At 37.1% G+C, this 144179-nt stretch overlaps 2 long non-coding RNA genes and 1 other non-coding gene across 3 annotated transcripts; 1 reads left to right on the forward strand and 2 right to left on the reverse strand.

Moving 5' to 3' along the window:
* Window positions 1-2390: 2390 nt before the first annotated feature.
* LOC103887594 lies at window positions 2391-118954 on the reverse strand. The gene is made up of 4 exons (XR_651754.4): window positions 115740-118954; window positions 108381-108443; window positions 4779-4921; window positions 2391-4322 (listed from the first exon to the last, which is right to left on the reverse strand). It is a non-coding gene; the product is annotated as an uncharacterized LOC103887594 (long non-coding RNA).
* LOC110744139 lies at window positions 31502-81748 on the reverse strand. The gene is made up of 3 exons (XR_002524344.2): window positions 76474-81748; window positions 71225-71305; window positions 31502-32879 (listed from the first exon to the last, which is right to left on the reverse strand). It is a non-coding gene; the product is annotated as an uncharacterized LOC110744139 (long non-coding RNA).
* LOC116269590 lies at window positions 53991-54081 on the forward strand. Its single transcript, XR_004177210.1, has one exon. It is a non-coding gene; the product is annotated as a small nucleolar RNA SNORD55/SNORD39 (small nucleolar RNA).
* Window positions 118955-144179: the final 25225 nt, after the last annotated feature.

Here is a 144179-nt window from a genome sequence, read left to right on the forward strand (position 1 = left end):
TAAAAAATAAGCAGATCTGGCACAATGGGGCCTACATCCCTCATGATAACAACTGGCTACAGCTGAACAACAAATACCTGTTTTAAACAGTTTTCCCCAGTTCCCACTACTCCTTGTTATCTTCTGAAATAAATGCAACTGTTAGATGACATTATATTTTTCCTTGACTTTTTTATGATAAAGAATTATTTCTTTATCCTAGTCCCTATACCAGTCTTTATATTAATACACATAAATCTTTGAGTGCCTTCTTATCTGCCATCCTTGATCTGAGACCATTGTAAGAATAATGCTAGGTGTCCCAGATGAAGATGGATGAAGAAAAAGACTTTAAAAGAATAAGAGAAAGAAGACATTTCTCTAAACCATCAAGTGTTAAGATGACTGTGGAACCCTAAGGCAAATAGAGTCAGCAGTATTCTGTGTGGCTCTGGATGTTTTAAAGCATGTTGCAAATGCTTTGGTACTCTCTGTATGAGACTGGGTCAGCCATTGTGACGGTCTCAAGGAGAATGTTATGGAGGTTATACTGGGTAACTTTTGTGGCAAGAAACCATGCCATGTCTTCAGGTTTCTCTTTGGCACTCCTTCTGATAGCCTTCACCAACTATGTAAGAAGTATGGCTACTGCCAGGTGGCTATGTAGAAGGACAACATAAAGAGACCCCATTGAGAAAAAGATGTCCCGGGAACCCCAGCGGTTCTGGCTCCCAGCTTCCTGAACATTCTCAGCCCAGATCCAGATATATAAGTGAGATACCTTCAAAATGACACCAGCCTCAATCTCCATCTGCCTGCAGCTTTATGAAAGACCCTGAGCAAGAACTACCTGTAAGAGCCAGTCAATCTTCAGAGCAAGATAAATGGCTGCTACTGCTTTAATTTTTTTTTTTATGCCAAAGAAATGCCTGTGCTCTGGTGTTCATGGCAGCATTATTCACTGTGTGTGTGTGTGTGTGTGTGTGTGTGTATGTGAAGTGCAATTCTCAATTTGTGTTCCAGTCCAGGGCTTTGGATGAAGATTTTGGAAAGTTCTTGGCAAGCTCTCTGAACTTCTTTCCACTTTGTGTAGTTGCATGGTAAACAAATACATACACACCACAGAGAGTTATTTCTCTAAAGTTCCTCCCATCTTGTTTATGCTCCTACCTACAATATCTTGAAATCACAATTTGGATATGGAAATGTGTGTGACATCATTTTTGAAAAGAAAGGTGGTGGGTTCAGAGTCACTCTGAGGGAAAAGGATTTTTAAAAGTAGTTGAGAAAGGAACCAGGGGGGAGATTTAAAAGTGAGAGAGGAGGAGTTTGATGAGGTCCCAGAAAGCTTTCCTGTAAATGAAGAACAGCTAAATGAGCCATTTGTAAGCAAATAACTGGAGAACTGAAGAAAAATGAGGAGGGGACTGGTTTTTGTTCAGGCCAAGTAATATAGGTAGTGCTAAGTTTGGCAGCAGCAGAACTGAGAAAACAGCAAGAGTCTTAATTGCTATTTCTAAACCTTCTTGTTGAGGAAAGAAAGAGGAGAAGCTGGGAAAAGATGTCTGAGTGTTCCTTCTACTCATCAGACGTCTCCACAAAAATAGATGGTTAAATTCTCTTTTGGCCCCCATAATTCCTATAACTTCAGCTCATGGGCTCTGGGGAAAAGGAAGTATTGTAGGATTTCTTCAAAATAAATTCTTCTCAAATCCTTGGCCCCTTATATTAAGAAGTCAAATATGTGCCTGCAGAGACTGCCATATACAAAAATGTAGCAAAAAAAATATTGTGTAGCTGAAACTACGATATACAGTCTTCTGTGGAAAGCAATACTCTCAACAGACTTGGCCTCAGAATTTCATGTATTAAGATGATAAAGTGGCTTATGAATGACAGAAAGACAAAACCAAGGAACAAAAAAGAAATTTGAAGCAGCCTATCTTCACAGTCTCTTTAAAAGGCATCATCATTTCATCTGTGGTAGTAAGACCTGGGCCATCTGCACCTGAGTTACCCAAGACTCCCTTTGAATACTTCTAATTACAGGGGAGAGCACAAATTCTGTTTGAGGTCAGGAGAGAGATAACGGCATTCTGACCCCCTCACCTGAGTATGGCAAGAAACGAGCACTTTTGGTTCTCAAAAGTTCATTCTTGTCACAGTATGTAGAGAAAATTACCTCAGAATCATGCCCTGGGCCTCCCAAGGGCCATAAATTCAAGACAGGAGATGATTCTGGAAGGCAGTGAATTTTTTCTCCATTAATTTGCATCCCTTAAGACACCCAAAATGAAATGGTTGTTAGCAGCAAGAAGAGTGGTTCCAGAAAGCAGCATGGATGGAAATAAAGAGTTCTTCTTTGGTTGAAGTTAACTATAAGTGTCTAAGAAAGGAATTGCCAGGAAAGTAAGGAAGAAAGAAAGGGTGGGAGGGAAGGAGGATGGAAGGAAGGGAAAGAAGGAGAAAGAAAAGAAGGAAAAAAGACACTTGAGAATTACGTTAGACATCCAGATATAAAAGAACCTCAAAGGACCCATCAAATCTAACCAAGATAAAATCAGAAGTGTCTTATTCATAGCCTTCAATTAAAATAGTAGCATTTATAATTACCATACAGTGCAATGACCCAATTTTTATAAATAATCTGAATGTTGCTTTTAAAGGCAATGGTGTCAGAAAGAAATAAATTCTTCTGAACAAATCAGTCGATTCCTTGCACTATTTCTATAGCAACTAGAAACAAGATACAAGGCTTGGCATCAGGAGATTCTAAGTATGAAAACGCAAACCATTTCAGATTGTTTATCAAGTTCGGTACAAATAATAAAGCAGTTAATCTCACTGGACTTCCTAATTAGACTTTTAAAAGTCCTTCACGGTTTTGTCAACATCATCAAAGGAATGAGTTTCCACCCTGGCACCCTTGAACACCTCAGAAGGCTCAAAGTTAATATTGGGGTCCTCAAGCTATTTGCAGTATTTCAAAAAGCCTAATGCAAATGGCACATTTATCTGTGTAACTGTTATGAGTTCTGAGCCTACATGATCCAATATCTACACGGAATCACATTCAAGCAAAGCATAGTCCTAAATAGCATTTAAAAAGGGAGTTTTATTTTTCATCTTAAACACATGAACAATACTACTCCATAATCCCATCCATGTTTCTTGGGTCCCCCTTTCTCTCTTCTCTTTTTTCCCACCCTGCACCACCCAGAGCCTTGCACTCAGGAAAACCCCCTAAAATGCTTCCTCCACCTGCGGCTCTGGGAACTTTTCTCTTTCACTCTCATCCTTTTTTCCTTCTTCATTTTGTTTTCCCTCACTTGCTTCTTGTGTAGCTTTCTCTACCTTCTCTCATACTCTCTTTCCACCTCTTCCCACTTCCTCTTATCTTGCTTGACTACCTATTTTCCTGTTTCTGCCTCTTCCAAGGGCGAGAAGGAGCAGTCTGCTCAGCCGTGGAAACCAAACAGAGACAGCAGCAACATCAGTTCGTTTATTGAGTGGAAAAGTATCTGTTAATCATTTGAGCATTTTACAGGGATTTTTTTCTTCAAGTGACATCTTATTTTCTAAATCAAGGATAGGAACTTAAGCCCTTCCTGGTTGACTTTCTCCTTAGCTATTCCTGCCTTATTGGTGCCCCTGTGGTACCTTCAGAGAATCTCCATGGCACCACCACATATAGTTTTAAAAAAAGTTGTAGAGTGATTGTTTTCTTGACCACTGGTTTGGCACTGTCACATTAAATAACTTTTTAGGTGTGTGTGCCCTACTTTCCAACCAGACTGCATACTCTTTGGAGACAGGAGATAAGGACAGGCTATCTTCTATACTATGTTAATGTATATCAACATTGTTAACACACATACATGTTAATGTTAATACTATAGAGTTAATGACACTAAAAATCATGGGCTTACTTTTTTTCAAGCAAATTTATTTTTTCTAGCACAAGGCACTTTCTCAAGTCTATGCCAAGGGCAATTATTTTATAAAATATTCTACAATAGAAGTATTCTGTGCAGGTTATGAGAAAAGCCAAAACTATATATGCCCCTTTGGAGGTTTCTGGTACTGGTTAGTCTCTTGCTTAACTTGTTTATCTCATCAGATCTAACATGTACTTAGTGGCTCAGTCCATTTGTGATGCTATAAAAAAGCACCCGAGACTAGGAAATTTATAAAAAGAAAAATTTATTCCTTCGAGCTCTGGAGGCTGGGAAGTTGAAGATCAAGTCATCAGCAGATTCGGTGGCTGGTGGGGGTGCTCTGTGCTTTCAAGGTGGCTTCTTGTTACTGCATCCTCACGTGGCAGAAAGAGTTAACTCCATGTCCTCAGATGACAGAAGGCAGAAGGGAAAAAGGCCTAATTAGTTCCCTCCAGTGCTTTTTAAAGGATATTAATTTTATTTGGGAGAGGAGAGCTGTCATGATCTAATCACCTTCTATCAGAAGGCCTCACCTTCTACCATCACCTTGGAATTTCACTTGCAACTTATGGATTTTGGAGGGACACATACATTCAAACTATAGCACTTGATCACAAAACCCCCTTCCCCTTTCAAAACGTCCCTCAATGTCCCACAGAGTGAACATGGAGCTCCCTTTGGTAAACTGTGGCCTGAGATCATATAAGCCAAGACATGTCTAAGATAAAATCTTTTTCTTGTGACTTTTCTGTTTTTTACTTTATCTTTTCTTAACAAAAGTTAATATTGTAATCAGGTGTGAAACGGAACAATGAAAGCACAGGGGTAAAAACACACAACTCTAAAATGTTCATTTTACACCATCTGTAGTGTGTTTAATTCTGGCAGCCTTTGTAGAGTCCATTTTCTCCTTCTGCAGGTCAGGCTTGAAGTGATACATGCTTTTTGTTTTCTCTGGACACCAATCAGAGAAAGTTCTTTCAACATCTGGTACTGCTTAAAAGCTAAAAAAGAAAAGGAAAAATAAAAAAATTCACTTCATGAAAAAGCTATTAGTAGGCAGGGAAATAAGGCCTTGGTGTTCTCACAAGGGAAGGAACACTTAAGGACAATTTTTTAAAAAATAAAAACAAATAAACTAGAAATGTGAATGCAACTGACATCTATTTCCATTGACAGTTCATTGTCTGGTATATAAAATGATCCACAACAAAACACTGTTCCTTTCTTACATAAAGAAGAAGCTCTCAGACACACGAAAAGGACAGCCCAGGGGGGGGGAAATATGGGAACACTACATTGAATTATGTTAAATGGGTCACGGTCAGTCACTAAAAGGACATTTCCTAAGAAGCAAATAATCAGTTATTCAAGAGTAGCCCCACAAAGTAAAGAGAATGGTGAGGAACAGACAGCTATGATCACAGGCAAGCATCCTGCTCTGACAGAGGTCTCATTCCTGGGGAAACTGCTGAGATATTGCTAATCATACTCAAGGGGGAAGCCCTTGCATTTTATTGAGGCCATGAAAGATTAGAAATAAATGTGATAAACAACAAAAATACAGAAGAAATCATTCACTCATTCAAGAAACACTTTTTAAAGCACCTCTCAGGGAGCAAATGGAAACACTGAAAATAGCATGATATCTTTCCTCCAGGAGTTTAGATCATAGTAGGAAATAAAGATATTTGCAGGGGTAACTCTAAAACCAGGTAAGATGTGATAAATTCTGTAAGAGAGACAAATTGCTCTGAAAGTTCAGAGAAGGATGAATCCTTTAAAAAAAGTTTTTTTTTTCTTTTACAATGTACTGATAATTTATGTGTAAGTCATTGTTTAGAACAAAGATAAATAAAATGATCTCTACTCTCTAGAGACTAGTATCTCGAAGGATCATTCACAATTCTAATGATCTTCTTTGTACCCAACCACCCACCTTTTAAAATGGGGTTTAGAAAAATATGGCCTTTTGGGACATATTTGGCCCACTGCCTGTTTTTAAAAATAAAGTTTTATCGGAACAGGGGCACATCCTGTTTACATATTGTCTCTGGCCGCTTTCAAGCTACAACAGCTGGGGTAAGTGATTGCAATGGAGATAGTATAGCCAGCAAAGCTGGAAATATTTAACATCTGGCCCTTTACAGACAAAGTTTTCTGGCCCCTGTACTAGAAGACAATCAAAAATATTTCATCTATTTGATTATGATAAGGAATGTGATAAGGAATCTCTTTCCTATACTATTTATGTACTAAATAATCTCCATTGCAGATGGTGGGTGATTGTTCTCATTTCAACATGATGTTAGAAAGTGTATCTACAACTCACGCTCTTATTAGAGCTTGGGAGCTCCTTTAGGATGTCAACATTTCCTTATTACCCAGATACATTAGAATCTAAGTTCCATGCTTGTTTTTCCTTCACCATTGTAACCCTGTTGCTGGGTGCTAAATTAACATTCCTATGATAAAAGCAGATTAGGCCTGGAGAGATCTGTAAACTCTTCCAAAGTCACACAAGGAATGCTGGCACCAGAAATAGTACTCAGGGCCTTTCCTTCCCCAATGCATGTTACCTTGTCTTTTCTAGAAGTTTCTCCCCTGGGCTGTTGCAATGGCCTCTTATCTTGTCTCACAGACTATATTCTTGCCTGCAAAAATTCACTGCTATCAGAAGGACAAAAATCTCTAGTGCTTTGCCATTATTGGAACCTTACCAACATTTCAAGGTTTAGCTCAACTGTTCCTCATTTATCATGACTGCTAAACTCTCTCACCGTCCCCTCCAAATGAAATGCTGTGTGCCCCCAGAATGTCTATTTGTTGTAGGGAAAAATGTGTGCTGTAGTAGAAAAACATGTATTGTTTAGAGCATCGTCTTCCAAGTTATCTGATTCTAGCTTTTCATTGCCTTTGAGCTATTTTACAACTCTGTAAGTTGCAGATAACTGACAGTAATGCAAAACAATTCTTGTTTATAAATATGCAAACAATGCTATCAGGTGAAGGTTCAGTTGACTTCCCTCCCCACTGTGGAAGAAGTCAGTTTTTTTCTCAATTTGCTCGTTTGTTACAATATTCCAGATCGATACATGGATTCTATATACTTACTCTTTTACTTCTCCTTTCAATTGGTTTAATATCTGCCTGACTCCCTCATTAATAATGATTTAGGCTGGGTGCAGCAGCTCATGTTTGTAATCTCAACATTAAAAATTAGCCAGACATCATGACATGTGCCTGTGATCCCAGCTACTCTGAGGCTGAGGCAGGAGAATTGCTTGGACCCAGGAGTTTGAGGCTAAGATGGTGCCACTGCACTTCAGCCCAGATGACAGAGTGAGACCCTATTTCAAAATAATAATAATAATGACAAAAATTGTTAACACATTTTCATTTTATACCTGTATGAGAATCATGATTTGACCTTTTAAAAAATTGCCACTTAATACCTTTGCTTACTGTTTGGTTTTCCGCTACTATATGCCAAGCTTAGTGCTAGAAGCTGGGCATACAATGATAATCAAAATAGTCACGGTTTCTGCCTTCAAGAAATTTATGTCTAGTGGGAGATAGAGTTAAAAAAAGAAAAAAAAAAACACACACACACAGATATAAGAAAAATATTTAAGGGCCATAAGGAAAAATTACAGAATGTTCAAGAGAAAATCACAGAGAAATTGGTTTAGAGTTGCAGTGAGCAGTGAGGAAGTTAAGCAGGCACCCCTTAGAAAGTGTCATCAGAGCTGAAGCCTGAAGGTGAGAATTAACTAGGCAAAGAGAAGGAGGAGGAACAGTTCAGGCAGAGGGAAGGTACAGGACAAAGTCCCTGGAGTGGGGTGGAGACGAATTGCAACATAAGAGGGACAGAGTGACAGCAAATGAGGACCCTGGATACCAGATTAGGCAGGGCCTAGTCCCCATAGTCCATCGTTTGGATGTTATGTTCAACAGGAGGATGTTAAAAAGTTGTACAAAGATCCCTCCATTTTCACATAGAGAATGGGTCCGATTGGAAGCAGGGGTTGTTAAGAATATACTAGGTCTAATAGTATTTCTATAATATCTTTTTTAAACACTTATTTCAGTCTACTTCCTAATATAAGGGTGAGTACTAGAGTTAACCTCCTGAACTGAGGACAGAGATCATGTGTTATTTATTTCTGAAGCCATCTAGTTTTTTGCTTACATAAAAGGCATGAGGTAAATGCTCATTGAATTGAACACCAGTCAGCATTCTAATAATAACAAGAGCTAACATTTATTGGGTGCTTACTATGATTCAGACACTGTACCAAGAGCTTTGCATGAATTATGTAATTTAAAACTCATAACAATTCTATCAGGCAATGTTGATAATTATTTTCATTTTACACATGAGATAACAGAGGCTTAGGGAGGTAAAATAACTTGCCTGAGGTCATGTAATCTGCATGTTGGATAAAGGCAGTTTTGTCTAACTCTAGAAACTGAGCTTTTAATCAGAAGCTGTATTCCTTCCCATTCAAATATTTGAATATCAAGTTTACCAAAGCAGATGGTGGTTCACTATATCTGTCTTTCCTTTTAGCCCTTCAGAAGATTTATTAGGTTGGTGCAAAAGTAATTCAGGTTTTTGCAATAAAGGTAAAGGCAAAAACTGCAATTACTTTTGCACCAACCTAGTACAATCTGACACCTCTTTTTACAGATTGCCTTCAAGCTCTGAGTAAACATTTTGGAAATCACAGCCTCCTTCAGACGCTGTTGTTTATACTTTCTGTTGTCCCTTCAAAGGGGTTTGTCATTAACATCCAGCACAGAATCTGTCTTACATTAGTGATTTGTGTCATCTCCAAAATAATTTTATGCCTAACAACATCACCTATATTGTTTGACAGCAGAAGTCAAACCATGAGAAAAATGGACCCATTCACTGCAGCTCCAGTTGAAACATAGATAAAAGAATAAATATTTGCCAAATACAAAGAAGCCAAATTCAACAGGGAAAGGACCATTCTGTTTCAAATTCTTTGGGAATCTCAAACAATGTAGGAAGGGAAGAAAAAATAAAATGTAATTAAGTATTTGACTTCATTACATTAATGCATCTTCACTGCATTCATCTAATCAGACAATTACACGGGAAAAGATATAATAGTACCAGATTCACTCCACATGAATAAAAAGCAATTTTGGATTATCTTGCTATATTGACTTCTCATCACAAAGAGTTCAGTTTCTTTCTCTTGCATGTAGCTGGGGAAAATTATAATTGCTTTAACTGGTTTTGATTGACCAACTGCTTTAACAGGACCATAAATATAGATGTCAGAACAGCAAACGCTAAATGTTTATTTCTGTGATCTTTCTCTAGATATTGACAATCTGACCCATGAACCCGCCAGCAGGTAATCTCATAGATCATTTTCTCTACGGGAGATTCTTGCAGTTGGACAGGTTTGTCAATACCTCTCGCAGAGGGTTTTGATCAAGGACTGCTTTGTAATTGTCTGGAAGATACATTAAACACCTCACTTTCCCCAGGGTTCTAAAGACAGAACAGTCACTTCAAGTGTAAATTGCTCACACCAAGATTTTTCTATCTGGCTATTTTAAAAAGCATGTTTCAGATCCTTGCTGCTTAAAAAATTTCACAACCATATAAATATGACTCTCATACATTTTTCTGAAGCTATTTCCTTGCTCATCAAATCAGAGCATTAAAAAAAAATCTCTAGTTGACAAATCTTTTTAAATTTAAAGAATATGTCTGCTTGTTGCTCTAGCCAACCAACTCCCACCTTAGAAATGCCGTTAGGTGTTCATATGTTTCTATTCATCCTGACATGGATATACATTAATTGGCATGCAAAACAAATAATGGACAAAATCATCAGGGTAATTGATACCATTGACTCTCTTTTATCAAAAATACTTAACAAAGTGGGGGAGATTTCATGGAGGGTGTGTGTGGAGCCTCAAATGATAGTCTGAGATAGTTGAAAGGGAAGAAAAATTGAGTAGGAAATAGAAGAAAAGAAGAAAATGTAGGAACATTGAGGGCAGACCTGCTCCTTACACAGATGAGAGGCAGAGGAGGTCAATGGCATTGTCTTCCCCTTCCTTGTACCCCTCCTGCCTCCCCACATTGATCCCAATTTGTATGGAAAGTCAGGATTTGACTACAACATCTGTTCAGCTCCTTCTCTTCCCCAAGCATTTTTTTTTCAATATTTTTTTTTCTGATGTCACTGTTGCCAAAAATCTCTTTTTGTCAGGTAGGCAGAAAAACAAAATGGAGAACATCTGTTCTGAATTATTTTTCCCTGAGCATGAGTTACTACTAGGGGGGAATAATAGAACACTTCTAAATTATTAACAGGGTTGTGAAATTTCAAACACATTGGTAGGGTCTACGGTTGAGGGGTGGGAGTAGGGTGGGAATTACAGCATTTGTATAAGAAAAAGTCTGCAAAGTGTACCCCAGTCTGATCAAGACACTAATCAACGTGGACTAGCTGGTGCCATAGGTCATTAGGAAGAAATAACCCAGTGCACAATTAGATCAGCACAGTAAAGAGAAGAATTTGATCAATTTTAACATGGGCATAATCACTCAATTGCCTTGAGAAAATGCTAAGCTCTGCTACTTGAGAAGACACCTGTGAATCCAGCATTCAGATGACAGCCGTTTTCTCTCTAGCTAAGTTTTTATGCTGAACATCAGAAATTCACTGAAAGTCTCTGTAGCATTAAGCTCAGAGGCATTCAGGGTATACTGGCCTTAAAATAGGGTCAGTATTAGTATTTATTGACCAAGAAAGCTATTATAGATGATGAGGAGGAACCTCTTTCTAACAAAGCCTAGTCCATATACAGTACAGTTAAAACAGGATTCACATTTGAGAAGAACTCATCATGAAGAACAAATAAGCATAAAAAAGACAAGAGATTTAACAGGGAGGGGATTTGGGACTAAGAAGACTCCTGACAACCATTCTCAACTTACTGTATTGACATTAAAAATTGCAAATTTAGGAGGCAAAGGAGACAAAGTCAATTCTTCCATAGATTTCATCCTCCTGCTCTAGGAATTAATAAAACAGCTCTTAAACACACAGGTGAAAGTGTGAATCTGAGACCTAATGAATACTGGAAATGTTCCCCAAAATTCACAATTTGAGAACAAGTTGTCATGAATTAGTTTTATCTCATCACCCTATTCAAATGGATTATAAAATAAACCTAAATTGCAAGCTTCCTGTGGGCAATCTTATCACATCTTTGGGGTCCAATCTGAAATGGGAGTTGTGGTATTTGTTATGGTTAGTAGAAGAAGTTACATTTCATGTTAAAATATTCATACAACACCTCTCTTTATCCCTTCTAGCTCTCATGTGAATATGGTGAGAGCTATGGCTAAATCTCTAATCATAGCTGCACAATGACCAAAAATTCACTCATCACGTATTCCCTCTCCAAGTCCTTCCACAGAGGGGTATATCTGCATACTGGTAAGAGATTGGACTTCACAGAGACAAGTTGAGCTGGAGTCTCATCTCTTCTAATTACTGATGATGTGACCACAGACAAGGTTATGTCATACCTTTGAGCCTCAGTTTCCTCATCTATAAGTTGAGGATAACAATATATGTACCCTGAGGAGTTGTGAGGATAAAATGATATAATGTGAAGTGGTTGGCCCAGTGTCCAGTGAGTACTCAATAAAAATTAGTTGTTGCCATTAAGCCACAGTTTTGACCTGCTACCTGTAAACTTAGATGATACATTGTTTCTGTTTTCTTTAGACTAATTAACAGTCTTAAACACTGTTAAGCAAGTGTCCAGGTGGCATCGGGTCTCTCATATGTGAACAGTAAGAGAAAAAGCAAAATTGTGTACATGCTTTAGTATTTCCAAAGTTCTTATGCTTATCGTCTCCTTTGATCTCCACAACATTTTGTGAAGCAAGGTGAATATTCTTATCCTCATTCTGCAGTTGAATACATTGATTTACAGGGCAAAGGGACTTGATTGTATTCTCTGCAGTAGATTCAGATTACGTTCTCAGATCTTTTTACTTTCATGTAGAATTAACAAAAGAAAGCTGGTTATCTCTGGCCAGCCTTGAAGTAGGCTTCTACTCGGCCAAGTATTCTGGTTGAATGTGTGTATTTTCCCAGGTTGATGTTAATCCTATCCTGGACTCAGCTGGCTTATGAAGCTCCTGGAGCAACCCTTTAATCTATCCTCCAGGTATATCCTAGAAAACAAGACATCATATTCTTCAGTGTAATTTTCATCATAAGGTCAGTTGGAAGAAACCTTACCTGAAAAATAATTTTGCATTCATCTATGATCAAAATATTATTATTAGATGAAATGAAATTATCAAAGTGAGAGAGTCATAAAGACGTGCTTCTTGGCTGCTTATGAAATTGGTTTTATTGAGTGGTCATCAGTCATTTTTTTTTCAATTTAGTTGATTCATGTAAAAATAAAAATAATTTTAAGGAACAAATGTGTGATTATTACAGCAATATGATAATATTGTCTGTTAAACTCATTCTACCAATGTTTGAGTGACCACATTTTGCCATGGTTTAGGTTCTAGGGATGCAATAGTGAACAAGGCACAGTCCCCATTCTCAGACAGGTAAGCAGGAAAATGCTTCATAGGGTGGTACATACATTACAGTGAGTGAAAGCACTTAAAAGGTTTGAGAGTTCCCAAAGTTTGGGAGTCCCCAAAACTACCCTCCCTTCTGACACCAGTTGAAAGTTTGGGGGACTCTAAGACCACCTCAGGATCAATAACTTGCTAGAAGTACTCACAAAACTCACAGAAAGCTGTTTTACTCATAATTATGGCTTATCATAGCAAAGAGATACAGACGAAAATCAGCCAAGGGAAGCAGTGCATGGGGCAAGGTTCAGGAGAATTCCAAATGCCAGCTACCAATTGTTCCTGCCCCTCAACAGTGGAATCACAGACATTGCAAACTTCTCCCAGTAGCAATGTGTGACCATACATATGGAGTATTAGTGTCCTCAGAAAAGTTCTCCTGAGCCCTGATGTGCAGAGTTTTTATTGGGGCTCAGTTACATAGATATGGTCGACTATTCATGTTCCTGACCTTAGTTTTCATCCTCTATGGAGGTCAAATCTATACACCCCATGGTGATCCAAAGCCCTCATTGTAAATCGCACTGTTAACTTACACTATTAGGTGTGGCCCAAGTAAACAAAGACACTCCTATCAGGCAGAACTTTCCAAGGACTTAGAGATTACCACCAGGAATCGGGACAAAAATCAAGATTGTGCAATATTAATTCTTCTCCAAACAATCACCACACCAATTTATAGTGCCAAAGAAGACTTCTTAGAGTGAAACATTGTAAATGGAGATCTGGAGGACAAGGAGGAGTTAGTCAACAAATTCCAGTCAAAAGGAACAGGGTATACAAAAGCTCTGATTATTATCTAAGGAAAAGCTTAGATTATTTGTGGTACTTCAGAATGTCTGGAGCAGAAGGTATGAGAGAGCAAGTAGCCAAAGATGATCCTGGAGAAGACAGCTGGGGACAGATCTTGTGATGCTTCAGCCCCTGCGATGTGTTGCAGCCAGCTTGATACAAGTTCAACAGAGTCAGTTGCTAAATAGAAATTTTTCAAGCTATTGTTCAACAGTTATTATTAAAAATTAAGTTGCTAGGTGTGGTGATGCCCAGGTAGTCCCAGATACTCAGGAGGCTGAGACATGAGGATTGCTTGGGCCCAGAGTTCAAGGCCAGCCTCGTGCAACATAGTGAAATCTCATCTCTCACTCTCTAAAAAATATTTAATTATAAACTTATGACTAAGTAAATCATATTTTTAAAAATCTTTAAAACTTATCACTTCCTAACTACTGACTTTACTATTATCTAGGTTCTTGAAGTTATTTATATCTATTATATCTGTATAGTGGAAATTATTTCCAATCCACTTTTGGTAGCTTCAAGTTGGCCATGTTAGGATTACTTATACTTCAGTAACTGGCAAGTGCTAAAAGTCAGGGTCCCTGTCTGTTTCCAAGAACTGATAGTTAAACATTTACCAGCACAACACCTCTCAGAAGCAATATTTCTGTATTGCTTTTGAGCACAAAAAAGATAGCTGGCCGGGCGTGGTGGCTCATGCATTTAATCCCAGCACTTTGGGAGGCTGAGGTGGGGGGATTACTAGGTCAAGAGATCAAGACCATCCTGGCCAACATGGTGAAATCCTGTCTCTATTAAAAATACAAAAATTAGCTGGGTGTGGTGGCTTACTCCTGTAATCCCAGTTTCTCAGGAGGCTGAGGCAGGAGAATTGCTTGAACCCAAGAAGTGGAGGTTGCAGTGAGCTGAGATTGTACCACTGCACTCCATCTCAAAAAAAAAAAAGGGGGGGGGGGGCTAGAGATTTTAAGTTGGGAATGATATAAACTTTGTTCATTGAGAAGATAATTTAAGTTTCTAGTGGAAGATGGATTTACTGGACACGACTGGATGCAAGGAGTCTAGTTGAAAAGTTGTGAAGCTTTCTTCCCTCATAAGGACATATGGGCAAAATCTGTCTCCAATCCCAATACCAGGGACAGCTACATCTCACCAGAATATCTGGCTTTTCATCTTATGCATGCTATAAATCTCACAACTGGTCATTTTTTCTTCCTCTCACTTGGAAGTATGAAACTAAATTTGTGGTCCTCCACTAACAATTTATGCTACACATGTTTTATGCTCTTTTATTTTCTCATCCTTATTTTTCCCTTTGCTACAATGTTGTAATTTTTAAAATTTATCCAACTGTATTGTGTGTACTTCTAACACAAGATAGGCAGACTCTAAATGGATAAAGATTTAAAAGGCAGCCTGTGTCCCCCTAGGTTCACATTTATAAAAAAGAAACATCAATAAAAACCCACAACTTTTTGTTGTTGTTGACTGATCTTTCACTGATTTTAGCTTGGGCTTGAGTTTGTCCATATGAACAGGGAAAAGAGAGGATATTTTCCCTCCCTATTAAATCTGAAAGGGTTTCATTTAAAAAGTGAACCACAGGCAGGGCATGATGGCTGATACCTGTAATCTTAGAGGTTTGCAAAGCCAAGGTGGGAAGATTGCTTGAGGCCAGGAGTTTGACACCAGCCTGGGCAACACAGAGAGACCCCGTCTCTACAAAAAATAAAAACATTAGCCAGGCATTGTGTGGCATGCACCTGTAGTCCCAGCTACTGAGGAGGCTGAGGTGGGAGGATCTCTTGAGACAGGTGTCTTCAGGTTCAGCTAGGAAGGAAACACATTGCCCTTTTTTCTACCATGATGACATTTTATATTTGTTTTACATTTATCCTTTCATTCAATCTACTAATCACAACAATTCTCTAGGTGGACATCTTTAATCCTGCTTTAGAGAGGACAAAGTAAGGATTTGGAGAGGCTAAAGAACTTGTCCAAGTAGCAGAAACAGGATGTGGGTTCATGCCATCTGCCTCCAGCCTATCCTTGTTTCCTTCATCAGTAAATCCTCTACACAGAGTTCAAGTTCAGCTTTGAGCCACTAAGAGGAGGAAGTGGGAAGGGAGAGAGCTGTGATTGTCTGCAAAGCTAAGCAGAATAGGTATTTCAAAGCTGTTCATGTGGGGCACCAACAAATCTTGGATGTAAAGAACCATCATACTAAATTGTATTTTGGAGAAATCTCAAGACCTTTTCTCCTATCTTCATTATCACTTGGTTTCTGAGAAACAAAAATAATCATGGTAATAGTTATAATAATGATAGAGCCCTTTACTTGAATTGTTAATGAACTCACCCCAACCCCATGACTGTGTTGTAGGTACCATTATTATCCCCATTTTATAGTTGACGAAACTGAAAGAGAGCAAGTTAGGTATCTTGTACAGGATGAATAATTAATATGTGCTGAAGCCTAGGGATACCAAATCCCCAGAGCTGTCTTGCAAAACCTATTATCTGTCAAGGTATTGGGATGATCTATGGACTTAAAAGCTACAGAACGTAGGCCGGGTGAGGTGGGTCACGCCGCCTGTAATCCCAGCACTTTGGGAGGCCGAGGTGGGCTGATTATGAGGTCAGGAGATCGAGACCAAAATGGTGAAACTCCATCTCTAATAAATATACAAAAAAATTAGCTGGGTGTGGTGGCACATGCCTGTAATCCCAGCTACTCGGGAGGCTGAGGCAGGAGAATTGCTTGAACCTGGGAGGCGGAGGTTGCAGTGAGCCAAGATCACACCACTGCACTCCAGCCTGGGTGACAGAGTGAGACTCTGTCAAAAAAAAAAAAAAAAAAAAGCCACAGAAGGTAAAATGTGTATTTTCTTATGATTGTATTCTAAGGAATATTCTGCATATTTATAATATCTGCCATCTACAGCACATTCACATAGAAATTATAGCATTAAATCTCATTATTCTCAAGAAAATAATTTCAGGTATTAGAATTCAGAAGGAGGAAGGTGTCCCCCTTTAATCTTATCCCCACTGGACCCAAAGAGGTACTAAGGTGTTAAGCACAATGTCTAAAATGATCTGTATGTGTTGGGAGTGAGGAACCACACGAGTAGGTGTGGAGAAGGGCAGCGGGTCAGATGAGACTGATGTATTCAGTTTGCTGCACAGATTCTTGGAAACATCTCATCTTTTATTGTAATTCCAAAACTGTTGTAAAGAGTTTTACTTGCATCCTGTAAATTAAGCATTTCCATAAAACTTAAATTTTTTCTTTGCTCCTGACTCCCAACTATAATTAGAATAAGCACAGGCAAAAAAAAAAAAAAAAGAGAGAGAGAGAGAGAGAAAGAGAGTCACATGCTTAACACATATATATTTATTGAATTTCTAAACTAATTGTGGGCAACTGGAACATTTTATCTTTCCTTTTGTTGCTGTCTGGAGAGCTCACATTTAAACAACGAGGTCACAGATGGTACCTGAAAAAGTGGGGGTTCTGAAACTGCTTCAATGTGCCCCAAAAGATAAAGCCACCAGTCCCCTCTGATTCTTCCTGACCCTTAACAGTTATTCTCCTTGTTGACATATGGATTTTGATATATCATACCTTCTTAGATAAAGAACAGTGATGCTTTGGTTCTGCGCTATAATGGATAATGTGGGGCTTTATTTGAGGTTTATTTTGAATAAAGAGATTTTTCATCCTATAATTGGGGATTAAAGACAATAGTGATATTGTCCGAAACTTCCCTGACATTCTGATGTCTATCTGCCAAGGTCCTAACATACAAAACACTTTCTCCCTTGTGGTATACTTCACAGACAGGTAACTTTAAAAAATAACAGCAACGAAACTCAACAACCCTCTCTGCAGGTGCCATGCAATAGAAAGAACTCAGTTAACTCCATTCATAAATGCACTCTGTATCTGAGAGAACTAGGAGAATGTTGTCTCCCACGTTCTAAACCCCATGCCAGCTGCTCCTTCCAGGCCTCCATAATTAATACCCTGGACTTCAGCCACAACCTTCTCACTACTACAGGTCCCTGTTTTTTTCTGTTTCCTGTGTCCTCTCCGAACCTCACTGCTCAGTACTCTGTCTGTGATCTCCTTTAAAGGCAAATTTAACCATGTCTTTCCTCTCTACAAAGCCCTTTAATTACTTGGTTGCCTGCAATTTAAAGTTTTACCTTCTTAGCCTGGCACATAAGACCTTCCAAGGTATGACCTTTGCCCATCCTGTAACTTTTCTCCAGGTACTAGGTCTAATCGTTATAGCTAGACCCACCTACTATACATATGTGAGTTAATTTTTACAAAAATCCTATAAGATTGGAAACATATTCCTCATTTATAAATGGGGATACTGAACCTCAGAAAGATGAAATAAATTGGCCAAATAATGGCACTGGGATTCAACATTTCATGGCATCAACATATTTTGACCAGTTTTTCCCACTATCTCATAGTTCTGTCCTTTGAAACTACATAATGTGGCTAACAAATCCAGTTTAAGAAAACGATGCCTCCCTCTGCACTTCCACCATATTTTGGTTGGTCTTTACACAGAAATTGGAGCATCTCATGGAGCCCTGGGCTCAAAGGATTTGGAGCCAGGAAAAGGCAAAGTCCCATAACTTAGGGAAGACACACTCTTAGTGTCTCATTCCTGCTTTCCGCTCCATCCCTTCTCCCACTGCAGACTGGATTTCTCACTGTGTCAGCAGACAGCCTTATCCCAACCCCTGAGGTCAAGAGAGAAACCTACATTTGAATAGGATTTTAACTGTGATTCCAGCTCACCAGGAGGAGGAACTTGATTGGCTCAGCTTGGATCAAGCGACCACAATGTTTAATCAAGTGCAAACCATAAACATGACTGCCTAGGGGCCATCTTTATGAGTGATAAAAAATGACCACAAAAAACTTAAACATTTAATTTTTTTTTTATTAGTCAATAAAATATAATCACTGGATTTTGTTCAGATTAGGGTCCATGTTTTTAGTCTGGTTAATTCTATTTTTTTTTTCCTGTTGGGTATTATTTCAAATTACCTATGTGCAGATATACATTCAAGGAAATGTTGGGTTAATGATAATATAAAAAACAGCTTGTCCTACCAATGCCTAGAACTGCCATCATTCACTAAAGTGGCAGCATGCTTGTCTCCCCGTCACATCCATTTCCTTAGGAAAAGAGTAACTCTTCTAACTCCTTGCAGAAAATTTTACACTGATGAGAATGAGAGTAATGCCTTCCTTGAAACCAAGTTTAAAGAAGGTGAAATGAGGCTGGGCACAGTGGCTCACACCTGTAATCCCAGCACTTTGGGAGGCCAAAGCAGGCAGATCACTTGAGGTCAGGAGTTTGAGACCAGCCTGAACAACATGGTGAAACCCCATCTCTACTAAAAATGCAAAAATTAGCCAGGCATGGTGGCAGGTGCCTGTAATCCTAGCTACTTGGGAGGCTGAGGCAGGATAATCGCTTGAACCTGGGAGGCGGAGGTTGCAGTGAGTCGAGATCATGCCATTTTACTCCAGCCTGGGAGACAGAGTGATACTCTGTCTCAAAAAATAAAATAAAATAAGGTGAAATGTTGCGTGGAGTCACTGGTACCTACCAGGAATGAGAAGGACACTCCACCAGAGGCCAAGGATCCAAGCTGCAGGCTATACTTTTCACAGCTGTGTTCAGATGTAGAACCACAAAGGCAGGTTACACATTTACTGAAGACACATGCTCTGATCATGCCAAAGCCTGTAGTAATTTTTAGGCAAAGATAGGTGTAGTGAAAGCTGTCTCCTCCTGGTTTTTTCCTCGAAATAGCTCAGGGACAATGGAAACTGCAAATTAACAGCCACACCTGCTTGACAGCAGCTGTGGTCTCCTGTGGGCTAGGTTCTTAATGACTCCACTGGTGAGGTAAGCGTAGGGTCCAACATGAATGCAGAATCATGTATGATACAGACTCAGACACATCATAGTTACATCTACATGAAAGCAAGTTATTTCTTTTTTCTGGGTCTCAGTTTCTTCATCTGTAATATGGGAAGAATAATATCTTCCTTAGAAATTTAAGTAATAACTGAGCAAAAATACATGTGTATGATGTATATTACATTTCAATGGATACAGCAGGCACATAATAAGTGGTAGCAATGAAGCTATGTATTTGCTTTGCTCTATCTTGGTTATGAATAACATGAATAATTGGTAAAGCCTCAGAAGAAGATGCTTATCAATGCTTTTGTGATTGCTCTCATCACTATGTTCATTGGAAAAAAAAAGTAATCCACATCAGTGACGAAACAGTCATTTCTTTTTTTTTTTTTTTTTTTTTGAGACAGAGTCTTGCTGTGTCACCCAGGCTGGAGTGCAGTGCAATGGTGCGATCTCTGCTCACTGCAAGCTCTGCCTCCTGGGTTCATGCCATTCTCCTGCCTCAGCCTCCTGAGTAGCTGGGGCCACAGGTACCCACCACCATGCCTGGCTAATTTTTTTGTATTTTTTTTAGTGGAGATGGGGTTTCACCCAGTTAGCCAGGATGATCTTGATCTCCTGACCTTGTGATGCACCCGCCTCAGCCTCCCAAAGTGCTGGGATTACAGGTGTGAGCCACCGCCCCCAGTCAACAGTCATTCTTTACTATTCTTATTTGTGAGCACTCACCATGTGCTGCCATCTGGAGGCCAGGCTGGAAGAGAAGGGACTGGGTCCAATTTCAGGTCTATCACTAAACTCGGCAGCTGTGCAAGCTCTGAAAAATGGCTTAACTTATCTGTGCCTCAGGCTCTTCATCAAACATCTGACTTTGATCACAGGTTTGTTGCAACCAATAGAAGCCACAGCTGGAAAAGTACTTTGGGGATGTATCTACGAGATACACAGCAGTAAACATGCTGCTGAGATATTCACCCAGACAGACTCCCCATAAATAGAGAACACTCTGGGAGAAGTTCAGAAGGAAAAACCCTGATTTCTGCAAGAAAGCTAGCTGCCTTCTATGGGCTAAATCTACAGATTTACTCTTATTGGAGTTAATTCAATTTTCCCAGGAATAGGAGTAAAAACAATTTCATTAGGATCCTTGACTATAATTCTTCAAACATAAACTGGTGCTTGTCAGCTAGTCATTACTTAGTTGCTTGAATGTGCATGTTCACAGATACTAGTATTCCAAATTTAAATTTCCTCTCCTAGGCATCAACCACACATTTTCTTCTCATTGCTCCTCAGGAGGGAGCATTTCCTCATGGAATTCAAGGCCACCATATTGGTGGAACTCCAGGGGAAGGGATGGAGGGGTCACAGTCCTCGCCCTGACTGTGGTTCTTTCTTCTCATTTTTTTTTTTTTTTTTAGAGCATGTGAGATTGGGCTGACACTGCTTTTGCTTCAGGATACACCCTTTATCATTGTCATCATCACCATCCTTATAAAGTATCAATAAATAGCAAATACTCTTCAAATCTATGGTGAAAGTGGTCATATTTATTTTTCAGCAACATTGTTTGACTTCTATATGTCAGAATAGCATGAAGTTTTCTATCTCTTGATTTGATTCTCCATTCTTTGAATTTTCCAAAAACCAAAAATTAGGTTCTAGGAGCACAAAAAGAATATGAAAGTCATTCAGACTTACACATACACTCAATATCAGGAGAACAGCATGGGGGTAACTGCTTCCATAATTCAATTACCATCCAATGGGTTCCTCCCACAACATGTGGGGATTATGGGAGCTACAATTCAAGATGAGATTTTGGTGGGGACACAGCCAAACTGTATCATTCTGCTCCTGGCCCCTCCCAAATCTCATGTCCTCTCATTTCCAAACACAATGATGCCTTTCCAACAGTCCCTCAGAGCCTTAGGTCATTCCAGCATTAACCCAAGAAACCAAGTCCAAAGTCTCATCTGAGACAAAGCAAGTCCCCTCTGCCTATGAGCCTATAAAATCAACAGTTAGTTAGTTACTTCCTAGATACAACATGGGTACAGACATTGGGTAAATATACCTGTTTCAAATGGCAGAAACTGACCGAAACAAAGGGGCTACAGGCCCCAAGCAAGTCTGAAATCCAATAGGGCAGCCATTAAACCTTAAAGTTCTAAATGATCTTGTTTGACTCCATGTCTCACATCCAGGTCATGCTAATGTAACAGGTGGGTTCCCATGGCTTTGGGCAGCTCTGCCCTGTGTGGCTTTGCAGGGTACAGCTCCGCTCCTAGTTGCTTTCATGGGCTGGCATTGAGTGTTTATGACTTTTCCAGGTGCATGCACAGTGCAAGCTGTTGGTGGATCTACCATTCTGGGGTCTGGAGGACTGTGGCCCTCTTTTCTTTGCTCCACTGGTCAGTGCACCAGTGGGGACTCTGTGTGGGGGACTTTGACCCCACATTTCCCTTCTGCTCTGCTCTAGCAGAGGTTCTCCCATGAGGGCTCCATCCCTGCAGTAAACTTCTGTCTGAACATCCAGGCATTTTCATACATCCAGCCAAAAGTTCCTGAACCTCAATTCTTGTCTTCTGCATACTCACAAAACCAACACAATGTGGAAGCTGCCAAGACTTGGAGCTTGCACCCTCTGAAGCAATTGCCAGAACTGTACCTTGGCCCCTTTTAGCCATGACTGGAGTGTCTGGGGTGCAGGGCACCAACTCCAGAGGCTGCACACAGCAGGGGTCCCCTAGAACTGGGCCAGGAAACCATTTTTCCCTCTTCCAGGCCTGGGATGGGAGGGGCTACTGTGAAGTTCTCTGACATGCCCTGGGGACATTTTCCCCATTGTCTTGGTGATTAGCATTTGATTCCTCATTACTTACGCAAATTTCTGTAGCCAACTTGAATTTCTCCCCAGAAAATGGGCTTTTCTTTTCTACTGCATCGTCAGGCGGCAAATTTTCCAAACTTTTATGCTCTGTCACCTCTTGAATGCTTTGTTTCTTAGAAATTTCTTCTTCCAGATACCCTAAATCATCTCTCAGGTTCAAAGTTCCATAGATTTCTAGGGTAGGGGCAAACAGCTGACAGTCTCTTGCTAAAAACAGCAAGAGTGACCTTTACTGTAGTTCCCAACTAGTTCCTCATCTTCATCTGAGATCACCTCAGGCTGGACTTCTTTGTTCATATTACTACCAGCATTTTGGTTGAAGCAATTCAACAAGTCCCTAGGAAGTTCCAAACTTTCCCACATCTCCCTGTCTTCTGAACCTTCCAAGTTTCTAGGAAGTTCCAAACTTTCCCACATTTTCCTGTCTTCTTCTGAGCCCTTCAAAATGTTTCAACCTCTGCTTGTTATCCAGTTCCAAAGTTGCTTCCACATTTTTGATATCCTTATAGTAGCACCCCATTCCTGGTACCAATTTACTGTTTTAGTCCATTTTCATACTGCTATGAAGAAATAGCTGAGACTGGGTAATATATAAAGAAAAGAGGTTTAATTGACCCACAGTTCCATATGGTTGGAAAGGCCTCAGGAAACTTACAATCATGGCAGATGGGGAAGAAAACATGTCCTTATTCACATGGTGGCAGGAAGGAGAAGTGCTGAGCAAAGAGGCAAAAGCCCCTTGTTAAGCCATCAGATCTTGTGAGAACTCACTCACTATCACAAGAACAGTATGGGTGTTGCCACCCCCATGATTCAATTACCACCCACCAAGTCCCTCCCATGACATGTGGGGATTATAGGAGCTATATTTCAAGATGAGATTTGGGTGGAGACACAACCAAGCCATATAAGGTCTCTTAGGGAAGAAAGAGGCCTTAAAAAAACATGGGTAAATAAATTGAAATATCCCTGAAGTTCGTATGTGATTCTCTGAGGAGGTGAGCTATAATATGAGATAATAAATAAATAATAATAAATATATGTTTACATAAGGTGTCGTGTTTCTCCAGGATTCATGTCTTTCAGAACCTGAAGCATGGTAACAGGTGATGTGCTGAGAAGAAAAGGAACTTCACTATCCAGAAGTCTCATCCCATAGCATCTTCTACCATTGAATTTAGAACTCTCCTGGGCCAGCAAGTAACCACTTCCACTGAAAATCCTCAGACCTGGCCTGTTAAAGACAATAAGAGTGAACAAAACCCTAAACTGTACCAAGATCCATGATGAAAACACAACTCACAATCAGTTTGGAACCAATGGCCTCTTGAAGTATGAGAGATCAATCTCAGTGTGTCTAGACCACATAATGACATCTTATCCCCATGTATCAGGAATTAGCAGAAGACTCTAGTGAATAATCTCCTTGTTGTAGGCAAAGGTACTTGTCCCCTGAGATGATCCATGATGAACAGGGATATGATATCCATGGACATCTTGGCCTACTTGATTATTTTTTGAATTTTGTATCATTGTGTATTGACTATTTATCATGGCTAAGGTTAGAGAACAGAGAAGAGAAGGCAGTAGCAGAAACTGGGAAATTATGCTTTAATGGGTCAAAGTCAAATGGTCTCCTTTCTTAGGAAAGCATCTTAGTATGCTCCCCTGCCATCCTACTCCTTCTGACTCTGACTACTCCATAATGTTTATTGTCACCACTAACAATGTATGTCTCTAGGGTCTGGCAGACCTCAAGAAAACAGTGAAAATTCCAATGTCAATTACTCACAAAAAATTGGTTTTTGATGGAATCACGAAGTTGGGCTTATTACTGGCTCCTTTTATGTGAATGATTAAAAAGCCAACAGGTGTATCAAGACACTAAAAAATCAATGGCAGTTCTTGACTTGCTACATACAGGAAAAAAGATGAGAGAAAAATAAACTTAAATTGTTAGCTCGTTGCACAGAGGCTTTTGGCTGAGAAGTTCAAATTCAAGCTAATCCACCTGTTTCCAGTGTGCTGGAGAGAGATATTCCTTGTCTCTGATTTATTATGTGTTCTTTGTTATATACGGGCTTTGTATGTGATCTCTGAACTTTCATTGTCAGGTAAGATGAGACCTATTGGCAGTAGAGCCCTATACATTTGGTTTGGAGCAATGGAAGTAGTGTTGAATGAGGAGACAGAAGACCTGGTCCTTATCCTGCCACTGTTTTTTATTAGCTGTGTGACCTGGCATAAATTGCTTAATATCTCAGGTCTCTATTTCATTTTATAAATGAGGAAACTGCTTCCTGACTTCCTGGCCTTACAAGGTGGTTTTGAGGTAATTAGGTAATGTGAATTAGGAAATTAGGTAATATGAATTAAAGAACTTTTGTTTAAGCACTTTGAACAAAAAGGATGCAAGCAGTTAACACATTCAAGGGCTCATTATTGCAGATAAAATTGGCTCTGGGCTTTTCTTGTAACTCCATTCGGGGCATGCTGCCAAATCTAACAAAACCAATCAATTCCCAAGCACCATTTTAAAGACTCACATTCACATATGCTCTGCCTTTTGACCTCACCTCTATACTAAAACTGGTTTCCTGAAGGTCAACAGTGATTTTTCTAATCAGTACATTTAACATTAACTTTTCCTCAGTTTCTATCCTCAACTTCTCCACAAGCTATAATGCCACTTGTCATCTACTCCTTGAAATTTCCTTCCACTTAGGTGAACCTGAACTCTTCAAACTCCTCTCTGGTGTCTCTAACTGATTTTTCTCCACTGATTTCTTTTTCTATTCCTCAAATTCAGGCATTCTCCCAGGTTTTGCTCTTGTTCCCCTTCTCTAAGCCCTTGGCAATTTCTTTTATTTCAAATCTTTAAGTTGTGCCATAGTGCCCCTCAGAACCACCATGTCCATTTGATGTCAGCATCATCATCCCTTCCATGATCTCTACACATGATCAGGACTCATATTCTTAGTACAGAGGTGACAAACTTCATTTAGTTTGGTCTTATGCCTCTGTCCCACCAGTGATTAATCCAGCCAATGTTCCTCCAAAATATTCTGATTTCCCCCTCCCCTCTAGGCCCTCATAACCTCTCACCAAGAGTCCTTTAAAATCGCCAACCTATGGGGGTAATCATCTTAAAAGCAGAGCTCCAGTCATTTCTGATGACTCTATTATTCACAGATATCCTCCTCTGACTTCCCCATCCCATACAGGGCACCATAGCCTGGTAACTGTATGTTCCCCTCACCTGAGCCCCAACCTACCTGTTGGAGGATGCATTCATGACTTCCCCACATATGTTCAGGATTCCAACCAAACTTAATTTTCTAACCCCAAACACCCAATATTTATCACACAAATAAATAAATGAATGAATGAATGTATATTCAGTTTCATTCATTTCTTGTGTCTGGGCATAGTTTTTTCTACTTACTCCATCAGCAACATTATTTCCGGTCTTTTCATCTCTCAAAACCCTGTTGATTACAAGACTCAGTACAAATGCCCCTCCTTCTTGAAGCTTTCCCTGATCCTATCAACCAACGTAATCACTCTCCCTCTAGAATTAGGGTGTTATTTCATGGTCATATGGTACTGGCTACAGTCCATTGTATTCCTAGGTGACTTTCCTATTCCTCCTCTTAGATCAAGTACTCTCTGAAAGGTGAAACCATGCCTTTTTCATTCTTGTCACCAATAATGTTGTGCATACTGCCTTATATGTAGTTGAATTAAATTGAATGATATTGCTTAGGGAAACTCTCAATTTTGGTTGATTTAAAACTAGCTCTTAAGCTATTAAAACATGAGCAGAATTATTGGTTTCCCAGGTCAGATCCATTACCTGTAATAATATTCAATTGCCTTCCTTGGGTCTATGTTACTTAACTGAAGCTTACTGAGCACAAGTGTTCACCAAAAATCATCATCACTCTCACAGAAATTCTTTAAATATAAAGTTATCTTCACTTTATAAATGTGGAAACTGAAGCTAAGAGAGGTTAAGTAAAATTAAAAGATCACACAGCCAGTAAATAGCAGAGTTGAGATTTGAGCTGCAAACGATGTGATCTTAGCCTTGACTATATAATAAATATTAAGGCCAGATATTTGACTGCATCCAAGTTTTTCTCCCTAAGCCAAATTAACTTGTTTATCCATGGATCTTAATTTAGCCTCTTGCAAATCAATTTATATTTTTAACTTGTGCTACCTCTTGTTTTCATGAGTTGAATCTTGTCCTAATCTCCTTTGGCTTAGATGCAACCTTTTGGAAAGTGTTGCTATGTCTGAATGTACTCAGCTGTTCATTGAAGTAGATAAAGCCATAGATGTTTCCAGTGGCAGCTGTCTGCAAACTCCTGCCATGTTTAAAAAAATAACTTAGAAAACTAGGCTCCTGGGGCCAGAGAAGCGTGTATAATTTATTGTAAGATGGAAAATACTTTAGGAAGCCCAAGAGGCAAAAGAAATCTTTTCACCTACTTCCTGCAGGAGCTCCAAATGGCCAGGCTTATATTTTTCCAGTTGCAAAGGCAGATTTTTCCCTCTGAAACTCACAAAGGTCTTTGTGATAAGTATGAATTGATGGAAAAGCACACTGAAATAACTTTCATGCTTGTACTGTTTGCTTTCTATAAATCTGATGAGCAATGACCCCTAGCAATGACATGTTATTTCAAAATAAAGCCATCAAATCCATCAAACAAACATTTATTGAGCTGCTACTCTGTGCCTATCTCAGATTATGGTTGGGGCATGCTCTGGGCTTCCTAGAATCAGGAAGTCAGATACATGGCAAGAGCTCAATAATCATGTTAAATTGAAATCAGCATGGCCTTGGAACTCAAGTGTTTGCTCTGAAATAGCCTTTATTGTTTCATATAAAAATGGGAGAGGTAAACCAGGTGATCCAAAGGTCCCTTTCAATTTTTAAACAACACAACAAAAGAATGTTTTCAAAAATTATTCTGTACTCTGGTGGCCTCATCAACAAGGCCATACAGAATGCATAATCCTATGAATTGTATGTAGATATATCATACAGGATGGTGAATTAGCCATGTAGATGATTCCAATGCAGTAATTACAGCCAGTACAGGCTGTATTCAACAATATATAATTTAAATAACTAGTGAGAATAAACAATGGTAAAAATATGTCATTTAGTACATTTAGCAAGGAAAAATATAAAATACCCAGGAATAAACTTACATGAAGGATGAATAATATATGTTGACAAAACTATAAAACTTTACTGTGGGATGTAAATAAGATGAAAAATGGAAAAACCCAATATGTTCTTGAATAAGAAGTCTCAATTTAGTTAAATTAATCTGTAAGTTGAACCCCATTTGGGCTCTTTTTGGGACTACAATTAAAGTTAAATTAGAGATGACTCATAAGAATGACAAGTTTGAGAATACCCAAGCAGTTTTGAAAAAAAGACTACTGACAGTAAGTTTCCCCAACAAACATCTCTTTGTGTTATAAAGCTACAAAAAAATCAAAGGAGTTTGGTATTGATATCAGAAAAGACAGATAGATCAGTAGAAGAGAATAGAAATCCTAAAAAGCATATATTCTTGTAAAAATTTAGTATATAATTTAAAATAAGCAGATATACCAGTCAGAATAGGCTAAGGCAGGTAATAAATTATTCCCAAACTCAATAGATTAATACAGTTGACTCTTCAACAATGCAGGGGTTATAGGTGCTGGCCTCTACACAGTTGAAAATCTACAAATAAACTTTGACTCCCCAAAACTTAACTACTCACAACCTACTGTTTACTGAAAGTCTTACTAATAACAAAAACAATTGATTAGCATGTTTTTGTATGTACTATGTATTATATACTGTATTCTTAAAATAATGTAAGCTAACAACTTATTAAGAAAATCATAAGGAAGAGAAAATATAATTATTATTCATTAAGTGGAAGTACATCATCCTAAAGGTCTTTATCCTCGTCACCTTCATGTTTTGTAGGCTGAGGAGAAGGAGGAAAAGGAAGAGCTGGTTCTGCCAGATCATCTAATGTCAACTATTTTCTGGTACTGCTTCTTCTATGTCTTCTTCCTCGTTGCCTGATACTGGTTTGGAAGCACTTATCTCTATCAAGTTGGCTTCTCTTAATTCCTTTTGGTGTGGTGTCTATTAGCTCTTGAATTTTTTTTCCAAGATTCGTATTTTGAAACTTCTCCTCCCAACTTTTTTCATCATATCCACAATCTCTTTCATGAATTTCTTGATGGACTCTGCTGTAAATCCTATATCATGCACAACATCTGGATACAGTTTTCTTCAGCAGAAATTTATTGCTTCAGGTTGGATAGCATTCCTGGCTAATTTTTTTTCTTTTTTTTTAACAATGGTGCCATTTTCAGTGGTGTAATTCTTCCAGACTTTCATAATGTTCTCTCTATCGGGGTTCTCCTCCATGGTGTTAACATAGAGTACCATGTGTAATGAGCCTTAAAGATCTTTATGACCCCGATCTAGAGACTGAATCAGAGATATTGTGTTTGGGGGTAAGCATATAACTTTGATGCCTTTGGCATCTGGGTGGCCAGGGGAATTATTCAATATCAAAGGAACTTTAAAAGGTAGTCCCTTATAAGCAAGATATTTCCTAACTTCAAAGACAAAGCATCAATAGGACCAATTCAGAAAAGGGGTCCACATTGCCCAGGACTTCTTGTTGTACAACCAAGAGACTGGCAGCTGGTGTTTCTCTATTACCTTCAAGGCTTGGGAGGTTAGCAGTTTTATAGATCAAGCGGCAGTTCTGATCATAAGTCTGACTACATTTGCCCAAAGCAGTAGAGTTAGCCCACCCCTTCCTGCTTTAAATCCTGGTGCTCACTTATCTCCCCACTAATAAATGTCATTTGTGGTTTTTTTCCCCCAGAATAGGACACTTTGTCTGCATTAAAAACCAATTCATATATCCTTTCTTCTCAATGATTTTTTCAACAGGGTCTGGGAATTCATCTGCTGCCTCTTGGTTGGGAGAAGCTGCTTCTCCTGTTATCTGGATTTTTTTTAAAACTAATCCTCTTTCTAAAATTATCAAACTATCCTTTGCTGGCATTAATTTCTCCAGCTTTAGATCCGTCACTTTCCTTTTGCTTTAAGTAATGACTTCACTTTTTCTCAAATCATATTAGAATCTATAGGCATGTCTTTCTTATAGCAATCCTGCACCCACATAAAAGTTGCATTTTCAATATGACAAAAAAAGGTACTTGCAAAAAGTAGATTTTTGCACCTGCTTGCATAATTACAGTGACAGCTTCACGGATTTCCTTTCCTTTCCTTTTTTTTTTTTTTCTTTTGCAATGATCCTTACGCTGGATTCATTTTTCCTGAAATGATGGACAACCACAATTGCAGACCCCAATCTATGGTACATAACAAGCAATTCTTTTTCTTGTAATTTCGTGACGTTTCTCTGCTTCTTGGGAGCAGTTCCAGTATCACTAGGAGCACTTTATATGATTACCATGGTGTTTTTCAAGGTTTAGGGTATTGCACTGAACATGAAAAATATGCAAGACCCATGAGAGATCGCTTTTTAGTTTGATGCACAATTTACTGGAGTGATGAACTGCTCACGTGGAGATGATTAGCTTCGCACATTGTTTTATGCAGATACTTACCACACGAGTTCACTAAAATAACTACAGGAGGTGGCTATGAAATTATTACCATAGTATAGTATGCCCTATAGTTAATTTTACACAGTTATCATTTAATACTGCATCTTTACATTTGTTTACATTTCTCTCAATCAAGAGTGGCACCATGTACAGTCTAGGTTTATGTGACTAAATTTTAATAAATTTTAACTTTTTATAATATATTTGTATATATTTTATGGTAGTAAATGATTAAAAAACTACCTACATATATTTTATGTGTTCTTGACATAGTTACCTTTTTATTACTTTTTTTATTTCAAGGCTATGTGGTTCATCTGTGCATTTTTTCAAATTGTCACAAATCTCCACAAAATTTTCCAACATATTTTTTGGAAAAAAATTTGCATATAAGTGAACCCACATGGTTCAAGCCTGTGTTGTTCAAGGGTAAACTGTGCAACCAAAGTTTATATCATGGTCACTCCATATAGCTCAGAACAAACCACAGGCTGAGGAGAGGAAAGGACTTTGCTCCACCAGTCATTAACAGATCTAGGCTGATCTCCACTATCCTGTGGTTGAAATATTTTTAAATATGTGACCTCCCTGATTGCAAGACAAGAGGGCTAATAGAGATCTCATGTGTGTTATTAAATGTTTTTCCTGAATATAACAATCTTAAGAACTTATGACCTGCAAGAGTGCTGATAAATTGAGTAGGTTATGGATATTACGTGAGGAATGAATGTTTCTGCCACAATGGAGAATATATGAATCATTTTTCAAAAAGTAGTATCTAAGTAAACTTATTCAACATTTTGATTAGCCGATGAACATTTTCAGATAAACTAAAGCTAAGATAATCTGTTGTCAGAAAAAAAAAAAAACCCAAAACCAAAAAAAAAACAAAAACAAAAACCCAAAAATGCATTATAAGAAATGCTACAGTAAGTTCTTCAAGATGAAAGGACATGACAGCAGATGAAACATGAAATCTAGATGTACAGAAAGGAACAAAGAACATAAAAAATGTCAAACACATGGGTAAATTGTACATTTTCTTCTTCCCTTAATTTCTTTGAAAGACAATTGATGGTTTAAAAATGTTAACACTGCATTGTGGGGTTTGTAACACATGCAAATGTAATATATGACAATAGGCAAAGAACCATTCTTTTAATTCCTATAATTAGAAAGAATTATGTTGTTGCAAGGTAGTTATATTTTCTGTGAAATGATACACTATTAACTGTAAGTAGACTATGATAAATTATTGATATATTTGGTAACCTTAGAGCAACCACAAAAAAGTTATAGCTAAAAGACAATAAAGAAATTAAAAGGGAATACTAAAATCTCTTCAATTAACCTTTTCAATTAAGAAGGCAGAAAATTAGCAACAGAGGAAGATCTACAACAGAAGATAAATAGACAACAAATAACAAAACAGTAGACATAAACCCAACTGTATCAATAATTCCATTAAACATAAATGTTAAATAAGGAGACAGAGAGAATCAAATTGGGGAAAAATACAAGGACCAATTATACGCTAATGACTAAAAGATGCATATTAAATGCAAAGATGCAGAGACTTTGAAAGTAAAAAGAGTGGAAACTGTATCATACAATGGTAACTATAAGAAAGTTTGTGTGGCGATATTAATGTCAGGCAAAGTAGACTTAAAGATAAGGAATACTATCAGAGATAAAGAAGGACATTTTACAAGTAATAAACTGGTCAATTCATTAGGAATACTTAACAATCCTAAATGTATATGCATCTAATCATAGAGATTTTAAAAATATGTGAAGCAAAAGCAACCACCTCTAAAGAGAGAAACACACAGACACAATTATAGTTGGAGCATTCAAAATACCTTTCAGTCAGTTATATAATGAGGAAAAATCAATAAAGATAAAGACAATTTGTACATCAATGACTGATGATTAAATATTCTTGTTAAGTGCATATGAAATGTTTACTAAAGTAGACCATATGTTGGAGTATAAAACGAGTCACAATAAACTTTAAAAACTGAAATAATTATGGAGTATGTTTTCTGATGACAAGAAAAATAAACTAGAAATAATAATAATAGTATGTTCTCAAACTCCCAAAGATTTGGCTATTAAACAACACATTTCTAAATAACTCATGGATCAAGAAAAAAACCACAAGGGAAATGATGAAAAAATTATGCATAACTTTCCATCAACAACATTAGATGAAATCTATAAATAGCTTAAAACACAAAACTACCAACACTTATAAAAAAATAGAAGAAATAGAAGATCTATATATTTCTTTATCTATTACAAACTAAATTTATTTAAATATCTTTGTTTAAAAATACCTCAGGCTCATTGATTTCAATGTTAAATCCTATAAAACATTTAAGGAAGTAATATTATTCTTACACAATTTTTTTTTGGTAAAAGAGAGGAAAAAAGTATACTTTCCTAGTCATTTTTAAAAGACCAGCACAACCCCAATAGCCAAACCTGATGAAGATATTATAAGAAATAAAAATAAAAGAATAAGCCTCATAATTATAATTGTGAAATATTAACAAATGAAATACAAAAATATGAAAAAGAAAATATAGCATTACCAAAGGACTTTTATCTCAAGAACGCAAGACTGAGCTACCATTCAGATATCAATTAATGTAATTCACAACATTAGCAGAATTAATAGAGCATAGCTTTATAATGATACAATAGATGCAGGAAAAACAGTTGTCAAATTAAACGTTCATTTAATTTTTTAAAAAATAACTTCTCACTCTAGGAATAAAAAGGAACATTCTCTATCTAATAAAGGGACCTACAAAAAAAAAGGCAAAACAAAACACAATGACCAGTAAATGCTTAGTGTGGAAAAATTGCATACTTCCTCCCAACATCAGGAACTAAGCAAAGATATTTGCTCTTACCATTTCTATTCCATTTTGTACTGGAGGCCCTCGCTACTGCAATAAAGTAAAAAAGAGGAGTGTCATAAAGATTGGAAAGGAAGAAGTAAAACTATCTTTATTCATAGGTAACATGATTGTTTATGTAGAAAATACTAAGAAATCTTTAAAAATACCCTGATAGAACTAATAAAATTATGTAGTAAATTTCTAAGATTCAAGGCAAGTATACAAATAAATTTCTGTATTTGAGCAATGGCAAATGGGTATAAAATAAAATTAAGAGAAATAATTCATTTCTAAGAGTATTAAACATATAAAATATTTAGACATAATTACAACAAAAGATATGCAAGATGCCTCTACCAGAAACTAAAAACATTGATGAGAAAAATAGCAGAAGACCTAATAAATGAAGAGACATACCATGTCTTAAATTAGAATACTACATATTATTATTAAGATGTTCATTTTCTCCAAATTGGTCTATCAATCTAAAACAATTCAAAGCAAAATCCCAACACACTTTTTGGCAGAAATTGACAAGATGGTTTAAAAATGTATCTAGAAATTCCCAGGACATTGAATAGCCAAAGCAATTTTCAAAGAGAAAAAGAGTTGAAAAACCCACAATAGCTGATTTTAAGACTGTATAAAGGATATTGTAGACAAGTATGAGGTGGTATTTGCATTAGGAGTGATAAAAGCATGAAAGGAACACAACAGAGTCCAGAAATAGATATACACATAAATGATCATTGACTTTTTACAAAAGCTCTAAGACAATTCAGGGAAGAAAGGAAAATCATTTTAACAAATGAACTGGAATAACTGGATAAGCATATGGATAAAAAATAACCTGAGGCCCTACCTCACACCACACCAAGAAGTAATTTGAGATGGATTAGAGACCTAATGGCTAAAGCTGTTAACTCTAAAGAGAAGGAGACGTGAATGAAGGAGAGGAATTCTAACAAAGTCATGAGGATTTTTAAAGAATGAAAGGACCCTGGAATCATTTTTTTCCACTTTGTAGACAACAAAACTGGCCCAGAGAGGTAAACAATTTGTCCAATATCACACTGGTCATGTATTTTGTTTGACATCAGTATTCTCATTTTATGTACTCCTCCATTTGAGGATTTTTCCAGAAAGCTAATCTCAATAGTGCCGGGGTATCCTAACTGTATCCCAAATCCAGCTGTGACAGTTTATTGACTGCATTCAAATCTAAGGCTGCCACACATCAATCAAAATAGAGAGTTAGGCAAATTAAAACTGCTGGTTTGATATGTGGAAAAAAGTAGCTTGGAATGGGAGTGATGGTGCCCCATATCTGATCCATGACACATGATCTATCAATTAAAGAACCATTTAATAAATCGTCTCCTACATATCAGGGAGTCCCAGAGGTACAACAAATGGTAAAACATTATTTCAGTCCAGAATCTGCAGACATATTTTTGAAGTTACATGGTAATATTAATAGTTTTATGCAAAACACTTTACATATATGAATTAATTTAATCCTTATAAAAATCTGGCTGTTAGGAATCTTTTTTGTTTTTCCATTTTACAGGCCAGAAAACTGCTTACAGGACTATTAGGTAGTGGGGTCAAGATTCAAAATCAGGTCTTCTTGATTTCAGAACTCAAATTATTATCCTTTCTACAGTACACTCATACTATTACTACTACTAGTACTACAACTACTACAAATGGACACTAGTTATTGAATTCCACTTATACTGGGTACACTAAACTATACATTATAGATATATGGGCACATATATTTGATTAACAGATGTTGGGGATTGGTTCTAGAATCTCCTGCAAATGCCAAACACCATTGGATGCTTGTATTTGTCCATTTCACACTGCTGTAAAAATACTATCTGAGACTGGATAATTTATTTAAAAAAGAAGGTCTAATTGACTCACAGTTCTGCGTTGATGGAGAGGCTTCGGGAGACTTAAAATCATGGTGGGAAGGTGAAGGGAAAGCAAGGTCCATCTTACTTGGCAGCAGGAGAGAGAGCGAAAGCAAAGGGGGGAGCTGTGGAACACTTTTAAAACCATCAGCTCTCGTGAGAACTCACTCACTATCACAAGAATAGCTTAGGAGAGCCATCCCTATGATCCAGTCCCCTCCCCATCAGGTCCCTCCCTGGACATGTGACGATTACAATTTGAGATGAGATTTGGGTGGGGACGCAGAGCCAAACCGTTATCAACGCTTACGTCTCTGATATAAAATGACGTAATATTAGCATAAAACCTACACACATCCTCTCATATTCTTTAAATCCTTTCTAGATTACTTATAATATCTAATACAATGTAAATGCTGTGTAAATAGTCGTTATGCTGTATTGTTTAGGGAATAATGACAAGAAAAATAGTGCACATGTTCAGCACAGATGCAATTTAAAAAAAAATATTTTCTATCCACAGTTGTCTGCAAATAGAAAACATTAAAAAAATCCACAAATGTGGAACCCTCAAATATGGAGTACCAACTGAATATATATCTATTATATCAATTAATTTATCCATAATATATATTTTAATATATGTTATATTATAGATATCACATATTATAGTTACAACATATTATATCAGATATATTACATATCATATAACATATTATATATAAAATATATATATTATAGATATTATATTGTAATTATAGTGTATAAAAACTAGATTAATAGATACAATAGATACATTATAGATGAATGACAGCTATCTCATATATAGATCTATGTGACATAGATCTACATCAGATATAGATATATAGATATATAGATAAATATCATATATATCTTAATTGTGTAAACTCTCTGTTCTCTGTAGAAGAGGTTTACTGTTCCCACAAAGATGAAACTAAGATTCAAATAAGTTCATATATCTTTGTATTGCGAAGTGAAATAAGCTAGGCACAAAAAGACAAATACTTGATGATCTCACTTACACATGAAATCAAAGTTGAACTCATCCAAGTAAAGAGTAGAATGGTGGCTATCAGAGGCTGGGTGGGAGGAGGGAATGGGGAGTAGGAAGATGTCATCTGAAGGGTACAAAGTTTCAGTTATTCAGGAGGAATACGTTTTAGAGTTCTATTGCACAGCCTGGTGAGTGTAGTTAATCATAATATATTGTATATTTGAAAATTGCTTAAAGAGATTTAAAATCTCTCACCACCAAAAACAATAAGTGCATGAGGTAATAAATATGTTAATTCATTTAGCTTCATCATTCCACAATGTAAACATATATCAAAAGGTCACCCTGTACCCCATAAATACATATAATTATTTATCAATTAAAAATAAAAAATCATACGAGGTGAGATGTTTACCCAAAGTCAAGTAGCCAGTGAATGATATACCTAATATTTCAACCTAGATATATTTAGAGCCAAATTTAGTGGGTCAGCCATTGCAACGACACTGTCTTACTGATATTGGAAACTACTAGCTTTCACAGCACTGAATACAGTGCTTGACGAAACCCGAACAACTGACGAAAACCAGATCAAGGCACAATTTCCTGGATTTTAAAAGAAAACACTCCGTACGGCCATCTGGGTTTCAAGATTGAACTTTCCCTGGGAAATGAGTACCACCATTCCCATCACCTGTACTATGCCAGGCACACAGGCATGATTGAAAATATTCATCTAATGCAAGGTGATAATACATTTATGTTATATGGTAGTATAAAGAGTTGAGATTTCCAAATGACTCACTCTATTTAGTTTTATCTAGCTATTTAGCATACTAAAGTAAATGAATGCAGCCTGCCTGGCTATCAAACCAATCTCTTAATTCCAAAGCTCCCAAACGTGTGTTATTTTTCTTTCTTTTTAATACAGGTCAGTGGTTCCAATAATGTCACTGATAAAGAAGTCAAAGCCTTTTAAAATTAATGTTTCACATGCCCTCAGAAATTCAGTTTTTATTTTAATTTAAAACAGAAGTTCTTCTTTTTTTTTTAATCATACTTTACATTCTTGGATACATGTGCAAGAACATGCAGGTTTGTTACATAGGTATACATGTGACATGGTGGTTTGCTGCACCTATCAACTCATCATCTACATTAGGTATTTCTTCTAATGCTATCCCTCCCCTAGCCCCCACCCCCAACAGGCCCTGATGTGTAATGTTCCCTTCCCTGTGTCCCTGTGTTCTCATTGTTCAACTCCTACCTATGAGTGAGAACATGCGGTGTTTGGTTTTTTGTTCCAAAACAGAAATTTCTCCCTCCCTCTCCTTTTTTTCAGGGAGTTTCGTATTTGAAAGCAGTCAAAAGTATGTTATCATTATACTGAAAGTCTCTGAATGATTTTGAAAAAGATCAAAGTCCTTTGTTAATTGCTAAATATAAGATATTTAATCATTTCATTGTGATTTATTGGGCTCAAATAGAATATGACAGCCTCCTACAAAATTAATGTAATGGTAATAAGTGAATAAAGTAGCAAAATATAATACGATTTTCAAACGTTAAATCAACATAGATTGTGGAGGAGTTTGTTAAACTCAGTACCTTACTTTTTTCTCTTTCTTGAGAATTAGAAATTTGTTCAGTTGACCCTGAGAAGAAAAATTGTGCAAATACAGACCTCTTGGTTGCCTCAATTACATCAAAACATAAAGAGGATGTTATTTTGCTCTTCACAAAATCAAGAGTTATTTTGTCGAACAACAAGAAGTTATTTGACTAGTTCTTTCCCTCCTACTGTCAGTAGTCAGGTAACAGTCAGCTGGGAATGTTTTACACGTTCTCTGCTTTCTTGTATTTTTAGTTTTGATATTTGAATCTATGTAACTGAAAGCACACTCACCACAGTGTGCTAAATCCCAAGTGGATTTCCATGTTTCTTCACCAAAAACTCTATGAAAGCTAAGACTAATGTCTTTAAAATGGATTTTTGAATCACTTAGTCTTATATTTTGACAGGGCTATAGTTTTATTATGACTTCAGTGGGCAATGGCTGGCTCTCAGTATTTCTCCTTTGTGTTGATCTTGAAGCAGTGAGGACACAAGGAAAGAGTCATTCATAAATAAACTGACTGTACATTTCCTATAGCCTTGCCTCCCTGGTTTGGAGACTCTAAGGTCTTCAGTCTTAACCTCCATGCTCCTTATGGTGATAATAAAAGTATTTATCTCAGAGGGTGGCTTCAAGGATTAAATAAGATGAAGTATAGGAAGCACTTAGATTAATACCTGAAACGTATTAAATACCCAATAAATGTAAGGTATTACTACTACTAATATTTTAAATAATGCCTTTTGTATTATACCATTATTACAATTTACTACATACCTTCACATCTATTATTCCAAGCACTTCAAGTTGAAGAAAAAAAATTTTATTTCCTGGGATTATTTAATTGGTTCAGACTTAAATGTAGAAAAATGAGGTAAATACTATAAAGCATTAATTAATGAAAATCTAAAAATCCTAGCATTCTAATTTTATTGGCATTCTCTGCTCTCAGTTTGTAGGAGAAAGAGAAAATATCTTTATATCAAGTACTTATTTTTTTAAAAGTTAGTTTTAGAGAAATTTAGGAATGAGATATTTTTTCAATGCTGCTCTATTTCACATCATTGTTCAAAACACTAGTCAATGCAAATCATTGATTGCAACCAATGTTGGAAAATTAACCTGTTAAATCACTTACTTACGCATCACTCTTAAATGCCTACTAAATGCCACCACACTTGAGGTTCCTAAGTAATCAAAGATACATACAATTACATTTAATTTTATTCAACTTATTTTAAGTTAGAAATATGTAGTAATGTATTTTTAGGGGTTTCAACAACAAAGGCTAATCTAAGAGTATTTTAAAGATGAATTTATTTAATGGAAAATAAAATTAAGTATTATCCTATTCTATAAAAATTCAATTGAGGTTTTGTTATAAATAGAATACAGAATAGCTTTTCCATTAAGTGAATATTGTTTAGATTTTTCTAGAACAATCTTATTTAAATGAAGAAGCTGTTTTTTTAGTACTGTAGACTCATTCTATGAGGCCATAGTTACTTGGAATAATAGCAGAGCACTTAACAAACAAACATTGAGATAGGGAAACAGTAGTCTCCATAAATTTGTGACAGTGAAGTTTTTACAGACTACTTTGCATTAATTTTTAAAATAGCCATACTGATATTTATAAATTTGAATGCATAATACCTTTCAATGCAATCACCTTGAAAAACACTAACTTAATTTCAATGATACGGTATCACTCCAAATAATATTTTAAAATCTTTCAAAGAATTGGGCATTGCACATTTTAAAAAAATCTCATTGGCAGCAAATTTTCACTCTTTGAGCCTAAAGTAATCGACAACTAGCACTTTAAACTAGTAAATAACTAATATATATGCTGTCATCCTTGAGGAATGATTCAAAGTTCTTTACATAAATATATGAAGTAATATAAATATTCACCTCTTTTCTCTGGTATTCTAAGATACTTTTACATTTAATCTTTAATTCTCTGTGATTTATTTTGCTGTATGATGCATGACAAGGCTACATCCTGTTCTTCCTAAATTGTTATTTTCTCCTGCCAGAGAGTTTATTGAATGAGTTTTCCTTTTCCTTACTGGTTAAAAATATTACCTAAAATACCTTGGGAAGAAACTGCCCAGTTGGTGATGGTCACATTTCTCTGAAAACTGCCCGCACTCCCAACTCCCAAGCCATAGAGGGGGATCACTGTGTCCTGATGGCCTGGACAGATCAGATTTCTCCTAGGGATTTGGAACAGGGACTGAGAGTTAGATGGTCCTTGTGCCTGGAACTGAGAACATCTAAATGGAAACTGAGGATACTATGTGCATGGAGAGGCAGGTCTGCAAAGGGAAAAGGAGAAAGCAGATGTGCACCGAAAGACAGTGATAAGAACCATGTTGAGGAGCTCAGAGCATGGAGACAGAGTGAGAATGACTCGGAAAATTCTTGACACTTCCTGATTCCAGCCACTGTGAAGTCCCTGCTTTTGGGTGCCGGAGAGTAGCCTTATGGTAAAATTTCACTTTCTTATTCATGTTAGCTAGAATTAAGTTTCCTTTGTTTGAATTTAAGAAGCACGTTGACTAAGTGTACCGGGTTGAATTGTGTTCTCCCCAAATTTATGTCCACCTGGAACCTGTGAATATGACCATTTTTTAAAATAGAGTCTTTGCAGATATAATTAAGTTAAAAAGAAGTCATACTGCATTAGGGTGGGCCCTAACCCAGTGACTAGAGTCCTTAAAAGAAGAGGGAAATTTGGACACAGACACAGGGAGAATGCCATCCGCTATGGAGGCAGAAATTGGGGTGACACATTTACAAACCAGTGATCCCCAAGGATTGCTGATAACTACCAGAAGCTAGGAAAAGGCAAAGATGTATCCTTCCCTAGAGCTTTCAGAGAACAGATGGCCCTCCTGATACCTTGATGTTTAATTTCTGACCTCCAGAACTGTGAAACAACAAATTTTTGTTGTTTTAGCCACCCAGGTTATGTTAGTTTATTTGTGGAAACCAATATACTAATAAAGTATTTTTAGAACACACTACACTCTAGTTTTTAGTTTTGTTTAATTGGTATGTCTGCATAATCCTACAAGAACATCACACTGCTTTGTTTTTGCTTTTTAGTGTATTAATATATGGACTGGCAGTTCCCTCATTATTTCTCTTCAATATTTTCTTGACTATTATTATTCTACAATGACCCTGGGCTCTTTTGACAAAGTCCAGGAGACTTAAAAAATAATTTGTTTAATGAGTTTTTGTTTAGCTTTTTACTGTTAGTTTATCAAACTATTTCATTTTGATCAGAAAGAATGATGCCTACACTTCCTACTTTGGGGAATTTATTAAGGTTTCTTTCCGGCCTGGTATTTTGACAATATTGGCATTCTTTTGTGCATGTGAGAGTAGGATTTTTCTTCTCTTGAAAAACAAAAAGTAAAATCATTGCTGTTAAGCACATGATTTATTTAAATCCTACTTTTATCCTTATTTCTTATTTCCCTAGTCTATTAAAAACAGTGAGGTGGGTACATATTTCCCAATATGACTACAATTTTGCTAAATAATCTTTACATTTTGGTTTATGTACTTAGATGTCATATTATTTAGTGCATTATAATTATATTTACAGCATTCATTTTAGAGTATACTTTTCATCACTACAAGATATTTAGCTTTCCCTTACTGACGTGTCCTTGACTTGAATTCTGCTTTATTTTCTATTAGTATCATTGGCCTCTTTTCCTTTAGAATTTGTATAAATTTCCCCAATGTTTTATATAGCTTTTTCTATTTTTTATTGTTTTTAACTACCAAATAAATGCAACCTTCAAAAAATTCAAAAGTGTGCAAGTATGTAGGGAAAAATCTGAAGATTCTTACTGTATCAGTCACCCACTGCAACCTCTATTCCAATGCTAATCACTTCTACCCAAATAATTAATGTCAACAATCTTGTGGGTTTCTTTTCACATAACTTTCTATTTATTTGTCACTATATATTTATTTACTACTTTATCCAGATACCTGTAAAATAAAAATAAAGTTAATAAATGATTTATATATAAAATGCAAGTTTACAAGTATGTATTATAAATAATAAACACATAAATATGAGCTCTTACATATGTTTAGTCATACTGCTCCCACTTACATATGTGTAAAGGAGCTAAAGGCAGGCCAGGAATAAAGGACTCTGCCCACCGAAAACTACCCTGAGTGCCATATGAAATATAGAAATCATCTCTTAGAATATAGAGGAGACACATTCAGACATTTAGACTAGAGGACCTAAGTTTTCAGAAGGGGGAACCCCCTAGGAGATGAGCCCACCTCTATGGCTTTTATTCTTTGGTCATTTGTTAATTCTGGGCATTAGGCAGGGGCTGAAACAGTGGACTTTTCACCTACAAGGAGCAACTACCGGAAAACAGAGAACAAGCAAATCTTTTTGTGTAGACTTGCTGGAAATCTCAAGTACATCACCAGTTTGTATGTGTGGACTTGTGGTAGGTAGGGGAGGGTTTTCAAGTTCATGGCTAATTTTTCTTTCAGGATACTTGCTAAATGTGGAAGGAGTATTTCCAGGGCTCCATCTCAACCTTGACTCGGCACAGTCCCTGATTGGGTTAAAGTGACTTGACATCGCTCTATTGATCTAGCAGGAGACTGAACATTTTCTGAAGGAAGGTGTCTCCTGAAATTACTAAACATTTTTAACATAGAATATGCAACATTCAGAATACCAGAAAGCAAGGACACATGATTAAAACCAAGAAAAAAATGCACAATAGAAACAGATCCATAGATAATGCAGTTATTAGAGTTAGCTAAAAATGTTTAAATTATCATAATTAATACATTCAAGGAAACAGAGAGAATTATAAAGAAAAATAGATAAAAAGATGGTGAGTTTTATCAGAGAATTAGTAATTCAAATGAAGATTTCAAATGAATATTCCAGAAATTTAAAAATGAAGGGTGTTAAATAATTTTTCCGAAACTGTTTTTTCATTCATTAATTTCTTACAGACATACTTTACTGGTGACAAATACAGTTCGGTACTTCTTTCCATCTAGATTTGTCAAAAAGATCACTCCACGGAAGTATATACAGGTATCATTTGCTCCTTTTTATGGCTGCATATCATATGGATATACTATATGTGATTTAACCAGTCCCTTATTGAGGAACATTTGAGTTGTCTATCATTTTTTGTTATTGTAAATAGTGATGCAATAAGTAGCCGTGTGATGCAAAAACATATACTATTTTCAACAGTATACCTTTAAGTTAGATCCCACAATGTGAAACTCTTAAGTCAAAGGATGAATAATGTCTCATTATTTTGGGGTCACATTTTTTTGGTACACCTAGAAAAAACTATTATCTATATTATCTGCTATTAAACTAAGTTAACACCTATTATTAAGATCAGTGAATTTCCTACTGATTCTTATTTGATACCACTCAACCAGAAATCTGGTGAGAAATAAAGAGTGGCAAGATTTTGCTGTTTTTCCAGGTACTTTCCAAATGTCATATGAAGTTCCCAGTCATTCTTTTATTCTATAAATATTTATTGAATCTTATGCGGCAAGGATAGATTCATTTTCAACTAGCTGTTTAGATGTTTGATATGGTTCTCTCAACTTGATTCTCCATGATATAGCTTAGAAAACAGAGAGAATTTTAAAATACATCTTCAGAAAATGCACATTTATAAATGTTACATTAAACAAAGTAAAATGGCAAGGTCTGCGCATACTCTGATATTTTAGCAAAAAGAAGTTCCATATCTTGAAGATAAACTATTCCTTGAGATAGCGAAATATAATCACTTTTCATGGACATATTTCAGGAAATAATATCTTTAGTTGGAGATGATTCAGAAATTAAGATAGTTCATTACGAACAGTTTTCAATCAATTCAGAAAAGATAAGCAGAAAGATGGAGGAGACAAAAAGCAGGCTTTGGAACTCCAAAGATGAAGTTTGAACTCTGCATTCATCATTTTCTTCTGTGCCCTTGGATAAGCCTCCAAGCCTCTCAATTTCCTTACTTGTACAACAAGAGTGAAGCTATCCTCACTCCAGGGCTGTAGAGCAGTGACTGAGGCCTGGCTCTTGAGGCTCCAGTATTTCTCACCAATGGCAACAAGTGTTAAAAACCACAAATGTTCGAAACAACAAATGTTGCCATTGGTGAGAAATACTGGAGCCTCAAGAACCATGCTTTTTCCCTCCCTGCCAAGTCAACAATCACACACGCACTAACAACTGCATTCTTAGAACTTCAGCAAGTGCATTGCCACTGTGATACTTGAATTTCATATTTTATGAAAAAGACTTTTCCAATACTTAGTCCCTTGCTCTATCAGGTAATTGGTAGAGCTTTGACAGTGTTTCTTTCCTCTGCAGATGAACCAGTGTCTATTTGTATTAATGGAGATTTTCTTCATAAGCACCTCATCCTGTATCAGTAGATCTTATAATAACTATGCATGCATGCCCAGCTACATGAAGAGGCTGTGACCTGAACGTATGACATATCTTCAGACTAATCTAGGGCATCATTGTGAGTTACCAGTCACTTGAAGGTCCAGTTATATAACATCTCTTTTAACCTCCTGTGTGAATAAAATATTCTTGGCATATTAAATAAGTCACTTGTCAAGAAGGCAAAAAGGGAGCTCTTCACTGAATGGATGAAGTGATATGCTCATATTCTTCCTATTATTTTATGGTCTTGGGATTATAAGAAAAGCCTTTTTTTTTTTTTTTTTTTTTTTTTTTTTTAACGAAAACGCATTGTTTTACAGGGACAGGAAGCCTTAAATGCTGGTGAAACTTTATTGTTTATTCTTCTCCAGGGGACCTTGCTGTCTCATTCAGTAATTTAGGAAGCACAGTCAGTTTCTTTTTGAAGTAGGCAGAAAAATAGATTGATGCTCATTAACCAAGATTCTCAGTCCCAAGGTTAACTGAATAGCTCTCATCCCCATGGAAAGTTTGCTTGACAATTTGAAGGACAGAGCCTACCTGGGTTCTAAGGCCAAGGTTTTCTCCAAACTCATCTTCTCCCTTGTGAAGCCATTTAGCTTTGGGGGATGTTCCAGCAAGCAGTTTATGATGCACAGTAGCTTCACTCTATTCAATCCAGACTCCAGATGGAAGTAATCTGCATTCTATGATTTGACTGCCCCCATCACTATTCACTTTTATCCCCCCTACTCTCTTCAACGATTACATTCATGTTTCCCAAAATGTGCTCCATGGAACCCTAATACCTAAGAATGTTAATAGACATTACACTTGGTAACACTGGCTCAAGCAAGGATTAATTTGTTCATTTACTGTGGGACCTGTCTAAATTTATATTCTTCAGTGTCTAAGAGGGGACTACAATAAGCTATATTTTTTCAAGTGTATTTTGTAATTGCACCACTTCTCATCTTCTTTTTGTTGACATCTTATGGAGTATACTACTTTAAGATATTCAATTTTACTAGAAATAAATATTCAATTTTACTAGACTAGTATCGTATGGACAATTAGGTTCATATCACAGATCTTTCTACATGAGTTTTCCTGCCTTTGCACTACTGCATCTATATTAGCGTCATTAGCATTTATATTGTTTACCATATGTGAAGAGGCACCTATAGGCAATTGGTTCCCAAATTGTGTGGTGATATCTTTAAAAATCAACAAAGACCATTTATGTATCTTCCATGTGTGGTGGTAGGATGGTGAAGGGAGGCTTCTCCACCTCTGAAAGCTAAGATATTTCTCTCTATAACCGAGGTTTCTGAAATTCCCTTGGTACTATTTATAGGCGCTCATGTTTTTAACCTGAATATCAGGCAGTATGTTTTTGTGGAGCAGCAACAATTAACTGGCTAAGATTTTAGTTGGGATAAGTTGTGATGAATGCATTGTCATATCAGCAATCAGATTTTGGGGCAACAAGACACAGCATAGTGAAGTTTTGATTAGAGGTAAGAGAAAGAAGGGAATAAAGAATTAAATCTACAATTACTTTGGGGTGAAGTCCAGGCAGCTAGAGGAGCAGCAGACTATGAATCCAGATACATCCAAGCCCTGTTTCATCACTTAATAATTAAGCCTTGTGTAATTTACTTTATTTCCTTAAGCTTCAGTTTTCTCTCTGCAAAAGAAAGACAATAATAATATCTACCCTGCAGGGTATGGAGAATTCAATGAGAAAGTACATCATTAGCATCAGCTATTATTATTATAGTTACAATTATTAACTTGGTCCTTTGGATGGCACATCAAAAATAAAGCAGTTATTTACCAATGAATCACATGCTTTTGTTGAAGGAAGGAAACTCAAAGGGACATTGTTGAGAAAAGTGAGTGAGTTCTTTGTCATTGACGTTCTCTCTTTCATGCAACTCAAAAATTGTGACCCAAACATCTCTATTTATAAATGTATTACATCATTCAAAAGGAAGAATGGAATTCTTTCCTTAGACTCGAAAAATTGATGGATCCTGTGATTGATATACTTGTATTCAATCTTCAACTTAGAGGTATTCAATTTGATCATCTATTTTTGGAGTTTAAGGAAGATACATTTTACTTGTGTGTGCTTCCTAGGTTTTGTTGGTAGTCAATATCTAATTCAATGAAATGTTACACCATCAACGATCTGTGAAAGAAGGCACTTCCAAACCAGAACTCAGAATTGTCCTTTAAACATTCCTCCCTTCACTTGTTGGCACAGCTGTTGTGTTCTATCCAGGAAGACCTGGAGAGTACATTCTCTTTGTGACAGAGATTTGTCTTTTTAGCTCTGCTTTAAAGTTATTAAGAGAAGAATCAAGCTGACATTGAATGCTGATATATAAATACACTGAGGAAGAAAAAAGTCCTCTTGGGATAAAGGCGTGGATGAAAATGTCTCTCCAGATAGCTTGGTGAAAAATAGAATTATTTTTATTGATGTGTCAAATAGAAAATCATCTTGAAAAAATTCTCTTTCTTATTTCCTTTCAACCATTTTTCTGTTTTGTCGTCATTTAATCATTATCAACGGATACTTACTAAGCATCTAGTACAAGCAAGGTGTACTGCTTAGCTCCAAGATTTTTGTTTAGCTCTTTGAAATAGTTAAAGTATTTAAAACACAGACCTGTCTCCTGGTTGGAGCATTAAATCAGAGAGACACACATATAGGCCACATATAAAACCAAAGGAGTGATATATAACCAAAATAATAGTCCACATTTATTAAGTGACTACTATGTGCCAGGCATTTTTTCTGTGTTTTATGATTATTAGCCATTCAAAGCTCAGACGTTTTATCCCTATGGTGTAGATAAGAAAATCAGGGTTTATGAGTTTAGTAACTTTGCTAACAATTTATTGCTAGTAGATATTGGAGACAAGGTTTGAACCAATCTATCCTCTGAGTCCTCTCAACCAACATAGCACACATATAATAGAATGTATTGAGATACCTAGAAGATATAAAATACCTTAAAGACTGTTACTGATACCAAGAAGAACAAGGATACTTTACCATAACTATGGAGGCCACTTCAGTTTTAGTTTTACAAAAGTTTGACCAGAAACAGAGTGCTCCCATATATTAATACTTCCTCTTCTTCGCCATTCCCCACCACCACAGTTTTCCCTATTACTGACATCTTGCATTAATGTGGTTCATTTGTTATAATGTACATGATGAGTAAATATTGGGACACGATTATTTAACTAAATCTCATAGTTATATTAGGACTCTCTCTGCATTGAATGGTTCTATGGGTTTTATCTCATGTATTCTCCATCAGAGTATCATACAGAATACTTTCGCTGCCCTAAAAATCCCCTGTACTCCTATTTATCCCTCCCTCCCTCCCTCTCTTTAGCCCACTGAAAACCACTAATCTTTGTACTATCTCTATAATTTTTCCTTTTCCAGAATGTCACATAGTTGGAATCATAGAGTATGTAGCTTTTTCAGACTGGCTTCTTTCCCTTAGCAATATGCATTTAATGTTTTTCCATGTATTTTGAGGGCTTAAGATCTCATTTCTTTTTATCACTGAATAATATTTTGTTGTCTGAATATATCATAGTTTAACCATTCACCTAAAGAAAAGTGCCTTAGTTGCTTCCATATTTTGGCAATTATGAAGTTGTAATAAACATTCAAGTGCAGATTTTTGTGTGGACATGTTTTCAACTCATTTAGGTACCAAGAAACGTGATTGCCAGATCATATGCTAAGATTATGTTTAGCTTTGTAAGGAACTGCCAAACTATCTTCCAAAGTGGCTGTACCATTTGCATTCAGCAACAAATGAGAGAGTTCCTATTACTTCACACCCTTGTCAACATTTGGTATTGGCAGTGTTTTGGATTGTAGCTATTCTAATAGGGGTGTGGTGGTGTCTCATTGTTTTAATTTGCAATTGCCTAAAGATACATGATGCTGAGCATCTTTTCACATGCTTATTTGCCATCTGCATATCTTTTTTGGTGAGGTGTCTTTTCAGATCTTTTGCCTATTTTTTAAGGGTTGTTTTTTTTATATTGTTGAGTTTTAAAAGTTGCTTATTTTGGGTAACAGTTTCTTTTTTCCTTTGCGTGTTGCAAAAATTTTCTGCCAGTCTGTCACTTGTCTGTTCATTCTCTTAACAATGTATTTGAAGAGCAGAAGGTTTTAATTTCAATACAGTTCAAGTAATCAATTACTTTTCGATGGATTGTGCCTTTGTTGTTACATCTAAAAAGTCATCACAGTGGCCAAGTCAGCTTGATTTACTCGATTTTGTCTTCTAGAAGTCACACAGTTTTGCATTTTACATCTAGGTCTATGTTCCATTTTCAATTACATTTTAAGAGAGCTATAAAATCTAAATTGACTTTTTTTTTTTTTTTGCATATGGATATCTAGTCATTTCACACCATCGTTGAAAAGACTATCCTTTCTCTATTGAATTTCCTTTGCTCCTTTGTCAAAAATCAGTTAGCTATGTTTGTGTGGGTCTATTTCTGGCCTTCTACTCTGTTTCATTGGTCTATCTATCTGTTGTTCACTAATATCACACTGTCTGGATTACCGCAGCTTTGCAGTAAATCTTAAAGATGGGTAACGTCAGGCTTTCAACTTTCTTCTTCCTTTTTCAATATTGTGTTGGCTCTTCTGAATCTTTTGCCTTTTCATATAAACCATCTAATCAGTTTGTGGCTAGTCACAAAATAACTTGTTTGGATCTTAACTGGAACTGTGGTGAATCTGTAGATCAAATTAGGAAGGCTGATATCTTAACAATATTGTGTCTTCCTATCCATAAACATGGAATATCTATCATCTATCTATCTATCTATCTATCTATCTATCTATCTATCTATGTCTTCTTTGTATTCTTCATGAGAATTTTGTAGTTTTTATATTTATATACACATGATTTTTATATTGATACAGACATACACACACAGAAAGAGAGACAGAGACAGAAAGAAACAGAGTGAAAGATTACTTACACTGTATAGATCCTAAAAGAAATATAAAACTATATGCTATGAAAATAAGCTAATATAATCCCTTATTTTTAAAATGGAGAAACAGAAGCCCAGAAAGAAGATGAGATTGGCCCACCAACTGATTAGTGATGGAGGCAGGACTAACACCCAAGTTTTCTGACCTATAGAAGAGTCAAACACTAATAGACCTTTTTTGTTTTTTTAGTTTGGTTTTATCATAACATCATGTAGATCCTTGTACTAGTTACCTATTGCTGCCTAACAAATGACCTCAACATGTAGCAGTCTAAAACAACAAAATTTATTATCTCACAGTTGTAGGCCAAGAATTCAAACCTGGTTTACATGACTTAGCTGAGAGCCTCTGGCAGAACATACATATTGGGTTAGAACAAGATGTAGTCTCATCCAAAGAATCAAATGGGTGAGGATGCACTTTCAAGCTTATCCACGTGTTTATCTGTGGGCCTCAGGTTCTGGTCACTTTGTCCTCTCCAAAGGGCTACTGGCTTCCCACCAGATAAATGATGAGAGAGAGAGAGAGGAAGGGAGAGAGAGAATGAGGTCAAGATAGAAGTGATAGTCTTTTATAACCTTGAAAATGACATCTTGTCACGCCTGCCATATTCTATTCATCAGAAGTGGGTCACTAAATGAAACCCATGCTCAAGGGAGGCGATTAGACAAGAATGTGAATACCAGGAGGCAGGAGCCATCAGGTGTCATGTTTGAGGCTTCTACCATAACCCTGCTTTCTAGCTTCAGTCTTTTGGCAACAAAGTAATCAAGAGATAGAAGCAATGGATGGTGGAATCACACTCAGTAGCATTCTTTCTTTACTCAGAGAAGAACTGAACTATTGATCATGGAGGAGGTGACCACTGATACTTCTGCATAATAATATACTTTGATCTTTCATGAAGTCACCAGCAAGCTCTAATTTAAGATCACAGCAACACTGTTAAATCTATTCTTCTCTGCACATATAGGCCTGACCATATGTAGTTCTCTCATCAGAGGACTTTCTACGCAAAAAAAAAAAAAAAAAAAAAAAAAAAAAAAAAAAACCTATCCCATATCAGAAAAGACTTTAAAATTTCAAAAACCTTTAATCTGAAATGGTTTTCTGATACACCTTTTTAACATGGTTTTAGAACACATACATGCAGAGAATATATGATTATAAAACTCAATAACGCTAAACTGGGAGCATCATAAAAAAGCAAAGAGAGATATATCTATTTTTTTGTCTCTTAAAAAAATCACCTTGTCTTCAAAACAGCCCTGTGAGCTATGCAATACTATTATTTTGCACATGAGAAAGGGAGATCTGAGAATTTGCTCAATTTCATGCATCTTTATTTGACCCAGAACCTTGATTACATGGTGGCAGGATTAGATTGAGGTAATCTATATGCCTCTGAACCAAACAAGAGAGAGAACGAAAAATCCTGAAAGAGGGGAAGAAATCCTCGTGTGCCTTCATCTCATAATTGGACACTCCTTCTTTGGCCACTTTCTTTGAAAAGATTCCTTTTTAAAAAGACTGCTGGAGGCAGAGGGAAAAAATGTGATTTAACCTAGGGCTTAGAATAAGTCCTGTGAATCTCTAAAACTTTGTTGGAGATGTCATACACTGGAAAGAACTATACTTAAAAGCTTCAGGCTTTTCTCTGATTCTCCTTTTATATGATTTGTGAACATAAAGTCATTATGCAGATGTTCTCTGCACTGAAAGACCACTTTGATAAACCTTGAAGTTTTTCAAAGATAAAGCAAATTTGAAAATAGAGAGATTCAAGAAAATGTGGACCCTAAAGCTGAACAGTTCTCCATAATAATGTAGAAAGCTATTTTTACTTTAGTTGGCATTTCATCCTATTGTATTATGTTTCCCTTAGGAAAAATGTGTTTTCCAAGTTAACATTTAGATTGATTAAATTCCAAAAAATATTTACTGTACTTGGATAATGGGCATGAATTCTTTTTCCATAATTGGGGCAGAGGTCAAAAAGACCCAGGAGATAGAAGGTGTCATGGCAATGTTTTCATTTGATCTTGAAATGAATTGGATTGAAATTTCTAAAGCTCAATTTTGACTGTTTTGTAGAAGTATCACATATGGTGTTTTCCAGAATGAATAAACCAGGCTTTTCAAAATATATTGATGTTATCTATTGTGCTAATTTCAAGGAATGAAGATAGGCAGATAAGAAGGCCTAATTTCTGTGAGACCTAGTGGGAATTGCTCTGAAAAGAATGGACTTCCCTGATGCCAATCACTCCTGGAAGAAAGGTTGCCTTCCATGAAAGAGTAAAAGGGTCCAGATATGCCCTCCTACTGTTAACAACTAGAAAACAGTACAAAATATATGAAACAATTGTCTTCCATCATTGTACAACAGACAGTTCAGGGCTGTGATTTCTGAAAGAAGATAAACAAATAAAGTGAGCTCCACAATTGCCCTGGCTTTATGCCTGGAGGCATTTTAAAACTATGGCACAGGGAGGGGGAGTCCAAACATAGTCTAGAAGCCTTGTTGATTTGGAGATACAGCAATTGGAAACCAGAAATGGTGAGGTGGCTATAATTTGAAAGGCAGATTACTGAGAAAGGGACATATGCAGAGAAATAGCTCCAGAAATATGTGTGTGTCTGTCCTTGAGTCTTTGACTAAATACCAATCTGCACATGCAAGAGTGACACAAAGTTGGACAAAGAACAACTTCTGAGAAAAGAAAATTTAGTAGGGTGGGAGGGCAGGGGGTGCAAACCAAACAATTCTCAGATTTTTGTTTTTTTTTTTTGAGATGGTGTCTCATTCTGTCACCCAACCTGGAGTGCAGTGGTAGGATTACAGCTCACTGCAGCCTCACCCTCCCCTGGCTCAGGTAATCCTCCCACCTCAGCCTCCTGAGTAGCTGGGACTATAGGCATGTATCACCTTGCCCAGTTAATTTTTTGTATTTTGTATAAAGATAGACCTCTGGCATGTTGCCCAGGCTGGTATTGAACTACTGGGCTCAAGCAATCTGCCTGTTTTTGCCTCCCAAAGTGCTGGGATTACAGGCTTGAGCTACCATGCCCAGCCAATTCCCAGGATTTATACTGAATTTGGCATCATGTAAATTCCAAAGCCTCATGAAGAAACCTGAATGATTATACAGTTCATCAAAGACTCCTAAAGGAAAAGCTATAGTCTACACTTGATGAAAATGGTTAAATTCAAGACTCAAAAGGATCAAATTGATATGCAAATTGTTTAATTACATGTGGGAATACAGTAAACATTATTTAAAGGAACATAACAAAATTTAGAATTCTACAAAATAAAATCACAACATCCAGGATCCAATACAAAATCACTAAGTGTGCTAAGAAGCAGAAAAGTTTAATACATAGCCAGGATAAAAATGAGTCAAGAGATATCTGGTTTTTAGTCTGAAAAGTAAAGAGCTTGAAAGTTGTCACTCCTATCCTCACAACAAGAGAAATATTGAACAAACTAAAAATCAGCCACTCTTCTTAAATCCGTCAGAGAATTGATGCCACAGGACAAACCACTGGTACCCAAATTACGAGATCACAGTTAACCGCAGCAGAAGCCCAGGAGCAGAAACCTTGGTGGCAACCAGTATTGGGGTAGGAAAACTTAAACTGTAATTGATAAATTGCTAGAGGCTCAGTATGGGTGAGTGTGAGAGTTAAAAATTCCAGATAGAGAGAGTAGTCTTGGGGAGGGGGACACATCTTTATGTGAATTTAACTTCTAAGAGCTCTACAAGTTCTCACAGCGAAGATTAGAGAAAAATCTCCTTGTGTTTCAGCAGGAGGAAGGGAAAAGCAGACATTTTGGAATATGCCCAGATAATTTTGTTTTTCTTAACAATCTCTCCCTTCGAGAGAAAGTATTTTACCACAGTCTAGCGAACTGGGGTTTTACTAGGGCCTAATTGACCCAAGAGAAGGGAAACACCCAATCCCTACTAGCCTTTCTGGTTCACCAAAGAGTGAAACAAAACAAAACGTTATTAAAAAGCATTTGTGAGTGTCACAGCTTGGATATACAAGCAAACTAAAAGAATGAGACCAAATTATAGGATGATAGAATACTTTACCTTTCCCCACATGTTACAAACACATTAATAGGTCTTTTGTATAATAAAAGTGTAATGTAACTATGTCTCAGAACTTATTTAAGAGGAAATCTCTAGAAAAGCCTCAAAACAATAGGGAGACAAAAACAGTACATCAGAGAAAATTATTGCATCTGACATCTACAACTGTAGCAAACAATAAACACAACCTAAGCCCTAGCCATTTAAACATAAAGCCTCACACTCCATGCCTACTTAGTTCAGTTTGTTTTACCCAATACATCATACCTGGCTTTCAAAAAATTACAAGATGTACTAAAAGACAAAAAAGACAGTTTGAAGAGACTGAGTAAGCATTGGAACAAGACTGAAATGTGGTAGAGGTGTTCAAATTATTGAACCAGTAATTTAAAATAACTATAATTACGGCCGGGTGCAGTGGCTCATGCCTGTAATCCCAGCACTTTGGGAGGCCGAGGCAGGTGGATCACCTGAGGTCAGGAGTTCAAAATCAGCCTGGCCAACATAGTAAAATCCCGTCTCTACTAAAAATACAAAAAATTAGCTGGGCATGGTGGTGGGCACCTGTAATCCCAGCTACTTGGGAAGCTGAAGCAGCAGAATCGCTTGAACCCAGAGGGTGGACAATGCAGTGAGCTGAGATCACGCCATTGCACTTCAGGCTGGAAACAAGAGCCAAACTCCATCAGAAAAACAAACAAACAAACAAAAAACCACTGCAATTAATATGTTAGGCATTCTACTGGAAAAAGTAGACAATATGCAAGAGTAGATGGGTAATGTAAGCAAAGAGATGGAAACTCAGTATTGTTAAAATATCAGGAAGAATGAAAAAGAAATACTAGAAATAAAAAACACTGTAACAGAAATAAAAAATACCTTTGATGGTGTCATTGGTAGACTGAACACAGCTGAGGAAAAAAAAATCAGTGAGCTTGGAGAAGTTAATCAAAACCTCCAAAATTGAAATGCAGCGTATGATGACACCTTGGTAATGCTGCAGACTCCTGAGTGTGCAGTGAAGAGGTGAACTTTGAAAAGTCACATATGTGAAAAAAATGCACAGAGCGAAAAATGAAAAATACAGAACAGAATACCTAAGAACTGTGAAACAATTACAAAAGGTGTGACATATATAATAAGAATACCGGAAGATGAAGACAAAGAGAAAGGAATCCAATGAGATATTTGAAATCATATTGATTGAGAATTTCTCAAAGTTAACACCTCCAAACAACAGACAGGCACCAAAAAAAAAAAAAATCAACCCTTAGGCATATAATGTTCAAACCTCATAAAATCAATAACAAAGAAAACTCTGAAAGAAACCAGAGTGTGAGGGAAGCACCTTCCCTGTAGAAAAGCAAAGATTAGAATTACATCAGACTTCTCTTCAGAAGCCATGAAACAAAAAGAGAGTAGAATGAAAATATTTAATGTGTTGAAGAATAAAAATAGCCAAACTAGAAAATTTTGTATCTATGAAATTATGCTTCAAAAGTGAAGAAAAATTGAAGATTTTCTCAGACAAAATTAAAGGAATCTGTTGCCGGTAAACCTACCTTGCAATAAATGTTAAAAGAAGTTCTTCGGAAAGAAGGAAAATGCAATAGGTTAGAAATTTGAATCACATGATAAATGTGGATCATAAATAAATACATTTTATTTTTATTATTCATGATTTACACAACATATATCTATTTGTTTAAAATAATAAATAGCAACAATATATTCAGTGATTATCACTTACTGATAAATAAAATGAATGGCAGCACTGTTACTAGATACAGGAAGGGGGAATTGAAAATATCCTGTTGTAATGTAACTACAGTATCTATGACGTGGTACAGTGTTATTTCAAAGAAGGCTTGGATTAGTTGTAAGTGTACATTGCAAACTTAAAGGAAACCACTAAAAAAGTAAAAGTGGTATAATTGATATTGATAATTGACATTTTGAGTCTGATCTTCCAATGGGAGAGATACACAATGAGCAAATAAATAATAAGATATGTAGTATATTGAATGGTATTGTTATGGAAAAATTAAAGCAGTGTATATGTTTTGTTTGGGGCTTTATTCAAACATATCAGCCATAACAAGTTATCTCTGAGACAACTAGGAAATTGGAATATGTACTGGTAATTTATGTTACTGTCAACTATGTTACATTTGATGATGATATGGTGGTTGTGTTTCCAAAACAAAACATGTTTATCATTGAAAGATGCAGACTGAACTTGGATGGACAAAGCAGCATGTGGAGACCCACATCATGAACTATTGCTCCAAGAACTACAACAGGAACATACCAGGAAAGCTGAGATAATCCACAGACCCTTTGAAAAAGGTGGATTGCCACTGCAGGCTCCGTGGAACAGTTGGGAAATGTGAGTTGGCTTGCTTTCTCAGCCAGGAGGTTTGTGGTCTGGGCAAGCTCTCAGCCGTGCTCACTGGCTGCCTGGAAATAAACTCGGTGCTGTTGGGGAGTCAGACTGACCTTTTGGGCTCTGGGTTACATAAGAGCTGAGTGGAGCCTGTGACTGCTGACTTTCCCCCCACTTCCCTGGTGACCTGTGTGATGCAGCAGAGGCAGCTATAATCCCCCTGGGAACAACTCCATTGGCCTGGGAACCACACCCCCATTCCCCACAGAGGTCGCAGCAAGTCCCACCTGAGGAAAGTCTGAGTTCAGACATGCCTAACTCTGCCCCAACCTGATGGTGTTTGTCTACTTGCCCTAGTAGCCAAAGACAAAGGACATAATCCACTGGGATGTCTATGGCCTTGCCCACCACCTGAGAAACCTGAATACTTATCCAAATGCCACCTAGGGCAAACTTGTATCCTCCCTATACAACTGCAGCTGATGAGCTTTTCAAAGTGCCACTTTCTGGATGGAGGCAAACCAACACAAAACTAGTGCACTTAACAAAAAACAACCAAGGACCCTTCACTCCTCTGCTACCCCACCAAAGCAGGTGCTGGTATCCATGGCTGAGAGACCTGAAGATGGATCACATCACAAGACTCTTTGCAGATGCTCCCCAGTACCAGCCCAGAGGCTGGTAGCTACGCTGGGTGGGTACATCCAGAAGAGAAATAACAATCACTGCAGTTTGGCTCTCAGGAAGCCCATCCCTAGGGGAAAAGGGAGAGCACCACATCCAGGGAGCACCCCATGGAACAAAAGCATCTGAACAGCAGCCCTTGAGTCCTAGATCTTCCGTCTGACATAGTCTGTCCAAATGAGAACAAATGAGATAAACAATTCTGGTAATATGACACAAAAAAAGTTCTTTAACACCCCTACAAGGTCACACTAGCTCACCAGCAATGAATCAAAATCAAGACAAAAATTTTCGAATTGCCTGAAAAAGTATTCAGAAGGTTGACTCTTAAGCTCATCAAGGAGGCACCCGAAAAAGGTAAACTCCAACTTAAAGAAATTGAAAACATGGCACACAATATGCATAGAGAAATCTCCAGTAAAATAAATAAATTTTTTTAAAAAGGCATTCACAACAAAACAAAACAATAACAACTTCTGGAAATGAGGGACACACTTAAGAGAATTGCAAAATGCACTCAAAAGTTTCAGCAATCAAATTGAACAAGTAGAAAAAAGAACATCAGGGTTCAGAAACAAGGATTTCAAATTAATCCAATCTGATGAAGGCAAAGGAAAAAGAATTTTAAAAGACAAACAAAGCTTCCAAAACGTCTGGGATTATGTTAAATGACCAAACCTAAGAATAATCGGTATTCTTGAGAAGGAAGAGAAATCTAAAACCTGCTTGGATCTAGACATCCAAATACAAGAAGCTCAAAGAATACCTAGGAAATGTATTGCAAAAAGATCATTTCCTAGACACATAGTCATCAGGTTATCTAAAGTCAAGATGAAGGGAAGAATTTTGAGAGCTGTGAGGCAAAAGCAAGAGGTAACCTATAAAAGAAAACCTATCAGATTAACAGCAGATTTCTCAACAGAAACCATACAAGCTAGAAGGTACTGAGGTCCTATGTTTAGCCTCCTTAAACAAAACAATTATCAGTCAAGAATTTTGTATCCAGTGAAATTAAGCTTCATAAATCAAGGAAAGTTACAGTCTTTTTCAGACAAACAAAAGCTAAGAGTATTTATCTTTACCAAGCCAGCACTATAAGAACTGCTAAAGGAAGCTCTAAATCCTGAAACAAATCCTTGAAATCCACCAAAATAGAATATTCTTAAAACATAAATCTCACAGCACTTATGAAACAAACAAAAAAACCCAAGATATTCAGGTAACCAATAGCTCGATGAATGGAATAGTACCTCACATCACAATACTAACATTGAATGTAAAAGGCCTAAATGCTCCATTTAAAAGATACAGAATGGCAGAATAGATAAGAATTCACCAACCAAGTTTCTGTTGTCTTCAGGAGACTGACGTGACACATAAGGACTCACATAAACTTAAGTTAAAGGGGTGGAAAAAGATATTCCATGCAAATGGTCACCAAAAGCAAAGAGGAGTTGATATTAGTTTATCAGACAAAACAAACTTTAAAGTAAAAGCAGCTAAAAAAGACAAAGAGGGACATTATGTAATGATAAAAGGACTAGTCCAACAGAAAAACATCATAATCCTAAATATATATGCACCTAACACTGGAGTACCCAAATTTATAAAACAATTACTACTAGACTTAAGAAATGAGATAGACAGCAACACAATAATAGCGGGGGACTTCAATACTCCACTGACAGCACCAGACAGCTCATCAAGACAGAAAGTCAACAAAATCAATGGACATTAGAACAAGTGAATTTAACAGATATACACAGAACATTCTACCCAACAACTAAAGAATATACATTCTTTCATCAGCACAAGATAGACCATATGAAAGATCACAAAACAAGTCTCAACAAATTTTAAGAAAGTTGAAATTATAGTAAGTACTCTATCAGACCACAGTGGAATAAACTTGGAAATTAACTCCAAAATGAACCCTCAAAACCATACATATACATGGAAATAAAATAACTCCTGAATGATCATTGGATCAACAAAGAAATCAAGAAGAAAATTTAAAAATTCTTTGCACTAAGTGATAATGGTGACACAAACTATCAAAACCTGTGGGATACAGCAAAAGTGGTGCTAAGAGCATTAAATGCCTACATCAAAAAGTCTGAAAGAGCACAAGTAGAGAATTGAAGCATCAAATTCTTTTTAGACTAAAGTTAGCATTAACTACCAGCTGGTGTTAATTTCTGCTTATACTTAGAGCGCTCAGAAATTGTATAATTTGTGTGATCCTTGTTAGTTTAGCAGCATTTTGTCCTAGCTGAAACATGATAATGAGATTTTAAATTTTTTTTTAAAGGAGCTCAGTGGTTAAAAGTCAGCTTACTTAAAATGCTAACATACAAGATGTGTGTGTATGCGTGCATTTGTGCGTGTTTGTATTTTAAGGACTTTGTTTTTGTTTTTGTTTGCTTGTTGGTTCTTCTCTCTTAAGATCTTGCTTGTTTTTTTGAACAATTTTTTTTCTTCTCAGTTGACAGAATTTTGTTTTCACCTGATTTTTTGACTAAAATAGTTATTGCAACAGAGGCTACTTTCAGGTTTTTAAGGAATAATGTAGTTTAGACACTCAGAAATGTCTTTGTTTCAAAAAAATCTTTTAAGTGCGCTGTGAAAGTATCTCCCTCTAGCACCACCAGACATTTTCTCTTTGTATTTTAGAATGTAAATTTTGCTATTTGATTATCACCTGAGTTGTTTCCTTTAATATGAAAATTTAAGGCTATTTAGCTGACAACTGCTTACGGTTGTAAAACAGGTTTATCAAGAATCTGAAAGTCTAAGAAAAAAAAGTGGGAGGTCTTTATAAATCTATAAAATGTATCTCTACTGGCATGCCTAATATGTCTATGTATTTATATGTTGTGTACACAATGTTTCACTACTAAGATATAAAAGAGCTCCAATTGGCTTTTAAAAAGTGCTTAAATGAGATACTAAAACAGTAAAGACTAGTCAAATGCCTTTTCAAATTTATGTGGTTTAAGTAAAATTTTTAATAAATAAGCTAGCCTTAAAATTATTGGTAAAATAATATTAGAAATGTCTTAAGGATTTCCAGCATATGTTTTGGTTTGCATTTATTAATAAAGCAATTTCATACTTGTCCCTGCCAAATACTGTAAGGTGTCAAAATTTGACACAGGGGTTACAAAACTATAAACCCAGTCTAAAACAGAATGATCTTTGCTTGTGTAATTTTTAATAAATAAGGCATTGATATCAGTTTAATGAAAATAGCTGCATCTTAAATTTAGTAAGATTACCATAACTTCTAATCTTGTGGCTTTAAGCAGTCTAGTCCACAGGCAATAAGGAGGCTTGTTTTGGGAAAGTACTGTTATCATCTTTGTTTCAAAGCTAAACTACAAACTAAGTCCTTTCCAAAGTTAGTTCAGCCTATGCCCAGGAATGAACAAGGACAACTTAAAAGTTAAGAGCAAGATGGAGTCAATTAGGTCAAATCTTTTTTCAGTCTCAGTTATAATTTTTCAATGGTGGTTTCATAACTTTAAATGATGATGATCACAGTTTTCATAAATAATCTAGGTAATCAATTATAATAATTTGGTAAATGTAATGAGGTGAATACTTGTAGATAAACTAAATTCATAATTTCTAAATTCGTAATTTAGAATGCAAATTTATATTAAATTAAATAATAGATATTTCATTATTTGGGTATTTTCCGATAATTATATATTGTAGGAAAACATTCTTGCTAAAAAAGAAAAAAAGGTGTGTCCTTTTTTAAAAAAGGTGAACAAGTTTTGTCTAATTCAAAGATTATTTAAAGGTTATGTGTAAAACAAGATAAAAGGAACCAGAAAATAAAAAGAGATCCAAAGAAAGTTATAAAAATAAAGAGGTATTTTTTGTGGTAAAAGAGCTTAAAGAGAAATAATTTTATATGAGAAAGAATCATGTATGGTAAATTTAGTCCTAAAATAAAATGATTGTTTAAGAAGGAGGGATGTTCAGGACAAAACAGAAAGTCCAAGCATGTCATGAGTGGTTGGTGCAAGTCACAATAGGGGATTTATATTAAAAAATATTTAATGTGATCACGTTGTCATATTGTTATTAAGTTTTGGTTTGCTTAGAAGAAAACTGATATTAAAATTTTTTTAAATTAGGGTTATTACATCTATGTATCTCCCTTTGTGTGCTTTTAAAGTCCTTATGACATTGAGTTACAGGACTTTGACTCCTGGATCTAAAAATGACACCAAGTGCTGCTAAATCTTAAACGTTGACAGCAATTAAAGCCTCATCTTCAGGCCCCATAGAAGGTGCCAATCAAAATAAACTACATTCTTGTGACACAGGGCAAGAAATTAAAGCTATTCAACTCCTCAAGGCCCAGGGACTATTGTGGAAGAGGTGGGCACATAAGATTGTAAGGGCCAATTTTGAGATAAAATAAGTTCAATTTTTCTATAAATTAATCATTAATGTCAAGGGCATATTGATGTAAGACTGACATATGGGTCCCTCTGTCAGATTAATGATATTTTCTTGAAGCATTAACTAACTCTTTAATACGGGTTACAAAAGGCTTATGGAAATTATATCTTATGGTCAAGATTAAAATGTTACATATTAGTTATAAAATTTTGAAAAACAAATTTGATTGGCTGCATGTTGTTTTTATTAGGACTCATTGTTTGGAAAATTAAGTCTCCTCTCTCAAAGAATAAAAGTTTTAACCTTTTCTTTTTTTTTAATTTTTAGAGTTATCACTTTGGTTAAATGAATGATTTATTTTATAATGACCTCTGATCCTATTTTGTGATATAGTAATAATAATATAAGAATCTATTTCTTAAATTATTTATTTTACAAATACCTCTGATCCTATTTTGTGAAATAATAATTATAATTCTTATTATTCTTATTGCAAATAACTGTTTTGCCATAAGTTAAAAATAATCACAAATAGTTTCCGAATTCTGGAGAAATCAACTGGAGAGAAATATGCTCCAAATTTTGTTCATAAGAGTATACTAAAAGCTGTGAATGATGTGCTTTCCTTTAAGGAATCAAACTTCACTTATGGAGCCAATGAAGCCCTTGGAAAAACTGGCCTCATTTTGTGTACACAGTCCACGTACAGGGTTTCTAACCTGTGGTAACTAAAGAATGCCACTTTCTGACAGGCTCAGAAGTCCCAAGTTTATCTTGAAACCTCAAGAGAAGAAAAAATTCACCCAACTCATAGGTATTTGATGACACAAACCTGTGACTGGGCTTGGCTTTAAAAATTCTTATCTGAGGTTTTATAAATTCCACCAAAGCCATTTTAAAAGTCTATGTAAAAAAATAATTATTCTTGCTTCACCATATGCAGATAGTTAGGCCAACTGTAATAAAGCAAGCCAGTTCTACCATGATTTGTTTTTAGTAGAAATGGAAAACTGGAGAAAGAAAAATTATGTTTCAAAACAATAGTATACCTGTTGTTACATTCTAGTCTTGCCTAATGTTTTTTCAATTTTTATTATTTTCTACAGTATGAGCCAAATTCTAATTTTTCTTGGCTACATGTCTTCAAAATAATGTTTTCAATTTTTTCCTTCTTTTTTTCCATTTTTCTTAATTTTGAGTCACTGCAAAATAAGTTGTGCTTTCTTAAAGCCCTCCGAACTGAAGCCAGAGAATATAAACTTCTGAAGAAAACAGCAGCAGCCTATTTACATACATAAGCCACTTTCATACCTGCCTACTAGTGTATGGACTTCAGAGTAATGTGGCCTAAATCAATTTTTCCAGGATTATTCTTTTGTTTGTTGTTGTTTTTCCTCCCTTCCTCCCCACTGTTTCTCTTTACAGGACATGGGACTTCACAACCTGCCAAAAATTACCTTTTGAGACCTACCCATCTAAAAATTAACTGTTCTAGCAATGAGAGATTGGATGAAACCTGAGACCAGAGACTATTTTCTTGCAAAATGCTTTCTTCAAAGTATTTTTTAAAAGAAAAAGGGGAAAATAAGAAAGGAAAATATCTTGGGCCCCCAGAATCACTAGGTTAAAAACAAACAAACAAAAAAAATCTCAAGCTGGAAACTGCTTAGGGCAAAACTGCCTCCCATTCTGTTCAAAGTTATCTTTCTGTTCACTCAGATAAATGCATATCCAATTGCTTCCTTTGGAAAGACTAATCAGAAAGTCAAAATAATGCGACCATTTTTCTCTCATCTATCTGTGACCTGGAAGCCCCCTCCCCACTTTGAGTCTTTCTGCTTTTGCTTCAATTTGTCCCACCTTTCCAGACTGAACCAATGTACTTCTTAAACATATTGATTGATGTCTCATATATGCCTAAAATGAATAAAACCAAGCTGTGCCCCAACCACCTTAGGCACTTGTCAGGACTTCCTGAGGCTGTGTCACAGTTGTGTCCTCAACCTTGGCAAAATAAACTTTCTAAATTAACTGAGACCTGTCTCAGATTTTCTGGGTTCACAACTTTATGATCAAAAGCCTCAGCAAATTTTGCATAGAAGGGACATACCTTAAAGTAATAAAAACCATCTATGACAAACTCACAGCCAACATTATACTGAATGGGGAAAATTGAAGCGATTACCCCTGAGAACTGGAACAAGACAAGGATGCTTACTCTCACCACTTCTATTCAACATAGTGCTGGAAGTCCTAGTCACAGCAATCAGACAAGAGAAAGAAATAAAGGGCATCCAAATTGGTAATGAGGAAGTGAAACTGTTGTTGTTTGACAATGACATGATTGTATACCTAGAAAACCTTAAAGACACATCGAAAAAGCTCCTAGAAATGGTAAATGAATTCAACAAAGCTTCAGGACACAAAATTAACATACACAAATCAGTAGTGCTGTTATACACCAACAGCAACCAGGCTGAGAATCAAATCAAGAACTCAACACCTTTTACAATAGCAAAAAGAAAAAGAAAAAAAAAAACCTTAGGAATATACTTAACCCAGGAGGTGAAAGACCTCTATAAGGAAAGCTACAAAACACTGCTGGAAGAAATCATAGATGACCCAAATGGAAACATCCCATGCTCATGGATAAGTAGAATCAGTATTGTGAAAATGACCATATGGCCAAAAGCAATCTACAAATTCAATGCAATTCCCATCAAAATGCCACCATCATTCTTCACAGAACTAGAAAAAAACAAAGATGAAATTCATATGGAACCAAAAAAGAGCCCAAATAGCCACAGCAAGACTAAGCAAACAACAAATCTGGAGGTATCACATTACTCAACTTCAAGCTATACTCTAAGGCCACAGTCACCAAAACAGCATGTCACTGATATAAAAATAGGCAAATAGATCACTAGAACAGAATAGAGAACTCAGACATAAAGCCAAATACTTAGAGTCAATTGATCTTCAACAAAGCAAACAAAAACAAAAACAATAAAATGATGAAAGGACACCCTGTTCAACAAATGGTGCTGGGATAATTGGCAAGCCACATGTAGGAGAATGAAACTGGATTCCTCATCTCTTACTTTATACAAAAATTCAACTCAAGATGGATCAACGACTTAAATCTAAGTCTTGAAACCTTAAAAATTCTAGAAGATAACATTGGAAAAACCCTTCTAGACATTGGCATAGGAAAAGACTTCATGAACAAGAACCCAAAAGCAAATGTAACAAAAGCAAAGATAAATATGTGGGACTTAATTAAACTAAAAAGCTTCTGTACAGCAAAAGAAATAATCAAAAGAGCAAACAGACAACCCACAGAGTAGGAGAAAATCACAATCTATACATCTGACAAAGGACTAATATCGAGAATCTCAAAGAACTCAAACAAGTCAGCAAGAAAAAACAAACAATCCCAGTATTTTATTGAGGATTTTTGCATCGATGTTCATCAGGGATATTGGTCTAAACCGAATCCAGCAGCACATCAAAAAGCTTATCCACCATAATCAAGTGGGCTTCATCCCTGGGATGCAAGGCTGGTTCAACATACACAAATCAATAAACGTAATCCAGCATATAAAAAGAACCAAAGACAAAAACCACATGATTATCTCAATAGATGCAGAAAAGGCCTTTGACAAAATTCAATGGCCCTTCATGCTAAAAACTCTCAATAAATTTGGTATTGATGGAATGTATCTCAAAATAATAAGAACTATTTATGACAAACCCACAGCCAATATCATACTGAATGGGCAAAAACTAGAAGCATTCCCTTTGAAAACTGGCACAAGACATGGATGCCCTCTCTCACCACTCCTACTTAACATAGTTTTGGAAGTTCAGGCTAGGGCAATCAGGCAAGAGAAAGAAATAAAGGGTATTCAGTTAGGAAAAGAAGAAGTCAAATTGTCCCTGTTTGCAGATGACATGATTGTATATTTAGAAAACCCCATCATCTCAGCCCAAAATCTCCTTAAGCTGATAAGCAACTTCAGCAAAGTCTCAGGATACAAAATTAATGTGTAAAAATCACAAGCATTCTTATACACCAGTAACAGACAAACAGAGAGCCAAATCAGGAATGAACTTCCATTCACAATTGCTTCAAAGAGAATAAAATATCTAGGAATTCAACTTACAAGGGATGTAAAGGACCTCTTCAAGGAGAACTACAAACCACTGCTCAGTGAAATAAAAGAGGACACAAACAAATGGAAGAACATACCATGCTCATGGATAGGAAGAATCAATATCATGAAAATGGCCATACTGCCCAAGGTAATTTATAGGTTCAATACCATCCCTATCAAGCTACCAATGAGTTTCTTCACAGAATTGGAAAAAACTGCTTTAACGTTCATATGGAACCAAAAAAGAGCCCGCATTGCAAAGACAATCCTAAGTCAAAAGAACAAAGCTGGAGGCATCATGCTACCTGACTTCAAACTATACTACAAGGCTACAGTAACCAAAACAGCATGGTACTGGTACCAAAACAGAGATATAGACCAATGGAACAGAACAGAGTCCTCAGAAATAATACTACACATCTACAGCCATCTGATCTTTGACAAACCTGACAAAAACAAGAAATAGGGAAAGGATTCCCTATTTAATAAATGGTGCTGGGAAAATTGGCTAGCCATAAGTAGAAAGCTGAAACTGGATCCTTTCCTTACTCCTTACACGAAAATTAATTCAAGATGGATTAGAGACTTAAATGTTAGAACTAATACCATAAAAACCCTAGAAGAAAACCTAGGTAATACCATTCAGGACATAGGCATGGGCAAGGGCTTCATGTCTAAAACACCAAAAGCAATGGCAACAAAAGCCAAAATTGACAAATGGGATCTAATTAAACTAAAGAGTTTCTGCATGGCAAAAGAAACTACCATCAGAGTGAACAAGCAACCTACAGAATGGGAGAAAATTTTTGCAATCTACTCATCTGACAAAGGGCTAATATCCAGAACCTACAAAGAACTCAAACAAATTTACAAGAAAAAAACAACCACATCAAAAAGTGGGCAAAGGATATGAACAGACATTTCTCAAAAGAAGACATGCATACAGCCAACAGACACATGAAAAAATGCTCGTCATCACTGGCCATCAGAGAAATGCAAATCAAAACCAAAATGAGATACCATCTCACACCAGTTAGAATGGCAATCATTAAAAAGTCAGGAAACAACAGGTGCTGGAGAGGATGTGGAGAAATAGGAACACTTTTACACTGTTGGTGGGACTGTAAACCAGTTCAACAATTATGGAAAACAGTATGGCGATTCCTCAAGGATCTAGAACTAGAAGTACCATTTGACCCAGCCATCCCATTACTGGGTATATACCCAAAGGATTATAAATCATGCTGCTATAAAGACACATGCACACATATGTTCATTGCAGCACTATTCACAATAACAAAGACTTGGAATCAACCCAAATGTCCATCAGTGACAGACTGGATTAAGAAAATGTGGCACATATAAACCATGGAATACTACACAGCCATAAAAACGGATGAGTTTGTGTCCTTTGTAGGGACATGGATGCAGCTGGAAACTATCATTCTCAGCAAACTATCGCAAGAACAGAAAACCAAACACCGCATGTTCTCACTCATAGGTAGGAACTGAACAATGAGATCACTTGGACTCGGGAAGAGGAACATCACACACCGGGGCCTATTATGGGGAGGAGAGAGGGGGGAGGGATTGCACTGGGAGTTATACCTGATGTAAATGATGAGTTGATGGGTGCTGACGAGTTGATGGGTGCAGCACACCAACATGGCACAAGTATACATATGTAACAAACCTGCACATTGTGCACATGTACCCTAGAACTTAAAGTATAATAATAATAATAATAATAATAATAAAGAAAAAACAAACAATCCCATCAAAAAGTGAGTCAAGGACATGAATTGCCAGTTCTCAAAAGAAGATATACAAATGGTCAGAAAATATGAAGAAAATGCCCAACATCACTAATAATCAAGGAAATGCAAATCAAAACCATAATGTGATACCACCTTATTCCTGCAAGAATGGCCATAATCAAAAAATCAAAAAATAATAGATGTTGACATGGATGTGGTGAAAAGGAAACACTTTTACACTGTTGGTGGGACTGTAAACTAGTACAATCACTATGTAAAACAGTGTGGATATTCCTTAAAGAACTAAAAGTAGATATACCATTTGATCCAGCAATCTGTCTCCTGGGTATCTACCCAGAGGAAAAGAAGTCTTTATACAAAAAAGATACTTGCACAAGCACATTTATAGCAGCACAATTTACAATTGCAAAAACATGGAACCAGCCCAAATGCTGATCAATAAATGAATGGATAAATAAATTATGGTGTATATATATATGTGTGTGTGTGTATATATATATATATATATATATATACACACACACACACACACACACACACACACCATGGAATATGACTCAGCCATAAAAAGGAATAAAATAATGACATTTGCAGCAACCTGGATGGAATTGGAGACCATTAGTCTAAGTGAAGTTACTCAGGAATGGAAAACCAAACATTGTACATTTTCACTCATAAGTGAGAGCTAAGGTATGAGGACACAAAAGCATAAGAATGATACAATGGACTTTTGGGACTTGGGGGAAAGGGTTGCGGGGTGAGGAATAAAAGACTACATATTGGATACAGTGTACACTGCTTGGATGATGGGTACACCAGAATCTCAGAAATCACTACTAAATAACTTAATAATGTAACCAAACACCACCTGTTCCAGAAACACTGGACAGAATCACTTATGGGAAAGCAAGATGGAAACCTGGAAAGCATCCTCCAGTCAGAGAAAGGTTAGGATTAGGAAACTCCATTGAGAAGTGGAGAGCTACCTGATGCCCACAGAGGTCAAAGAAGCACCAGTAAAGCCTTCTTCATCCTGGATCATTTGCTTATAAGTGCTTGCAAAGCAATAAAAAGGAATGGCTTGTTCTCTTCTCCAGTATTAGGGTTAGCTTAGGATAACAGGTTAATAGGCCCCCTGAAAGAAAAATGCTGGAGCAGAGTGTAATGTGTTCCAATGCTCCAGTATTCCTCAGAGCAGCAGAGTGTAAGAGACATACTTATATGGCAATATAGTTTAGCCCCAAACCATACTGTGCCTGGGTTGTGCCCAGTCCCAGAACCATGTTCTACCTAGAGAGGTAAACTCTAGGAATATGTTCACAATTGTTTCCTTCATGTGAAAGCCAATAAATGCATTAGGGGACTTTAAAAAAGCTTTTCTCTTGTTTATGAGGAAGATAAATAATTGAATTTGAGTTTAGGGCCTCAGTTTGGGGGCAGATTTTAAAGATTGGTTCCATTCCCACTGAATTTGCAGCGACAGTGAAAGAGCACACACACATGCCTGCACACATACACATATGATGGCATTTTGAGGATGCCAGCCTATTATTCACCCAGGATGATTCCAGCTAAATGAAGGGAACAGGAAGGAAACAGTTTCCAGAAGACAGAGGTATACCAAAAGGAAGCCACCGCTTTGGGGAAATTGAAAAAAGGTTAGTGAAATTACACAGACGGGCTACAACACTCTTCATGAATAACACATGAGCAAACTAAAAATAAGACAGCCCTCCATAATGCTGTGTATTTATGAAGCAATAGAAGATGTAAACAGATCACTTATTGGGGCCATCTTAGGCTAGTTGAATGGCTATCTCATTAAGGGAAGTATTTGGTATTTGCAGATATATAGACGGGGCGGAGCTCCCATTGAATGATATAATTCACGTTTGACATTTAAAGTGGCATATTGAAATCTTTTAGAAGGACTGTAGTAATTCTATCTCATCACAATCTGTGAAATGACTGAGGACCAGTATACTCATCTAGACAGGTGACAGGCAGGATTAGAGGAATGAGACAAGCCGAGCTATAAAATTTCCTTTTACCTCCTGTCCACAAAGGTCTCATGTCTATTTAGGCAGAGGTTGTAGATCTGTAGCCTAGCCTCTGGTGAGAATTTCTGTTGCCTTTGACCCCTCTACAGTCCTGGGTTAAAGAGTCAGATTAGTAGCCAACATTTTAAAACTAGGATATCACTGGAATTTCCAACTTCTCTGGTTGAAATGGAAAGACCCAACAACATCAGGCTTGTGTTTTTGCATGTCTATAATTAATTGGAGTTCAGCAGCAACTCCCACATGAAACTGGACATGTAGTTTTTGTTTCCATAGGTCCTCACCTGCTTTACTTCATTTATAGACTTTCCATTTGCATTTGTAACCCCTGATTTGGAGACATTTAGGCATGCCTGTCCTTTTACCACCGCTGTTGTTGCTTTATGGGGAAATGTGGGGAGGTAAGGTAATCCCAAAGTGCTGGGATTACAGTGGTAAGCCACCATGCTTGTCCAGAAAAATATTATTAATTCAATTTTACAAATATTAATTTAATACCACAAATCGCTATGCAAGGCATATGGGAGGGAGGACACATGGGAATAAGGGCATGAGAAACAAAAGACATGGTTCTTGCTCCCAAAAAATCCAGGAAAGGCCATTAATATTTATTTAAAAAGTAGTGAATTTGAAACGGAAACATAGTAGTACATATAAATAATTTGCAATCACTTGCTAGATTAGAGGAAAAGAAAATTACATGCTATCGGATTTCATCATGAAAACTGTTTTCTGTGGATAAACAAAGATAATAAGAAAATGGTGAATACTGTCAGTTTTCTGAAGGAAACTTTTGAGTAGTTGTAAAGAGGTTGATAGTACTTGTTCCCTTGGAATCATGCTTCTTAAGGTATTTTTAAAATAGTTTGAACCATTACATTCTTTTTCTGTATTTCTTTTTAGGGACCTAAAGAGGGTGGAGTGGAGGCAGAAGACAGAAGTAGGCAGGGAAATAGGAGAAAAGAGTAAAAAGAGAGAATGATGAGAAAGGGTTAAAAAGGATAGCATATGTGTTAAAAGTAGATGTTTGAGTTGAAACTAATTGACATGAAAGAGAAATTGAGAGAGAGAGAGAGCAGCTGCTTATGTGTTCTTCATTTGAATATTGATGAAAATGCTATAGACACTTCTCTTATCAAGACCAACAATACCTTCACATTGGTGAATCCAAAGATCAATTCCTCAGTTCTCATCTGATTTCTTAGAGCCATTTGAAGTGGATAATCCTCCCATCCTTTAGAAATACTTTGGCTTTCAGGACACCATACATTGCTGGATTTTCTAACTTACCGGTTGCTCCTTGTCCATTTCTTCTGCTCATGTTCCCAATCTTAGTGCTAGGGGACTCTGAAGGGTCATTGCTTGGGCTCCTTTGCTTCTCCACAGACCCTTAGGGATCTAATTGCCTCATGGTTCTAAATACCATCTGCATGGTAATACACCTCAGCCTTGAACTTCAGACATTTGGATCCACAACATACTCAACATCTCCACTTGACTATCCCATAAGTGTCTCAATTTTAACATACACAGAAATAAATTTCTCATCTTTTTTCTCAAAGTGGCTTCTCCCTCAGTTTTTTCCACCTCAAATAATGGAAACTCCATCCATTTGGTTTAGGCCCCAAACCTTAGAATCATCTTTCACTCATTTGTTCCTCTCATCCCAATAATCTGAAAATTATTTATGACCTTAAAAATCCAAATTCATACTACTTCTCACTTCCATCACGTGTCATGTTTGTATAAGCCAGCGTTATCTCTTCCCTGGGTTATGGCAATAACTTTCAGACTTTCATTCTTATCTCAGCAACAGTCAATCTTCAACACACAAAAAAAGATAAATTATTTTCATCTAGGAGATCACATACATTCTCTGCTTAAAACCCTGCAACAGCTCCTCATCTTACTTGGAGAAAAATTTAAAGTCCTTAGAATGGCCTCCACGCCTGTAAAACCTGGTAGCCCATTATCTTGCTGAGTTCATTTCCAAAAATTCTCTCTGCTCACTATATTGCAACCCTACTGCCCTTTTTGGTATTCACCGAACATTCTAGACAAGCCACTGCCTCAGGCCCTTTGCATTTACTGTTCCCTATGGTTAGATTGCTTATACCATAGACACGTATTTCCATTATTTGCTCAAAACTTAGCTTCTCATTAAGACCTTTCTGAACCACTCTATTTAAAACTGGACTTTGTCAACCTGCAAGTCACCTCCAATCTCTTTTTTCTTAAAATCTTTCTCTAAAGCACTTATTACTATATTACTCTTTTAATATGTAATATCTTCATTTTGCTTGTGTTTTTTTACACCTCCACTAAAATGTAGGCTTCCCAAAGGAAAGCATTTTGTCTGTTTTACTCACTGCTCTATCCCCAGTACTCAGAATAATATTTTACAAATAGAGGTTCAATAAAGATTTATTAAATTAATGAATGAATAAAATGAGGAAGTAGTAGTGTGACTAGTTCTTGGATCACATAGCTGCCTCGTTTAAATTCCAGGCAGCATCATGGCTTCAGGAGAATCAGTTTCCTAAACCATTGCTATGGTTGGAATGTGTCTCCCAAAATTAATGTGTTGGGACCTTAATCCTGAATGCCACAGTGTTAGGAGATGGGACCTTTTGGGGAAGTGTTTACATCATGAGGGCTCCACCATTATGAATGAGTTAATGCCATTATAGAAGGATTTGGTGAGGGAGTGTGGTCCCCTTACCTTTCTATCTTCTACCACATAAGGACACAGCAAGAAGACCCAATGCCAGCACCTTGATCTTGCACTTTCCAGCCTCCAGAACTGTGAAAAATAAATTTCTATTCTTTGTAAATTACCCAGTCTCAGATATTCTGTTATAGCAGCACAAATGTAATAAGACAGCCATCAATTAGGATGCAGGAAGAAAGTGCAGGGCAGATTCCAATGTGTCATCATACTAGAACACATTTGGCCTTTTTCATTCTTTTTCACCTGGTGGTGTGCCTTGCTCTATTCCCTCTCCACCCACCCCCCTGCTGTGGGGACATATTCATAAACTGAGAGAAAGGTAGTTGGTACAACAGTTAAGGGTGATGTGGGAGTCCTGCCACTTGCTTATATAGCTTTCTTGTGCTCTCTAGACTTGCTTGTGTCTGATACCAGTGGTACCACTTCCATCTTATGAGGATTTCTGTTGAGCCCTCTGACCCTTATGCCTTGATGGGTCTGGTGAGCCAGCCCCGGATGGGCATTCATGTCACATGGCCAGTTGCTGTATCATATCTAATACTGTATCTGTAATAGGGTTCAATAGCATGCAAAGGAGCTGCTTTAGAATGGCCTAGAGTTCTCTGCAGTATATAGAATGGCCTTGCTACAAATACAGACCTACGTTTCTCCTAATACAATTTGCCATAAACTCTACATAACATACATTCTTAGCACAGGTACGTCTAATACCATAAGGTTTGGTAAGTCCGTGCCCCAAGTGTCAGGGTTGCTTGTATCCTGTCTTAGATTTTTTTCAGATCCCTTTCCTGCTCTGGGACCCATTCAAAGCTGGAAGTCTTTCATGTCTCAGTAAATGAGGGAAAAGAGTCTTTTCCTTCCTTCCTTCCTTCCTTCCTTCCTTCCTTCCTTCCTTCCTTCCTTCCTTCCTTCCTTCCTTCCTCCCTCCCTCCCTTCCTTCCTTCCTTGTTCCTTCCTTCCTTCAGATGGAGTGTTGCTCTGTTGCCTGGCTGCAGTGCAGTGGTACAATCTCGGCTCATTGCAACCTCCGCCTCCCGGATTCAAGCGATTCTCCTGCCTCAGCCTCCCGAGTAGCTGGAACTACAGGTGCCCGCCACCAAGCCCAGCTAATTATCTGTATTTTTAGTAGAGATGGGGTTTCACTATGTTAGCCAGGATGGTCTTGATCTCCTGACCTTGTGATACGCCCGCCTCGGTCTCCCAGAGTCTTGGGATTACAGGCGTGAGCCACCGCGCCTGGCTGGAAACAGTATTTCTAAGTGTGGAATACATTACATCCAGAGGCTAGAAAAACCTACAAGGCATTATGCTTCCTTCATAGTTGGTGCCAGAGGGCTGGGGAGAAAAGTTATGAGATGCTATAATTTGTCATTTACTTTGGTGGGGAAGTCCCAGCATAACCCAGATCATTAGACTCCAAAATATGTTCTTCAAGTGTCAAGCCCTTGAATATTCATAAGGTTTATCATTCTACCTTTTGGAGCATATGTGTCTTACCAAGGCTTTGTAGCATACTTCCACTTCTTATTCATACCATATAATTGACATATGTCATTGACTGAGAGGACTCATGTTCTGATCCAGGCACATATGGTTCAGGTCCCTTCAGACTATATCTTTTTTCTCTCTGTCTTTTATTGTTATTTTTAAAAATAATTTTAAGACAGCATCTTGCGCTGTTGCCCAGGCTGGAGTATAGTAGCACAATCACAGCTTACTACAGCTTTGGTCTCCCAGACTCAACTGATCCCTCCACTTTAGCCTCTCGAGTAGCTGGCTAAAGTGACTACAGGCATGTGCCACCACACCCAGTTAATCTTTTTTATTTTTTGTATAGACGGCATCTCACTATGTTTCCCAGGTTGGTCTCGAACTCCTGGGCTCAAGTGATCCTGCCACCTCAACCCCTCAAAGTGTTGGGATTAGAGATGTGAGCCAGTTGGAAAAGAAGTATCTGACAGGTTAATATCAAGATACAATATGGCTGAAATTGTAATTTGCCCTACCACATATATATCTGGCATTGCAGCTGCAATTGCAGCTACTTGTTGAGTTGAATTTTGGGTTATCTATTCTCATCCTCCAGGATCCATTTGGTTTTCACAGGGGCATATCTTGGTTGGAAAAGGGGGAAAATACAGTTTCTTAGTCTTCTACTTGGTTTTTCCCACTGCAATAGTTCTTATCCCCACAGCCCATAGAAGCAACATATAGGTTCTGACAATTCTCAGGTGTATTTATTTCGATTATACGTTCAGGGTCTGGGAGAATGACCAGGAAGTAGGTCCATGGACCCCAGTAGACTCATAATAGGCAGGACCTGGGCCAGAACTGCATTTATTACATGACTCCCATCTAGCCCTACTCTAACAGGTATCCATGATGATACTCTGGGTCCCCAGATATCAATGTTAATTTAGACTCTCTTTCAAACAGTTCTTGAAATATTTGGATATTTATCTTTTTCCAATGTAGAATTATTTGAGTAAATGCCTTGAGATTCCTTTATGGATGAACTGATGGAATCATTATCAAGTAACTTTCCCATGGTATTGTGGAATCTTTTTCCCTGGGGATATGACCTTTCTGTCAGTCAATATATTCTAGGTTTGGGAATGGTTCCAGTCAGGATATTGGACAAAAGGTTGTAAATTTTTATTGGGGTATCTACCATCAGCCTCTTGATCATCTGCCTTTGATTTCTTCTCACTGTATAATTCGAATGATACCCTCACATGATGCCCATCTATCTTGGAAATATTCTATTCTATTTACCAACTTCATTGTAATTTTCAGCTTAGCCTCTTTGACTACCACTTTGACCTTACTAGATATTATGAGAATGGTATCCTCCTTGCTTTTGTAATTTAAGTGGAGCCACCTGGCTTCTAAGAGCTGAGGATCCTCTCATCCTCATTGTTATCAGGGAGCCCAGTTCTTTAAAAGAATCTTTTGCTGCCCTGGTCTGCCAAGGACAGCTGTCACTGAGCTTAAAGCAGCTTTCAGTAGCACGTTCCTTATCACTTTGGTAAATAGATTTTCCTCTATTCCCTTCCATGGGGCATTATTGACTTGTGCCTTTTCTGGGTTTATGTAGAATATCCAGCCTAGCAGGCCTTTTGATCACTCCCTCCACCATCTGTCACATTTCTACTTCATTAGGTACTGGCTACTGCTTTTTCCAGGCTACCAAGAGCCATCCTAGCAGCGAATTAGTACTGTCTCCTGGGGTTCTTGATGGGGTGTAAATCCTGTATCACAGGACAGTGCTCACATATTTGATGAACTCATCCTTTTCCAGCTTCTTTTTCTGTTCTCCTTAATACAGAATCTTTGGGATGCGATCTCATATAAACTTTCCTGGCTCTTGCTGGCACATGCTAGTGAAATACTGCAGTTTCCTTGATATATAGCCCTCAGTTTCTCTTAGCAGACCCAGACCTCTCCCAGGTGTATTGTATTGTAACTTTTCCCGTGATCCAGTCGGCAGGAGGGAAAGCAGGTAGATCATGATGTGTGCCATTTTGCATAGCAGAAGCTTGAGCATCTTCTTCAAACCAAAGTGGCATGATGAATTCAGCATTTAAGAGAGAGGAATGGACCATTTATGAATGACTAAAGGGCTCAAGAGAAACTGAAGGAACCTAAAGATTCAATATTTTCCAATGCATCAGTCAATATGCTCCCATCCAAGTCTTAATGTCCTACTCCTTCCTGATCAGGACACTGCCCTTACTGTAGCAGATATGCTGGCATTGAAAATTCAGTCTTCTGTGCAGTTTTGCCTCTGTGAGGTCCTCAATGTTTTTTGTCCTCTGGCTGTAAGAGATGAGTATTTCTTTTTATATTATCAAGGAGGCCCTCAAGTTTTCACACTTCATCTTACATTGGTGATATTTCACCCTTAGACTTTCATTTTCATCTCAATTCTCCATTAGTGGGAATTTTAACAAGTTCTCAAAATTGCATAACCAGTGATAGGATTCTTACTCTGAGGCTAGGTGATCCTTCTAAATCTCATCTTATAGTTGTGTTCCTGGAACCACTTTGACAGATACTGTCTCAAGTTGACTTCCTCAGGAGACAAACTCCAAGATGTTGAGATTTGCATGCACGAGGTTAATTGAAGAATGTGTTAAGTAACAACATCTCTGATGAGTGAGAGTTGCAGAATAGGGCAGAGGAAGAAGTAGAATTGTGATGCGGTTGCAAGAGAGGCCTCAGTTGACCCTATGGTGCGATATGGAGCTGTGCTCCTCTTTATAGTTGTCCTAACTGAGTGAAGACCCTTCCTACCTCAGCACCATCAGTTATTGGATGCAGCTGCTCCCTGAGAGTGGGATGTGTAATATTTGATGAGGTAGCTTATTTTAGCCTAGAAGAATTCCTGGAGAGAAACTCAGTTTTGAACTACCATCATTCTACACTTCTTGCAGCCCCAGGAATGAGTGTCTCAGTCTTGAAGGAGTATTTGGGCAGTAAACCACAGAGTCTGCCTCTGTTCCCAATAGAGACTTGTTCAGTTAATGAGTGAATAGTCCTTTTTGGGTTATAATTGATTCCTTTTAAATTCTTTACAGCAATTAGCATGTCACCTTTAATATCATAATTACTTGATCAATATGTATTGAATGAACAAATGAAGGAATGAATTTTAGGACTATTATCCATCAGTGGCCATACGAGGCCTTAGTTAATATATTGGAGGTTTTAAATATAATCCTTCTGCATTGCAGTTTTCCAAAATGTGCTACTGTTACAATGAAGGGTGACGTGGGTTTACCATTTGTGTGAAACAATGACTGAAAAAAGTCACTTTGAAATGTGGTGGTGTGAGTAGACAACAGTTGAACCCAATTTAATTGCTGTTCTGCTCTTCAGTCATGACGTCAGACCCGTGAGTGCCTGGTTGATGTCAATTCATTGACATGTACCGCCTCAGATAGACGCTGAGTCTTGCTTGCTGTGGAAATGCCTAACAGCTTTATTCTGAATGCTTAAGAGTATACCAGAAATGCTTTAAAATCCTTTCTTGGAAACAGATTGTTGGTAACTGCCTTATTTCCCCTCGAAATACATAGTTTGTCACCACACGCTTTAATTCTTCATTAAACAATGTCAACATTCCACTTGGTAGGAATAATTGAACCCTTTCCTTAGGTGTAATTATCCTGATGAGGGAAATTAGTCAACATAGTTACTTATGAAGGAGCCCTGCATTTGGAAGGGATTCAACTTACATGTACTATGTGGTAGAAATTTAGCTTGGCACTAGATTCAACTCAGCAATAAGTACAGCCTCACTGAGGGTTCCTTGGTTATTTGGTTGGCTTTTCCTTTATTCCTATAAAGGTGATGTCTCAGGAACATCTAGCACAAAGAACATAGCATGAATTAATCCCAAAGCATACATGCTATGCAGACACAAATTATGTGTACATATTATTTTTAAAAGTAATGAAAACACACATAAGAAATTAGATTTCTAATTTTGCTTTATTCTCTCCTGCCTGTTTGCCATCTTATTAAACCTTCAGATAATGTTGTACATCCACATAAATCTCTCCTATGTCATCAACATTTGGAGTTTGGATTTCACTAAACAAATATACAGTGAAGCAACTCTTTATTGGTTTGAGATCTGAAGCAATTTGTGAGGATGAACACTTCCTTTCAAATATTAAACTTTTTAAGCGATACCCAGACCATTCTCTTTCTGGGTAAAGAGGTAAATAAATTAATTCAAAGGCTTTTAAATCTCCATTGCTAAATTTTCTGGGGTGACAGGAATGCTCTATATCTTTATAGGAATTTGGGTCAAGCAGGTGTTTGCAATTGTCAAAATTCAGCTAATGATCACTTTTACATCAAAGAAAAAGACTCAAGACACATATTGAACTCCAATGCTATGTATTCTGAAGAATGTATGGAGAAGTACTGATGTCTGCAATGTAATTTGAAATACATCAAAAAATAAGATGGGTTGATGGATGAATAGAAAGATAGGTAGATGGAGAGTTACATGATAAAACAAGTAGAGTGAAATATTTATGGCAGAATCCAGGTCACATATATAGGTGTTCTATGTAAAATTATTTAAACTTTTCATTAAAAAAACTAGAAAAAAATTGCCACTGGCAGTCCTCCTACAGTGCCATTGAAGCAAACTTTGATCAAAATGGGCAGCAAGCAAATTTATCCACTGTTTATTTGGTACTTATCCTGGCAAAGCTGGTGCTGAGAATGATATTTTGCTGGAAGTCCATACTTAGTCTTACTCCACCCTTCACTGTGCTAGTGGAGCAGCTTCATCCTTTCCTTCTGATTCTTATTCCAGCAGGTAGAATGTGAGCAAGTGCATCCCAATGCTCTGGGATTCATTGATTCATTGATTGACTCAATCATCTATCCTTACGTTCATCCATCCTCCACCCATTTATCCAACTTCCCTCCATCCATTCATCCATCCATCCATCCATCCATCTATCCATCCATCCATCCATCCATCCATCCATCCATCCATCCATTCATTCTTCCTTCCTTCCATCCATATCTACTGTATTTGTGTCTTTGGTGCAAGAAATTTTAAAGGTTATCAAGACAGAATTCTGCAATTAGGAAAAAAAAAAAAAAACTTATGGTGTCATGGGGATGTTAACATCGAGTCACTATTACTGAAAGTTCCACTCTGACCTTGTTTATTCACTCTGTCAGACAAAATCATTTCAAAACCAGAGATGTGATATGAGATATATGAAAATATACTTGTTGGCATCTGGAACACTTCAAAAGTGGTGCTTTTGATTTTCGTGGCTATTTCCAAAGCCACAAAATATTCTAGTCATGAATAAAAAGCCAAGGCTTTCCTGTGGGAAACTTTAGAGGAAATCTAACAAAACTTTTCTCAATTGGAGTAAACCATTATATACTACTTAAAAGCATTTTAGTAGCATATAAAACCAAGCTAAAGCCTCTGAAAATCATGAGACCAAATCAAATGTTAAGTTTAGAATAGTCCCAACTGAATGCGTCTCACCCAGGTCCTGCCAAGGGAGTTACTGCTTCCTCCAGGGCTGTCTCCTTTTTTATTGGTTTTAATTAAGTTTTACAGGATAAATTAGTTCACCATATTTGGATAACATTTGCACACACACATGAAAAGTCTTCTTCTTTTTTTTTTCCAAATAAGTACTTTATTGCTGAAATAGCAGTCTGTGGGATTCAACTACTATTAAAACTCTAGTCAATAAAATGGTCCAATGTAGCAGGAGGGAGAGAAGATGAATAAGAGAGTCAAAGAGAAAAAAGCAGAGCAGAGGAAATGGAAAGGAATAGAATACAGAAGAGGCAAGAAGAGAACAGAGAAAAACCAGGGAATGTAGGTGAAGCCATAGGGCTGTAAATAAGTTGGCTCCCTTAGTAACAGCCAAATGTGGAAAACTTACTGGCAGATATCAAACAAGTCTCTGATTCTCTTTGCTGCCACTCTGTAGTCAATAAACTGCTAGTTCAAAGTCTTCCTATCTTATTGTTTGCCATTGGAAATAAAAGTGCAAGGTACTCTGTAATCCTAAGAACCAACGATCCAGATTCCCATTCTTGGCCCTTCTATATCATCTAGAATAGAAAAAATATTTCTTTTAGCTATTCAGCTTTGGTATTAAAATGCTTGGATATTTTCCTTCACCTGTATTTACCTCAGCTCAGGTATATAATTAAAAATACAAACAAATGAACAAAAAACTTTGTTGCACCAAAGATAGAACTAGAAGCTTACAGCCATAGGTCCTTCCACATGATGGTGCTCATCTTTCTGTTTCTTATTTTCTGTCTTAAAAACTGGAGTGGCTGTGACTGGGGTTTTAAAATGATTTAGTTGATCATACATACACATTTCTGATGGCATCACAGGATTTTAATGTTGGGAGCTATTTAAGTTACATGGTGCATTTCGGGTGTTAAAGATGAAGAGGGTATTGCAATTTGGTTATTCCTGGATGCGAACTCAGAGCTAGAGATGAAGGCAAAGGAAATTTTTTAGTGAATGTTCATGTAATTGACATCTGTGTAACGAAAGAGAAGGAAGGAAGATTGGTCATAGGGAGAAGTCAGGCTGTGGTGAAGTCTCAATCAATGTCTTAGCCAACTCACAGGGCTCTGGAGCTGAGAGGACACTCCACAGCTGTTCCTTTTTCGGACCAGGGCTGGGCTTTTATGCTCCTGGATTGACCAGTCATTGGACACTGACTCTTCTATCAAAGCAGCATACTGTTCGGTGAAACAACGCTCTTTAGCAGAGGCACTTTCTGAAGAGGGCTGACAACTGAGGTCACCAGCAGCACTCACAGCAGCTGCAGGTATAAATCCTGCCTTCCTAAAGGGAGAGTTTCTGGCACATTATGGCATTCACTACAGGGGGTATTTTTTTTAATGTTTATGTCCCCTGGTATGTGGCATCCATAATTCTGCTTGGTTCTTTGAGCCACCTCATAAACGTACAGTTCAGTACTTTTTTCAGTCACAGCTTGGTTCTCTGAGCAGCTATAGCTGCAGCTTCAATTTTCCTGTAGCTTATCTTTCACCTTTGGTTTGAAATTGAGAAAGGCCAATGTGTCTCGTTGGAGAAATTCCACCTGCTCTGATTCCTAGACCAGGAAGGAGCAAACTATGACGCATCAATGAGCAATGTGAAGGTTCTGGATTGGTTTCCACTAATTTTTCTGATCTGTTTGCTAGTGCAGAAATAGATGAGGGTTACTTTTCAGTTTCCTGCTCATAAAGAATGTTAATATGAGTTTCAAGTCAATCCACTGGTGGATCTATATATTTTCCTTAGAGAGCTTAAGAAAGACTCACTAAATAATATTCTTTTTCACCCATCAATCTGTGTTAGGAAGATGTATGACTGCTATCTAAGGTGCTGTCAGTGTGTTATTTTCCATGTTCCTCTTACATGTCAAATATAAAAATACAGCCTGTCAGTGTAAGGGTGATATGGGGCATTGTTCACAGAGACTGTGAAAAATCCTGTAGCGCTCCCTGATTCATCATTTCAACAACCTAATCATTTCATAGCCCCATCTAAACAAAACAGTTAAGGGCATTCCAACTTAGAGGGTACTGAATCCGGCTCGATTCAGAAAGGAAGGAAAAATCCTAAAGAAAAAAAAAATGTTCTAGAGAAAATAAGAGAAGCCTTGTCTTAGCCTCCAATTTCAGAGTTACGGATCTTTTTCCAAAGGTTGTTTATCAGTTAATTATTCTCCCCCGCACCTTGCACCCTGACATTTTGCCGAAGTGGCCGGGAGGCCTCGTTAAATCAGAATTTCTACTTTCGGCTCACCTGTCACAGCTAAAGGCTCCCTCAAATGCATTGACATCGATTAATATTTAATGATTGAATAGTAGAAATATTGGCTCAGCACTTTTTTCCTTTTTTTCCCTTGAATTGGAAAAAAGAGCCTTTAGAATGGATTCTACTTTATATATGCCTAGCTCTAAATTTTTACAACGAGAAATTTATGTTTCCCTAGAGAAGGAAAATGACAGTATGTGCTCCAGGAAAAAGGCTTGACTGCGATGGGGAGAACTAACATTTAATGAACACCTGGTCTTTGCTAGGTAGTGTATGAAGTAGTTTTCATAGTTCATCTCTAATACAGCACCACTACAAGGTGGATATCATTATTTTTATTTTACAAATGAGGAAACAGGCTCAGAGAAGTTAGTGAACTTGCCTGAGGTCCTATATTCAAAGGCACAGTCAGTATTTGGATCATGAGTTGTTTGGTTAAATCGCGGATACCCTTTTCAAACAATTGTTGCCTCCCTGGGAGACAAGAAACGTGAGGCCCATTAAGTCAATGCCCTAAGGATTTGACTCCAGCAATCATTTTGGGTCTCTGTGACTCAGTTTTCCCATCTGCTAAATGGGCTATAAGCTCGATCTTGAATTCTAGTTTGGATTCTTTTAGGAAAATTTTATTCCAGAGCAAGTAGAAAAGTATATAAAAATGCTAGGAAAAATTACAAAATGTATAGGATACATTTTCAGGGAGATCTATTGTCATAACAATGGCAGTGCAGAAGTAGTATGCAAAAGGGAAAGAGTGGGCTTTGGATTCCAACAAACCTAGATGAAGTCCTGCTTCTGTTACAGTGCAGTCACCTGGAGCATGTTTTGTAACCTCTTCAAGGCTCTCTCTCTTCACCAATGAAATAGGGATAATAATTCTTTCTTCTCAGTATTTTTATGAAACATAGACTAGAGAAAGTGTTTAAGGGGTCTAAAACCATGTTTGGCACATAGAAGGCAACTGTGAACTCACAGATTGTTGTTATTATTAATATTGTTAATATTAATATTGTTATTGTTAGTATTGAAAAGGACATAGCCATTATATCAACTTTCTTTTTTATTTCCAACTTTTAAGTTCAGAGATACATGTGGACGATGTGCAGATTTGTCACAAAGGTAAATGTATGTCTCGAGGGTTGGTTGTACAGATTGTTTTATCACCCAGATATTAACCTCGTATCCATTATTTTTCCTGTTTCTCTCCCTCCTCCCACCCCCCACCCTCTGACAGGCCCCAGTGTGTGTTGTTTCCCCCATGTGTCCATGTGTTCTCATCATTCAGCTCCAACTTATAAGTGAGAACATGCAATATTTGGTTTTCTGTTCCTGTTTTAGTTTGCTAAGGATAATGGTCTCCAGCTCCATCCATGTCCCTGCAAAGGACATGATCTCACTTCTTTTTATGGCTGCATAGTATTCCATGGTGTATATGCACCACATTTTCTTGATGTAGTCTATCATCAATGGGCATTTAGGTTGATTCCATGTCTTTGCTATTGTGAATAGTGCTGCAATGAACATATACATGCATGTGTCTTTATAATAGAGTGATTTCAATTTATATTCCTTTGGGTTTACAGCCAGTAATGGCATTGCTGGGTCAAATGGTATTTCTTCTTCTAGGTCTTTGAGGAATTCCCATACTGTCTTCCACAATGTTTGAACTAACTTACCCTCCCACCAACAGTGTAAAAGCATTCCTTTTTCTCCACAACCTTGCCACCATCTGTAGTTTTTTGACATTTGATAACCACCATTCTGACTGGTGTGAGATGGTATCTCATTGTGGTTTTGATTCACATTTCTCTAATAATCAGTGACATTGAGTTTTTTTTCATGTTTCTTGGTCACATGTATGTCTTCTTTTGAGAAGTGTCTGTTCTTTTCCTTTGCCCACTTTTTAATTTTCTTTTCTTGTAAATTTAAGTTCCTTATAGATCCTGGATATTAGACCTTTTTCAGATGGATAGCCAGTAAAAATTTTCTCCCATTCTGTAGGTTGTGTATTTACTCTGTTGATTCTTCTGCTGTGCAGAAGCTCTTTGGTTTAATTAGATCCTATTTGTTAATTTTTGCTTTTATTGCAATTGCTTTTGGCATCTCCATCAAGAAATCTTTGCCCATGCCTATGTCCTGAATGGTATTACCTAGGTTTTCTTCTAGGGTTTTTATAGTTTTGGGTTTTACATTTAAGTCTTTAATCCATCTTAACTTTATTTTGGTATATGGTGTAAGGAAGGGATCCAGTTTCTATTTTCTGCATATGGCTAGCCAGTTTTCTCAGCACCATTTATTAAATAGGGACTCCTTTCCCCATTGCTTTTGTCAGGTTTGTCAAGGATCAAATGGTTCTAAGTGTGCAGTCTTATTTCTGAGTTCTCTATTCTGTTCCATTGATATGTCTGTTCTTGCACCAGGACCGTGCTGTTTTGGTTACTGTAGCCCTGTAGTATAGTTTGAAGTCAGGTAGCATTATGCTTGCCTCTTTGTTCTTTGTGTTTAGGATTGCCTTGGCTATTCAGGCTCTATTTTTAGTTCCATAAGAATTTTTTTAAAGTTTTTTTCTAATTCTGTGAAGAAGGTCCATGGTAGTTTAATGGGAATAGTTTTGAATCTATAAATTACTATTGGACGGTACAGCCATTTTCCCAATTTTGATTTTTCCTGTTAATGAGCACAGAATGTTTTTCCATTTGGTTGTGTAATCTCTGGTTTCTTTAAGCAGTGCTTTGTAGTTCTCCTTGAAGAGGCTCTTCACTTCCCTTGTTAGGTTTATTCCTAGGTATTTTATTCTTTTTGTGGCAATTGTGAATGGGAGTTCATTTGCAATTTGACTCTTGGCTTGCCTGTTGTTAGTATATAGGAATGCTACTAATTGTTGTACATTGATTTTGTATCCTAAGACTTTGCTAAAGTTGTTTATTAGTTAAAGAAGTTTTTGGGCTGAGATGATGGGATTTTCTGGATATGAGAACACGTCATCTCCAAAAAAAAAAAAAAAAATACTTTGTTTGACTTTTTCTCTTGTTATTTGAATATTCTTTATTTCTTTCCCTTGCCTGAATAGGAGTGGTGAAAGAGAGTAACTTTGTCTTGTGCAGTTCTCTAGTTCTTTCAGATGTGATGTTAGGTTGTTAACTTGAGATCTTTCTAGCTTTTTATGTGGGCATTTAATGCTATGGATTTCCCTCTTAATACTGCTTTAGCTGCATCCCAGGGAATCTGGTACATTGTCTCTCTGTTCTCATTAGTTTCAAAGAACTTTTTTATTTCTGCCCTGATTTCATTATTTACCCAAAAATCATTAAGGAGCAGGTTATTCAATTTCCATGTAATTGTATAGTATTGAGTGAATTTTTAAATCTTGAGTTCTAATTTGATTGTGCTGTGGTCTGAGAGACTGTTATAATTTCAGTTCTTTTCCTTTTGCTGAGAGTTATTTTACTGTAATTTATGTGATCAATTTTAGATTAAATGCCATGTGGTGAAGAAAATGTATACTCTGTTGTTTTGGGGTAGAGAGTTCTGTAGATACCTATCAGGTCCACCCGATCGAGAGCTGAGTTCAGGTTCTATATATCTTTGTTAATTTTCTGTCTCGATACGCTTTCTGTCAGTGGGGTGTTAAAGTCTCCTACTATTATTTTGTGGGAATCCAAGTTTCTTCGAAGGTCTATAAGAACTTGCTTTATGAATCTGAGTGTTCCTGTATTGGGCACACATATATTTAGGATAGTTAGCTCTTCTTGTTGAATTGAACCCTTTACCATTATATAATGCCCTTCTTTGTCTTTTTTAATCTTTGTTGGTTTAAAGTCTGTTTTGCCAGAAACTAGCATTGCAATCCCTGCTTTTTTTCTGGTTTTGATTTACTTAGTAAATGGTCCTCCATCCCTTTATTTTGAGTCTATGTGTCTCTTTGCATGTGAGATGGATATCTTCAAGACAACAAACTTATGGGTCTTGGTTCTTTATTCAGTTTGCCATTCTGTGCATTTTAATTGGGGCACTTAGCCCATTTACATTTACAGTTAGTATTGTTATGTGTGGATTTGATTCTGTCATCATGATGCTAACTGGTTATTTTGCAGACTTGTTTATGTGGTTACTTCGTAGTGTCACTAGTCTGTGTACTTCAATTTGTTTTTGTAGTGGCTGGTAATGGTTTTTCCTTTCTATATTTAGTGCTTCCTTCAGGAGCTCATGTAAGGCAGGTTTGGTGGTGATGAATTCCCTCAGCATTTGCTTGTCTGAAAAGGATCTTATTTCTCCCTCACTTGTGAAGCTTAGTTTGGCTGAGTATGAAATTCTGGGTTGGAAATTATTTTCTTTATGAATGTTGAATATGGCGCCCAATCTCTTCTGGCTACTAAGGTTTCTGCTGAGAGGTCCACTATTAGTTTGGTGGGCTTCCCTTTGTAAGTGACCTGGCCTTTCTATCTGGCTGCCCTTAACATTTTTCTTTCACTTTGACCTTGGAGAATCTGATAATTATGTCTTGGGGATGAGTTTCTTGTGTAGTATCTTACTGGGGTTCTCTGCATTTCCTGAATTTGAATGTGGGCCTGTCTTGCTAGGTTGGGGAAGTTCTCCTGGATGATATCCTGAAGTATGTTTTCCAAATTGGTTCTATTCTCCCAGTCTCTATCAGGAACACCAATTGGCCATAGATTTGCTCTCTTTACATAATCTCATTTTTGTCAGAGGTTTTGTTCAATCCTTTTTTTTCTCTCTATTCTTGTCTGCCTGTCTTATTTCAGAAAGGCAGTCTTCAACCTCTGAGATTCTTTCCTGTGCTTGGTCTGCTCTGCTATTAATACTTGTGATTGCATTGTGAAGTTCTTGCAGTGTGTTTTTCAGCTCTATTGGGTTGGATATGTTCCTCTCTTAATTGGCTGTTTTGGCTGTCAACTCCTGCATTGTTTTATCATGATTCTTCGATTCTTTGCATTGGCTTACAACCTACTCCTTTAGCTCAGCAAAGTTCATTTTTATCCACATTATGAAGCCTACTTCTATCATGTTAGCCATCTCAGCCTCAGCCTGGTTCTGAGCCATTTTTGGAGAGGTGTTGGAGTCATCTGGAGGAAAAGGGACACTTTGGCTTTTTGAGTTTTCAGCATTTTTGCATTAATTCTTGCTCATCTTTGTGGGCTTGTCTACCTTCAATCTTTGAGGTTGCTGACTGTGATGGTTAATATCGAGTGTCAACTTGATTGTATTGAAGGATGCAAAGTATTATTCCTGGGTGTGTCTGTGAGGGTGTTGCCAAAGGAGATTAATATTTGAGTTAGTGAACTGGGAGATGCAGACCCACCCTCATTCTGGTGGGGCACCATCTAATCAGCAGCCAGCACAGCTAGGATAAAAGCAGGCAGGGGATCATGGAAGCACTAGGCTGGCTGAGTCTTCTGGCCTCCATTTTTCTGCCATGCTGGATGCTTCCTGCCCTCAAATGTCAGACTCCAAGTTCTTCAGTTTTTGGACTCTTGGACCTACACCAGTGGTTTGCCAGGAGCTCTCAGCCACAAACCAAAGACTGTATTGTTGGCTTCCCTACTTTCGAGGTTTTGGGACTCAGACTGGCTTCCTTGCACCTCAGCTTGCAGATAGCCTATTGTGGGACTTAACCTTGTGATCATGTGAGTCAATACTCCTTAATAAACCCCTTTTAATATATACATCTATCCTATTAGTCCAGTCCCTGTAGAGAATCCTGACTAATACACTGAACTTTAGATGGTGTTTTTCTGGTTTTTGTTGTTTTCTGTTCATTTATTTTTCTTTTAACAGTCTGGCCACTCCTCTGAAGGTGTGCTGCAGTTTGCTGGGGTTCCATCCAAACCCTAATTGCCTCAGCTTTTTCCTATACCTGGAGGTATCAACAGTGAAGACTGCAAAACAACAAAGATGGCAGCCTGCCCCTTCCTCTGGAAGCTCCATCACAGGAAGTTAGTGACCTGCTGCTGGCCCAAACATGCCTGTAGGAGGTGGCTGGAGACTGCAGTTGGGAGGTCCCACCCAGTCAGGAGGAACAGGATCAGGGACATGCTTCAAGAAGCAGTCTGTTTCTGGTTGCTTTTTGGTAAGGCAGCCGTGCTGTGTTGGGCATCCCTTCAACCCCCAATTTTTCTGGGCTCTCCAAGGTCCACAGGCTGGACTGGCTGAGATGCTTGAACAGCCAAGGTGATGGCATGCGCCACTCTCTGGGCACTTTATCCCAGGGAGAGATTAGAACTCTGTCAATTGTAGAACAGGGGTAGGGGTGGCCAGAGGCCCTGGCTGGGAGGACCCGCCCTGTGAGGAGGAGTGAGGTCCCGCTTAAAGAAGCAGTCTGGCCACAGCATGACAAAACAGCCGTATTGTGCTGGGGAACCCCTCTGTCCCTGTCAACTTGGACTCTCCAAAGCCTACAGGCTGGAATGGTTGAGTTGTCCAGACAACCAAGGCAGTGGCCCACCCCAACCCCAGGCACTTCATTCCAGGGAAAGATCAGAGCTCTGTCAATAGAATATGGGTGGGATGGTTAGAGGCCCCAGCTGGGAGGTCCCACTCAGTGAGGAGGAATGGATTGGGGTTCTTCCCTAAAGAAGCAATCTGGCCACATTCTGGCAAAGCAGCTGTGCTATGTTGGGAGGACCCTTCCTTATTCAGATTTTTTGGACTCTCCAAAGCATGCAGGCTGGAACAGCTGAGTCATCCAAACAACCAAGGTGGCAACATGCCCTCCTCTTGGGCACTGTGTCCCGGGGAGCAATCAGAGCTCTGTCTGTAGAATATGGGCAGGGGTGGCTGGGGGACTTTGCTGACAGGTCCCACCCAGTGAGGAGGAATGGATGGGGGTCCCACTTAAAGAAGTATATATTAATTTCATAAACGTACAAGCTCAATTTTATCATTTGTTGATAGACACCTGTCAAAAAAGAAACCACCTATATTACATATAGATAAAGATACAAAGGGGTCATTTCAGTGGTTCAGTGTTCTAAGTGTAGTGATAGATTCAGGAATAGCAGGTTTCAATGGGCAGAAATGGGGTGCTTACACAGGTCTGAGGGTCAGAAAGGCCTTCTGGAAGAACTAGCTGTATTGCCTTTTAAGACATAAAGAGGGGCTTCCAGAAGTTGTGGATTGCTGGATGTCTTACAAAATCTGTTCTCTCCTCTGTGGTGTAGAGATACAGATTTGCACATTGTTGCCCAGTATAAAACAAGATTATCCAGCCTCTCTCGTAGCTTGATGTGGCCAGTGCAACTGATTTATCATCAATGTGTAATGTGTAAACAATCTGCGGCCATTGATTAAATGAAATGCCTTATGCATTCACCTATGAATAGACATTTGAGTTGTTAAACACATGACAAAACTATGCAAATTGCATACTTTAAATAGATGCAGTTTATTGTATGTAAAGTATACTTTGATAAAGTATAAACAAAGTAATAGAAAAAGAAAAGAGCTCACTCTTCAAGTTTTCTCTGCCTTCCTTCCTATGAGCTGAGCTACAAATCTAACTGTGACTCAGATTTGAACATTAAGTCAAGAACAACATCCTAGGGGGAAGACAGAGGTGCAAAATAGTGGGAACTTAGGTCATGATAAAATCATGGCACAGAACTACCATGGAGGCTTGAAGTTCTTATCTTTGGACTGATAGATGGGTATGAAATAAACATCTATCTTATTTAAGCCATTGTGTTTGGGGTCTCTTTGTTACAGAATAGTTTGTACTTTAACTGTACCACACCAGGCAATAATGCCTGTATAATAACTTGGTCAATATTTTTGAAAGGATGTTCCAAGTGCCATCTGCATTAGAATTACCTGGGCTACACATTAAGAGTGCAACATTAGGGCCAGGCACGGTGGCTCAAGCCTGTAATCCCCGAACTTTGGGAAGCTAATTGGGGGCGGGGGTGGAATTATTTGAGGTCAAGAGTTTCAGACCAGCCTGGCCAACATGATGCAACCCTGTCTCTACCAAAAAAAAAAAAAAAAAAAAAAAAAAAAAAAATGCAACATTAAACAGTAACATTAAACCAACTCCTTGTGGAAGAGAAATGCAGGAAATCTACAGTTTAAACATGCTCTTGAGTGATGCCTGTACAAACTGAGGACACAACTATTCTAGTTTATTAGCTTTCGGCTTTTACAGAACCTGTAGAAAAGTCAGTAGATAGGGATCACCTTTTGAAGCAAGTACATTTTTGTATGAGAGGACATAAAAGTAAAGTCAGGAGCATTTTTTCCGTAGTTAGAAATCTGTGTAGGAATCGCGATTATACCCTTTTAGCTTTGCTACTCAGACTTTGATCCATGCATTGCAGCCCCAACATCATATTGGAGTTTTTAGAAATGCAGCAGCTCAGGCTCCAGTCCAGATCTACTGAGTTAGAGTCTGCATTTTAAGAAAATCCATAGATGATTCAAAAGCATATTAATCTTTGAGAAATCTTGTATATTCACTGAGGTGAAGAAATAAGTCTCCGAACCTTATTGATTGCATTGTGACATGCAATCAATAATAGGCCTGGCATTTATGTAAGTGGTGACCATGGTTAGGAATTCAGTGTGCAACCTTTAAAATAGTAGCAACAATTCTAGAAGTCAATGCTTTTTGTGACAGTGATTGTGCCAGATTTATGTACACTTAGGTGTGATGGTCCCCACCCTCGTCATCAGACCCATAGTGGATATTCTGAGATTAAAAATACCTGGTACTCAGGTCTGGGACCACCTCTATTCCATCATTACATAAATGTAATCCCTTGTCTGGCTAAACCCCCACTAAGTGACTTTCACACTCTTTAGTAATAAGAAGGCTCTTCTACCTGTCTTTTCAATTAGACACCTCTTAGTTCGCCTTCCCATGGACATTAGGAATTGTCTTGCATGTTGCCTGTAATTGTGACATGGCACGCAATCAAATGTGCATATCATAGTGGGTCAGTAGATATTCCAAGTACAGTAAGTTAAAATTTTCCACTCAGGCAGAGTTATGATCCCTGTCCTAGAAATAAATGTTTGTGGGAGGCTCTTTTATCAGATCTCTGGGTGGTAGGTACTAATTGCTTTGATTCTATCCAGTAGTTTGGTTTCCACAATGAGACTGAAAGTTCCTTAAAGGCAAATGTCCTTCCTCCCTTTAATAGACTGACCAGGAAGGGACTTACCTGGCTTGTCACTGCAGGTAAGGTTTGGATGACAGGGGAAGGATCATTGCAGTTCTCTCTTCCCTTTTCTCATGGTTGGTGCTATTGGAGGACAAATTTATACACCATGGAATACTATGCAGCCATATGAAAGGATGAGTTCATGTCCTTTGTAGGGGCATGGATGAAGCTGGAAACCATCATTCTCAGCAAACTATCACAAGGACAAAAAAACAAACACCGCATGTTCTCACTCATAGGTGGGAATTGAACAATGAGAACACTTGGACACAAGAAGGGGAACATCATACACCGGGGACTATCATGGGGTGGGGAGAAGGGGGAGGGATAGCATTAGGAGATATACCTAATGTAAATGACAAGTTAATGGGTGCAGCACACCAACATGGCACACGTATACATATGTAACAAACCTGCACGTTGTGCGCATGTACCCTAGAACTTAAAGTATAATAATAAAAAAAAGAAATCTTATTTGGCATTGAGGTGAAGAATATCAACTTAACACAAATTAGTCTACTGTTAGGAATAATAACAATTTTCACAACTATTAACCATAATAACAACCTATCATTTATTGAGCTTTTCATTTCATTTTTATTTTTTTGAGATGGAGTCTTGCTCTGTTGCCCAGGTTGGAGTGCAGTGGTGTGGTCTCAGCTCACTGCAACCTCCATGTCCCAGGTTCAAGTGATTCTAGTGCCTCAGCCTCCAAAGTAGCTGGGATTACAGGCATCCACCACCACATCCGGCTACTTTTTGTATTTTTAGTAGAGACAGGGTTTCATCATTTTGTCCAGACTGGTCTCGAACTCCTGATCTCAGGTGATCTGCCCATCTCAGCCTCCCAAAGTGCTGGGATTACAGGAGTCAGCCACCGTAACTGACCATTGAGCATTTTCTAAGAACTTTACACATATCACCCCATTGAATTATCCAAAATATCATGAAAAATTAAGAAATGAAGGCTCAGAAAAGTTAGGTAACTTGTTCAAGATAGCTTAGTCAGTGAGTTGACCAGTTGGTGTTTGGCTCTGGAATTGTCTGATTCTAAATCCTCTTCTTTTACGTACTAAGATCTGACCTCTCCAAACAGGCCATCCAAAACCAGGAACACTAAAGCTGATTACCAATTTCGAGGTATAAAGCCAATGAGAATTCAGTGAGTTAAGTAAGATGTCACAATAAATCAATGCAAGATGCAAGATGGTGTGGGTAAAATCTGAAGGTGCAGGTTAATGTTCACATGCAGTGGACACTCACAGGAGTTTGGTTACCTGGGTCCATTTCCACCTCTTACCGACACCTTAGTTTCTATGGGGGATTACTTCTTCCCCTTAGCATACTATATGGTGGGATCCTAATCAGGAGCCCTGATGTCCCAGAGCAAAAAAGTAGGCATGTGATCTAAAGCCACCTGGACACTCACTCCCTAGAATTTGACTCTTGAACAAAATAACAAGCATATGGTGCATGATTAAAGTTTCATTACCCTGGAAGATGACCCGACTGTTCCTGCTGTGGGTTCATTCCTCTGGTTTCTGCAGTCCTTGATTCCCAGTTCCTAGTTTGTCATTTCTCCTGTCACTTTCAAACTCGGTCTCCAACTTACTAGTCAACTCTCTGAGCTCCCAGTATCCTTTCCATATATTTCCTCTTACTTAAGTTAGCCCAAGTCAATTTCTGTTGCTCATACCAGAGAACCCTGATTGTTACCAAAGAACCTTGATTGACACACTACAGTTGTATTTTATCCACTCCTTGTACCTTTAAGAGTAAGTAGGTCAGGGGTATTTAAGGAGACTTACTAGAGACATAGAAGTGAGATTATATTTGCTCTTCTGTGTCTTCCACACAATACTGAAAAACAATGAGTCTTATTGCTTTATTAGCAATAAATAAAAGTAAATTAACTTCTAGGGAGTAGGTAGGAATTTTTGAAAGCAGAGTATGGGCTGAAGCCAGGGAGCTTCAGGTTGAATAGCAAACCTTCTCTACCTAGTATTCAATGACACACTCTTTAATTTAGTATATATGTACTTAAAATTTCCTACTGAACAAAGTTTCCATTTTAAAAACATCAAAATAAATACTTAAAAGGCATTTCAGTGATCTGAAGTACCTTATCCATCAAAATAATCAAAATTGAATTTCTGACCATTGGTTCATACTCTGCATTGTGTCTTCCAGTTGGATATCTGGACAAAAAGGTCAGTCCTTGAATAATGAGTATAATCGGAGAGTCAGAATAGCATGCAGTGAGGCATAGGAGAAATTTCCTTCTCAGCCAGCAGGATCATTGTAGATGAAAGCCTACAAAGTTCTGGGTTAAGAGTAGAAACTATGCCTGTCACTGAGTATGTCAGCTGTGATATAAAAAGGAAAGTCAACTGGTATCCAAGCCCACAAAAAAAGGGACTGAAGGCAATTCACATGCTTTGTCTATTGGAGAGAGAAATCCATACAAATCTTTCCTTGTTGAAGGAAAAATAAATAGAAAAATAAAATTAAATATGAGAGAATATTAAACATAGTGCACCACGAAGAAAGAGTGCATTGGCCTAAGTACATATAAGAGGAACAACCCTTGGAAAATGATTTGTTCCAGTAAACCAAAGAGAATATTAGAAAAATGAGTCATTAGCAATAGAATGCAATACAACCAGACCTTGTGAAAAGCAGAAAATTATAACAAAAAATTGGATGAAATGAGAAGGAAGATTCCTGAGTGAACAAAAAGGACTTCAAGAACACCAAAAATGAAATAGCAGTATAGAAATGAATAGAAGCAAAGAACAGAGTAGATACTGTAGAAAAGCAAATCAATGATGCATTGAACTAACTCTAGAACTCTAACAAAATGCAGAGGGAGGGGATAAAAAGATAAAAATGATGAAGAAAGAGATGGTAGCCATATGAGGCAGAGGGTGAGATGAAATCTAATGACTTTACATGTTCAAGAGGAGAAAACCAGAGCAAGTGGAGATGAAGCGATAATCAAAGACATATGGCAAGTAAAAGGAAATTGTCTGAGTCATACAAAAACTTAAGTATCCAGAACAGAAGGATTCACTGTATGCTAGAAAAAAATCAAAGAGAAGAGAACCACATTTGAACATGACTGGCCAAAATGTTTGAATTAGAAGAATAAAAATAAATCCTACATTCTCCCAGGCAGAAAGAAAAATGTTGCCTCCAAAGGCTGACCTTAACCTTTCTGTAATAGCAAATGCCAGAACTGGAGAAAAGTCTTCATTTTCTTGGGAGAAAAGTTTGTAACCAAAGAATTTTAAAGCCATTCAGATTGTATTTCCCATGTGACAGCAACAGAAAGACCTTCACCATTGTTAAAAGGCTCAGAAACAACTCACTAATGGAAGCCTTCTTTATTTAGAAATATGTAAAATATACCATGAACATCCAAGAGATGAAAATAATGAAGAAAAAGAGAAATTCTTGGCACTGTGCTGAGTAAGTCACACTGCATGCTAAACTCAATAATAAAATGGATTTTGTAATTCAAAGCCAAAAGGGGTTATGGGGCTAGGGTTAGCCTTGCAGTTTCCCTGCACTCATTTACCTTTGCCACTTTTTCAGCACCAGATGTAACTCATGAGCTGTATCATTTACCCCACTGCCCTCCCTTTCAGATGAAAACTCTTATAGTATTCACATTGCTCTCCTCTGTAAGTGCTTGTTAACAATGGATGACCTATGTACAATGTTGGGTCAGAGAGCCTGGAAAATGATGAAACAAAGAATTGCTTTTGTTCTACATAAAAGCAAAGTTGCAAAGAGCTATATTCTGGCCGTTTTCAATGTCAATGAGCTTGACTAATGGTGTTCTGTATTTCTCAAACATATATTGAATAACTTCAATCATTGGGATTAATCTGGGACATAGTATAAACAATCCAGTGAAAAATTTTGTCACCATGGCCCTCTTCACAGCTGCTTTTTACTTTAACTATATAAAACAATTATGGCTACTAAAATTCCATGAGGAAAATGCAGCTAAATGTTAATAATATTAACTAGTGGGTGGTGTGATTTAAGGTAATTTCATTTTTTCTTACAATTTGCTGTAGTTTATCATAATTGAGGATATATTACTCTTATACTTAGGAAGGAATTGAATAACAAACCACAATACTCAAAGGATCCAAACAGGCAACTCACAAGCAGAAAACTGACTGACTAGTAAACATACGAAAAAATACTCTGCCTCATTAGTAATAAAATTCATTTAACAGAAAACCACAATAATGTATCTTTTCATCCCCATCAGCACTGGCAATCATTTAAAAGTTTGGCTACACCTGTAATGTTGAAGGTGGGGAGATACAGGAACTCTCATACCCTACTGGTGAGAAGATACATTAGCACCACCACTTTAGAGTTGAATATTGCAATATCTAAGAGAGTTGCCAATTTACATATCTATAAGCTGGCAATTATAATTTTAGATAATTGCTCATTGCTTATGTATTAGTCCGTTTTCACACTGCTATAAAGAAATACTTGAGACTGGGTAATTTATAAAGGGAAGAGGTTTAATTGACTCACAGTTCCTCATGGCTGGGGGGGCCTCAGGAAACATACCATCATGGCAGAAGGGGAAGCAGGCACGTCTTACATGGCAGGTGAGACAGGGAAGTGCACACAAAGCAGGAACTGTCAAACACTTATAAAACCATCAGATCTTGTGAGAACTCACTATTGTGAGAACAGCATGGGGGAAACCACCACCATGATCTAACCACCTCCCACAAGGTTCCTCCCTCAACACCTGGGGATTACAATTCAAGATGAGATTTGGATGGGGACACAAATCCTAATCATATCAGCTTATAATGACAAAAAATTAGATACAAAATCCATAAACAGAAAAGAATCAGTACAAAGTCTGTAGTATACTCGAAACTGTGGTTACTATAACCAAACATGAGCTACATAAAACAATATGGGAAAACCCTAAAAACATAATAGTGAGAGAAGAAATGCAAGGTACAAAGGAGCATTTATAGTACAATTTCCAATTTTAAAAGTTTCAAAACATTAAAAACCAACCCCTCAGCCCCTATTTTGTTTATGCACATAAACATATATAGTAAGACTATAAAAGCATTCAAGGAAATCATCAATTCAAGATGGTGGTTATTTCAGGGGAAGGAAGGGGAAGGGACTTGACTTTGAACAAGGTTATCACAAAGAGTGTTGGCAGTTATGCAAAGTTGGAGTTTTTTTCCTTGGAAAAACATGAACATCGAGGCATGTATGTGAATCTATTAATATCTGGCAAAGCTTATAGTAAGTATAATTTTATTTGCAAGATATATGTTATAATAAAAATGAAAATAAAATATTAATAATGCATTTTATTTATAATATATTTTATAAATACAAAATAAAGTCTGTGTTTACAATTTAACATGCTATCTGATCACAAGCAGATAAAATATTTATGATATAAAGCCTGAAAGGAAATAAAAAGGAAATCAAATACTGGTTATATCTGAATGATATATGTAATTTCTTTGCTTTCTTTTATTTTTCTATATTTTCAAAATTTTCATTATGAGATTACATTATTTTTTAATTGAAAACTTTTGAAAACTTTACAAAAGTGTGATTAAAAATGTCGGCTTGGGCCTTATGACATAGGGTCTTGAATGTCATATTAGGTTTTTAGCTTTATGATACAGGCTATCATTTCCCAAACTGTGTGCTATGGAACACTAGTGACTCTTGAGAGGTTAACTTATGTTGCTGGGAAAAAGAGTTCCACGGTTAATAAGTTTAAAAATGATGGGTCTCATGCTCCCTGTTTCAAGAAGCACAATAGACATTTCTACATTAAAGCCTCCAAGAAGTTCTACAGTTGAAAAAACCCGCACACAACACAACAAAAACTTATTTGCATTTGCTTAACTCTGTGTCTCCCAAATACATATAATTACAGATCCCTTTAACAAGGAGTTAATTTATTATCATCTAAGGGATATTATCTTCAGGAGACATGATTTGTGAAACTTCTTAGTTAGAAAAATCTCCAAAACATCATACAGACAGTGGCATGGTGAAAGGAGAGATTTTGGAGGTTGAAAGTGGCAGTGTTGGGTAGGAGAGATTGGAGGTGATGGAGGCAGGATACAAAGAGGCCAAGTGGGCAATAATTGCAGTAGTTGGTTAGTAGGTGATAAGGGCTTCAGCACAGGACTGATGGCCTCAGTGAGCCTTCACCAAAATTATGCTTCTGGCACGCAATAAACATTTATTTCTCATGTGTTATAGACCTGCTGGGATTCAGCTGGTTTGGCTCCTGAATAAAGGTTGAAACAAAGTCTGTTCCACATGTCTCCTTGTCCTTAAACAAGAGGTTACCTGAGACCTCTTTTTCCTATGGAAACATGCAAACCTGTTTCAAGTCTTGTATCCTATCAGTTAACATCCTATTGGTCAAAGCAAATCACATGGATGGCCAAACCCAAGTCAAGAGCTGTTGCACATTGCTTATCATGAAGCTGAAGCAAGACAGGGCTAAGCTTAACATCAAAGGGGTGGGGAAGTATATTCCTCCCAGGAAACTAGGAATAGGGGAGGAAGTGAATATTTGCTGAACAGCAATATAATCTATAACCCTGTCTCTCTCTATAAAGTGAAAAAAACACTTGCTAGATTGTGGAACTATGCATATGTGGAGTCCATCAGTGTGGATTCCATTTCTAAAAGGCACCAAGAACACCATGAAATGATGGGATTCAGCATGGCACAAACCTAAAGATAGTAGTATGAAATCTGACCCTATTGTAGCTTCTCTTTTCTCCAGGTGTCATAACAAGTGAGTGAGCATGTAAAGTGTCTGGGAATTCCTGAGAAGAAAATTACTAAGAAATTAAAACAGGATTGTAAGAGCTTAGCCCAAATCACTGTGCGTGGCAAAGATAACCAGATGAGTAAAAAGCTCCTCATTCACATTTTACACAGCTTTCTATTAACTGATATTTAGTATTCAGAGACATGACACAGTCTAGAGTTCAGAGAATAGTTTCAATCCCCAAGGGAAAAATAGGAATAATTTTGAATATTTTGAAATAATGTGATTAAAACGTAGGATCAAACAACCTGTCGCCTTTTTATATCCTTAACATTTTTATTCCCAAATGATCTGGTGCTCACTGCATTCTACATTTAATACTCATAAAGATCATGTTCTATGGATTTTTTCCAATTGCCATCTCTATATTTTAACTATGTCAACATGATATATAGGCAACCTTTCCTACTTGGAATAACAATATTTTATTGTTTCTTCCAAAAATTAACAATAAAATATCTTTCAGATTTCTATTTACTGGCTGGAAATTTTTGAAAAGCACAAGGCTTGTGACCAATTGTGCTGTAGGAGAATTGTAAAATGAAGCAATGACTAGAAGGAAACAGCAAAGAGGGTGACCCATGACAATTGTGAAAATGGCAACATTTGCTCCTGGCCTTTGGTTCTCAGGAGTACTCTAGCCCTTCTCATTGTCACAGGCTCAATGACCTCATGGTCTTCATTCTGGCTCTGGGGGCAGGGAATCTGAAACTCATTTCTATCATGGTATAAGTGACTGATAAGAACTCCTGCTTGAAACATGAAAGAGAAAATCTACAATGAACACCGAATATCAGGAATGGTAGGAAGGGATGCATTTTGGAGGGTGGGGACTGTCTCAGTGCCCATAACATCCCTTTAGGACAGCACCAGACATGTTCTACCTATAGAAATACACACCTATACAAAATGGTTAGTGTGCCACACTGTGGCTATAAAGAGCACTTAATATGTGCTACTAAAGAAAAAAAAAAGGAAAGAAAGGGGGCATGAGACAAGATATTCTAGATTTACACTACATCTCTTCTGTGGAGTGTGATCCTATTATTTTAAAAATTATAACAACATAAAAACAAAATTCACAGGATGACGGAGATGTGAAGCATTGAGAGATGAAGTGTCAAACAATTATTATTAACACTTAGTATTCAATCTTATATCTGTTGAGTCCCACCTGAGGAGTTAGCCAAGGACAGAGATTCTTCTAGAGACCAGTAACCATGTTGTGTAGGTTAAACTGTTCATTGCTATCCATCTGATATTTAGTCCTAGGTTAATAACAATTATTGGCAACAATAATGATGATGATGATAGCTATCATTTACACAAAACAATCTTAAGAGCTCTGATGGTTAATTTCATGTTTCAACTTGAAACATGAAGGAAGATAAAGACTAAGGAAGACACATATAGCTGGTAACACACTATTTCCGGGGCTTTCTGTGAGGGTGTTTGTGGAAGAGGCTACCATTTGAATGAGTAGACCTAGTAAGGAAGATTGGCCTTCACAACTTGAGTAGACATCATCCAATGTGTTGATGGCCCAAGTAGAACAAAATATGGAGGAAGAATGAATTTGCTCTCTTTGCTTGAGTTGGGACATTCATTTTCTCCTGACCTTGGACATGGGCATTTGCGGTTCTCTAACCTTCAGATTCAGAGCAGGACTTACATCATCAGTCCCCGGCGTTCTCAAACCTTTGGGTTTGGACTAGGACTTCATCGGCTCCTCTGGTTCTCAGTCCTTCATGTTCGGATTGAAACTATACCCTCAGTTTTCCTCCAGCCTTTTTACTCTAATGTGCAGACAGCAGATTGTGAGATTTCTCAGCCTCCATAATTACATAAGGCAATTCCTCATAATAAATCTCTTTCTGTATGTTTATAATATATCCTATAGGTTCTGCCTCTATGTAGAACCCTCATACAAGAACAAATTACCATAGTTTTGATTTAATGTCTTCTAGTTTCTATCATTAATGAGAAAGATGAATTGTAGATGGTCTTCACTTTTTTAGGTCTCAATTCTATGCACTTATTTATTTAACAAATATTACTGAGCAGCTATTCAGTGTAAGCCTTTGTTATGTAAACAGAATAGGTTCATTGCCAGATGCACACAGCAAGTCACTATGCTGAGACACTGGGTTGCAGCAGAGAAAGAGGTTTCACTGTAAGGTCATCAAATGAGGAGATGGCAGGGAACCTCAAATCCATCTCTCTAAGGAATTTAGTATTAGGGTTTTTAAGGGTTTTGGAGTTGGCTGAAGAGTGATCATTGATTGGTTGAAGAGTGCAGGGTGAAGTCAAGAAACAGGGAGATGAATCAGCTGTATTATCATGCTGATCCCATTCATCTGTGGAGATCTGTGGGAGTTGCTGGAATTTGGGTCTGAAAAACATCTAAAGCAATCATTAAACAGAAACCTTATGATTCCAGTGTCAGAGTCCTATCTATAAGAAAACTGGGGATGCAAATGGTCAGAATCATTCCATGCAAGGAAATGATAAGTTCAAGATGGTGGTTATCTCTGGGGAGGGAAGGAAGGGACTTGACACTGGACAACGGTAACAAAGGGGGATGGCAGTTCTGCAATGATTTTTACACATTCAGTTTTAGCCACAAGGAAGTGGGCCAAAGTACAGCCAGATTAATGCTTAATTATAACTATATTTCTGCCCAGAATCGGGATGCAATTCTTGTCAATCCTGTGTGGATAGTTTCAGTCAGGTGCTGTGGAAAATGCCATACCAAAAGGAAAAATACACAATCTTTTCTCACCACAAAAATACAACATATATATAAGTATGGATACATATACATCCTACTTATATATGTAAAATATATAACTTAATTATATTTTTTATTTATTTATATTATATATATACATAATTTAAATGCTATAAGACAAATGTATCAAAAATGCTAAGATATTCGAGAGAGAGGCATTATTGGTTGGAGTGTGCAGGGGAGAAAGAAGAGGAACAGGGAGAAGGTTTCTTGTAAAGGGAGCTTTGGGGTGGGGCTGGAGGGATGGTAAGGCATTACAAAGTAAGGAAGTTGTCTAACAAAGAATACAGAAAAAGGAGACATTTTTGTCCAAAGGTGGCAATTCCCACTTGGCTGCATTGCAGGTTACATGCATCAGGAATAGAGGGAGTAAAAGTCAGGGAGTTAAATTGGGAGCAGAGCATTGAAAATTTTGAATCTCCAGATAATGAGATTAAACTTTATTTACAAGGTACTAGCAAGTCACAGAATCTCTTTAAGCAGTTGTTTGGCATGATGTGAGCTGCACTTTGTGATAATTACTCTGGCATCATGGGTAGGATGATTTGGACAGGAAAGAGTGCAAGAGCAGCTTCAAGCTTCAGGCCACAGTAGCACAATAGGTCAGGTCAAAAAAAACCATGGGCCTGGCCGGGCGCGGTGGCTCACGCCTGTAATTTCAGCACTTTGAGAGACCGAGGTGGGCAGATCACCTGAGGTCGGGAGTTTGAGACCAACCTGGCCAACATGGAGAAAGCCTGTCTCTACTAAAAGTACAAAATTAGCCGGGTGTGGTGGCACATGCCTGTAATCCCAGCTACTCCGGAGGCTGAGGCAGGATAATTGCTTGAACCCAGGTGGTGGAGGTTGCAGTGAGCCAACATCGTGCCATTGCACTCCAGCCTGGGCAAGAAGAGCGAAACTCCACCTCAAAACAACAACAACAACAACAACAACCACCACCACCACCAAAGAAAAAACCACCCAAAAAACAAAAAACATGGGCCTGAACAAGGGGATAAATAATAAAGGATAGAAGTGAATAAATTTTTTTAGATGAAGAACTGATGAGGAGGTTGGGAGGCCACTGGGAGGATATCAGTTGTGGCTTATTTTTTGAATCCCCCCAAATTCCCGTAGACCAGGGTTTGACATTTAGACTGGATAATTTTTAGTTGTGAAGAATTATCCTGTGCATGTTTAACAGCATCCCTGGTCTTTGTCCACTAGATGCTAGTATTACCTCTCCTCCAGCGCGAAAGTCAAAACTGCCACTGACATTGGTTAATTCCTTTGGGGGACAAAGTTATCCCCAGTGGAGAATCACTGCCCTATATAAGACAAATAGAGCCACTATGATAAAAAATTCAAAAAAAATCCATAGATAATATATATTCATATCTACTATCTATCTATCTATCTATCTATCTATCTATCTATCTATCACTAAATGTTAAGATATTTCCAAAGACTCCAAAATATGAGGGATTAGAAAAAAGCCCTGAGAGCCATCAGACATGCACAGTATCAGCATCTTTGTAGAAGGAAGTAAAAGAAAGGCAATGTGAGTTGTGAGGATTCTGATACCAGAGTACTCCATATTTCTTATAGATATACACTGGAAAATGACTGAACTGGGTAAGAGTCTTGCAGGCTCTGAGTCATGGGTGAGAACAAGGGGACCATGTTCCATAGGATCTAATGGTGATGGAGTAATCTGGGCTCTCTAAGCCGTTGATGATAACAAGCCAACCTTCCCCTCCAAAAGAAACTGTTAGCATGAGCTTCATATTGAGAAGAACAGGGACAAAAAGAGCAGGAAAAAAAGAAAAAAGAAAAAAAGAAAAGTCCAGATGAAAAGGAGTTAGGGAATAGAAGAGAGAGATTCCACAAAATGCAAGCCTATGCATATTTAAATTACTGTAAGGTAAGAAACAGAAGAGGGAGTCCTAGAGTCATGAATCTAGAAAAGTTATTTTGCCCATTCCTCCCTCCTAAAAGTACACAAAAACTCATTTACTTAAGCATGAGCAAAGGAAAAAGTATGCAGTCTCAGAAGAATGAGAAGCAGAATTAATTCCCTATGACCTGGGAGGCATAAAGAAGGACATGCCTGCAAAAACAGATGAAGACTGAAGCCCAGTATTTCAAAATGAGCTAAAATAAACCAAGCTAATGGTAGAAGCTGTGACAAGAAATCACAAAAGGAATAACTCAGAAATGAGGTGATAAAGGAAGATTTAAAATAAGAGATAACGTAAGCTGAGAAAAAACTAGAAATAAATAAAATCATTTCACTAAAGAAGCTGAGCCAAGAGGAACACAAAAGCAAATAAACAGAATAATGCAATGAGAGAAATAGAACATGGAAAGGAAGAAAAAAAATTAAATCAAAATGATGTAAATAAAGTGTTATGAAATAAAGCACCTGAGAGAAAATGATGGTTTAGAAATTTCAACATATGTCTAATATAGCGGTTCCTAACCTAGGGTCCTTGGATGTCAGGATTTATGGGTAAAATTTAGGTGGTGCAATGAACTTGGTTACGAAATATATTATGTATATATTTTTACTACCTCTGGCTGGAATTTAATGTTTTTCTTTAATTATCAACATATGCATTAAACCACAGTAGTATTGACAGTATCTATGATTTTATCACCAAAAATAATCACAAAAGTCAAAATGCCAAATTACAGTTTGGAAAAATAGCTCCAAATACCATTGATGCTCATCACTTTTTAAAATTTGTAGTTGTTAACTATATTTATATCTTATTAATTAAGATCTGTATCTCATTACTTAATAGTTAATAAAGAAGTTAATATATTACTGCAACATAATTTTAAATTATTTTGACAACTGTATTTCAATAAAATTAGTCTCCTTTGAAATGCTGTATGTTCTCCTTTATACATCTAAAAATATTATTCTGTGAAACACTCCATTGTTTTTGCCAGACTGCTGCTTCCACGATACAACAAATTTGGTAACTACTGTTATATAAAAGGAATCTCTGAAGAGAAATTATAATTTGAAAACTTTCTTAAAATAAAAACAATTAGAAACTATGTATTAAGGGGACTTGAAATTTGACCCATAATGGCCAACACCATCCTTTAAAGAAAGTATCTTTAGGCTATCCCAGCAAAAAGATAAGTAGAAAGAAAATTATATTGTCATCAGAATTTTTAACAGCCATACTTTTAGGGCTAAAAATATTATAGTAATATATTTAAGATACTCACAGAAAGAAAATGTCAGCCAAGAATCTTATGTTCAGCCAAACTTACCTTTAAGTACAAAAAGCCTATGGTCAACTGATATCAACATGCAAAAACACAGAGAACATTGTTCTCTTGTTCTCATGTGCTCTTCTTAAGGAGTCTACCAAACCACAATGAAATAAGAATGGATGTAAGAGCAAGTGTTCACAATTTTTATGGCACTTAAAATAAGAGATTACATAAGTTGAGAAAAAACTAGAAATAAATAAAATCATTTCACCAAAGAAGTTGAGCCAAGAGGAACACGAAAGCAAATAAGCAGAATAATGCAATGAGAGAAATAGAACATGGAAAGGAAGAAAAAAAAATCAAATCAAAATGATGTAAATGAAGTGTTAAAAAAATAAACTACATGGGACATTTTTTATAAAGTACATGACATCCAAGTACATGAATCATTTCTCAAGTAATTTGTTTTCATTGTATTTTACAAAAGTATTTTTCCATAAAAGATTGTTATAAAGTTTTTAAAAATCCCTGTACTAAAATACGAGCTTCATACAACCAAATTTACTGAAAGCATGGGTAAAGAACATTAAATATCAATTTGCCTGTACAATCAAGACCAAAAATACACTATAAATGAGTCAGTCTAGTATGTAATGTCTACATGCTCTGACAATGTAGATAATGACTATGTTTTAAATGAGGGAATGAGGAATAAGGATATTATATTAAAGTTGGCTTCTAGTTTTGCCCACTGAAAAGGCCTAGAAACAGTGATCAAGTTATTAATAATAAGCATACGTGTCATGCAAGTTGTAGTCTTTAAACGCTATTTCCTACTCCTTGGATGTGGATGGTTGCAAACTCAGGCAGAAATGTGTACGATGAGCCTACAGTGCACCAGAGAACAAGGAAGCAATCAAAGGTTGCTTGACTAAGCTTGTGTCAAAAAGAGTCAGCAGCTAAGTTAAAGAGGCTCACAGTGGCCAAAGATGGGGTCATTACTCCAGAGAGTGTATTCTGATGAATTCGAACACATCGGATAAGATTAATTCCTTGAGTTCACAGATATATAAGCAAATCAAACAAAATTATTGGTCAATTTTGAAGCTTGCTAGGAAACAAATTTATTATTTTTTAAACCAATAAATAAAGATAAGTAAGCTATCCTGTCATTTTTATATGACCTGTATCTTAGAGCAGGGATCCCGAATGCCTAGGCCACAGAGTGTTACCAGTCCGTGACTGGTTAGGAACCGGGCTGCACAGCAGGAAGTAAGTGGCAGGCAAGCAAGTGAAGCTTCATTTGTATGTAGATCCCCCCTCCATCTCTTTCATTACCACCAGAGGTCTGCCTCCTGTTGGATCAGCTGCAGCATTAGATTCTCATGGGAGTGCAAATCTTATTGTGAACTATGCATGCGAGGGATCTGGGTGGTACACTCCGTATGAGAATCTAATGCCTGATGATTTGTCACTGTCTCCAATCACCGCCCAGATAAGACCATCTCATTGCAGAAAACAAGCTCAGGGCTCCCACTGATTCCGCACTATGATGAGGTCTACAATTATTTTCTTATATATTACCATGTAGTGATAGTAGAAATAAAGTACACAATAAATGCAATGTGCCTTAATCATCCCAAAGCCATCCCCACCTTCCCAGTCTGTGGAAAAAATCTTTCACAAAACCGGTCCCTGGTGCCAAAAAGTTGAGAATTGCTGTCTTAGAGTAGCCAGATAGTTGATAAAGTAAAACTTCTCTTTACCGAAATACTCTAGATAACAAATATACTAAGAAAGCAATGAGATAATTAAAATATCGCCATTTTATAACCTCTAGTATGTTGCTGAATCTGGCCAATGATCATCAGTGGCTGTCAACATCACAAAAAGTGTGACAATAAGACACTACGTGCTCTCCGGTGGAGGTATATTCGGCTGGTCATATCTCTCTATATAACTACCATTTTACAAGAAATACAGGTTACAGAGGAGGATATTCAATGATACCAAGGGGATGCATTCAGTATAATACAGATTGAGGTAAACTCTGTCCAATAAATTGTTGTTTCTTCAACAATAACTAAAAGGACCAAAAAAGATGAAAGAGATTAAGAGAAACTTTGACTTTAAAAAGATATATCAATGAATTACAGTGTAAGCATTATTTGCATTTCCTCCAAGAAAACATTTTTAAAATGAACAGAGAATGTGAAAACTGCTGACTAGATATGATATTAAGAGATCATTGTGTATTTTGGGTACTTTATATAATGGTTTAGTTTGAAGAATCTTAGTCTTTTAGAGATATTCTATTCATTGAGATTTCTCTGGAGAAACAGAGGTAAGAGGACATATATAGAGACAGCAAAAAATTTATTATAAAGTGTTGACTCACTCAGTTATTGAGGCTGAGCAGTCACATAGTGTTCCTTCTGCAAGCTGGAGATGCAGGAAATCTAGGGCTACAGTTCAAAGGACTGAGAGTCAGAGAGCTGATGATCTAGATTCAGTCCAAGTTTAAAGGTCTGAGAACCAAGAGCACTGAGGGCAGGAGAAGATCTATGTCCCAGTTCAAACAGTCAGGCAGACAGCAAATTCACCCTTCCTCTATTTTTTGGGCTCTATTCAGTCCCTCAGGAGGTTGAATGATACCCAGCCACATGGGGAGGGAAATTTGCTTAACTCACTCTGCAGATTCCAATGCTAATCTCCTCTGGAAACACTCTAACAGACACACCCAGAAATAATGTTCAACCAACTTTCTGGACATTCCAAGCCCAGTCAAACTGACCCGTAAAATTAACCATTGCATACACTTAAGTATTTGCAAATAAATGATGTGCTATCTGAGATTTTCTTCAAAATATTTCAGGGTGTTGGTGGCAAAAATATGGAAGAAAAGAAAAAAGACTTGAGGTAATAATTGTTGAAGCTGGGCTATAGATACATGGAAGTTCATTTTACTATTTTCTCTTATTTTGCATATCTTTGAAATGTTCCCTGACAGGAAGCTTAAAAAATGATACGATATTATGGTACTGGTAGGCTCAGCTAAATTACTAGCTGGTATTTGATACTACAAACTTTATAATTATTTCATTCTGAGAGAATATTAAGGATATATAGTGTAGGTATGAGATGAAGAGGAAAGGGCCAATAATTATTCAAAGTTTTCCAGACTAGATTATTAGGGGAAAAGTGATTGAGAATTAAAATGAACATGAAAGAAAAACAAAAATTTAGAAAAGGATCTATCTTGTGGGAGTGAGATGATTTGAGCTTTGGGTACATTAAATTTGAGAGCTATGGCCACCAGACAATGAGAAAAAACACATCTGAAGTGCGTTGGAAAGGTCAGCGCTAGAAAGGTAGCTTGGAGACTTAACTATTCAGACAGCAGAAGCCTCTGGTGCATATGACTCCACTGAGACAGAGATTTTAATATGCTATAGTTTGAATGTGTCCCCCTAAAAGCATACGTTAGAAACTTAATTCCCAATGCAATAGTGTTGAAAGATAAAGCCTAATGGGAGGTGTTTAGGTCATGAGGGCTCCACCCTCATGAATGGATTAATACCAATTATAAGAGGGCTTGAGGCTACAAGTCCCATCTTTTGCTGTTTCTCATGCATGCTGTCTTGACCTTCTGCTTTCCACTATGGGATGACAGAGCAAGAAGGTCCTCATCAGATACAGAGTCCTTGACCTGGGACTTCCCAGCCTCTAGAACTGTAGAAAATAAATCTCTGTTTTTAAAAATAAATTACCCGGTCTCTGGTATTCTGTTAAAGCACAGAACAGACTAGGACACAATGAATGTAAGGAAGGCTGGTAAGATCAGCAACTTTGGGAGTCCCTATCTACAGAGGGTGAAGAAGAGACAAGGAGGAAGACCAAGACACCAAAACCCAGGGAACAGATGAGATTTACAATGAAGGGTGTATCAAGAATGTCACAGTTATAGAAAGATTAAATAGAATGCCAAAGGAGAGAACACCACTGGACTTAGCAATGAGGAAGTTACCAAGGATTTCTGAGAAAGCAAGTGGGCAGTCGAAGGAGATGTTATACTGTAAGGAATTCCACTGGAGATCATGACATGAAAGTGATGAGGTAAACTCCCTCAAAAAGTTTACTAGGGAAAGCAAAGGAGGTACAGGAAAGCAACAAAAATGCCAGCAAAACTAAGAATGGGGAAGACCAGAGCACATTTCATAGACAGTGGAGGAAGCCCTGTGTGGAATCTAACAATAGCATTCTTCCTTCTAACAATAGAAGGGAGAGAAAGTGATGAGGGTGATAGGGAGAAGACCTGAAATGAGAGATCTTTAAAATCTTCCCACTCTCATATGTCATTCTGTCCCTGAAAAATTTTTTGGCCACTTGGCCTGGGTAATTGAGGCATTTACCACTTCTAGGGCAAGAAACATTGAAAGAGAGGCCTTATGTTGTTTGGAGTGACTAGAATGGGTGGAAATAAATTAATGGGTGAAGTTACAGCAGACCCCAGTCCTCCTTGCTCAGACTGTCCCATTTTCAGAAGGCTTTCCCTGTGATTGCTGCCATATATTATGAGTGTTAAATCAGCCTGAATGATGGTCTACGTATATGTGTTTGTGAACCGTGGTTCTCTGGCAATTGACAGCATAGAAAAGACACTGTCTTAGCTTTTAAATAGGTTAGTTAGGTTCAGGAAAGAAGGCAGCAATTCTAAGAGCTCTTGAAAGACTCAAATTCATACACCATTGAGTCCTACTCCTGAGGAAAGAAACACGACTCTTCTTTGATGCTATGAGGTTCACAATTATTTCTCTCTGAGATGTTAAGGGCTATCTAAACACATAATGTGCATTTCATGTTCTTAGACGTTGTGTTTCAGGCACTGCTACTTTGAATATCCAACAATTTTAAATCAAGACTTTTTTTTTTTTTTGAGACGGAGTTTCACTCTTGTTGCCCAGGCTGGAGTGCAAAGGCACGATCTCGGCTCACCGCAACACCCACCTCCCGTGTTCAGGGGTTAAATCAAGATTTTAAAAGGCCTTGGGATAACTAGGGAGTATCACCCTTAAGCAAAAGGATCTTGAGACAAAAGGTAATAATCATCATCATCTCCCATTTGCATAATGCTTTTAATTTTTTCGAAACCTTTTTTATATCTATTATTTCACTTGATATTCACAAAAACCATATGAGGCTGTTCACTTTAAAGAAATGAACTCAAAAGCAGTGAACATTTAAAACGCTTCCGAAAAATGCAGTAAAATCACAAAGACAATTCCCAGAGCATCTATACCATAGCTCTAACTTAAACTGTATTTACTGCAAATTGTATTGACTCGGAAGAGATGGTAACTCGTAAATATAGTTCCTCTGTCCTGAACCACATTCAAACTGCAGTTGTTATGAATACAAAAGAGCTTTCTGAGTACATAACTGTAGTTTTGCTGCATTAAAGCAAAAGGCTGGCATTTGGACTAGAAAACAGCCTGTAACTATGTCTGTTCTTCATGGCAGGCATCTCAGGGCCTGCCAGCAATAGGGATGGATTTACATATATTGACTCTATGCAACATATGAGTAACGATCAATTTTCTTGATCTATTCCATTCTGTCAATCTGTGCTTTTGCTAGCAAATGAGGAGACATTGCTGTCAGCCAGAAATAGAGTTTCCTAGGCTTATGTGAGCTTTTAAGATCTCTTTTCTACTTAATTAAAAGATACATACGGCGGTTGACAGAGAGCAGCAGGCTAGTCAAAGTAACAAAATTTGCCACGTATACATGAGTTCCTGGAAGAAAAATCATGAAAGATGGCTAAATAAATGTAAAGGCAGACTTTCATTTCTGAGGATAGTATATTGTGATGTCAATTTTATTAACAGAAAAATAAATACAAAGGGACAAATGCAATTTGTCTGTCAGGAGTAGCCAGTAAAGGCATCCTTTTTCAGGAGTCGGAAATTACTCTTCCAGGTAACGATATGCAACCTGCCGGACAAAATGGAGAGAAAATGCTTTTCTTTTTGATCTCCCACATTAATGTACCATGTCATATTAATTCATTTGCTTTGGGCTTAGGTAATCTCTGCCCTAAAACTGTACGGGGATTTTAATTAGGATGATGGAATAATAGATACAAAGCAGGTGAGAAACCTTCCCACTAGAAAGTCTAGGAAAAACTTGACACATGTTGAGTTTCTTCTGGTTCCCTTCACCTCAAATGTGGCTGGTGATACCAGAGAATGCATCGGGCACCCAGGCACAATGTAAATCCCTTTCGGGGAGAGTTTTACAGTGGGTGAGTAACTGAATGTTTCTGCTGGGGTTGCAGTCGCGCAACATTCTAGTTTCTACTTCTCTGACTTTCAAGAGTTTTGCATACATGGAGATTCTGAATCTGTACAAGTAGGATGTGGTTATCCACACATTGATTGGCTTTAATTAATTACTGGACTGGATTGGGTTTGGCTTCTGTTTGTTTCCTTAGCTGCTCTCGAATGACAGTATCAAGTACCTCTGGAAGTGTCTCCAACCCACCAGGGGACTGATTTTAGGAACTGCATACATTAGGGAGGAAGAATGCTTGATATTCTATGCTATAGCGATGTGAACCAGGCCATGGATTAGAAGCCAAAAATCTTGGTTTTTGGCCTGGCTCTTCTATTGAGTTCTATAATCATGAGAAGATAATTTCCCTTTTGGACCTCAAAGTTCTATTTGTAGAATGGAGATGTTTTAGTAGGTGCATGATTTTCCAACTGAATTTGCAGTGTCCTCAGCAACTGTCACTGGGAGAAGGTGGATAGGATGCCAAAGATCCTTGCTTCTGTGACAACTTCAGCAGCTATTTGGGGTCATTTTGCACAGTGTGCTTCCAATAAGATTTTGTTCAAACCAAAGCTAAAAATGTTTTAAAACCTGGCACTAAAGGATCTCCAATGTTTCCTACATTTTCAACAATCTAGGACCAACATTAGTTCGTGTAAGCCTCTCATCCATTGGGTTTATAGTTCAAAATGATGTTTTCTAAATCCTAGGAATGTTTTCATTTTTTCGGTTTTGTTTTTGTTTCTGTTTTTGTTTTTACTTTTAGTGATGGGGTCTTGCTGTATTGCCCAGTCTGGCTTTGAACTCCTGGGCTAAAGTGATCCTCCACCTCAGGCACCCCCATAGCTGAGACTACAAGCAGGAGCCACTGTACCCAGATCCAGGAATAGATTTAAGCTTAGTCACCTCTTATTCTCGAACGGCTCTTCCTCATTTGTCATGTCTGACAATAACCTCCATTTGGCTAGCTCATAGATGTAGTGTCTGGCAGATAGGATGAATGCAATAAATAGGTATCAAGTGACTATCTGGTTCCTATAAGATTTATACTTCTAGATTTTAACTAAAGGAACTGATAAGAATGACTAAAAAGTGAAAGGGCAGGCATTTGGCCTAGGGGGTGCCTAAGAAAGACATAAAAATAAAATTAAGGTGTCTGGTCCCTAAGATTCAAGAGGTTGACACGAATTCTACATTTATTCCCTAATCCATCTCATTTGGTTTGGAAATGAAAAGAGACATACGGTGCTCTTTGAAAAAGCTGCATCTCTTTTTTGATCTCCGCCTCCACTACCACCGCCTTGACACATGGTGCTAGATTCTGATGCTGAGCCTTTGCCCTCTGGAGATAGTGGAATAAAAAAGTTCAACTCAACAAAACCACCAGGGACAGCACCAGTGGGAACTGAGATTGTCCCAGAAAGGAAATGGAAGCTCTGCTAGTTAGACATTTCTGATAAGGAATCTGTGACCATTGCGGATTGGAAGCAAAAATATATACTTCCTTACGGTAAGGATATTCTTCTTCCTATTGCGTCAGGTTTCTAAGGCTCACATTCAACCCCTGGTATTCATAACTAAATCTACTGGGACTGTTCTTTTTTAATCTATTCCTACTTCTTTTAAAACTAAGGAAATCAAGACCCATGATGGTATGGAACTTGTACAAGGGCATGTATTTTGGTTGTGAACCTAAAAAATGTGCTTGCCGTTATGAATGAATGCTCCTAGAGGAAGATGTGACTTTATCTTTAGGTTTCTCTTCACAGAAGTAGAACAAAAGGTCTATGAGACAATCAGTCACCCTATATTTACTGAGCATCTACTATGCGCCAGAGATGGTGATAGGCACTGAAGATACTGTCATACAGAAGACACACTTTCTACTTTCATGAAATTCACAATCTTGTAGGAAAGACTCTCAATAAAGTTCTTTTGAGTAAAAACTAAAAAGTAGTCCAAAGTATTGTGAGCATAGTATAAAACAGATAGGAAGGGGATCCAACCTTTTTTGGGGGTCCAGGGAAGGCTTCCCTGAGGAAGCAATGGTTAAACTGAGAGTTGAGCAATAAGAAGACAGATAAGGTAGGGTTATTCTAAAATTGCATCATGAAAAATTATCTGGACATTTGCTAAAAATTACATATTTCCAGACTCCTTCTCTTGGAGAGTCTGATTAAGGAGATCAGGGGATGAGGTTCAGGAATCTGTATTTATAACATCCCCAAGTTGTTCTTGCAATTTGAGAAGTTTGGGAAATCCTGAATGAGGCGATGAACTGTTCCAGGCGAGAAACTATTCATCCTAAGGCATTGCATTAAGGGTAGAGAGGACCTGAGAAAAAACATTTTGACTAGAGTGTGATGTGCGATGTCAGGTAACAGGCAGAAAGGGTTTGCTAAAATTTGTTGTAAGACCTTGGAAACTTGCACAGTAGCTGAGCAGATGCTTAAGTGATTACTGGGATGTAGTAACAAGAGGACATTGACAACTGCTCTACAGAAGGAACTGAACCTGTTAATTCCTCAGAGGTACTCCCAAATAAATAGTTTGCTTTTACTTTCTTTTGACACTAAGGAGAAAGGTAGGTAACTGCATAAGAAGTATAGTTTGTTGAGAAGTCTTAGGCCGACCCCATTTTCAAAAACACTTCCTATCATGATGCAAAAAATTGTGCAGGAAATTACTTTTAGGTTTACATTTTAGCAAAATGTAAATAGTCATGGCAAGGGACTTTCCTTCAGCCACAAATCTGGTTGTATTCTCTTGTGTTAAACATTGTGCTTGAACCTTCTCAGCTGTTTATGCAACTAGATTTCAGAAGAGAATATGTGCCAAAAACATGAACAATTAGCTCTGCTTACCTTGTATTTCAGAGAAAGATGCACCATATCTTTAGGTTTATAATCTCCAGCAATAGTTTGCTGCAACTGGCTCATACTGGCTCTTGAGAGCCAATTGTTAACATCTATTTGCAACTCTGTGTTCAATGATTTCACATTTGTAGCCTGAAATCAGCCATCGTGGCAGCATTTACACTATGGAAATCAGCAATTTATTCCCATGATTGCTGAGAGCCTGTTGTTAACATTTACCAGCACACCATGACTGACAGCTATTCACATTTTTTAAATGGTGGCTATTTATGCATGAGAATATTCACTGATTAGTCTCCTACAAGTAAATACTTTTTTCTCACTGCTTTCTTTGTTATTAAAGAGGAAAGTCTTTCTCAGAATCTTCAACAGGCTTCTATTACTTCTTCTTGGTCAGACCTGGTCCCATGACCATTCAAGAGAGGCTGGGATAGTGAGTATCTAATCTGGCAAAGCTACCAAGTCAACTGGTAGCTTTGGTACCAATGGGTACATTTGGTTCAATTGAATCCTGATTCAACTGTGAACTTGGACACAATAATAATCTTAAACAACACTTGAGCTCTGTTAGTAAGGGAGGAAGGGACATCATCCTTGGTCAGGAAATGAACAGTATTTCCCATTTTAGTAATACAAGAAAGGGATGAATGTGGTCTCCAACACCCAGAAGACTGAACTGTAACAGAACTAAAATAAGTTCTATTTTTGCTTGTTTTAACAGCTGTTGGCATTTTATGCCCAGCCTCTTACAGCAGTGGTTCTCCAAGTGTGGTCCTCACATTGGTAACATCAGCATCATCTGGGAACTAGTTAGTAATGCAGATTCTTGGGCCCCACCCCAGATCTCCTGAATCAGAAGCTGTGGTGGGAGGAAGTGATGGTGGAGGGGAACATGATAAAAGATGTGGTCCAGTCATCTGTGTTTTAACAGGTGCTACAGATGATTGTGATGGACCCTGAAATTTGAGAACCTGTGTAAAGAGTGTCTAACTCTGTCAGTGTGATAATGTGTAAAGTGAATTTCAGTGAATCAAAAGCACCTTATTGGTACTAGGTACATAGTAGGCACTGTCATTCACTCATTCATTCATTCATTCATTCATTCATTCATTGTGCATTTATTAAGCACTTGCTAGTGTTATCCTGTGTCACACAATCCATTCCCCACTAACAGCCAGAATGTTTTAAAAATGTAATCAGATTGTGCAACTTGCTTGCTTAAAACCTCTCAGTGGCTTGTACAACAAGATGAAATACAAACTCTAAGTCACTCCATGGCCTGGCCTGCCTGCCTCTCCAAATTCCTCTTCATTGCCTCTTGGTTCCTGGACCAGGCTAATCTTCCTTTTATGAATGACTCTATATAGTCATTTTAGTTCCACCTTAAATGCCACCTTTTCAGAGAAGATCTCTGCATACCTTATCAAAGGTGCCTCAACTTGCCCCTATTTATCTTTATCACATTACCCACTTATTTTCTTCATAGCATATAAAACTATTGTATCTATTCATTTGCTTATTGTCTGAGTCTTCCCCTAGAAAATGAACTCCATGTGGGTGTCCATTGCTTCTCGGTGTCTATGTGGGCCTTTGAATGCTGAAAGTCTCAATAAATATTTGTTGAATGAATTTCCAGGTACTGTCCTAGATGTTTCATAACTGAGATTTGAATTGCTAGAGAAAATTTACAGCAGGAGTCAGCGCTTTGGCAGAGGCACATCATGTCTCTTTCTTTTTTTTTTTGGTTGTAAATTATAATTTATTCAGTTTGTAGAAACTTAAATTTACTTACAGAAAGCTCTTCAAAGGTTCATGAAACTCAGTTGTGAGATCAGTTGGCTTCAGGTTAAGAGTGGGCATTATGTTTATTTATTGACAGGTGATTACTAGGAACTTGAAAAACAATACAGAAATGTTTTTTATCTTGTACCACATCAGATAAGCAAGTAACTGACTCAGAAAATTTATGACAGCCTTACCGTTGTTTTCCCAGGGACTGTTCTGGAAATAGAAAGATGAAATCAGACTCCAGTGCCATCTAGTGGTCATGTTTAGTTCCTCGAGAAATAAAATCCAATGCAGTCTAGCACTGATTTTCCACTTTTTTGGGAGGTATTAGGCTTGTGTATGTGTCTTTCCAATTTCAGATATCACTTTAGATATTTTAATAAATATTAGATTAATGCAACTGATGCAAATTGGTCAATTTTTTTTTCGTTTTAAACAAAAATTAGAACCTCAAAAGTTTTTCATAAAATTTTCGTCTCCTCTGGTCATAACATAATTTATAGGATCCACAGAAACTAATGGAAATAAGTACTCTGGTTGCATCTAAAATGGATCATGCCCTGTGCTTATCTCTTTATACACACTCAATAGCCCTTTACATTCTAATGATATTCCCTACATTAAAAAGAGGAAGAGTAATACTCATAGAATTGGCATTTGTTGAGACCCTAATATATGCCAGGTATCATGCCAGGTATTTTTAATACATTATTTTATTTAATTATACAAACTTTTCAGAAGTATTTTTTATCTGTGCCGATGAAGAAACTGAAGCTCAAAGACCCGTATCTGGAGATTGCAATTGGAGCCCTTCAGGCCGGCTCCATATCTCTGCTCTTTCTAATCATTTTCCAGAAGTTTAAAAGGAATTTTGATTTTTAACTTTTTTTTAAAAAGTTTTTTCCTGCCACATCATGTCCCATCAGAAGATCAGCCGTTTGAGGGCAGGAACCACATCTAATGCCTGGCATGTAATATCTCAATAAGTATTTGTTGAATGAATTGAAGGAGGCAGGCTTGAAAAGGTTTCAGTTCTGCAGCCAGTCATTTGGTTACCATTCATATTAGTTATTTATTGCTGCATGAGACTTAGTGGCTGAAAACAATAAATGATAAACATTTGTTATCTCAGAGTTTCTGTGGTTCAGGAATCCAGAAGCAGGTTACCTGGATCTCTCATGAGGCTAAAGTCAAGATTTTGGCCAAGGCTATAGTCATCAAGGCTCAGCTGGGGCAGGATCCACTTCCAAGGTCACTCATATGGCTGTTGGCAGTCCCCAGAAGATCTGCATCCAAACTCATTTGCGTGGCTGTTGGCAGGCTTCCTCTCCCTACCATGTGGGCTTCTCCACAGGGCTGCTTCACACACATGGCAGCTGGCTTTCCCCAGGATGAAGTGATCCAGGATGGAGAGAGAAGGCTCAAGATGAAAGCCACAGTCTTTTTATAACCTAATCTTAGCAAGTGATATCTCATCACCTCTACTGTATTCTCTTCAATAGAAGTTATCCATGAAATCTCCTCCTACTCATGGGGAGGAGATTATATAAGAGCATGAATATTAAGAAATGAGAGTCCTTGGGCCATCTCCGAGACTGCCAACCACCACATTCGTGGCATATCCATTGAGGATTGAGCCTTGAGATCACTCTGTAATATTACAGATCATTTCCTTCCCATGCTACATGAGAATGTCTTGTAATCTAGCTGAGACAGGCTCTAATAGTGCTAGTAGTAGACAAATCCAAATCTTAACTCCTTCACTTTATAATTGTGACCCTGTTGCTTCATTTCTAATATATGAGGTAGGCATTATAATGGTACATGCTTCATAAGCCTTTCATGAAGATTAAATGAGAGTATCAGAAAAGTGCTTAGTATATTGTCTGACATGAGGAAACTAAGCAATCACTTCTGGCTAAAACAGTTTAAATATACTAGTGACTTTATTTTGAACATTCCAAAATGCTTTCCTATGTGTCACTTCCTGTTTTGTTTTATTCTCATTGTAATTGTAGTAATGTGGTAGAATTTGATGCAGTTATACATATTTTAAATATTACCATTTGAGGCACTTAAAATTGAATAACTTACCAGTAGATATCGAAGTCAGGGGCAAGGAACATTCTCACTACCTCATTTCTATATAATCAGTATTTATTGTTATGGAGTTATAAGAATCATGTAAGTAATGAAACCAAAAGTTGCCTTAGAATAGACAGAGTCATATTTTGAATGTCATAAAGGAAATGTCTATGAGCTAATCATAATGTATACACCACATTCTAAACTGCACTGTTATGGTAGCTTAGGAAACCCACATCCTGGCTTCAGTTCCTCATGCTAAGAGTATGGTTTTTCCGTTAAGTTAATGAAAAATCACCTCACAAAGTTCAGATTCTATCTCTTAATTTGAGAATGGTCTACTAGAAAGCCTAGGAGACTTTCTTATGATAAATTCCAAATGATATTTTACCTAAACCAACAATAAAACTCTGTAATATAGACCTAAAACCACAGATACATCCCCATTTAATTTCTGTTATTCTCCAAGTCCTCAACCCCTTATCTCCCTTTCTCTCCCAGAAACCCCAAATTCAGGCCAAACAATAATGAAGAAAAACATTGTTGACTATGTGTCATAATCACATCTGTCTTTGGAAGGGAAGGCTCTATTCCCCAGATGTTAGATTGAGCCTTGAATCATTTTCACTTACAAAGCTGATCTACTCAGAAGAAAGGTCATTTTATTATTAAAGCTTAGTGTCTCTTTCTCCCCCATGTTCTGTTTACACAAAAAATAATAAACAACAACTTCTCTGATCAAGCTGTAGCAAACTCGTGCTGCTGAACTCATCCCCTTTAAATGACTATAGCTTTCTTCTAAGCCCTCTGTTGTCCCGTCTCACATATGCATAGGAGCTACCCAACTTTTAAGACTTTTGTTTATTGGTGTTTACAATGTGCTTTGGAGGGGTTAGGAGAAAAATGAAGGAGAGCAGGAGAGAGGGGTTGTTATAGATGAAGAAGTGGAGAAAACAATGTTTGATAGGTTTTCAACTCTAATTTATAAATAATTATTGGAAATATGTCTAAGATAAAACAAAGTTCTAAACACCTTTGTGAGGTATCAGACAAGGTAGCTGGTGCCACTTCACTGTTTCAAAGAGGGAAATATTTCACATTCAGGCTCCGTAAACGTTATGTTTTGTTCCCTGGCTAACAGGCTTGGTTCTTCTGGGAAGCCTCCAAAGGCAATAGGTCATTACTACCACTGATGTCCTTGTCCAACCCTACAGCCAAGCAAGAGAATCATGTCACCACTGACCTTTTGGGGGCTGACCTAATAGAACACTATGTTCTTCAGAGATGTTGAAGATTGAAGAGCATGTATACCAAAACACTCGTACCACCATCATATAAAGTGTGTGGAATGAAATGGTGTCTGTGTGGGTGAGTGGGTGGGTGGATGAGGGCATGTGTGTGTTTAAACCTGTTGCATCCATATATAAATGGAGATACGTAGATAAGCACATGTATATATCAACCTAATTATTTCTATATAATCACCAATCTTTAAGAAATACTCTATGGTCAGACCACATTCGGTGTACTGTATACAGCCCTGGGTCACAGGGTCCTGAACAAGTTAAGATATATCCAGAGAATGAATCTGGGCTAGGAAAAGGTCAGAAACTACTAGCAACAATAATCAGAGGAAGAAAGTGGGTGTGACTACCCTGGAGAAGTGAAGACATAGTAAGAGCAGGGTCACTTTTAAATACCAGAACACTGTCATCTGGTGAGACGAAATACCAGCTATGTGTCTCTCCAGGGGCAGAGCAAGGACAAACTGGCAGAAGCAATGAATAGGAAGGTTGGTCTTCAGTACATGATGGGCTTTCTAACAACTTGAGACTGCAGCAAAGCAATCAGATCAGTCAACTCAGCTGTCCTACCAGTGTCCAGTTCAACTAACTGGACCATCTCGCCCATGGGGCAGCCTAAGAAATGATGCCAGGTGCATTTTCAGAAATCCAGACTCAGATCATCTGCCCTGTACTGCTGATCCAACAGAATAATAATAATAATAATAACAATAACAATAGCAAACATTTATATAGTACAATTACTCTGTGCCAGACCCTGTGCAATTGTTTTGCCAATCAGAAGAGAACAGCTCCAGAGAAATCTTTAATGCCTTCTGTGTGAAGCAGAAAGTAGGAAAATAATTCCATTTTTTGTTGACAGAAAAGAGTAAGTGGAATGGCAAAGAATTCAACAAGGCAAAATAATATACCTCAATTCTTTGATTGCTTTAAAATTCTCTCTTCTTTTCGATAGCACGTGGTATACACATACAGCAGAGTATTATTCAGACATAGTAAGACTGAAGTTCTGATACATGCTAAAATATGGATGAACTTTTAAAATATTATGCTAAGTGATGAAGTCAGGCTTATAGGATAAATGTTGTAGGATTCCACTCCTATGAATATATAGAATAGGCAGATTCATAGACATTGAAATTAGATTGAAGATTACCAGAGGCTAGGAGAGGGGAATGGGGAATTATTACTTAATGGCTACAGAGCTTCTTTTTGGGGTGATGAAAATGTTATAGTGGTGTTGGTTCCACAGCATTGTGGATGTATTTAATACCATTGAATTGTACACTTACAAAAGGTTAAAATAGTACATTTTATGTTACACGTGTTTAACCACAATAAAAATTTAATTAAAAATTTTAAAAGGGATGTCAACCATTAAAATATTATTTCTTCCTTCTTGCTTACTCAGGGAAGAACTTGGTTTAAATTGGGATATTTCTGAAGAGAAGAATCAGTTTCCCAAATGGCAAGTCCTAGACCCAGAGAAGTCATGTCCAGAAGTGCCTAATGGAAAGAAAATATTCAGACTTCAAGCCAACAGTTGTTCCCGGGAACAATACCTTCCTGCAAAGAGGAGCCCCTGTCATGATGAACCCGTTGCTTTAGAGTAGTGCTGTCCAATAGAACTTTCTGTGATAATGAAAATGTTCTTTTTTAAAAAAACAAAACAAAATAAAACAATTTTTATTTTTGGTTCAGGGATTCATGCGAAAATTTGTTACATAGGTAAACTCGTGTCATGAGGTTTGTTGTACAGATTATTTCATCACGCAGGTATTAAGCCCAATACTCAATTGCTATCTTTTCAGCTCCTCTCCCTCCTCTCACCCTCTACCCTCAATTAGAGCCCCGTATCTGATGTTTCCCTCTTTGTGTGCATGAGTTCTCATCATTTAGCTCCAACTTATAAGGAAGAACAAGCAGTATTTGGTTTTCTGTTTCTGCGTTTGTTTGCTAAGGATAATAGCCTCCAGCTCCATCCATGTTCCTGCAAAAGACATATTCTCATTCTTTTTTATGACTTTGTAGTATTCCATGATGTATATGCAACGAATTTTCTTTATCCAAACTGTCATTGATGGGCATTTAGATTGATTCCATGTCTTTACTATTGTGAGTAATGTTGCAATAAATATTCGTGTGCACGTGAATGATTTATTTTCCTCTGAGTAGGAAACCAGTAATGGGACTGCTGGGTCAAATGGTATTTCTGCTTTTAGCTCTTTGAGGAATTACCACACTGCTTTACACAATGGTTGAACTAATTTACACTCTCACCAACAGTTAATAAGCATTTCCTTTTCTTTGCAACTTCACCAGCATCTGTTATTTTCTTGATTTTTTAAATAATAGTCATTACGACTGGTGAAAGATAGTATCTCGTTGTGGTTTTGATTCGCATTTATCTAATGATCAGTGATATTGAGATTTTTTTTCTTTGCTTTTGTCCACGTTTATGTCTTCTTTTGAAAAGTGTCTGTTCATGTCCTTTGCCCACTTTTTAATGGGGTTGCTTTACTCTTGTAAATTTGTTTAAGTTCCTTATAAATGTTGGATATTAGACCTTTGTCAGATGCATAGTTTGCAAATATTTTTTCCTGTTCTGTAAGTTGACTGTTCGCTCTGTTGATAGTTTCCTTTGCTGTGCAGAAGCTCTTAAGCTTAATTAGATCCCACTTGTCAATTTTTGCTTTTATTGCGATTACTTTTGGAGTCTTTATCACAAAATCTTTGTTTATTCCTATGTCCAGGATGCTATTGTCTAGGTTGTCTTCCAGTATTTTTACAGTTTTGGGGTTTTACATTTAAGTCTTTAATCCGTCTTGAGCTAATTTTTGTATATGGTGTAAGAAAGGGGTTCGGTATGCCCCACAGCCATTAGCCACATGTGACTTTTGAGTATTTGAAATATGGTCAGTATGACAGAAGAACTGAATTTTACATTCTATTTCATTTGAATTAATATAAATTTAAATAGCTACATACATCTAGTGGCTATTGTATTGGACAGCACATGCTTAGTGAGTTTTTTCTGGCCCTTCCCTGGTCAGTTCCTTTCTCAAGATGGGAGTGGTAGGAGGGGCCCAGGAGTCTACCATTGTCCTCTTACTCCAGGCTACAATCAGGGTAGTGTGGATGCCAGAGCCATGAAAAAATGTCTATCTGAGCCATTTTAAGGAAACGTGGAATTAGAGTCTTATATTAGGAAGAGAGAGGCACATAGGACATTGGCAAGAGTTGACTTTCATCCTAGCAAGTGCAGACATAAAATCCAGAGTTGAGATAGAAGAGCCCAGGATGTGAAGATGAGAAATGGAAGACTGCATAACATTTTATGTTCTTGGGGTCACCTGGATGTTATATTTCTCCCTGCAGATTTGGGGAAGAAAAATAGATTCTTCCTGGACCCGTTCAACCATGAGAGAGAATGTTTACATTTTGCCGGAGGCTGGGACATTCCTGGCTCCAGGTCTGGGTGTAGCTCAGTCTGTAAGATAGTCCATGGTCTTCCAGAGCTGTGTTGGAATTCATAATAGATTTGGAAGAGGTGGTCATGTGGAATAAGTACTGCAGTAATTTGGCCCAAATAAAACTATATGACTTCTCAATTTCCACCTCTTCATGTTCTTCTGCATGTCCTTAAATACTGCCTTCCTTCTAAGGTTTTCACATCTCCTATCCTTTTCCCCAAACTATAGAACTGAAGACATAGGTCAAAATCAAAGAAACCCGGGTTTGGCTGAATCAAGGCTCCAGTGAATCTGGGAATGAAAGGGGTGAATTATCAGCAATCCAGTTGCTGATTTTTTTTTTCCTGTGAAAAAACCCTTTATTTACTCTGTCTTGGCAATCACTCGATTGATTTAGAAAAATTACACCTTAATTTCCCTTTGGAAATATTTGCAACAATGAAGAGGCGAATTACTTTTCTAAAGCCTTGGCTGCCTTGACGTGTCTGTACAGTGATGTGATTAGAGAATCACTGAGAAGCCAAAAGAGCTCCCATCTCAATTAGCTTCTGTGGGAGGTGAGTGAGAAAAAGCTGCACCTTTGCTTCCCTTGACTGCTCACTGAATCCAATGAGGAAAGAGCACAGTTGTTCTAAGCACATGGCTAGCTTTGGATAAAATTGCAAGGTAATCATCCGATTATTATAAAAATACCATCAACTTTTAAGCTAGTGTATGATGAGAGCCTACTCCATTCCAGGCATTTCCCACGCATTTATATTCTAAAGCCTATCGTCTCCTTGAAAAAGCAATTGAGGCTCAGGGAGGGTAAGTGCCTTGCCCTGGCTGCAGAACTGGTGGGTAATAGAGCCAAGGTGGGAACTTAATTCTGTTGGGTACCAAATGTCATAAATAGGGTGATTCTTGTGTTTAACCTTCTTGATCTCAATTTACTAGGTCCTCAGGTACCTGCTGCTCTCATAAATTCTTATACCCTTGTGTTGCACTCTCAAGTCCCCTGCTGTGCCCACAGACCCCATACTCCCCACCTGACCTGTCTCTTTTTCCCTTTTCCTGAAATCTGACTTGGTCTTTTCTTATTTCTTCAGCAACTTGCTAGTCTCACTTTCAGTAATTTATATGAAAAGATTAATACACTACTTATACCAGTGATATTTGCATTTGGAAAAAGGTCCTCTATGGGCAGTATTATGATAATCCAAAGGAATGATTCTCTAATATGAAAAAATTCAGGCACTTACTCTGATTGAGAAATAATTTTGGTACATCTGAGGGTTCATGTGTCTGTGTGTTTGAATAGAGGGTTGCTGCTAGGGAAAGACTTATGGTAGTATTCTCCTCATATAACCCATAGTCCAATGTTTTTCAGTCTTTTTAAGTTAATGATCACTGAAGAACGTTGTTTTTTCTAATCTTCTTTTTCCTAGATATACCACTATCTGTTTATGTACTAAATGTAATCTGTGCTTTATACATAAAAAGAGTAAGATATTTTAGACCACCAAGAACCAATTTTGCCCCATTGGGGTCAACATCTCTATGGCTGAAACTGCATGCTGATAGACCAACGCTTGCCTACATTTTTGAGGGACAAGACAACCTAGTGGTAAGAGCATACTGAGTTTAAAATTGCAATTCTGCTACTTCCTGGATGTGCCTAGGCAAGTTATTTGGCCTCTCTGTGCTTCAGTTCTCTTGTATGTAAAATGAACATAAGAATAGTCCTTTTAGGCCAGGCACGGTGGCTCACACTTGTAATCCCAGCACTTTGGGAGGCCGAGGCAGGCAGATCACGAGGTAAGAAGATGGAGACCATCCCAGTCAACTTGATAAAACCCCATCTCTACTAAAAATACAAAAGTTAGCTGGGCGTGGTAGTACGTACCTGTAGTCCCAGCTACTCTGGAGGCTGAGGTAGGAGAATTGCTTGAACCTGGGAGGTGGAGGTTTTGGTAAACCAAGATCGCACCACTGCACTCCAGCCTGGTGACAGAGGGAGACTCTGTCTCGAAGAAAAAAAAAAAAAAAAAAAAAGAACAGTCCTTATATTGTAGGATTGCTCTGAACATTAAGAAGGGTATATATACATAAAGCGCTTAGAACAGATCTGGAGACAGAGTTGAAATTAAGCATTATATAGTATATTTCTTGTTAAGGTACATATAAAAAGAAATATTATTTGTATGGTACACAGGAATAAACTGGGATAGGGGCTGATTTTGGGGGAGTCAAATGGGACTTGAACAAAGTTAGTTTTGTATTATATACTTACTATAAGAAAAAACATAAACAGGAAAAACACAATCTCAAATTGGCATATAACGTTGAAATAAAACAGTTTCAAAAAATGTACTGATATGTTTGAACTTATTTGTCATCATTGACAAAAATTTTTGCTCAAATAGATGTGCTGGTAAATGGCCCTGGGGAGAGGCTTAAGGATCTTAAGTGTCAAATAACAATTATGAATTTAGAACATTTTTAGAAACAGTGATTTAAATAGTGCCTAAAGATAATTTTAATCACTGTAACTGTTTGAGCAGTGGCTTTAAAGAAGGTTAAATGTTTTAGCACTACGGAGATGGATAGCCCATCATATCTCCTGGCCAACTCCTAGCTTGCCTTTGGCTGTCACAAAATGGTTAGGAAGCTTTGGCTTAAATTGCCCCCTCACCCATTCCTAGGTAAGACAGGCCCAGAACAAATATGAATTCTTCCTAATGGAAGTCCTTTTCAGAAGCACATTACCAAATTGTCTTGGTCCAGATTAAAAGAGAACCCAAGCTGGGCCTTTTAAAGAGGAACTATTTCAGGCCCAGTTCTGAGCAGTCACCACATGGTTCACAAATGAGAGGGGCAGCAGGGTGGCCTATGCAGCTAGAGCTCTGAATGGGAGCAGAGTGGACACTAGCCAAGGACCAATATAGAGTGGATGCTGATGGCCAGGGTCTGGCCAGTAAGACTGGAAGCTAATTTATGGCTCTGAAGTCTGTTTCTGAGCTGGTTTCCTCCATACCGCCCAAGTACAGGATTCCACAGAGCTCATTTACTATACCCTTCTTCACTACATGGTGTGAGGAGTGTTGGTAGATTTCTAAAAATATGGAGTTAAATCTTTTCTTGCCTTTATTTGAATAATTCCTTGCATTTTATTATTGTTTCCCACCAGTGAACTCGGAGAAGAACTGCATGTTCCAGCCAAGCCTAATGATTGTTTTATAAATATTTATAAATCAGATACTATCTTCTTTTCTTTCTCCTCTCTCCCTGGCTATACATTATCTGAAGGCCCATTCTTCCCTTCCTAGCAGCTCCTTTGACGTTTTGCTGGGCTTGGAGTGTATTCGGAGTTTGACATTTTTCTTTGATTTGCTTGCCTGTACTTTGGGAGTCTTTGTTAAAAAGCTTCATTCTAAAGTATTTAAAGTTGGCCTCCTAAGGCTGTCTCATTGTTCACATGTGCTGAAACCAAACTGAAGCCTCTTTGTAGAGATTTATGCTCTTTCGGAGCAGAGAGAACCTGTTTAGTGAATTCGTTTATCAACGGAGGAAACCTCACTCTTGTTGAGACAATGTCTTATGCCTGTCTATAAAAACATCAGAAATGAGGAGGGGGAATAAAAGGAGAAAATAGCCAGAACAAAAAAGTCAAGAATTGAAACCAATCACCAGTTCTATACATCAGGTCTCATTCCTGGAAAGACTGCTGTCCACTTTGTGGCAGGGAATGGCATTCCATCTATGATGTTTGGAAGCATGCCCCAGTGGCCATGGCTTTCAGAAAGTCACGCCAGACTAATTAGATTAAGTTAACCGGATGAGAAATATTATGTTGGATTGATCTCAGTTTTTATTCTAAACTTGGAATCAATACAGAAGCTAATTGCTAAATAAATGAGAAGTTTTTTGTCTGATATCAATAGGTCCTTCTGATCACCACTGATCGTCATGGGACAATGTCATGGCAGGAAAAGGCACAGTGAGACTAATGGGATCTTCAGAGTGGTCAACACCTCAACTAGAACTTGCTTTCCTCATTCCTAAGTGAGCCTAGAGCCAAATTTCTTATATTAAGATTTTCCAGGAAACTAATATTGACAGGAAAGGGAGATTTTTCTGTGCAGGCTTCTTCACTAAGTGAGCTGTTAGAAGCAGGGGTGTTCCATCTTCACGATAGGAACCATTACCCCAACAACCATCAGAAGAACTGCAAGGGCAATAAAGCGAGTATGTCAAGTTTCTACCATGTAACAGGACAGGTTTCATACAAAGAGCTTATCCCACTTTCTCTCATTTTACAATGAAAGACACTGGAGAAACACTTAGCACAGATAAAAATATTTGAGGCAACTGTATGGGATAAGTGATATTATTCCCAATCTTACAAGAGATGAGGAAACTAGGACTCAGAGGAACTAAATAACTTGCCAGAGGTTAAAAAGTGACATGGTTGGAGAAACCTGAGACCATCTGACCCCACAGCTGGTGCTCTGAAGCCCTTTACTACCTCCTATAGTAAGGAGCTGGGCCCTGGGGAGCAGTAGAAAGAACTCTTTACTGGCCTCCATTTTCTCATCTGATGAAAACACTTAGAAGCCTTCCTGAGTTCTTCAATGATCCATCCATTCTAGATGGAATTCTTTGCTGTTCAAGATACCTCCAGTTAAGACCAAGACAAAAATTAGCTTTTAGAATATACTTTGGAGAAAGGAACAGCTCATTTTCTAGAGCTCTCTGAGTCCAGAGTCTTCCTGAAACCTAGTCCTGGGTTTTGAAGGGTGGTGTGGAGCTGCCCCAAGTGTTAATCTAAGATGGAGAATCACAACTGGAGACATGCAAGTTCCCTACCTGCTGCCAGTTGAGGGGAAGAACCATGGCATGATATGCACCAGACCAGACAGAAGGCTGGCTGCCAGCAAGCTGCCAACTCACAAACCACAAACCCAGCAAAGTACCAAAGGGCAGCCCTCCCTGGCCTCTGTGGAAAGGCACAGGGAAGGGGGCCTGGGAACTCGACTTATCAATTTTTAAAATCTAGGCAAATTAAAACATTGAAGAGTTTCACCAAATTAGACCCAGTAGACCGCATTCATCTGAGTATACAGCAGTGGTTTTCATACTTTTATATAATTAAACAATAGGCCCTTTACAAAAACAAAGTAGCAAGTAGATCTTTGCTCTATTAAAGGGTTAAAATTGGAGTTGGGAAAGGGGACATGTGCCCACCTGATTACTTGCTCGGTTCACTTTGCCACTCAGGCATCTCCAGAACCCCCCAGGATTTGTAAACTATTCTCTGCTATATTTCTGGGAAACTCTACATTTATATTAATTTTGAATATATTTTATAAGCGAAGACCAATTTCAGTTCAATCAAACTTGTATATCATCCTAATGCTCACAGAATTTAAATTGGTGAATTACAAATGAACGAAGTTTGGGCTGGGTGCGGTGGCTCACATCTGCAATCCCAGCACTTTGGGAGGCTGAGGAGGGTGGATCTCCTGAGGTCAGGAGTTCAAAACCAGCCTGGCCAACATGGTAAAACCCCAATTCTACCAAATACTAAAAATTAGCCAGGCGTGGTGGCTCCTGCCTATAATCCCAGCTACCTGGGAGGCTGAGGCAGGAGAATTGTTTGAACCTGGGAAGTGGAGGTTGCAGTGAGCTGAGACTGCACCACTGCACTCCATCCTGGGCAACAAGAGCTAAACTCCATCTCAAAAAAAAAAATTAATGAAGTTTGGCTGACTTTATATAATGTAAGTATCACAGAATTTTAAAATAAGATTCTTATAATAGAACTTTTCAAACATATATAGAATAGGTAGACAATTTAATGAACCTCTGTGTATTAATCACCAAGGTTATTAACATTTTGTCAATAACCCCTCTTTCTTTTCAGAAATATTTTAAAGAAAATCTGAGAACCCACATTATTTCACCCATAAATACCTCAGTATTCAACTCTAAACAGCAGGACTCCTTTTTGAGAAAACAAAACCCATGCCATTATGATACCTCAGAAAACCAATAGTAGCTCTATAATACAATCGTGGCATTTTAAGCTTGAAATCCTAATCCAATCAGCATTTCTCCAAGTGTATTTTGAAGAATACTAATTTTGAAGGATATTAACTGGTATTTTTAGACTAAAGAGTTTTATGGTCATATTATGTTGGGAAACTCATGATTTAAATAAAATTAGATTGTCTACCTGAAAAGTTTCTTAGAATTCTAATATGCTGTTTCATGGGACCCTCAAAGAAGGAAATAGACTCTATGGAAGTTTTGAAATGTATTTGACCTCTGAAACACTTTTTTTTTTTTCCACGGGACAGGAAAAGGGTTCCAAAAATACACTAGAGTAAAAAGCTGATTTCGGCCACTGGATCATCTATTTCTTAAGGCGCCTCCATATTTCTATTCCTCAGAGAGTCAAGAGTCCAGCCTTGCTCACAATGATGATACACTTGAGAGCAGGGATTGTATCTTTGAAGAGATCCTTCCAAATAAAATACCTTAAACAAAACAGGCTTAAGTAAACAGATGTTTATATACTGAATTCCACTGACTGGGGTGAGCCATGAATTCATGCATGTCAGCATAAACTCATTGATCAACATAATTAGCCTATCAACTACTGCTGACAAGACCCTACGAAAATGAGCCATGGGAAATGAGGAAGGAAATACCAGAAATGCAAGATGTTTAGGACAGAGGATACCAAAAGAGAGGGCTCTGTCATGAGGCTGAAGGCAGAAGTTAGAGGGGAGGCTGAACTGGTGAAACAAGAGCCTAAGAGAATGGGGCCTCTGTGCAGCAAGGAGAGAAGAAAAAAGGAAGATCAAACAGCCATGAAACGCCTTCACTCACATTCACATTTCTCCATGATTAGTGATGTTGAGCATTTTTTCATACGTTTGTTGGTCACATGTACGTCTTCTTTTGAGAGAAGTCTGTTCATGTTTTTGCCTATTTTTTAATGAGGTTATTTGTTTTTTGCTTGTTCAATTGTTTAACTTCCTTATAGGTTCTGGATATTAGACCATTGTCAAATGCATAATTTGTGAATATTTTCTCCCATTCTGTAGCTGGTCTGTTTACTCTGTTGATAGTTTCTTTTGCTCTGCAGAAGCTCTTTAGTTTAATTAGGGCCCACTTGTCAATTTTTGTTTTAGTTGCAATTGCTTTTGAGGACTTTCCCAAGGCCAGTGGCTAGAATGGTGTTTCCTAGTTCTAGGATTCTTATAGTTTGTGGTTTTACATTTAAATCCTTAATCCATCTTGAATTAATTTTTGTATATAGTGAAAGGTAAGTGTCCAGTTTCATTCTTCCGCACATGGCTATCTAGCTATCCTAGCACCATTTATTGAATAGGGAGTCCTTTCACCATTACTTATTTTTGTCTACTTTGTGAAAAATTAGATGGCTGTAGGTGTGCAGCTTTATTTCTAAGTTCTCTATTCTGTTCAATTAGTCTATGTGTCTTTTTGTACTGCTACCATGCTGCCATCTTACACCAATCAGAATAGTGAATATTAAAAAATCAAAAAACAACAGATGTTGGCAAGGCTGTGCTTATACACTGTTGGTGGAAATGTAAATTAGTTCAGCCACTGTGGAAAGCAATTTCATGTATATTTCTCAAAGAACTTAAAATAGAACTACCATTCAACCTGGCAATCCCATTACTGGGTATATGTCCAAAAAATACAATCATTCTACCAAAAGACACATGCATTTGCATGTTCATTGCAGCACTATTTGCAATAGCAAAGATATGGAATCAACCTAGGTACTCATCAACAGTGGAATGGATAAAGAAAATGTGGTACACGTGCATCATGGAATACTATACAGCCATAAAAAAGATGAAACCATGTCATTTGCAGCAAGATGGATGCAGCTAGAGGCTATTATCATCAGTGAATTAATACGGAAACAGTAAACCAAACACCACATGTTTGCTCTCACTTATAAGTGGGAGCTAAACATTGGGTACTCATGGATATAAAGATTGGAATGACATACACTGGAAACTACCAGAGGGGAGAGGGAGATAGGAGCATAACAGCTGAAAAAAAAACTACCTGTTGAGTACTATGCTCAGTGCCTGGGTAACAGGATTGTAAGTAATGCAAACCTTAGTATCACGCAATGTACCCAGGTAACAAACCTGTTTCCCTTTGCATTCAACATAAAAGTTTTAGAAAAGAGAAAAATAAAATTTGTTTTATTTATTTATAAAAAAGAGAAAAATAAATAAAAATTCTTCACTCAGGTAGAAAGTGGAGTCCTATTTTAAGAAGAGTTTTGAATTTTAGAATTGTGTTTAGAATGAGACCATTATTTATTGGAGTTAAATAATGTGTCTAATCTAGATCATTGCTACTCAGAAAATGGTTCATGAGCTGGGATGAATAAATCCTCGAACTGTTTGTTTCTGGTCAGCAATAAGATAAGTATTAGAATGTGAAGAAGCCATATGGCATGGCTGGACATACAAGCAAGTGGTTATTTTCTAGTAATTAATTTGTACTGTTTTTTACAAAAGTATTAGTTTAAAAGATGTTGAACAAAAATAGTGCTTCACCACAGATGGTTTGAGAAGCAGAATCTAGATTATTCTTGAAAAGGCCCTGAGGAATATATCTTGTCTCACAGCCAGTTTTTTTTTTTTATTGTGCATTAAAACAAGTAACTGTTTCTTTGTTGGAGAACCAGATGGCTTGCATTTATAGGGCATCTTATTAGAAAATCATACATCTAATCCCTAGAAGCCATACCCAGCTCTGGGAGATACTCACACTTGAAGAGGCACAGAGAACTGGGAGGGAGTGAGGCAGCCCATCTCCTGTTCACTGGGGATTTATTCTCACTGAGTAGAATAGCAGGAGGAATGATTGGCCATGGTCAAATTATTCTCTCTCACTCTATCCTCCTCTCCCTCATCTTTTTGCTGACCACATACATTTGCTATTTTACAACTGTACAACGTGACTCCGTTATGCAAGACCATTGTTCACACATATGCTTTTGTTCTTTTCTAATATTTTCTCTTCTGACATTTTCATCCTAACTGAAAACAGAAATAAGCAGGAACTGTATTGTTATCCCATTTTACAGGCGATGAGCAGAAAGGATTTGAGACCTAACCAATTCACTCAACTGGAACTAACATCTGACTCTTTGCTGAATGGTCTGGACTTTTGGCCATGACAGGAGGCAGCTGGGCAGAGTCAGAGAAGTTCCAAAACATTTTAAAAATGTAAATGAAACAGTGTGTGCAAAGAGCCAGCATGGAAACTGGCATAAGGGGCATTCTCAATAAATGTTAGTTTTATTTTGTTTTTTTTGTTTGTTTGTTTTTTAAGAAAAGCCAAAAGGTAGCATGAATTGAGGGAAGAAGTTGTGCCTTGAGCAAGACATAGCCCATGCTCTTTAAATTCACTGAGGGTTGACATTGCACAAATCATTTAAATCAACCTTTCCAAAGTGTTTTCCAGCCCATGTTAATTAGGTCCCAATCTCTGCTACTTACTGTTTGACCTCCTTCAACTGTTTAAACTCTCTGAGCCTCAGAGTTTTTTCATCTATTAAAAAAGGTTGATATCATTTACTTTGCAGAGAGGCCATGAGTTTTGAAGAGAATATGCCTAGCACATAATGGACACTTGATATTTGACACGTTTGTGTTACGTGTACATGATTTCGGCATATATCTGGCATAGAACAGTCAAATCAACCAATACATATTGAGCACCACCTTCTTGTTTGGAGTGGATCTGTTATCCTTAATTGCCTATTCTTTGCTTCCAGAGTCAGGGAATTAAGTCCAAGTGCCAACAAGATGGAGTCACATATACAAATAAAAAATGCCTATATGCATTTGCTTAAAATAATATGTATCCTTCTTGAATTTCCCTTGTACGGCACAATATTTGAGACCTGAAGGGATGATTTATTAGAGTCTAGCAGCACCGCTCTGTCGAAGCCAAATACACTGGAGGAAGATTAAGGGGGAAGACAAAACCATTTGACAGCATAATTACACACACAACTTTTAATGCTATTGTGTATGTATCAAAGATACAGTATCAAAATTTAAAGAGATAAATATTTTAAATTTAGAAAATGAGAATAATTTTTGTTGGTGGAAATGAAAAAAAACAGAGAATTTAATAATATGCCATTCAAACTTGCTTTAAGTAATTATGTTATTTCAGATCTGCAAGATAAACAGGCCACACCACGTAACAGAGCATGGGTTATAATTTAATAAACACATGTCCCACAAGAGTGATGAAGAATATGGCCAAAGGCTGAAATTGGATGCATACATGATCTGGGGGTGTAACTTCATTTGTAAAATGAATCACAGTCTAAACTTGGACTCGGTTGACTTATTGAAATCATACTTTTGCACGAAATGTTGTTTTTCCTATAGGGGCATTTTTCCCAGCTTATTTTTAGTTGAGTTCTTTTGAACAAAGCACTCTAGTGTTCACTAGGGGCCAGCTAAGGACACTTTTTAAGACCTTTCTCTCCATATTTAATTTTCTTTGAACCACCTCCAAAATTTCTCCAACCACATTGACTCCCTCTCCCCCATTCTCTTCAAATTAACTGCAGAAAACAAACATTTTGAAAGCTTTCAAAATTTATGTTTAGTTGGCTTCTGTAATCACTCATAACCCCAAGCAAAAAACAGTGCGATGTGGTGGGAAAAATACAGGATCAGGCTAATAGGACAGTAGGGTCCTAAGTCTGCCACTGACATTAATGATCTGGGGACATTGAACAAGTCACTCCATTGATCTCATCCTCAGTGTTTTTTCATCCGTACAGAGTAGGATGAACCAGGGAATCTTAAACCAAGGAACTAAACTATAACACTCTGTGATGCATATTTTCTGCCTTGATTCAGTCAATGACATCAATAGAGAACTTTTTTACTCTGGTTCAACTACTTATCAACTGTATTATCATCGGCAAATTCATTTTGCAGCATCAGTTTCCATATCTATAAAATAGGAAAAAAAGTATTTCTCTTAAAAAAGGGTTGTAATGATTAGATAAGATTATCTATAGGTATTCAGTAAATGTTACCTATTATTTGTCTTTCTGGATACACAGTTTTGATTTATCTTGGTAAGAAGTTAATAGATGCTGGGAGTTGCTCAGAAGACATTATTTTCAGCGATCACATTTCTTGTCTCAATTTCCCTATTCAGATCTCACCCAGCCTTTTTCTACTCTAGGGAAACCAGGCAAATAACAGTTCACCCCAGCAAAGGATGACCATACAATTGTTCCATTCCACCTTCTGGGTACACGGTTCATGATTGCCTCATGCTAAAAACCATCTAGCTTTCATTATTGGTTTTGTCTTTCTTAATCCAAGATTCTAAGGATAAGTAAGTGTCTTAAGACATCATCTTAGATTAAAGTCTGGGGTCAAATTAAAATAAACTGATGCATAATCCTTCAGGTATAGGCTCTGGGTTCAATTATTGCCTCCTGACATCAGCTTGTGTATAACCTTAGGCAAGTTACTTCACTTCTCTTATTCTCTCCATCTGTAATATGCAAGTAATAAGATCACATATCTTGTAGAGTTTATGTGAAAAATAAATGAGTTGTTACTTAGGACAGAGCTAGCACATAGTAAGCACTATAGATTTCATAACTGTCTTTTCTTTTTTTTTTTTTTTTTTTTGAGATAGATTCTCACTCTGTTGCCCAGGCTGGAATGCAGTGGAATCTTAACACACTGCAGCTTCAATCTCCTAGACTCAAGAAATCCTCAGCCTCCCAAGTAGTTAGGACTACAGGCACACACCACCATGCCCAAATAATTTGTTTTGAGTGGTTTTATAGAAATGATCTCTCAGTATGTTGCCTATGCTGGTCTCAAACTCCTAGGCTCAATGGACCCTCCTGCCTTTGCCTCCCAAAGTGCTGGTATTACAGGCATGAGCCTCCCTGCCCAGCCTTATTTTTCCTAATTATTAAATTTTCTGGAGAGAGGAAAGGTGTGAGAAAATGAGCTCCAGATGAACGAACCACTTACCCAAGATTGTGCTGCTGGTAGGCCAGGGTAAAAATGTTCAGATAAAAGAAGAATGGTGTTTACACATGTATTGGGTGTGAAAAAGACATGCCACAAGTTATACATAAAGCAGAAGGGAAGAAATACTGATGGAACGGAAAACGTTTTATTCTTTTTCTTGAAATGCCTACCATTTGCCAGTCATGCTCATACATTACCTCATTAAGTAGTCTTAGCAGCCCTCCCTGAAGTATCACCAGCTCCATTTTACTGATGAGTACACCGAGGCCCAGAGAGATTAAGTTGCTTGTCCAAGTTCACACAGCTGGAATGTGGCAGAGCTAGGATTTGAATCTGCATTTGACTGACTTCAGAATCCATGTTTGTCTAGAATGTCATATTGCCTTGCAAGTAGGACGTTAGGAATCCGAGGAGTCAAAGAGGTGGTCTGGGAAATTTATTTTGATTTTTGGTCAAAAGTTTGCCAATGCTATTTTACAGCCTCATACATTTTTCTTTGAGAAGCTTTAGAATGTGCTGATACCATCTCCCAAGATACTTCATCATAAAATAAATTTCTTAAAAATATGGGAAGCGTGATAATATTTTCTTTTGCTTAAAAATGCTATTAGGGATTTTTTTCTAGATAGAGGGAAGTTAAATGACAATGGCTGCTAGAAAGTCTAGTTTTATGTAATTTTTTTAAGTTATTTTACAGTGAATATTAATTCAAAACATAAAATTTTGCAAGGTGGTGTGCCAAAATTACTCATAGAAACTCCAGAAATAGTTAAAGAGCACAGTATTAGTCATTTTTCTCCAAAGGACTTTCTTATTTATCTTCTTTTTAAAGCTAAAACCTTAACAAACTGAACTATTGTTGAAATGCAGAGATTTTCTTTTTTGCTTCAGTGATTATTCTTGAAAGAAAATGAGTCTTTTAAGAGTGAGGCTATAAATGGTGAAAAAGAGGGAAAAATGTCATCAGACAATCTTATTGAAAAACCTTAAAAAGATCAGAGAGTAACTTTCTGGTCTGGCTGTAGCAATGTTTTTATTATGAGTTTGACATCTGACCTTACTGTCCTCCTTAACCAAAAACGTTCAACTTTTTATTGTACTAATTTCAAATTTATATGTGCATAAAGAAATAACCTACTTTCTTGGAAACATGTTCCATTACAGATTATAAATAACATAGTGATTCAGTTATTTTGAGCATATTTTTGTCCTCTCACTTCAGTTCATTTTGAGTATCAAACCAAAAGATGATCCCTTGAAGCAACACAAGAAGAACTTTTTATTTTTATTTTAATAAAACCACTCTTCTTTTTTATCACACTTTCATTAAACATTTTATGAATGTACTAAAAAATATTGAAGCCAACATTAAAATGCTGTACTCTCGGCAGAATTATGCTCTTTCATTCTTTTCACTCTGCGTGTCATGGAACATTCCAGTCACACTGTGAAATGTGGTCTTTATGAGCCCTTGAAGATCTAAGTATGGACTCTGGTAAGAAAAATACCAACAAGAATATAAAAGTAAAATAAAACTGAATTAAATATTATAATGGCTTGTTCTATGAAAATTATCTTTAAATTTTAAAGTATATTTCACATCATTAATGTGTTCATTTATTTAATTCATTTAACAAATATTTATTGAGGTTTTGCCACATGCTGATGCTGTGATGGGAACAAATAAGATACACATCTCTGTCCAAAAAGCTTACATTCTAGAGGAAAGAGGCAGATAAAGAAGTAGAATGTATAGTTTATTTCAAGGTGATAGTGGCTATAAAGAAGAATAAACAAAGAAGAAGGCCAGAGTGCTGGGTACGATTGGGGGTTGCTATTTCAAATACAGTAGGTAAAGAAGGCCTGACAGAGGAAGTAATTTGAGTCTAGATGTAAAAAGAAGTGAGAGAGGAGGCCGGGCTTGGTGGCTCACTCCTGTAATCCCAACACTTTGCGAGGCCAAGTCGAGCAGATCACTTAAAGTCAGGAGTTCGAGACCACCCTGGACAATATGGTGAAACCCTGTATCCACTAAAACTACAAAAATTAGCCAGGTGTGGTGGCGCTCGCCTGTAACGCCAGCTACTTGGGAGGCTGAGGCACAAGAATCGCTTGAACCTAGGAGGTGGAGGCTGTAGTGAGCCGAGATTGCGCCATTGCACTCCAGCCTAGGCGACAGAGTAAGACTGTCTCAAAAAAAAACACACAAAAAAATATAGTGAGAGAGGGAGGCATGTGGATACCTGGAAGAAGAGCTTTCTAAGGGAGGGACCAGTGGGTACAAACGCCCTGAGGTAGAAATGTGCTTCATATGTTCAAGAAACATCACAGAAGCTTATGTTTAAACAGAATCTTTCAAGCTGCTGGTTTAAGATTAGATAAAAGAGGGTTAAGGTGGAATTTGAGACACTAAGTAGGAAGCTACTGAGTCCTGCACGTAAAAATTGATGATGCCTGGACAGAGGTAGTAGCGTCTAAATTATTAAAAAAAAAAGAAAAAACACATAAAAATAATGCTAACTTGTAATAGTTCATCTCTGCAAACAAGCATTCAAATGAGGAAAATATTGTTTGATATCTGCTTTTAATAGAGTTTATTTTCTATTCTTAAAATCCAACTCATCAGAGGCTTTAAAAAATAGGCCTTTGCTTTTCCACATCAAATTAGACAATTTCCCACACACAAAAAAATTATACTGGAATTTTGGCTGGGATAGCATTGCATACATTGATTTATTTGAAGAAAATTTGCATATTTAAATAGCCTTCTAATTCATGAGCCTGATTTATTCTTCCACTTATTGGTCTGCTGTAGTACCTCTTAATGTTTTATAGTTTTCTGCATATAGGTCTTATACATATTTGGTAGATTTATTATTTTTTTTTGTATTTTTTCACTCTATTTTCTATTATTTTTGCTGATAATTAGAAATATAATTGATTTCTACACGTTGAGCTTATATTCAATGACTGTGTTAAATGATCAGTTTATCTGAAGATCCCTTTGGATTTTCTGTAAATACAATCATATCTTTTGTAAATAATCACAGTTTTGTTTCTTTCCATAACTTACAGAACTGACTAGAACCTCCTATATAATGTTGAATAGAAACAGTAATGGTGGATTTCTTTGTCCACCAGTCTCAGGTGGAAACCTTTTAATAGTTTACCGTGAAACACATATTTACACTAACTTTTTAGAGGTTCCCTTACCAGATTAAGTCCGTCCTATTCTCAGTGTGCTAGGAGTTTGATGGGTGGTTGATTTTCTTCAGTCACTCTTTCTGTATTTATTGAGTTAATCATCTGTTTTTTCTCCTTTTTTTTTTGTCCCTATGATGAATTAAATTAATTTTCACATATTAAATCAACCTTGCATTTCTGAAACAATTCCAACTTGGTCTTGACTCGGAAGCTAATGATGTTAAGACTTAGCATTGTATTTGTGATAGTGTATTTATCCTCTCTTGTAATGTCCTCATCATGTCTTGCATCAAAGTTATCCCAACCTCATAAAATGAATTTCTATTTTTAAATTTTTACAAGGATTTGTATAAGATTTGTGTTATTTCTACTTTAAATGGTTGAAAAATTTCACCAGTGAAGCCTTCTGAGTGTAGTGTTCTCTTGCAGGAAGGTTTCAAATTACACAAATTCTTTAGCAGATATAGGACTATTCAGGTTTTTTATCTCTTGTTGGTCAAATCTGAAAATTTTTGTTTTTCAAGGCATTTATACATTTCATGCAAATCACCAAATGTATTACAATAATGTTTGTAATAGTTTCTTTTGTCTTCCTAAAGTCTGTAGGATTTGAAGTTATAAGCCTCCTATTGTTTCTGATGTTGGTGACTTGTAACTTCTCACTGTTATTGATACTTGGTTTTTTCAGAGGATTAGTGTTCCAAAATTTACTTTTGGCCGTTTAGTATCATATCTACATTTGTTCTCTATTGCGTTATTTCTGCCTTTTATTATTTCCTTCCTTTTACATCTTTGGATTTAATTTATTCTTCTTTTTCTGAATAGTTAGAGACCTGATTTTCAGCCTCTCTTCTTTCCTAATATATGTTTTTATGACTATAATTTTCCCTCTGAGCAGCTGTAGCTACACCCCATAAGTTTTGATATCATAGCTTCATACTACTTGGTTCAAAATAGTTTTTATTTCATTGTAATTTTTTGTTTGATTTATGTGTTTTTACAACAAATATATTGGTTAATTTCTGTATTTGTGGATTTTCTACTTGTTTGTGGGTATTAATTTTAGCTTGATTTTACTCTGGATAGGAAATATACTCTGCATGATCCCAATCTTTGAAATTTATTAAAACTTGCTTTATGGCCCAGAACATCATAAATTTTGGTAAATATTCTATATACTTTTGAAAAAAATGTAATCATTGAATGTGGTCTTATATAGGTCAAATGTATTAATCATGTTGTCCATATCTTTGTGTTCTTATCATATGTTTGTTTTGTTTTGGTGTACTTATTCTATTAGTTACAGAGAAGGTTGTGTTAAAATATTCACCTACAATTGTTGATTTCTCTCTTATTTTATTTCTGCCAACTTTTGCTCTGTATATTTTGTGGCTATTTTATTAAATACATACATTTAGTTTTTATCCTCCTATTAACCAAATATTGCATAATTATGAAAAGTCTCTATTTTATCTCTCCTGATTTCTACTTTTTTTGAGATTAATATAGTTATACCAACTTTGTTTTGATTCATTTTGCAATGTATATTTTCTCATCATTTCACTTTCACTCTTTCTGTTTCCTTGTATTTAAAGTATGTATGTATGTCCCTTTTAACAGCCTATAGTTTTTTATACTATCTGATATTTTAAAAATAGGAGCATTTTGTTTATTTACATTTAGTGTAGTTATTGATATGTTTACATTTAAGTCTGTTATCTTATTTTTGTTCTATTTGCCTTTCCTATCTTCCTTTCTTTCTTGGCTTCTTTAAAGTGGTGGTTACTACAGTTTTCACTGTCCTTGCAGTAGGTTAGTCTAAGGTGTTACTACATGTATCTTTGGTGTATTAATTTCCAACTTAAATTATTTCTGTCACTACCTGAGTAATGTAAGGATCTTAGAATACATTTAACATCATTTCTTACTTCTGTATTTTTTGTTTATGTTGTTGTATCTTTTAATCACACATAGTAACTCCCACAAGACATCAGTAGTATTACTGTGTACAGTCAATATTCATTTAGATTGGTCCATGTGCTTCCCTTTTCTCTTTTTCTTTATTTTTTTCCAGCTTCTCAATGCTTCCTTCAGGGGTCATTTTATTTCAGTCTAAGGAAGATACACAGTATTTTTAAAAGAAGGTCTACTAGTGATGAAATCTCTATTCTTGTCTGAGAGCATTTTATTTTTCTTTCTTCTTTTCTGAGTCATTACGAGATATAGAAATCCAGGTTGGCATTTTTTGGTTGTTTTTTTCTTTCTTTTCCCTAGAAACTTGAAAATATCATCTGATTGCCTTAAAGCTTTATCATTTCTGCTGAGAATTCAGCTACCCTTTCTTACTTTTGTTCCTTTTTCTTGGAAAGGTCTTTTTCTTCCCCAGTTTTATTGAGGTAAAAATGAAAAATAAATTTAGGGTATGTAATATGATGTTTTGATATATAATTAACATTTCCATAATCTCACATAGTTACCTTTATGTGTCTATATGCCTGGTACACTTAAGATCTGCACTTCTAGCAAATGTAAGGTATACAAGACAGGATTATTAACTATAGTCACCATGCTGTACTATAGTGGATCCCCAGAACTCATTTATTTTGTGTAGCTGAAACTTTGTACCCTTTCACCAACATCTCACCATTTCCCCTACCCTGAAGCCCCTGGCAACCACCATTCTATTCTTCATTTTTATGAGTTCAACTATTTTTGATTCCACATATGAATGAAATCATGCAGTATATATTTTCCTGTGCCTGGTTTACTTCAATTAATATAACATCTTCCAGGATTATCTATGCTATCACAAAATAATACGATTTTCTTCTTTTTTAAAGCTGAATGATATTCAATTTTTTATAGGTATATATCACACTTTATACATTCATCCATTGATAGACACTTAGGTTAATTCCATATTTTGGCTATTGTGAATACTGCTACAATGAACATGGGAGTACAGATATCTCTTTTGAGATACTGATTTCATTTCTTTTGGATATATACTCAGAGATGAGATTGCTAGATTGAATGGTAAATCTGCTATTATTTTTTTGGGGGGAAGGTTCATATTGCCTTCCATAATGGTTCTACTAATTTACATTCCCTCCAATAGTGTACAAGTGTTTGTTTTTCTCCATATTTTCACCAGCTCTTATCTTTTGTCTTTTTTAATAGTATCCATTCTAACAGGTGTGAGGTGATATCTCATTGTGGTGTTGATTTGGATTTCCTTTATGATTAGTGATGTTGAGCATTTTTTCATATACCTATTGTTCATTTGCATGTCTTCTTTTGAAAAATGTCTATTTAAATTGCCTGTTTTTAATTGGGTTGTTTGTTTTCTTGATATTGAGTTATTTGGATTTTTTATATATTTCAGATATTAACAGTTTTTCAGCTGAATAGCTTGATAATATTTTCTCCTATCTTGTAGTTATCTCTTTCCCTTGTTGATTGTTTCCTTTGCTATACAGAAGCTTTTCAGTTTGATGCAATCCCATTTGACTATTTTTGCTTTGTTGCCTGTGCTTTTGGGATTATATAAAAAAAATCATTGCCAAGACCAATAATCTTTCCCCTCTGTTTTCTTCTAGTATTTTAACAGTTGCAGGTCTTATGTTTAAATGTTAATCAATTTTGAGCTGATTTTTCTATATGGTATGAAATAGGGTTCAATTTTATTCTTCTGCATATGGATATCCAGTTTCCAAAATCCATTTATTGAAAACACTATTCTTTCCCCATTGTGTCTTCACATCTTTGCTGAAGATAAACTGATCATATTTCTGGGCTCTCTGTGCTGTTACATTGGTCTACATATCTGCTTTTAAACACCACCATACTTTTAAAATTACTATAGCGTTGTAGCATATTTTGAAATCATATAGTGAGATACCCCCAGATTTGTTCTTGCACAAGATTGTTTTAGCTATTTGGAGTCTTTTGTGGTTTAGTGTGAATTTTTGGTGTGTTTTATCTATTTCTATGAAAAATAACATCAAAAATTTTATATATATCATTTTGGATAGTACAGACATTTTAACAATATTATTTATTCTAATCCACGAAGGTATCTTTCCATTTATTTGTGTCTTCTTTATTTTTTCATCAATGTTTTATAAGTTTCAGTGAACAGATCTTTCACTTCCTTGGTTAAATTTATTCCTAGGTATTTGGGGGAGGGATGCTATTGTAAGTGATATTATTTTCTAATTTATTTTTCAGAGAGTTTGTTGTTAGCTTATATGAATACAACTGAATTTTGTATCCTGAAACTTTACTGTACTCATGTATTAGTTTTAACAGTTTTTTTTTGTTGGAGCCTTTAGGGTTTTCTACATAAAAATTATGTCATCTGCAGAAACAGTTTTACTTCTTCCTTTCAGATCTGAATGCTTTTTATTTCTTTTTCTTGCCTAATTGCTTTGGCTGGGGCTTCCAGTATTATATTCAGCAGAAGTCCTGAGAGTGAGCATCCTTGTCTTGCTCCTGATCTTAGAGGAAAGTGTTCAGCTTTTCAACATTGAAGGTGATGTTAGCTATGGGCTTGTCACAAGTTAGGGTGCATTCCTTCTAAATGTAATTCGTTGAAACTTTGTTTCATGAAAATATGTTGACATTTGTTAAATGCATCTTCTGCATTGATTGAGATTATCCTGTGATTTTTATCCTTCATTCTGTTAGGGTGGTGTAGCACATTTATTGATCTGCATCTGTTGAACCATATTTGCATGTCAGGGATGAATCCTCCTTAATCACGGTGTATGATCTTTTTAATGTGCTGTTGAATTTGATGTGCTAGTATTTTGTTGAAGATTTTTGCGTCTATATTCATCAGGAACAGTGGTCTGTAATTTTCTTTCTTTCTGCTTTTTTTAATGTCTTTGCTGACTTTCATTTCAGGGTGATGCTGGCTTTGTGAAACAAGTTTGCAAGTGTTCCTTCCTCTTTAATTTTTTTGGAAGAGTTTGAAGAGGATTCATAGTAATTCTTTAAATGCTTTATAAATTTCACCAGAGAAGCCATCATGTCCTGGGCTTTTCTTTTTGGGGAGGTGTTTGATTATTAATTCAACCTCCTTGCTCTTTATTGGTCTGTAAATATTTTCTATTTATTCATGAGTTAGTCTCGGGAGGCTGCATGTTTCTAGGAATTTGTCTGTAGCTTCTAGGTTCTCAAATTTGTTGGTGTAAAATTGTATATAATAGTGTCTTATAATCCTTTATATTTTTGTGGTATCAGCTGTAATATGTCCTCTTTCGTTTCTGATTGCATTTATTTGAGTATTCTTTCTTTTTCCTGGTCTAGCTAAAGTTTTGTCAATTTTATTTATTTTTTGAAATAACCAACACTTAGCTTTGTGGAGCTTTTCTATTGTTTTTCCAGTTTCTATTTCAGTTATTCCTGCACTCATCTTCATTATATCCTTCCTTCTGCTAACTTTGGGTTTAGTTTTTTTCTTTTTTTCTAGTTCCTTGAGGTATAAAATAAGGTTGATTATCACAATGTCTTCCTAGGTTTTCTGAGTCTACAAACTCTATGAGCTCAGACAACTCTGCCTGCCTCAGCACTCCTTTTGCAGCAATCGCGTAGGATTACAGGCTGTGTAGTTCCCACTGTCGCCCAGTCTCAAGATCTGATGAATTTCTCTTATTGATTTTCTGTCTGGATGATCTATCCATTGTTGAAAATGGGGTATTGAATACCCTACTATTACTGTATTGCTGTCTATTTACCTCCTCAGTTAATGATATTTAGCTTTCATACCATTGTGGTTGGAAAAAAACACTTGATATTATTCGCATGAATATTTATAATTGATATATCCTCTTGATAGACTGGCCCCTTTATCATTTATAATTAATATTATACAATTAATAATAATTGCCCCTTTATCAAAGGGACTCTCTTGTCCCTTGTAACAGTTTTTGACTTAATGTTTATTTCATTTATGTATAGCTATCCTTGCTATCTTTTGGTTTCCATTTGCATGAAATATGTTTTTCTATCCCTTCACTTTCAGTTTGTGTCTGTCCTTAAAGGTCATTCTGCAGGGGACCTGGAGCCTAGGTCTGTAGTGCAGGTCTGAATCCTGGTTCTACAAAGGCTGGCCTACTGGAACGGGCTTGGAGTCTGAGGCTAAGGGGGATAGCCTGGTAACAGAGTTCACTGTGACAGGCCTGGTGCTTCTCTGTTTGAAAACTGGCAAATCCCTCAAAGGAAAAATTGCGTAAATGTTAGACTTATCTAAGAACTTCGCTTCCCTCTGGAATCTTGGCCCTTGAAGCCTTTGCTAATTTGGTAAGCTTTCTGATGTCCTCAAACAAGTATTTTAAAACATTTTCTGGAGTTTATAATTATCCTTGGCAGCAGTGCTGGTTTGTAATAGGCTTATCTATCATTACTGGAAGTGGAAACCACTTCCTGTTACATTTTGTTTTTCTCAATTTCATATGCCAACTATCTTTTCTGTTTCCTTCTCTGGTTTATTACCTTTTATCATATTTGACTTTATCTTTCTTATTTCAAATCTACTTTATTGCAGATGCTACCTCAGTGTTGATGTTATTATTTTTTATCCTTACTCTTTTAGTGAATTCATTTGCACAGATAAGTCTCAAATCCATTTCTGTAAGGCCTGTCCTAAGTGTGATTTCTACCCATCTTTCTCTCAAAAACAGTCTATTGATTAAACGAGGGACATTGAAATAGTATGAGTTAGAGTCAACTCTTGATTTCACAACTCACTAACTGTGTTGCTTTTGTCAAGTTGTTTAACGTCTTTATGTCAGTTTCTCCATCAAAAATATGGAAGTAATATAAATAGGATTATTGTGAGTATTAAATAAGGTCATGTATATAAAAATGCTTGGCATAGGCTTGACATAAGGTAAGCACTTTGAAAATGTTCGCTTTTACTGTTCTGAATACCCATTGTAAGTTAGGTAGAGGGGTAGGTATAAGGAATTCAAAAATATGGTATCTATCTTTAGGATAATACCTCCCATTCTCTACTGGAGGTATTTTCTATTAACATGTCTCAATAATTCTTAAACTAGATATGTCAAAACTGAAGTCTATGCTTTCTTGACACAGAGTCAATCATTCCTCATATTTCCAGTGGCACCTTATATATTCAGCTCTCTAAGATAACAAACAGAATAATTTTACACTTCCCCCAACCCTCTGTCATGTCTGTCACTATCTCTAGCCAATTATTTTTCTCTAATGTTTCTGCTTCTCTTTTTTGTCTCTTCTGCTGACACTTTTATTCTGGTAAAGGGCCTTTCTCACTCCATGCATACGTAGCCTTAACTAGCTATTTTTAGTCATTCAGGCTTTTGCCCATTCACCTGTTACATCTTACACCACAGCATGAGAATCATCTTGTAACACAATTCCATCACACACTCCTCTGCTTAGCTTTATAAGATTTCTCTCTAATACTAGTTATACCAGATCCCAACTCCTTAGACTGATGTGCAAAGTACTCTAAATTCCTACCCACTTACTATCTCCACTCCCATCTCACCAAGGTTAGTTCTCATTAATGAAATGAAAGGTCTGAAGATCGGAATGCAAAGCTGATCTGACATAGCACTCAAATCTTAGTCTCTAGTTCCTGTTCTTCAATATAAGTAACTCAGTCTTCCTGGAGAAGTGCTTGATTCTAAAGCTAGCGGAAAAAATACAACATAAAGCTGGAATATCTTGTGGTACTGAAAGCAAGTAAATGCTTAAAAAAGGCAGCTTGTCAAAAGAACACAGGATCCAACCCAAAGAAACCCCCCATGGCCAAACCTAGACCAATTTGAGCAACAAAATATATAATAATGGTATTGAATTTAAGCCATAGAATAAAATTAATTTTCCTTGAAAAGTACTTATACACATAAATAATTAAATAAATTAATAGAGCAGAAGAGACAGCTCTTCCTCACAGAATTCCAATTAAAGGTAGAAAAAGAGATAGAAATAGAAAATCACCATTAGGCAAACACTGCAGTAATAAATATTGCAGACAAGATCCACCAAAGGATACTAAAATTTGGAGGCAATTATTTGAACATAAACAGGATTTACATAGTCTCAAAGTAGCTTCCTCCAAATACCTATCAACTATAAAGGAAAAGATAGTAATTTCACAGTGGAGAAATCTGGTGGACACTAGTAATAATATATCAACATCATGAACCCTGAGATATGATGCACTGAGAAGGATACAAATGTCATTTTGAGGTATTCTTGCCAAAAATGAATGACCTCATTCCAATCACAGGAAAATATTGAACATGTGCAAATTGGGAGACATTCTACAAAATATCTGATCAATATTCTTCAAAAGAGTCAAAGTCATTAAAGACAAGGAAAGACTATGATGGACTA

The sequence above is a fragment of the Papio anubis genome, chromosome 11 (genome assembly GCF_008728515.1).
Source record: "Papio anubis isolate 15944 chromosome 11, Panubis1.0, whole genome shotgun sequence".
Lineage (NCBI taxonomy): Eukaryota > Metazoa > Chordata > Mammalia > Primates > Cercopithecidae > Papio > Papio anubis.